Genomic DNA, 144,179 nt, shown 5'->3' with positions numbered 1-144,179 from the left:
AGAGGAGATCGACAGTTGGAAGGGACCGAAGTGGTACATCAGTCATCTAGTTGCACCAAATCCTCACTCAACTACTACCCCTGTAAGAATTGTTTGGAATAGTAGCCAAGAGTTCCGGGGAGTAAGTCTGAACGACCTCCTGCACAAGGGTCCCGACGTACTCAATCAGATCAGAGGAGTCCTTTTGAGGTTCAGGAGTGGGTTGTACGCTGCTTTAGGTGATGTGAAAAAAATGTACAACTCCGTTTGGCTGAAAGACGAAGAAGTCCAGCTTCACCGCTTCCTCTGGAGGGACAACCCAGAGGATGAGATTGAAGTCTTCGTGGTCGTCAGGGTCAACATCGGCGATAAGCCTGCGGGCTGCATTGCTCAGGTCGCCATGAGGGAAACGGCAAACCTGCCCCAGTTCACTGCCATGGTTGAAGAGCGCCGGGTTCTGATAGAAGACAGCTATGTCGACGACATCTTGACATCTCACGATGACCTCGAGACACTGGAAAGCATCACCAAAGGGGTGGAAAAGATCTTAGAAGCTGGGGGCTTCTTCCTGAAACCATGGGTCTTGTCTGGCCACAGTGGGAGGTCAAGAGCCACAGCCAGCTCCAGTACTAGTGAGACTGTTACGCCTGCACCCAAAACTCTGGTGTTACCCAACCAAATGCGGGACGAAGAGAGCAAGGCACTGGGAGTCGGCTATGAACCAGAGACCGACAAACTTCGTGTGTTGACGTCCATCAACTTCTCGAAGAAGCGAGGAAAAATGAGGACAGGACTGGACTTGCGCGAAGAGGAAGTGAGAAGCAACACTCCAAACCCCTTGACGCGTCGAGTACTGCTAAGCCAGGTTGCTGCATTCTACGACCCCAGTGGTCTAGCCACGCCTGCTAAGCAAAAAGGGGTGATGCTTGTGAGGGAATCCTACCAAGAAGCGGGGAAAGACAACCCGACCAAAGATACTTGGGATGACCCTCTCTCGCCAAAACTCCGGGAGGCATCCATAAGACTCTTCGAGGAGTATGTGAGACTTGGTCAGATCAGGTTCGAGAGAAGCCTCACGCCACCAGGAGCCATAGGCCGCCCAGTGGGAGTCTCGTTTTCAGATGGGAGTGAGGCTTCCTACGGCGCCGTGCTCTACCTCCGGTGGGAGACGCAGAACGGGGTCGTAGTGAGGTTTGTTGAGTCAAAGGCCAAACTTACTCCCCTTGACCAAAAAGGGGACGTGATTAAGGCAGAGTTGTGCGGCGCGGTCTTCGCAAGCCGACTGAGAAGGTACTTTGAGAAGCACTGCCGCATCGAGGTTGCGCACTGGATCCACTTTGTAGACAGCCAAACGATTCTGGGAGCAATCCAGAAGGATAGCTACGGCTATCAGACTTTCTTTGCTAACCGTATCGGAGAAATCCAGAAGGCTGGTCCAATAGAAGACTGGAGGTGGGTTGAGGGCAACCTCAACATATCAGACATCATTACAAGGGGAGCATCGCCTGAGGAGCTCGATGAAGAGTCGGAGTGGCAAAGAGGCCCTGGGTTCCTAAGATTGCCGGAAGGTGAGTGGCCGGTGAAGATGGCTAGCGACATCGTGACCACCGTTGCTGATGATGTGAAGAGGCTCAAGAGAAAAGCTTTCTCAGCTGCGGTCACCAGGGCTCAGTTGCAGAAAACATCTGGCCCAAGCAAAACTGACGTTGGCCTGGGCTTGGGAGACTCCACGGATGAAGAGGGTCGTCCCGCGCCGCAGCCACCGCCAAAAGGTCAGGGTCCAACTCCAGCAGCTGAGAGGCCAACCAGGAAACCCTGGGGTGGAGATCTCGTGCGCCTTGTCGAGACCAAGCGGTTCAGTACCTTGGCAAAACTGTGTGGGGCTGTCGCCTGGACTCGACGAGCTGCGGAATCCTGGCTGAATAGACAACAGCAAGGCGCGGGTCCAGCAAAGTGGGAGGCAAAGGGCTCTAAGCTGTCGGCAGAAGAAAGAACAACGGCCTTCCAAGACCTGGCCCTTGAGGCCCAAGACGGCGCAGAATTTCACAACACGACTTTGGACCGCCTGGTCGTGACCAAGGATGACAAAACAGGACTATTGCTGTGTGGCGGTAGAGTCCAATCTTGGAACGAAGACGGTACGGCTGTACCGTTGATCCCTTTCCAGTCGTGGCTGGGGACGTTGCTGGCAAGAGAAGCTCATGAGTCAAATCATGAAGGCGTTGCTGCCACATTGCTGCGCACAAGGAAAAAGGCCTGGGTGGTGCAAGGTCGGAGGATAGCCAAGAAAGTGATCAACGAGTGCATCACTTGCAAGAAGCAAAGAGCCAGACTGTGCCAACAAGTGATGAGCGATCTCCCTCAGGAACGGACTAGCAGAGCAAACCCATTCGAATACACCACACTGGACCTCTGTGGCCCCTTCGAGGTGAGGGACGCTGTTAAGAAGAGGGTCAAGCAAAAGGTCTGGGGAGTAGTGTATTGCTGCATGGCTTCCAGAGCCGTCCACGCCGACCTCGTCGATGACCAGTCTTCTGAAAGCTTTCTTCAGGCCTACTCTCGATTCACTGCTCTGAGGGGGCATCCGAAGAAGCTATGGTCTGACAGAGGCTCAAACTTCGTGGGTGCTAGGCCTGCACTGAGAGAGCTACACAGACACCTGGCCTGTTTGCAGAAGGCATCTGTTGAGAACGTGGCTGCCAGGAATGGCACCGAGTGGCAGTGGGACTTCCATCCTGCGGACGCGCCCCACAGGAACGGAGCAGCCGAGGCAGCGGTTAAGCTCATTAAGAGAGCTCTTAACAGCCTCGGCGGAACAACCGGCTGCTACACCTGGGGGGAGTTCCAGACCCTTCTTTACTCAGCAGCTAACTTGACCAACGAGCGACCCATCGACGCCAAGGCACAGGAGCAAGAGGACGCAGTGGAGTACTTGACTCCAAACTCCCTTATCCTGGGGCGCACCGGACCGGGAGGAGACATGCACGGAATCGACGTGGAAACCCACTCGTGGCACAGGCTGAGGGCTGTCCAGGCTGGAGTGGACAGGTTCTGGTCAAAGTGGAGTGAGCTGGCCGGCCCAAACTTGTTCATACGGCACAAGTGGCACCGAGCGGGGAGAAGTGTCGAGGTTGGAGATGTGGTCTGGATCGCAGACCAAAATGCTCTGAGAGGGCAGTTCCGGCTCGGCCGGGTCATCGCTACATATCCCGACAAGAAAGGGGTGGTGCGGGATGCGGACGTTACAACCTGTGTGGGTATTCCCGCCCCCCTTGTGTCCAGGGCCCAGAGAAAAGACTCTGACTTGCCCACGACCATCGTCCTTCGCAGGGATGTGCGGAGGCTGGTGGTCTTGATTCCAGTTGAGGACCAACTGGAGTAAGATAAGTCCTCGCTAGGGGGACCCAAGAGACTCTGAGTGAACTCTGAATGCCTAGTTTAACCTTGAAGGACACTTTCTTTTCGAAAGGCGCTTTAGTTTCCATTTTTGAATACTTATAAATGCAGGACTTTTAAGTTTGTGATACCTACTGAAAGACTCAAGTGTTAATTGTGGCCTCCTTGGATCTTTGATCAGTCGGCCAAGTGGGAGGTGTCAAGACTTTTGGGACATTTAGTATAATTATTGTTTTGCTGCAGCCACTTTCCTCTGATAACAGAGACAAATGCTATTTAAATTGTGTGGTCAAGGCTTTCTGGACCTAAATTCATTTGATTATATTTCGGGGATTCTTTAAGGGTTAATTGTAGGTACGTGCGGCTGCTGTAGGTGCTCTTTAATGTTGTGCAGCAGCGACTCATTTGTGATCAGACCGTTGACAGGAGCACACAGACCGTTGGTATGTATAAGCTGCTAGTTGTAAAATAGCCTGCTGTCAATGGTTCAATCATGAATAACTTTGTGTGTCACCAGTAGCGGAGCGTACGCCGGGGCAGAGGGTGCGGCCGCCACGGGCCCACTCGTCAGGGGGGCCCATCAAAAAAAAAAAAAAAAAAAAAAAAAAAAAAAAAAATTTTTTTTTTTGCAGGCCAGGCCACCTGGCTGGCAACCTGTGTTTTTATTTTTCTTCTTCAGAACAAGCTTGTCTGTAAAGTGGCTTCACTGTAGTCTTTCTTGGACATAATATTACTTGGCTCAGTGAGTGACAAATTGTGTTTTCGGATATAGGGGCTATCAGCTATTTTACAGTTGTGACTTAAAATGACTTTATTTAATAAAGTCAGTGGTGTGAGTCTGAGAGGAATTCAATCAATAGACAATAACATTGGTGTGTTTAAAATGAGATATTCCACTAAATATGGCTAAAACCGATTCAAACATGCAAAAAAGGCACATTTTTCTTCGCGGCCTGGCAGGCCCGGTTCTACGGGGGTGCAAAAGCATGCATTGCACCCTTATTTGTCTGCATGCTCAGTTGAAAAGTAAAAAAATGTATAAATGCTACAGCTGCACACTTACTGTTTAAACTTGAATTATAGTTGTTGTTTTTCGTTGTTCTTTGATGTGATTTTATGGCTTTTTGGCACCTATATGTAACCTTTTAAGGTTGAGATAATTGTATTATCATTATATGGTCCAAATATTTCAGTAAAGCACTTGAAACACTTGAAATATTCTTGCTTGGGTGGTATCATTCTACTTGAAATGATGGTCAAATGCATTATTTTTAGTAAAATAACATGTCAAATTTTTTGGCCGGCCGGCCTTCGGCCGGCCACCCGAGTGGGCCCGGCCTTCGGCCGGGCATCTGCACCCCTTCCTATCTAGGATGCACCCCTAGTCATCTTGTTCTGGAACCGGCCCTGCGGCCTGGCCTGGCCTGGCCTTCAAAAAAAAAAAATTTTTTTTTTTTTTTTTTTTTTTGATGGGGCCCCCCTAAGAGCTTCGCCCCCTCTGGGCTGATAGGGTCGCTCCGCCCCTGTGTGTCACGTTTACCACGTTATCCCGATGTGGTTTAGTTAAAATATAATTTGAGGATTATTAACGTTCAGTCTAATGTGAAATTAACGTAGCGCCCTCAGCTAGTTCTCGGCTAGCTGAGTAGCATTCTCAGTCCAATATTAGCCGAGACATTAGCGTCAATTAAAATGCTTCGTCGGCTGACGGAAATGATAGCGTGGTAAACGTTGACTGTAACTCCATAATCCGTTGCTGTTTGATCCGTTGCATTAACGTGTCATGTTGAATGTCATGGTGTTTGTGTCTTGCCGGCGACATGTGTTAGTGACTAGACACGGACTATTTGATAACATGGCATGCCGGCTAGATACTGCTTTGCGCATGCGCCTAGGGCGCTAAGCTTTCTGGGAAGTGGAGTCTCTGTAGTTATTTGGGGTCTGCTGTGTACAATCTATGGCTGTGTTATGTGTTGGACTACATTACTGGTATATGTACAATGTTGCTTGTGTATATTTAGAGAATCTATTACTTACATTTATGTGGGTTTAAAGAGATGTAGAATGATAATTAATAATGGAAGAAATAATTGACAAGCTTAAGGAAATCTATGTTTTGTGTATTGGAAAATGAAGACAGCTCTTAGGAGTTGCAGTTTATTGAACATACATACATGTAACATTTGCTTCTTTGTATCTGATTATTTCAGGTTTATGACCTGTGGTCATTTGGAACTAAAAAATAAACAAACCAAAAGACAAACACGAGTCATATCTTCTAGTGTGCTGCCTGCCAAGCTTATTCGGAGGGCTAAACTTTGAAAGATCCGAACAGTGGGTGGGGCCTATTTCACAAAGATCGTCCGATGCTAACCAAACTTGGTACAGGTGTGGACGGATGTACTCTGAGCCTATAGGAGAAATATTGTGTTGAAGGTGGGGACTGGGACTTTTCCACTGGGAAACACCCACGTCCCAGGTGTCTGGAAGGCAGCATTAGTCCCCCTAATTGCATGGGCAGGGACCTTGCAGGCGGTGCATGGCGAGGACAGCAAGCACAATTACATTTTCGTTAGGAAATGTAGACATTCTAGTTTCTTGTTAATCTCCTGATATAATAGTGATACAAATCCAATGGCTGTATCAGATGAGATTTATTAACATAATTCTGCCTTTTATTGAGTTTTTGGGGGTCGTTTTGTTTTTCTTTTAGTCCGGCCCTGTGGCCGCATTTTGCCCCAGGCCCCAGGGCCGCACACATGAGATGACTTTTAGCCTTTTAGTCATAAGGATTATTGAAAGATATTCCATATTCCAGACTGAAATGTTATAACAAGTATTGGCCAGAATGACATGAACATTTGGACACTTATTCAGCGGGTATCTTGCATGTTGCATTCAGGTGCACTGTATATATATATATTTTTTGCAATTCCATCGTGCGGCCCGCGGGCCGTATTTTGCCCATGTGTGGGCCATAGATGGTAGAGGTGAGACATTGTCGCTGTGGATTCAAAATTAGAAAAATATCAAATGGTGATTCATTTTTGTATGAAATGTCTAGCAGGTTAAAGCGTGTCGAAAGCTCGGCGAAAGACATAAAAACACTATTATACAGTTCGTTTGTTAGACCATATATGAAATGTCTGGTCTGTCAATGATGGTTCAAACATGATTATTGAAAACTGGGGCCAGAGCAGAGCAATTCCGCAATTGTGGAGACCAAAGTGTTTTCTGAACTGGACCCAGATTTTTGTTGATTGCATAAATATAGAAGTTGTGGTAAAGGCAACAGGCAGAGGCAATTGGAACAGAACGCAAAGAAAATCCTGCAGATAACTAACTGTTCCATACGGGCCCAAACAGGAGGTTCATCATCTGCATTATACATACAACCAGTACACATTTCTGGATGTTACACCAGTAATATTGTGTAAAGTAGGGGAGCTGTAAAATTGCCTTCCTCATGTGGACCTGCCCATGATTCATAAATGAGGAAATTAGTTTGTATAGGTTAGCAAATAACTTGTTTTCAGGAGAATTGGAATGTGCTGAAAAAGATATATATTTTTTGGGGTAGAATGACCATCTTGACCAGGCCTACATGACCAGCTAATGACTAGACCAGGGCTGCACATCAGCCTCGCGTTTATTTTAATTTTTAAGTGGAGAGACATTTTGCCCAAACATGTCCTTTAAGGATTTGGTGATAAAAAATTCCAAGATATTTAAAGGGAAGGTGCAAAGTGGGAAATATCAATGTGAAATGTAAACAATAAATCAAGAGGATCATCACACAGTTTTAAAATGTTTATTAAAAAAATAGAAAACCTTACATAAAAATGGTGCCCAGAAGGAAACGCAAGGTATACATCCATGTCACTCATTTACACATCACAATCCATCCTTTATGGCACAGACACCAGACACCAGTTGGGGATTTGGTTCGTGGCAACAAGAGGTGAAGCAATGCATCGATTATCGTCAGGCAACTCAATGAGAAGTTGCAGTGGAAACAAGAGAATATGCTGATAAATCCATCAGTCTGATGTGTGGTGTTGAGATATGCAAGACACTCCTGCACAAAAACCCTCTTTGATTTACTTTGAGGAACTCCTTACATCTGCAACATACCAAGCCCAACAATTGCTGTGTAGATTCTGTAGCGAGGCAACCATGTCTGAGTAATACTGACTTTAAATACGGGCGAGGAAATCCTTGTGTAATGGTTTAGACCTCTCATACAACATGTTCATGAAGTCATTCATTATTGATTAATAATAATAATTATTATTCAAAAAAATAAGTAACGATGACATGTGGAAGCTGCATGGGAAAATAAAAGCCAAGTAAAAACTGGCAGTGCTTACAGAAACAATGAATGATGAGTAATACTGAGGAAAAAGGGCAAATTTGGTCATTTAAGAAGGCAGTTAACCTGTTGCTGTAACAGAAATACAATAAGGCCCAAAACAAGCACTTTGCTGGTAATAAGTAGCACCAACCATTTTTAAATGAAATCGGTAAAAAACACTGGTAAAGATTTATCTCCCCAAAACAGACGACAGTCCGTCAAGAGGAAATTAACCCAAATGAAACTCAAACCACTGAACAAGTGCGACATCTTTAAAATGAGAACTAGTGGTAAAACAAATATGGACAGGTAGTTGGGAAAATGTCAAGTGATCCTAATGTGATGGCAAATTAACAAACATGAGTAAAACGTTAGCATCATGACAGGGCTTTTTGGCACATTTCTAATGCTGCTATCCCATAGCGCCCCCTTCTGTTGGAAAGCTGGACACACACATCTCTTCAAGGCCCTCGAATCCATCTATTGCACAGATCAAGGCAGTCTAGAAATAAAAAGCAAACTTAAAGTGGGGACAGCCCCCTAAAAGAAAAACTAAAATGTGAAATAAATTAAAAACCATTATTGCACAAAAATGCAACAAACTGTAAAGTAAGGTGGCAATGTTTACAGTACAAAGCATAGTATTGATAGTGCCAATGTGAACAAAATAAAAATCCCTCAGTGACACAGAACATTGCATCCTATGACGTGGATCGCTTCAAAATGGGCCTGAGAAAAAAACAGACAAAAAAACAAGATAACAAAAAGACAGACCAAAAACTTCAACACGCAAAAAAATAAAATAAACACTTTGTACATTCAAACAAGTCATCACAGTTTAAGCACTTGAGACGAGGCCCGTTTTGTGCCGTTACACCAAGAACATCAAGTCAGCATTGCGCTGCATAGGTAGGAAGGTAGTGCTTCTATTCAGTACAAACAGACTACTATGTGTAGATGATAGTCCTGGGAGCCTTGAATCCAGAGCAGAGCCATCAGGGAGTTGCATTCAGAGGACCCAGCGGGCCGATACCTGATAAAAAGCCCCAGTGAAGACCGCTCCTGCTCAGAAAGCCCAAGGAAAAACTTGTGTTTGGATAGTGGAACACTCAACCCCTCAGTCCAGAAACGCTTCCAGACAGAATCGGACCATCTGGAGGAGAGCAGACTCTGTAGCAGGTGGGTTTGATGAACCAGTTTGGCACGTGACCTTTCTTTCTGCCAGGTCCAGTTGTTTAGAAACTCCACTCATTTCTGTAGCAACAGCGGGATGGGTTTTTTCAGCCGTTGGATCACATTGATGAGCAGAGCAGGTTGGAGCATCAGCAACCAACGCCTTAAACACCACTCACTCAAGCAGCTCGAGTCCTTGCTGCTGCGCATTGAAATTTGCCCTTTTCACCTCAACCATTTTCTATCTAAAAGGCAGGAAGTAACACAGGTGCAAGACAAACATTAACAAGGGCCCTGTCACTGGAACACCAAAATGGATTGAAAGTTGGAAACCCTCATTGTGTTTTGCTTGCACCTGTGTTACTTCCTGCCTTTTAGACAAAAAATGGCTGCTGGAGAAAAAGGCCCATGGCTTCCGATTGCCCTCCAATGAGCTATATGTGAGCTTGTGCCCATCAACTGACAACAGAAACAAGTCAGTTAAGACTGTTTAGTCCTTTTACAGTCATCATGAAGTTGAATACCTCAGGACCTTCAACTGTTAAGAGCTGAGAAGCATTGCTTAGTGCCTTTCCACAATATTAGCAGACAATCCTCATCGACTTGGACCTTCAAGGACAATGACAGTGGTTCACTGAGGGCCTCCCACAATGACCGGTGTATTGAGAATCAGTGAGGGAGTTTGAAAGTAAGAGTCCAGTTGCACTTTTTAAGGCCTTCAGCAATAAGAGTCAAGTTGATCGAGTCAAACCAGCGTTTCATCTGCTCTGTGTGTATGTGCTGAGAGGGGGAAGGCTGTCCCGCTTCCTGTGTTGCCACGGGTTACGGTGGTACTGCTGCTGATTCCTGAAGCCAGGCGCCGGGTTGTTTTGCCCCTGGGAGGCAAAGTGGCCTTGGAGGCTGAAGTGAGCTGGAGAGTGGCTGGGACCTTGCAGGTTGCCGCCTTGGTTGTGCTTGAAGCTGAAAGGGGGCGGCTCCACGGGGGCGTTGTCGTGGTGGTTGGGTCTGGCGTTGTCGTGGTGGTTGGGTCTGGCGGTGACGTCGTGGTGGTTGGGTCTGGCGTTGTCGTGGTGGTTGGGTCTGGCGTTGTCGTGGTGGTTGGGTCTGGCGTTGTCGTGGTGGTTGGGTCTGGCGGTGACGTCGTGGTGGTTGGGTCTGGCGTTGTCGTGGTGGTTGGGTCTGGCGGTGACGCCGTGGCTCTGGCCCCTCCCACCTGCCTGAGGGTGCTGCAGCTCGCATAGGGGGCCGGTGGGGTCGGCGTGCTGGGACACGTGCGCAGGCTGGGACGTCTGGCGGTGGACAGCGGTGATGGAAGGCAGATTCTCATGGTAAAACTGATAGTCGGGGAGGGAGGGGATGGCTATGTTTCCTGGGAGGGACATCCGGACCTGGACAGAACCCGTAAGAGCAGAAATTAGATATTTGTTTTAAAGTCAAGCTGAAATGAATTTCTATCTTAGATCACAGCCCTGGTTACTATTTAACAATGTATGCAAAAAGAAAACACACACATAGTTTAGGGATGCACGATGAAGGAGCTGTGCAGGAAATGGAGTTAAAAGTTCCAGGCAACTTGACACGCTCTGGGGCAGAACCTCCAAATTTGCATGCTGCAGGAAACAGGCGTTCAGGACACAGAGAATGATAGAGGTGCCATTCTCCATATTACAAGGCAGTGAGTGTACCATCAAAATTATTTAAAAGCTGTTAAAAGGTTAAGAAAATCACACCCAGGTGCTGAAGTAAGCGGTGCAGACATACCGAGTCCGACACCACTTAACCAATTTCAACTAAAAAAGAAGAAAATTGCTCGAGTGACATCACTGATGACATCACGACTGCCTGATGACATCACAGTCGAGCAATTGCGTGACATCACTTCCAGTTGTTTGACATCACTCGCATGATCTTGCAAGACGACATCCCGTGCTCCTGTATGGATTCGCCCAGGTCACTTTTCAGGTGACTACACACAAAGTGTCACTTATAGAAGCAGTTGTACAGCTTCAAAAAAGTTACATATTGGGGCTTTAAGTGACAAGATCACATCACAAATGTTAATAAATGTGTGTCCTTTTGCACAGAAACTGCATAGCATAGCTTAGCTAGCAAGTCCATGCTCCTATGCAACCTGTGAAGAAGTCAAACTGACCTGTGGGGCAGCAGCTGGATGTGTGGCCCTGAGGTCAGGAGCCATCTGCATGACTAAAGGGACAGAGGCCAGGCTGAGGGCATGAAGGTGGATAGCAGTGTTACCGCTGGGAGGAGAATCGGACTCCTGGAAAACATCAATTCACACACAGATATTAACCAATTAGCACAGACTGAAGAAGCAGAAAAATCCACATTGCTAGTAATATTCCACTTTAATAAATCATAAAACACAAGCAATGGATCACTGATGCAGACTTTAAATGATAAAACAACAGAGGCATTGAACAAACAACAAAATAGGATATCAGTAATATTCTTCGGTCTTCTTACTATGTCGCTTCCAGAGCAGGAGGAGAGCGATGATGATGATGACGATGCAGAGGAGGAGTGGTGCTGGGGACTGGGGAGGGAGACAGGAGAGGGCGAGGGGGAGTCGGCACTAAGGGGGGAGGACGAGTCCCTCTGATCCTCCATGGAAGCCAGCATCAAGCTGGCAAGGTCCTGCTCACAGGTCTCTATGCCTAGGACCAAACACAACTACATAGTTAACACATTCAGTGCCAGCGACGCCATATGGCGTCATTAGAAATTTACCGTAGAGTGCCAGCGACGCCAAATGGCGTCAATAACTCGAATTTTTTTTTTTGACGGGGGGGTGTCGATCTATGCCTCTTACATCGCCTCTTACAATATCAGAGGTATTGAATGTGTCTAACCTATTTTACAGAACCCTTAGGTGGCGACAGCGCTCTCCAGATGAGAGAACGTGGAGTGAAACACACAGAAGAAGTCCCCATGTCGTTGGGGAAAAGCAGGAAATCGCATCGCATCCGTCCGTATGCAGCTGCTTCATTGAAGCAACGTTTAGCTGTGCCCCTGCAGCAGCCAATCTGCTATCACAATTGAGCACCTCGGTGTCCGCTGCAACAGCCTCCGTGTCCGCTGCAACACCCATTTGCATGATCAGCCGTGGATTTGTTATTATTCTCAACTTGAAGCATGGGAGCTGGTACACGCGGCTGTAAAAAAGCAGGATCTAGCGGACTTTTTCAGTGCTGAGCACAGGCAGAGAAAACAGCAGAGCAGAGAGACACTCCTCCCACAACGGGGGGGGGGGGGGGGGGGGGGGAGGAGGAGGGGGGGAGGTGGGCACGCAGAGCCAAGTACACAACACAGACCCAGACAGCAGGACAGGGTTGGCAAACGCAAGCCAGAATATCCGATGCCCACCAGCAGCAAAAGATCAGCAAGAAGCTGCAACCAGCAGCGCATGCAGGCGCCAGCCCTGCTGGTTTCAGCTAAAAATATTATTCTTCCAAACAAAATTCCCTTGCCTTCACTGTTTTATTGAAGGAAATTATTTTTGAGGTGTGACTACATCAGAAAATTAGCTTCAGAGTCAGTGATGTGCTTGAAATGTTTAATTTCACAAAAGGCTCATTATCTCAGCTCGTAGAAAAAAAGCTCTTTTTTTCGTTCAATCAAGCTATCTTCTCCGGCTCATAACTAAAGAACGGAAAATGGGATCAATAAACTTTTTTTTGCAGGTGATAGAAGAGAGTCTCATCGTTATTTGTGCGTGTTCAGTGTTTACATAGTAATTATTAAAGAAATTATATGACTGTTTTAAAATGCATTGCGGCCTATGTGGCACAGCAAGCAACCTTTTGCCCAAGGGCCGTGGCACTTAAAGTGTTAAAGACCCTGGCAAGCAAAATGCACCAAAACCTTCCAACTATGTCATTTAGGGTCTTATGTGACTAATTGTAAGCCTCAGAAAGTAGGAGACATTAGTTTCAACCCAGATCCTAAATATTGCCATTTCCCTCTTTTCACTGTTTGCAGAGGCTGGGGTTGAAGTGGGCGGTGCTTAGGGCTCAAAACTGACTACCATATCCCGTCATAAAGGGATAAAAGCAAAAAAGCAAGCAAAAGCAAATCTGAGACGTTACTCGCGTATGCGCTGTGTCATTCTGCATTTGCCAACCCAGTGACTGTCTCTCGCTCTTGGGCTCCAGAAAGCTCTGCAACATTCCAGCGCAACTAGACCGTTGCAGAGTGCTGAGATTCGGACAGCATTTGAGGAAGCGAGTCGCGAGAGGCCTCAACTCCAGGGAGAAACACATCGCGTTTCTTTAAATGCGTGTTTCAAAAGTCTGATTGTGGCAGTTCTTTGTATGTACATTAAACGCATTAAATATGCTCAATTAAACACAACATATCTGTTGGCTATTTTCGATGATTTTATGACATTTATGGGTCTCTGAGGAAAACAGTCAGAGTCTTTGAACGAGCGGAGGCTCCGCTCCGCTTTCACAGACACACACACAGGTCCCACCCACACAGTCTCAGCAGAGAACAGCATACCGGTAGTTGAATCGCATTGGGAACTACAGTACGTTCTTTTCAGCCTAAACAGCCGACAGTGTGCGACCAATCCCTCTGTGTGTCGGCTTGCTTTGATGCATGCTTGCTTGACCAAACTCCCTCCCTCTCTCTCTCTCTAACTGGAAAAAATTAACCCTTTCCTCCCTCTTCCCGGTTACAACAGCTATACTCTTTCTCTCTCTCTCTGTTAGTATTGTCTTAGCATTAGTAATGTTAGCTTACTAACATTTTGTAGTTAAAATTAGTGTTAGTATTTAGCCTATTACTGTAAATGTACTACAATAGAGTACCGCAGGGATGACGTATTTTTGTAGTCGCAATGCGGAAGTCCCGGACTTCCGGGTTCTTCACTGTTTCTGCCTATGAGATTTTTGAATGGGTTTTTGGTGTGATGCTTAAAATAAGGTCTGTGGTTAACGCAAGCTTATTCAAGCGCGAACCAGTGTTCAGCAGGATAATCTTCACACGTGAGGACCACTTTCATGAGTTTTGAAGTGTAAATGCGAGCCCTAGAAGTAAAAAGCTCATGCTAAGCTATTCCAGAACTACACACTGTCACATATGCTTCCACGTCACCACAGCCAAATTCAACTGTGAGCTGACAGAGAGCAGTGTGTGGGACCATTGAGATATATAAATATGAAAAATAATTTTATATGTCGATGTGTGGGATGGGGAACATGCATCCAATTAGTTAGCAATCACTTAGAGACACACACGCGAATAAAATAAAGAAGTTTATTAAACATAACTATAAACCAACTGACAACTATTATTCATCAAAAACCTGCAAATTAAAATCTGCACGACACTGTCCTGTAAATTATCTCCCGACGCAATTAATTGTAGCCCCGGGTTAAATCCCCAGAGTTATAATGAGCATACGTTAAGAATATTGACCTGTCACTTTATAGTTTGGTAACACTGTCAAACAGCTCCAAACGTGGTGTGACAAACTAACTTGCTAGTATTGCTCGTCTTTAACAGCTTCTGATTGGTCAGTCTAGAGGTACATCACGTTTCTCTAAAATGCTATTGGCTAATGGGGCGGCTGGGCGGGACTGAGTGTTGGGGTCTCTCTCCTCAGAGAGCCTGGTGACGCGAGGTTAGGTTTTAACATTACGGTCACAATAGTTTGTGTGTGATAGTGTGTGCACTGCTGTGCACTGATATAGTGCGTCTGTTTTCCTCTTAATGTAGCGCTAGCAAGCCAAGTCTACTATTTTCTAGTACTCTACAATTAGCCTGACTCAAGTGTGTTTGTACGGCTAATAGGCTTGGGCGGTATCTATTTTTTCATACCTAGAATGTATACGACTACGGTAAAACTACAATTGGAAAATACGAATAAATCTAGTTTGAAAAAGCGAGTGGCCAATAGCTGTCTGACTGAATGGTGAGACGAGGGAAAGAGCCATGTTCGCCCTTCGGCGTGATGACGTATAATCATCGACTCAACAGTGTCGTCTCATTTAGCCGTTTGCTAGCTAGCGCCCTTTTAACGGCACGTAAAAGCTTCAAAACTCATAAAAGTGGTCCTCATGTGTGAAGATTAACCTGCTGAACACTGGTTCGCGTTTGAATAATCTTGCGTTCACCACAGACCTTATTTTAAGCATCGCGCCAAAAACCCATTCAAAAATCCCATAGGCGAAAACAGTGAAGAACTCTGTTTTCCGGACTCATTCCTGCCGTACTCTATTAATGATCGTCTTAGTGTCGTGCTATTAGTGCCATTGGCATTAGTGTTTATGTTCACATTAATTAAGTATTCATGAATTAATTTTTAGTGATAGTATATTTATGTATATATTTGGATATATGTGACCGCAAAAGGCAATTTATTATTTTGGCTGGCAAAAAATATGCTTGGACCCTGAACAAGAATGTTTTAATGCAGACTTACAGTATGTTGCAGGCACTACTAGAATCATCATACTGGTGTCATTGTATGCATCAAAAGGGTTAAATCCAGCATTTATCAAGTGGTTTAGAGGAGATTTCAAAATATCCAGATATATATTGTGTATCGCGATATAGCCTAAAAATATTGAGATATTATTTAGAGGCCATATTGCCCAGCCCTAGGTGGGCGGATCGAACCCAAAAATATTGATACTACTGTCACGGTCTGGCTTAGATGTGGTAGGTATTTGTGGCTGTCATCAGAAGGGGGCATTAGCAATGGGAGTGTTCGCAATCCCCTCAAGTAAATCCTTACAGAAGACGGCGGCCACTGGGACCAAAGTCTCCAGTGCGATCATATCAACTTTCTGGAGCTCATGGCGATGTTTGGGAATGGCTCACAGACAAAACTTCACAACATTTTAGCCAGGTCCAATCAATTTGAATGTCATTGAAGCCCAGCACACATGTTTAATATGAACACAAAGTTACCGTGGTTCTCCAGCTTGGCGTACTGCTTGGCACCCCACTTCTTGATGGTCCAGTCCCTATAGGCCAACACTTCTGGGCTGACCTTGATGATGCGTCCCAAAGTGCTGCAAGGTCAGAGAGGAGCACAGTCCAGAACAGAGAGGAGAGCACAGTCCAGAACAGGAGATGAAGGTCAGAGAGGAGAGCACAGTCCAGAACAGAGAGGAGAGCACAGTCCAGAACAGAGAGGAGAGCACAGTCCAGAACAGAGAGGAGAGCACAGTCCAGAACAGAGAGGAGAGCACAGTCCAGAACAGAGAGGAGAGCACAGTCCAGAACAGAGAGGAGAGCACAGTCCAGAACAGAGAGGAGAGCACAGTCCAGAACAGAGAGGAGAGCACAGTCCAGAACAGAGAGGAGAGCACATTCCAGAACAGAGAGGAGAGCACATTCCAGAACAGAGAGGAGAGCACAGTCCAGAACAGAGAGGAGAGCACAGTCCAGAACAGAGAGGAGAGCACAGTCCAGAACAGAGAGGAGAGCACAGTCCAGAACAGGAGATGAAGGTCAGAGAGGAGGGCACAGTCCAGAACAGAGAGGAGAGCACAGTCCAGAACAGGAGATGAAGGTCAGAGAGGAGAGCACAGTCCAGAACAGGAGATGAAGGTCAGAGAGGAGAGCACAGTCCAGAACAGGAGATGAAGGTCAGAGAGGAGAGCACAGTCCAGAACAGGAGATGAAGGTCAGAGAGGAGAGCACAGTCCAGAACAGGAGATGAAGCCAAAATGATGAAAAACCAAAAACACAAAGAAAGGCTAAAACATGACTGATGTAACTTCTAAAATAACATGTAGGAGGTGAAATTCCTTGTAAGGATAAAAGGCTTACTGTAACCCTTCTGCCGAGCTCAAAATTCTTTGTATGCCAGCCCCCACTGTGTTACTGTCAAATATGTGATTGGTTGATGTGATTGATTACTGTGTGAAAAAGCCTCTCCATTTCCTTTTCTGGTTCATTGTCTTTTAAAATATCCGTGCATCAATGTCAACGTTTCCTAATTGAATGATTCTCCGCTTGCTGAATTTATTAGAGGATATCTTCAGTGTCATGACCCAACAAATGACTTTGTAGTGCTTTAGCTGCCTAACTGTTATTTATTTTTTCTTCTTCGTTTTTGTCATTGAGATCTGCACTTTTCCTACATGACAGTTAGTTACCACTTTAATCTTCATGTTCCCCCACAGACATGGATTGTAAAAAAAAATTAAAATAAATCACACCTAGGTGTTGAAGTAAGTGGTGCAGGTTTGCGCAGGTCGGACCCTTCTTCCCCAGCCCCCTCTCCCTTCTCTCTGGCGCTCTGTGTGCATGCGTGTGTGTTTCACCAGCTTTGAGCCACTTTCTGCCTCCCCTCGTGCACACATCTCGGGTGCACTGCTCAAATCCCGTGCTCACATCTCAAATCCCGTGTTTACATCTCAGCTCAAACGGACAGATGGACACACGATGTCACTTATAGAAGCGGCTGCACCACTAAATATGAAGCTGCAGCAGCTATAGAGAGATTGTACATTGCAACTTGTTTGATGTTTCTATTTCAGGCAAGTTTGACTCTTTTTTCTTTATTTTCTCAGTTAAATTGTATTTAAATTGAAAATAAATTCAGTATTAAAAATACAAGTATTTTCAAGTTCAATAAATGCAGGATTTTGTCAATGAGCAATCGCAATCGTGTGATCTCAATATCAGTCAAAAATAATGGTGATGATTTTGGCCATAATGGAGCAGCCCTAGGAGGAACTGACCTGTCGTACTCTTTGTTGGGGTAGGCCCGTGCCAGAGGAGACACGCCATGACTCAGCACCATGTAGGCAAAGTCAAACACCTGCTTGACCTGCAGGATCCCGTACGAACTCCTGCCCACGTCGTTCCCTGTGAAGACGACCGAAGGAGAAAACAGCACAGGAAGATTACAACCCAGAATAACTGGGGACGATGCAAAGTACACTACAACCTGGATATAAGCTTGTGTGAAATGTGGCTATGCAGGCTGCTGAACTTGCTTTTGCAAAAAAGGGCAATTTTTCCTTAGGGAACGAATGAATGTTTACTGCATAGTTTGCAACCCACCCAGAGCTCCACATCGGCCTACTGTGTGAAGCCATTTCTCAGAGCCTCCGTATGTGTCCAAAAGTAGACTAACTGATTCTGTTCATTTTAGGGGGGGGGGGGTAATCTTAAGTTTTTTGGGGTGTGCTGTGAAGAAATGTCATTTGTCTTTCTTCAATAATGAACAGTATGGCTCTCTCCTATTTGAGCCCGTCGATTCAGTGTTGTAGGGAAGGAGGTTCCCAAAGTGTGTACCCTGGCACCCAAAGTGTGTACCCTGGCACCCAAAGTGTGTACCCTGGTACCCTGGCATGCTGGTGTGCCATGACAACTTTGCAGGGGTGCCGCAGAATCTGCTTGTTTCACATTATGATTTTTCCTCTCACTTAAAAACTTGACCTCATATCAACTTGATTTTATTACATGTACAATGTAAATAAGTAAGTAGTAAATAAGCGCTACATAAGCGAATACAACTTGGCGAATACTGCACAACCAACATCACATTCATCACAGCAACTCATTCATATAACAATCATCCAGCCATCTGACCTGGCTGTAGTGGATCTTCTATACAGAGCATGGATGGCCTGTTTCCATTGCCCATGGCCTCCATCATGTCCTCCTTGTCCAGGTATTGGCCTCCGTTCTTCACGCGGATGCCGGACTTCAGGTAGTTGAAGTCGCGGCCGTATAGCTCAAAGAACTCAATGAGCAGGATGCCCAGGTTGATGTTGGTGCGCCGCGTGTCGATCCGCGGGTGTAACTGTGACAGATAGGACAGGGGGAACACATTAGTGACACCATTTTCTCCCCAATTGTACTTGGCCAATTTGTTGCCCCGGTCGCTGCTCCACCCTCTGGGGAGAGCCGTAGACTAGCACCATGCTTCCTCCAGCACATGCGCAGTTGCCAGCTGCTTCTTTTCACCTGACAGCAGGGAGCTTCACCGGCAGGACGTAGCACGTGGGAGGATCACACTATTCCCATCAGTTCCCTGAGTTCCCAGAGGAGGCGCTAGTGCAGCAGCGACCAGGACACATACACTCAATCCGGCTTCTCAACCGCAGACACAGCCAATCGTGCCTGTATGGATGCCCGACCAAGCCGGAGGTAACACGGGGGCGTGACCCTCATGCTGGTAGGCAGGGAATCTAGCGCTACACTACCCGGACGCCCAACGGACGTGTGGGTTTTGAGGTAAAAGCATATGTGTACCTGCAGAAAGCTGATGGCCATCAGTATGAGACTGTAAGAGCTGATGCCTCCAGTGAAGACTTCATTCAGGTCCCTCTGCAGTAGGAACTGCTTCAGCACAAAGATCAGGTACGGCAGGACAGTGTACCTCTGGCAGACGGAGAGACCCCCAAAAATGTGGTTACCTGTGTGTTCTCAGTTACTTTTGTGGGGAAAGGGGCGGGGCGGGGGGGGGGGGGGGGGCACAGTTTTCCAGGCTCACCTTGAGGTAGCTCTTGATCAGCTGTGCTGCTCTGACTGCCGTCTCCACATTGAAGCTGATGTCCACTTTCACCTCCGTCTCCTGGTCAGTCAGCTTGATGATCGGCACCTAAAAACAGGCCAAGGTTCAATCTCAATCAACGTCGAGAAAACATGCAACCTAAATAGTGATAATGATAATTCAACAAATTGTTTAAAAAAGAAAGTACACAGTTATTGGTGGGTTCTCGCCACATTTTAGTGAAATGGTGCGATTTCTTTTTTGAGCAATTGACTTGCTTGAATTTCAATTGCTTGAACCACAAACATTGAGCTCTAACTTTACCCTAAAAAGGCTTCAGGAAATACACTCCAAGGGACCCATCTTACACCCAGTGCAAGGGCAAGAGCAAGGGCAAGGGCAAGGGCAAGGACTATCTTTGATCGTTTCTAGCACTCAAAATCTAAATTTTTTCTGTTAATTACACTGGGTCAGTACGTCAAAGGACGTCAGTGAGCCAGTGGTAATTAACTCATTCTCTGCCAGGGTCATTTCGTTCTGTGTGCTCCCAGTGCCAGGATTTTGAGCATATTTCCTGATCTTCCAGGACCCACAGAATATTCTGTGCTAGGAATAAAATTACACAACATATCTCACAATAAAGCAGAGACTCTCTTCTTACCCCTTGTAAAAAACTGAAACTCTCCCATGTTTCCTTGTTTAGTTACAAGCAGTGGAAGTTAGCTTGTTTTCACTAAAAATGCCCTCTTTGGGACAGAAATATGAGATAAAGAGGTTTTTAGTGAAGGACACCGTTTCAAGCAGAACTCTCTTTTGAGCCTTTTATTTTTTGCCTCAGTGACACATCAGACATATACAGTATTTGTTTTCCCAAATAAATAAATAAAAAATAAAAAATAAGAGAATGTATTTTACAGTTGCCATGTGGATTTTTAGCTTAGCTTGATAAAAGCATAAACAAATGGAACGAACCCTTATGTGGTCACACTCACACACTCTCTCTCTCTCTCTCTCTCTCTCTCACACACACACACACACACACACACACACACGTGACACACACACACACACACGAGTGCTGTAACGTTACCTGCTGTCACGTTACCTCTCATAACTAACGTTAGCACAGAAGATCACACAATAGCTACGTTAGTGCTGTAAACTTTGAAATGTTTATGTGACACATGTTTCGCCTTGGTTGCTGGGGACGGGTGTGTGACGCGGTTTGACGTATCCATGTGATTCCCCCTCCCTTGAGTGTGACAGAACTCTCCCTTGAGAGGGAGAGCTGGCAAGAGGAAACGCTGTGAAGGGGAGCCTTCGTCGCCATGGCGCTCCGTCGTGGAGCAATAACAAAAACGCTGGCGTCTTCCTTGCCATCGTCGCCAGCCGAGAACTCTGGATCGGACTCTGTTTCGACCACAGGCTCCACCCATAAATACTAAACTAGCGGGTTCCTTTTATCAGTTTGACTTGAAACAATGTCACAGGCTGGGAAAGTGTCTGATGTAATGTAAACAGCCAAAACATGAAAGTACGTCCGAGTACGTCTTTGGCACAGAACGCCATTGTTAAAAGTACGTCCGGGTACGTCTTTGGCAGAGAATGAGTTAAAACAAAAAAGGGAGATTATAGAAACTATGAGCTCACACACCAGTGATGTCACTGCATTGTGAGTGACATCACTGTGGTGACTCAACTTAACTCAAATCAACTCTCAATAAACTGTTGAACTAAATGAATGCATGCAAAAATTTTGGCGTTTTCGGATATGTGTGAGATTTAGGGTGACTGTCCCCTAAAGGTGACTAATTTGCATCCCTGAGTCTGTTTGAGACGGGCAAATAGAAACAGACTAGAACTAGAAATAACCGCCTCGCGGTTGTATGTCTCCGCCAACAAGTCAAGTGAGCAGTCTACATCCATGTCTGTCCAGACTCATACAGTCTACATCCATGTCTGTCCAGACTCATACAGTCTACACCATGTCTGTCCAGACTCATACAGTCTACATCCATGTGTGTCCAGACTCATACAGTCTACATCCATGTCTGTCCAGTCTCATACAGTCTACATCCATGTGTGTCCAGACTCATACAGTCTACATCCATGTGTGTCCAGACTCATACAGTCTACATCCATGTGTGTCCAGACTCATACAGTCTACCTCCATGTGTGTCCAGACTCATACAGTCTACCTCCATGTGTGTCCAGACTCATACAGTCTACATCCATGTGTGTCCAGACTCATACAGTCTACATCCATGTGTGTCCAGACTCATACAGTCTACATCCATGTCTGTCCAGTCTCATACAGTCTACACCCATGTCTGTCCAGACTCATACAGTCTACATCCATGTCTGTCCAGACTCATACAGTCTACACCATGTCTGTCCAGACTCATACAGTCTACATCCATGTCTGTCCAGACTCATACAGTCTACATCCATGTCTGTCCAGACTCATACAGTCTACCTCCATGTGTGTCCAGACTCATACAGTCTACATCTATGTGTGTCCAGACTCATACAGTCTACATCCATGTCTGTCCAGACTCATAAAAGCACAAAAACCTTGAAGCCCACAGCGCAGTGGGTGTGGCCATTCAGCCTCATGGCACTTTAGGCAATGTTTCGGGGTTTCCTCAACGAGACGGACATGGCTAATCATTTTACACATGGAAAATGGTCGTACCCTATGACTCAGCATGTCCGAGTTTTCCGCACGGAAAGTGGAGCCTCTGATTGGCTGGGCTGTAACGGAAGTCCAACTATCTGCGTGCATCGTGTAGAATGTACCGCCCCACGAGTTGCGTCACGCAAATAAGGAGGTCCATGGTTGGTCAATTCATGTCTGTCACACTTTTTTGGTGCGGTGCCCAGCCCCAGACTGGCTACTGCGAGACTACCCCCAACTCTACCTACCTACGTTAGTTTATGATCTTGCAACTGCCTTTCAATTTGCTTCCTCTGGTCCATAGCACATCATTGTTGTATATATTGTGAGGTTTTAACTTTCTCTAGTGTTGTTATTGTACTAAATGTATATTATTTTTGTTGTGTTGTGTTGTTTGGTCTTGCCTGCCGTTTCTGCCTCTTGGCCAGATCGTCATTGTAAATGAGAGTTGGTTCTCAATTGACTTATCTGGTTAAATACAGGTTAAATAAATAAATAAAATACCCTCCGACCACCACCCACATATCCCTAACCACTCCCCTACCCACCCTTCGAACCCCGACTCTGGCCTTCATAGCCTTCATGGCCCCTTTCCCCTACCCTCACCACTCCCCTCCCACCACCGACATCCCCCCTAACCACTCCCCCTACTCACCCATCGAATCCCGACTGTTTAGGACAGGGGTGGCCAAACTACGGCCCGCGGGCCAACTGCGGCCCGCTGCCCGTTTTTAAGTGACCCGCCATGAATTTAGAAAAAAATAAATAATAATTTTTTTTTTTTTGCTAAAAACGTTTTTCCGTTTTTCCATTTTAACTCATTCATGGCCAGTTTAGGACTGCCAATATTTAGCACAGGCCAAAGATTTTCATAATTGTTGGTCATCTTTCAAGACCCACAGTAAATTATCTATTAGCACCAAAGTGATTTGCAATACCTCAAAATGAAGATGTACGTCTCTGGGTTCCAGGGAAACAAAAGTGAGCTTTTAGCATGTTCTGTACTCTACTTATAGCCATTTATATACACCCTGTTTTCACCAAAAAGGTCTCTCTGAGAAGACAAACAGGAGAAAAGGCAATTTTTGTAAAAGACACAATCTCAGGCAGAACTCGCTCTCAATTCTTTTATTTTGAACTGTATTGACATCAGACATGTAAATATTATTCGTTATGACACAAATGACAAAAAAAAAAAAATATATATATATATATATACCTACATGAAGTGCTTTTTTTACATTCAACAATACAGTTTACTCAGTGTGAGTGAGTGTGCAGACAGACACACAGACAGACACACAGACAGACAGACACACACACACACACACACACAGAGAGAGAGTTCTGTCCACAGCTGCTGCTGGATCGCACCTCTTCCCAGGGAACACTACTGATCGCCCCGCAAATTAGCATAGGAGGGGAACACCAAACTGGTTTGAGATCAGCGTCTAGCCTCCTCTGCCTCTGCATCGTTTTCCTCCTCTCGTTCGGGCTGGAACGAATGCTGCGACACAGGAACGGGGTCGGCTTGGCTTTGGGACCAGGCGCTGGAACCGGATCGATCATGTTGGTTTGACTACCGCGAACAAATCAATCCAGGTTCGCCCTGCAGCAGAGGCGACCAGCGCAGCGCGCCGAGGGGTGTTTCAATGGCGTTTCTCCTCTATGCAACAGGCAGCGTTTCTCCGTTTTCTCCTCCTCTTCCATTTCAAAACAACAGCTGCGGTATGTGTTTGATAACGTGTTGTCGGCTTGTCTTTGAGGCTAGGGACCTGATAACATGTCACAGGCTGGGGAAGTCTTTGAACTACGCGCTGTACTAATAAAAACAAAAACACGTCAAACACGTCATTGGCCCTCTGGGCTATTCCTGATAACACGTCAAAGACGTCTTTGGCCATGAATGAGTTAAAGTTTAAAACGGCAATTTAAAACCTCTGGGGCCGGTTGCACCAACTGGTCTTACACTGGTCTTAAGCTAAGTTGGTCGTAACTTTACGACCTAACAGCTACGCCGGTTGCACCAAGACGGCTTAAGCCTTATTTTCACTACGACCAGGCGTAACTCCTACGCCTGGTCAGGAGGAGGCGTAGAGCCTGCCTGTAACAGAGATCTCCGCGGAGACCTTTTTGACCGTCATCGTCGTAACACCGCCAGTTCGCCGTCTTTGAAAGCACGACGTTAGATTATAACTAACTAGTTGTGTGGCTTAGCCTTCCAAAATGTTGCCGTTAGTTTTTTAAAGTTAATACATAGAATTGGGAACGTTACATTCAATTTCATTCAGACTGTCTTTCTGGCTAAATCGCTGCCATTTTTCCCCCGGAGCGAGGGAGGGTGAGAGGAGGGAGGGTGTTTTACAGTAGTGGCTGAGAGAGCGTAGTGGCACAGTGCTCCAAGCAGGTCGCGAGGCACATTATTTGCAACATCATCCAATCAGGGTGCATTCCCTGGCAATTCACATGGACGCGCATTGCTACGACCAGCATAGTTAAGACCAGTTGGTGCAACCGGCCCCTGGTCATTAAGGGCGCCTGTTCGGAGGGAGGGGAACTGGTTGGAATAGCGTGATCCTCCCATGTGCTATGTCCTACCAGTGAAGCTTCCCCTGTCAGGTGAAAAGAAGCGGCTGGCTAACTGCCCATGTCTCGGAGGAAGCATGGAGCCAGTTTCGGCTCTCCCCAGATCGGCAGAGGGTGGAGTAGCAACCGGGATAAATAAAAGTAAATTAGCACTAAGGGGGATAAAATCAAATAAAAAACCCCATTGAAATGGGTTATACTTGAGTACCCTGACCTGGTCTATTTATTTTTAAACATGTTTAATACTGAATGAATGTTTAATACTAATGTTATGTTAAATTATCTCTGTCTTAACCTGTTGGCACAGGAAAAGAAAATTTGAAAACATACAGAAATACCCATTGTAATAGCTGAGCACATCAATCAACTATGTGTCATATATTTATTTAGGTAGAAATTAAATTTTTGATGGCACAAGGGTTTTCTGATCAAGTTTTTTTGCTGCGAAAACTGCCGCGCTTAATATTGTTTGGCCCGCAACTCCTTATATTTTTCTGTATGCGGCCCACAACCAAAAAAGTTTGGCCACCCCTGGTTTAGGACCTTCCTATCCCTGGCTACAGCTCCCTTTCCCCAGGCCCACCCCCTTTGCTTGAGCCCCCATATCCCCCTAGCCCAGCGATCCCCAAAGTCCGGACTCCGGTCCGCATCCGGACCCAGACGCTGTCCTATCCGGACCGAGCCCTATAACCTACAAATCATTGAGAATTGTTACATTTCACCGAGCCGGCACATGCTTTTCTACCCTTTACGGTAGGCTACTGGTTTAATCTGCCAGGAAGCTCACAGACCAATGCATGCGCTGTAAATCATCACACGTGATGCTACTGAGCCAATCAAATATCCGATTCGATTCTGCCTGTTCCAGTCGCCAGTCGGTTCCAGTGCTGCAGGCAGAGATTGTCAGACACGGAGATATGCGAGAGTCATTTAACATGGTGTGCTCAAAAGAAACAAGTAGACCGCAAAAACAAAGATTTCGTTTTAATCCGGAGCAGGCAGACTCTTGATGTTCATTCATTGTTCTCACGGGCAGTTCAAAACCAGGCAGTATGTCAGTGCGATGCGATCCTAACCTGTCTGTGAAAGCGCCACAGGAGCAAACACACTCAAATCCAGACTGAGGGCACACTCACACATTCACTGCCCAACGGCATGTGACGTTTGCATTGCGAACGATCGATAGATCAGTTCGGCAACAGGCAGGCAGACAGACAGACAGACAGACAGACAGGCAGGCAGGCAGATAGATAGATAGAGACGCACTGAGACAGATAGATAGATAGATAGATAGATAGATAGATAGATAGAGACACTGAGACAGATAGATAGATAGATAGGGAGCTCACTTCTCTCAAGAGAAAAGGTGGAGTAAAAGGAAGAAAAGAAGATTTTCTTTCTCAAATTAAAACACTTTTAAGATGCACATTTTCCCAAAGCACTCTGTTGTATGTTATTTTTAAATGCAGCCATTATTTTACTTGAAATGAGAAAATAACATGTATTTATTATTATTGTAGGCTAGTTATTTATAATTAATCCAGTTAAATATGAAAACTAAATAAACATTGTTGATGTTTATTTTGATTTAACAGTCAGTCGTTGACTACATACAGACATTGTACCATTAGGCTACTGCAATCATTGAAGTAGCCTAAGTTCAATGGCACTGAATCATAACGCAAGCTACTGTACGTTACAATGTTCCGGACCTTTGCTTGAGGACATTTTCTCTAACTGGACCTCTATGAATTTTAATTGAGTGCCCCTGCCCCAGCCATTCCCTCTAGCCACCCCTCATATCCCCCTAGCCACTCCCTCTACCCACCCCTCATATCCCCCTAGCCACTCCCTCTAGCCACCCCTCATATCCCCCTAGCCACTCCCTCTAGCCACCCATCATATCCCCCTAGCCACTCCCTCTAGCCACCCCTCATATCCCCCTAGCCATTCCCTCTAGCCACCCCTCATATCCCCCTAGCCATTCCCTCCACCCACCCCTCATATCCCCCTAGCCACTCCCTCTAGCCACCCCTCATATCGCCCTAGCCACTCCCTCTAGCCACCCCTCATATCCCCCTAGCCACTCCCTCTAGCCACCCCTCATATCCCCCTAGCCATTCCCTCTACCCACCCCTCATATCCCCCTAGCCACTCCCTCTAGCCACCCCTCATATCCCCCTAGCCATTCCCTCTAGCCACCCCTCATATCCCCCTAGCCACTCCCTCTAGCCACCCCTCATATCCCCCTAGCCATTCCCTCTTTTGACCACCAAAATCTAAATCGGTTCATCCTTAGTTCAAGTGGATGTTTGAGGAGCCAAATTTGAAGCAATTCTCTCAAGGCGTTCTTGAGATATCGCGTTAATGAGCATGCAACATACGTACGTATGGGACAACCCGAAAACACAATGCACCGGCCACTGCTATTGCTGGGGGAGGCATGAAAATGGGCTACAAACTGAGATCGACTGTGGATCCCAGACTCATAAATGCTTAGACTGACCGTGGCTTTGTCCAGGACCTTGATGGGATACGGTCCTGCCACATTGTGTTTCCTCAGGGCCTGTTCCAGTTCCTGGAGTGGAGGATGCTCCCACTTTCCAAACACCACCAGGTCAATGTCACTGCGATCAAATACATACAATTACTTTATTGCAATACATAATGAGCCACAACTCATGAACATGCAATGCCAGGATTGCCATGGAGCTAAAGCAGCGGTTCCCAACCGTTTCACACAATGGCCAGCCTAAAGCCCCTTTCACGGAATGAGTACCGTTCACATTTGAACTGATGCCGGTACGGTACCAGTACCTGGAATTCGATTTTGTTTTCCTTCTTTTTTCCGTAAAGTACTTTTTCGGTACTTTACACACTGCAACAACAAAAATGTAGTTGTAAAATAATAAGTCCAAAATTCTCAATTTCAACATTGTTCTTTATTTAGATTAGAACATTATTTATTTAGCACCAGACAAAATAAACCTCCTCCCTACCTCTCCCCTCCAAAACCAAGAGTTGTAGCAGCAAGGTTAGTTTAGTGGGGTTGGGAAAAATGGGGGGAATAGTAGGCCTACTTAGGGGCCACCACAGCTTCCATCATCCGCTTATAGTGATCAATTTGACCTGTCCCAAAGTGATCACTATAAGAGTGCAGTGTATTATGTTCACAATAGTGATGTCAGTTAGATTTGGTTAGGTCAGAGCTATGGAATATTAAATAGTACATCTTTGCTCACTACATTATTATTATTATAAACTTTTCTTTTTAAAATACAAAAATATGAAATTATCGGTTATGGTATCGGCCATGAGAAGCAGGTAATTATCGGTTATCGGTATCAGCTGAAAAAAAATCCATATCGTGCATCCCTAGTCCAGATTGATAAATGCTGAGATTTGTGTGGAATTGACCGTACGCCCACAGTCTTCTGTCGTACGTTGAGACCCGAGAAAAAGATTTAGTCAAATGTGAATTCCAGTAAAGTGGTTGTAGTTGTGGATCTCTCAGATTTAAAAAAGGACATGAACAAACCACGTCAAAAACACACTTCTCCAACATTACCTTGTTGGGAGATATAGTCCTGTGCTGAAGCTGCCAAATATCTCCACCTGCAGAACATCATCAACATCATCAAATTAACATTAACAATCATGTCATGGTTCCTCAAACACCACATCCTTCCCATCATCTGGATCTAAACCTGTCTTGTTCAAATTAACTCAATAGTGAGGCGGTTAAGTGTGAACTCTGGGAGGCACAGACCTCTTAAGGTGTTTACAGACTCGTCCGTCAGAGCCTCGCCCCGCCCTCCCCGTAGGACGGCGGGTGGAGCGCCGTCCTACGGGGAGGGGGCACCGTCGGCTGACGGGGGCTGCTCCAAAATGTAACTCAGCGGCGACGATACGTGCGTGACATCAGCTGCACGAGAGTTGTGACTGGCCGTTGCCTTGGCTCATCGTCGTAAAGTCGCCTTCAAAGCATGACGTTAGATTATAACGAACTAGTTGTGTGGCTTAGCCTTCCCAAATGTTGAGGGTCGTTTTTTAGAATTTAATACATACATACAGAATTGGGAGAGTTACATTCAATTTCATTCAGACTGCCTTGCACTCAATCGCCGCCATTTTCCCCCCGGAGCTCCCACAGGTGGAGGGAGGGTGGGAGGAGGAGAGTTAAGTGTGAACTCTGGGAGGCATAGACCTCTTAAACCCCTTTTAGACTGGCCAAAAATCCCACTAATATCCACAAACTAGTGGCATTTTCTTCAGTCTTAAGGTTTCCAAGGCGCGCCGTTTAGCTGATAGAGCGACCCTGCAAGTGAGGTGGGTTTTACGTGGCGGCTCTGCTCCGGCTGGCCATATAAATCTTGGTGGTGGTCTAACCCATGATTTTCCAACCCTGCTTCTCGTCCTCTTGAGTTGCCGCCCCTTTTCCAGCGTGAGTCAGTGAGATTCAGTGATTCCCACAGCCTGAAATTCGACTTTCTTAAAGGTTAATTATTTTACATTGAAGGAATATGCAGAGGAAAAAAGCATCTCTCATGCACGAGTGCACCCCATAGCCCAGGCACAGACAGCATCAAGTCAGCCAGAATGTAAGTAGATCGTCCGCTTTAGCTCTTTCAAAAATAAAACCCTCGTAACGTTAAACATTTTGAGTCATGCTTTACAGCCATTTTATGTAATCTTACCATCACGAGTATTTTTGATACAATGTTTGCTGCTTCGTTTGTTGAAACACCTTTTTCTCCTCCAACGTGCAGCAGTCAGGCTGTTTACTTGTTTAAATGACATTAGTTTGACATTTTTACCAGGAAGTTTCCATTTTGTTTTGGGTGGCCTGACACAGCGCCGTCGCCATGAGAGAAGAAGGGAGAAGGGAGGGGGAAGAGACAGCCTGCAGCAGTGGAGAAACATGGGTTGAGAGTGTGATATAAAAGTTTAAAAGGCGATGCTGCTGCTGCTGCTGCTGCTACCCCCTGCTACTTTCCTGGGTAACAAAAACATGTGTACTACTGGGACTTTTTATATAAAAAAAGTATTATAGTGAGGTAGTTAAGTGTGAACTCTGGGAGGCATAGACCTCTTATAGTGAAGCAGTTAAGTGTGAACTCTGGGAGGCATAGACCTCTTATAGTGAGGCAGTTAAGTGTGAACTCTGGGAGGCATAGACCTCTTATAGTGAATAGGGGTGTCAAAAATAATCGATTATAAGATGCATCGCGGTGCGGACGTGCACGATTCTGCATCGATTAACAAATATCAAAAATTGATTATTAAATTTTTTTTTTTTTTTTTTTTATCAAATAAAATAGAATGTAAGTACATGCAGTTGTTTATTTTAATTATGGATCATAATACAATGCAATTCCAAATGCACTTTTATTTTAAAAGTAGCCACACAGTGAGAAAAAAGAAAGTGAGAAAAAATAAATCATGTATTGCGGAAAAAGTGATGCATCGATTTAAGATGCATCGTGATGCATCGTTTAATCGAATCGAATCGTTGACAGATGAATCGTAATCGAATCGAATCGTGAGGCCAGTGAAGATTCACAGCCCTAATAGTGAAGCAGTTAAGTGTGAACTCTGGGAGGCATATACCTCTTAAAGTGAAGCAGTTAAGTGTGAACTCTGGGAGGAATAGACCTCTTATAGTGAAGCAGTTAAGTGTGAACTCTGGGAGGCATATACCTCTTATAGTGAAGCAGTTAAGTGTGAACTCTGGGAGGCATAGACCTCTTATAGTGAAGCAGTTAAGTGTGAACTCTGGGAGGCATAGACCTCTTATAGTGAAGCAGTTAAGTGTGAACTCTGGGAGGCATAGACCTCTTAAAGTGAAGCAGTTAAGTGTGAACTCTGGGAGGCATAGACCTCTTAAAGTGAAGCAGTTAAGTGTGAACTCTGGGAGGCATAGACCTCTTAAAGTGAAGCAGTTAAGTGTGAACTCTGGGAGGCATAGACCTCTTAAAGTGAAGCAGTTAAGTGTGAACTCTGGGAGGCACAGACCTCTTATAGTGAAGCAGTTAAGAGTGAACTCTGGGAGGCATAGACCTCTTATAGTGAAGCAGTTAAGTGTGAACTCTGGGAGGCATAGACCTCTTATAGTGAAGCAGTTAAGTGTGAACTCTGGGAGGCATAGACCTCTTATAGTGAAGCAGTTAAGAGTGAACTCTGGGAGGCATAGACCTCTTATAGTGAAGCAGTTAAGTGTGAATTCTGGGAGGCATAGACCTCTTATAGTGAAGCAGTTAAGTGTGAACTCTGGGAGGCATAGACCTCTTATAGTGAAGCAGTTAAGAGTGAACTCTGGGAGGCATAGACCTCTTATAGTGAAGCAGTTAAGCGTGAACTCTGGGAGGCATAGACCTCTTATAGTGAAGCAGTTAAGTGTGAACTCTGGGAGGCATAGACCTCTTATAGTGAAGCAGTTAAGAGTGAACTCTGGGAGGCATAGACCTCTTATATAGGGCTTTCACACCGGCAGGGCTCCGTGCCGGTTCCGGTTCCAGAACCCTAATCTGAACTGGCCGGCGCATTCAGACCGAAAAAATAATTGGTTCGGAACCTGAAAAGTTGGTTCTCAGCGGAACCAAAAAATAGTTGGTTTTCCTTGGGAACCGTGACATCATCAGTGGGCGTGTCTCATTCTAGGCTGTGAAAACGAGCAGGAAGGAGAAGAAGGCAGTGACAACATGGAGAACAATAATTTGCAGTGGTCTCCTGAGGAAACCAAATGTTTAGTGGCGATTTGGGCATCTACCGAATCTCAAGAAAAGCTAGAAAGCAGTACAAGAAAGAGCAAGTCGTATGCCGAACTTGCAGAAGAGAGGGCCAAGGCTGGGTTCACTCGAACGCCAGACCAAATAATTAATAAACTTAAAAAAAAAAAAAAAAACGAAGGACTACCGAATAATGTCCTCCCACTTTGGTTCCGCATAAACTGGTGTGAACACGGGCTGGTTCGCCAGAAAGCACCAAGGTTCTGAGACTCCAGAACGGAACCAGAGCCAGAACCAGAACCGTGTCTGTTTGAAAGCGGTAATAGTGAAGCAGTTAAGAGTGAACTCTGGGAGGCATAGACCTCTTATAGTGAAGCAGTTAAGTGTGAACTCTGGGAGGCATAGACCTCATCTTTGCAAACGGCCATTACGTATTTTGTGGGCGGCAAAATAAAAGAACGATTCTGCAACGATTGCACAGATTGCAGCAATATGCACAAGTTTAAAGCACACAGAAGCCATTAAAATAAAGCATTTATTTTGACACCGCTGTACATGTCTGCGGGATTTCCCCCACATTATAAATGCTAGATTTGCGGGAAGTGACACAATTAGGCACAATCCCAGCTGAATTTTAGGCCCTGAATCGATTTTTTTACATTTGTGCATCGATTCAGAATCGTCCACGTCCGCCTCGTGACGCATCTAAGAATCGAGAAATGTTCACAGCCCTAAAAGCACAAATTGTCTTTATAGAAAGAACAAATAATACAATCAAATTCACAGCAAGGCCCAGTGGGACTTCTCAAGGCCAGGAATACCATTCTGCTGGCAATATAGGATGGAAAATAATTCACTTGGGGAAATGTAAGTGACGTGAATAATGATGACATCTGGCCAGCTCTGTTTGGCCTTCTAAATGTAAAGCAGGCTGTTGACTGCCAGAAGTATGGCCAAACGGAGGCTGAAGGGTGCAGTGGACAATTCAAACACACACAGCATAATACGCACGCAGGATAATAAAATTGGCTTACATAGAAAACAGTTAAGTCATTTACAATGCAATAAATCAAAGTGAATATGCTAAATAATAACTTAAGACTAGCCAAGCCTAGTTAAGCTGGATCTGGACTGTTGCCGCTGCTGCTCAACACTAACCCATGCGTGTTTCAACAACAACAATGTGGGGAGTCAGTAGGTCAGTCACATTAAAACAGGGTTAGCGGGGGGTTTTCCTGTGTCAGAATGAGCCTTTGGGGGGTGACTACATGTTAGCGGGGGGTTTTCCTGTGTCAGAATGAGCCTTTGGGGGGTGACTACATGTTAGCGGGGGGTTTTCCTGTGTCAGAATGAGCCTTTGGGGGGTGACTACATGTTAGCGGGGGGTTTTCCTGTGTCAGAATGAGCCTTTGGGGGGTGACTACATGTTAGCGGGGGGTTTTCCTGTGTCAGAATGAGCCTTTGGGGGGTGACTACATGTTAGCGGGGGTTTTCCTGTGTCAGAATGAGCCTTTGGGGGGTGACTACATGTTAGCGGGGGGTTTTCCTGTGTCAGAATGAGCCTTTGGGGGGTGACTACATGTTAGCGGGGGTTTTTCCTGTGTCAGGATGAGCCTTTGGGGGGTGACTACATGTTAGCGGGGGTTTTTCCTGTGTCAGAATGAGCCTTTGGGGGGTGACTACATGTTAGCGGGGGGTTTTCCTGTGTCAGGATGAGCCTTTGGGGGGTGACTACATGTTAGCGGGGGGTTTTCCTGTGTCAGAATGAGCCTTTGGGGGGTGACTACATGTTAGCGGGGGGTTTTCCTGTGTCAGGATGAGCCTTTGGGGGGTGACTACATGTTAGCGGGGGGTTTTCCTGTGTCAGGATGAGCCTTTGGGGGGTGACTACATGTTAGCGGGGGGTTTTCCTGTGTCAGGATGAGTCTTTGGGGGGTGACTACATGTTAGCGGTAGGGCTGTGCCGATTCACTTATCTCCCGATTCGATACTATCACGATACTTTGGTGCCGATTCGATATATATTGCGATTCACGATTATTGCGATTCTACGATTATTGCGATTCGATATTACGATTTATTGCGATTTTTGTTTATTTTTTTCTTTTATTTTTTCAGTTTGTTTGCTTTTTTACACTAGATTAGAACATGGGAAAAGTTGAATCATACACTAGAGACTGTATATTATATATCATGAGTAGGGCTGGGCGATATAGTTAAAAACAGGGGCGGACTGGGATCATAATTCAGGCCGGGCATTAGATACCAAGCAGGCCAGGCCGATATGGGCCAACGCGCGTGAAATTTGGGCCGTTTGAAGCCAGATTTGGGTCCAATTTTACAATGAGATGCACCCACTTTAACCCTGAAGTGTAATTATTACTTCAGACTAACTAATAAAGTAATAAAACCACTAGTAAACCAGTAGGCGGCGCCTGGCCTGCTGTTCAGTGAGTGGCCTGACTGCAAGCACCCAAAAAAAAAAAAAAAAAAAAAAAAAAAAATTTTTTTTTTTTTTTTTTTTTAAATTTGCGATTATCGATTCTGGAATAAAAGATCGATCCAAAAAATCGTGACATTAAAAATCGCGATACTTAGGTGAATCGATTTTTTCCCCCACCCCTAGTTAGCGGGGGTTTTCCTGTGTCAGGATGAGCCTTTGGGGGGTGACTACATGTTAGCGGGGGGTTTTCCTGTGTCAGGATGAGCCTTTGGGGGGTGACTACATGCGACAGTAACCATGATGAGACTGTTGCGCACACACAATCTCATTTCATTTACAAGACGCTAACAATTAGAGAATGTAGAAGAATGGCTATTTTGATGATAGTTTCACTGTTCCCTCTGTACCTACAATACTTTTTTATATGGGAATTCTGGACAAAATCATATCTAATACAAATATTTTCAGATTTGGGTAGGAGAGACACAATATCATCAAATGCTGAATCTGCCTCACAGGAGAAACAGCATCTGAGAACATTTTGTAACATCGTACATTAGGGCTGTCACTTTTTCCCAAAATAAAGTTGGAACAAACTTTAATTGCCCGCAAAATGTTCGAATATATTCGAAGTTTTTTGGTTAATTTTTTTTTTTTTTGCAGGCCAGGCCACCGGGCATCGGCCGGTTACATCGTATAAATATATATAATATAATATAAAATATTAAAAGAATATAAAAAAAAATCCTCAGCTGTCAGCTCCTCTCCGCTGCTGTGTTAAGGCTGAATTATGCTCACCCTGCCGTGAAGGGCGCGGGGGTGGAGCGAGGGGCGGGCGCGTCAAATTACGTAAATCTGTTGGGCGTGGTTATTCGCTAGCTCCAACGGCCGCTCGCGTTGTGCCTGATTTTTTTTCTAACAGCGCGAGCTTCTCTCCAAACATGTCCGCTTTCGAGCCACTGAACCCCTGAACTATGAGCTGTGTTTTCGCCACATTTCTTGACCCATGTGGTAGGCTATAAACTTAGATTTGCAACTGTTCGTTTTTAGTCATTTCACCAAGTAAATGTGTTGTATTGAGAGCATTATTGAGAGAGATTAAAAGCAGCACAGAGTAGGCTATCAGGGCTGAGAAGTAAAAACGGCTTTCAGTAAAAACAAGTTTGGTGAGTCCTTCATGTGCTGATGTGCGGTCGTTTGAGAGTGAAAGCGCACTCAGTACTGCACAGCGTTTCATTGCGACTTTTCACGGGCTGTTCTCACCATTGTACAATACATGCTGATCACTTTCTGAGTATAATGGCATCACCCCCAGCGCGAGGTCTGACGGAGACTCACGGAGACTCGCGGGGCCCCACCCCCACGGAGCTTTGCTCGAGTATAAGAGCACCTTTAGTTTGGACGTTCACAGTCACAACACTGCCTCACAAACTTGGCTGCATCCAACTCGAGACAACTTTTCAGACCCTGGAGACAATCTTTCTCAGAAGAGACTAACGCGACAAATCTGGAGACTTTTTCTGACATGAGATTAACATTACCAGCAAGCAGCAGTTGGTTAATTTTGGTTAATAAAAAAAAAAAAAAAAAAAAAATCGAACAGGTCAATTATACATTCAAACATGCCCTCCTCCCCCACATTCGAAGTTAAATTCGAATTTTGAATAAAAAGTGACAGCCCTATCGTACATCGCCCCGTACATTTTACAAACCGAGCCACGGATATATTCTGAGCCAGGTAACGTTAGTCTAAAACAGGGGTGGCCAAACTTTTTTGGTTGTGGGCCGCATACAGAACAATATAAGGAGTCGTGGGCCAAACAATTTTAAGCGTGGCAGTTTTCAACCTGTTTGGACTGAAAGCGGGAGAACAATTTAGACCAGAAAACCTCTGTGCCATCAAAAATTAAATTTCTACCTAAATAAATAAATAAATAAATAAATGACACAGTTTATTGATGAATTTTTCTTTTCCTGTGTCAACAGGTTAAGACAGATAATTTAACCAAAATTAAGTATTAAAAATGTTTTAAAAAACAATGGAAAATAGACCAGGTCAGGTACTCATGTATAACTTTTTTTTTTTTTTTTTTTTCCCCCATTTTTGGTTTTAAATGAAAAAAGAAAGAAAAACTGTCCCATTTTTCATTTAAAACAAAAAAACAAACGAAAAAACGAAACTGATTTTTTTTGTTTTGTTAAATTTATGGCGGGCCACTTAAAAACGGGCAACGGGCCACAGTTGGCCCGCGGACCGAAGTTTGGCCACCCCACACATTTTAGACTCTACAACGTGTGTTTGGACTGCTGCTTCCCGCTAGTCATGTTAGACATGACACTGGTAACATTATTACTGCCGTCCGTGCTACAAGCGTAGATTTACGCTTTAGCCAGCAGTCCATGGTTGCATGCCTTCAAGTTCACATCATTGTAAAGACCAGTTTATAATACAGCGATTTATGATGGCCCGATGAGCATCGCTGAATGTCAATTATTGTCCAATGGACAATTGGACATCGATGATAGAATATCATGTCTGATGGACATCGACGATGGAATACGATCATGGTAGGTAGGTCGCAACCATCATAAATCGCTGTACTATAAACCAGAGTGGTTTAGTAAGAGAGTGGCGACAACGGAGGTCCAAAATGCGGATCCAGGAAGGTTGCTCGTGCTACGCTTGAATGCATAAAATAAAGCTGATTATATATATTTGATTATTTAAATGTCTAATCCTTTCAAAGAACATCTTCTGCAACTCGAGAGCACTCCTTAATCCAGAACCTTACTTCCCAGAAGTTCCTTTTTTGCAATGTAAAAAATTGTCAAGGGAGATGTCGGAACTTCAATTATACGGCTCTGCTGCTAGTGAGGACCACAATGGAAATAAGCGCTCAGACTTTTTTGTGTTTTTATCCTCGGTGATTGAAATATTGTCTGTTCTTTCATTACTATATGTACTGTTGTGTTATTTTATTTTATCACCAAATAAATTAATTAATTCATTCATTCATGCTATAAACGGCCCTTAATATTTAAGCTAGCAAGATAACCTATGTTTTTTATCATTTTGACACCGACTGACACAAAGATTTCTCTATGCAGGAAAAACCCTGGTTAGATAAGAAAACAAGCAAGTCCAGAGATAATACAACTAGTAATCAACAAAAAAACTAGGGCTGCAACAACTAATCGATAAAATAAAATAAAAATCGATTAAATTTGTTGGCAACAAATTGCATTATCGATTCGTTGGGTTGCGATTTGTTGGGTCGCATAGCTATATAATTATATATTATAAATGTTTATCTCCGTTGTGAGTCGCGTCTAACTGTGTCGCGGACTGACTATGTCACGTGTTGTCTCCATGGAGACGCATGGTGCCAACATGGTGGATGCGACGAAAACGTTTCAACTAGACTGAAGTGTGGGAGCGCTTCACATTTTATAAAACTAGCTGCAAATATGTAAAATCGACCTTGCACTGTTGCAACTTTATGCACTAATAACTTTTTTTAATTGCCCCCAAAATTTGGTAAATGCCCAAATTTTTTCGACCCCAAAATATTTTCTATTTTATTTCCTACACTGGGTCCATAAGACCAGGAGGGCCCTGCGTGAGGATCTCAGGCCCTGCAACTGGGTCCATAAGGCCACATTCAGATACACTCCATCGAGACATAGTGGCCGCTGTGTGTAGTGCGGCTGTAGAACATCTGGAGTGGGCAGGTCTCACTTCACCCTCTTTCTGCCTTCTCCCCTTCAAAACAAGCATGTGTGCAAGCGAACCAGGAAAGGACATTTTAAAAGGCTGTGTAGGCTATGGTACGTTTTACCTTTCTAAACACGAGGGGTCTTTGTTTAGAAACAGCTGTAAATGGTCCGTTTTCTCTGCCGATGGCCAGTAGTGTGGGCGGCGGGGGGAGCGCGAGGGGAGGAGTGGGGTGTCGTAGGGTGTATCGATAAAAATAAATGTGATAAATGCAATGGAAACAGCTGTAGCAAATCTGTAACCAAACTCCATTAAAAAACATGCAGTTTTAACGGAGGATGCATTCCGACGCATTCAGGCGATAACGTGGGGTGCCTTTGTTACATCGCCCCAAAAGCCGCCAGTCAAAATAGTGGTCGCACGACTCGCACCATCGCACTAACATTACACTGTGGATGATTTTACAAGTGGCACTCAAGTCATATCCGACTAGTTTTCAATTGATTTCTCCCCACAAAAGTTAGGCTATATGTCTCGATATAGGCTGATGCGACACTATCACCCTCCTGCATTTTCACATAGCCTACAAGACAGACAGGTCGGGAGGAAAATAAACCATTCAAGTTAGGGATGGGACCGATCCGATCCAATATCGGGTGCTGATACTGACGTAATACATGGATTGGATTTTGCCGATCCACGTGCCATGTGCTGCCGATCCAGTTTTTACATGGCTCGCACTCGCTGCCAGCTGCACCTGGAGGTGCTGCTACTAGCCTGTCACATGACGCCTTCATGGTCCCTCGATAAAGTCTGCAGATGCACGTTACCTTGCCTCTCTCTCAAGGAGCATCACGTGAGTGTGGCGTTTAAGGCCATCTGTCGCTACAAAATAAATAAACGAGGTCTATCATTGTATTACTGGACAGACATGTACCGTAAATTTCGGACTATAAGCCGCGGCTTTTTCCCCGTTTTTTGGCCCTGCGGCTTATATAACGGTGCGGCTTATCTATGGATTTTTTCGGAAAAAATAAAAAATAAAAAACAGAATTCTCTCTTCTTTAGCACTCTTTCTAACTATAAATCCACTTCTGTTTTAATTTCCTCTCTTGCCCTCTTTTCACCACACCGCGGACACTGTGTGCACTGTAAAAAAAAACACAGGTGGTGTTGTGTTATGTTGTTTTGTTGAAATGTTAATAAATGGGAGCTTCCTCAAACAGCCATCTCTTTCCCGACAATCCCCTCTGTGCATGAACCCTTACATATGGTAATTAAACATTAAAACACAATTAAAAAAAAAAAAAAAAAAAAAAAAAAAAAACATTAAAACACCTGCGGCTTATAGTCCGGTGCGGCTTATATATGTAACAAACAGGCAATTTTGCTGCTGCGGCTTATACTCCGGTGCGGCTTATAGTGCGGAAATTACGGTAACTAACTTTGCAGTCTGAGCCTTGAGCCATCTTCTATGTGCTGTAACACAGTGCAGTTTCTATTTGTCTGGTGTTTCTTTTTTACATGTTTGGGACAGGCAAATGTCTCAAAATGTTTTTTAAGATAATTTTATTTCAAATTGTTGTATTTATTTAGTTTTAATATATTTTAAATTGTAATAGATTTCATGTATTTTAGTCCGTGATAAGTGAAACCGTGGTATTTTTGTCCAAGGTTATCATTAGGGATGGGCATTTCAAGCAATTTAAATACTCGAGTACTCTCCTTATATTATGAACGAGTGCTCGAGCACTCGCGCGCGCGCGCGGGGGGGGGGGGGGGTCTGCTGTGTGATTACTATGGTAATGACTGAGCAGGGGTAATTTGCTGTATATGGGGCTGTTCACACATAACGTTTGCATTTTTGCATGGAAAAAGCGCTACCTGGAGCATTTTTTGTCAAGAGAGGGACTGACTGTGATATTAGGTGACGCGAACATCTAAAGCCTACCTATCTCCGATGGTTGGATGGATGGCATTAGCGCTTTGGAGCAGACAAGTTGTGAAACAAGCGAATGCATTTCCAATAGCCTACATGTCCATTGTCCAGCAATGTCAGGTTATTGTCCAGTATCATCCATTTTACTTTATGATCACTGTTACACTAACGTAAATCCACGGATTACAAGGTCCGGTGTTCTGCCAAAAAGTGAAAACTGACCAGTGTGATTAACGTTACAGCTGCTGAGCTGCAGCTGAATAGTGATCACCATGAAGCGATTGTCTCCCAAAAAGTGATTCTTTCTCCACATTCCTTGTGACTACCGTTATGGGAAACGACAGTGTAGTCGGTAAACTAGCGTTTACTGCAAAGTTTTGAATGAGTTTTATCGGGCGTGCGCTATGAAGAAGTCTGCGTCTCCTTCGGGAGCATATCTTCAGCCACCATTTTCGGGATGAGCTGGAAAACTTCCGGTTAAAACTTTCAAAATAATGTTACTTAAACAAAAGTAAATAGCTTATTAATGCACGTTGGAGGAGAAAAGGTATTTCAACGAATGAAGCAGCAAACCTTGTATCAAAATACTCGTTGTGATGTTATATGGCGTGAAACTGGCTGTAACGCATTACTCAAAATAAATAAGGTACAATAAGCGTTTTATTTTGAAAGCAACAAAGCGGACGATGTACTTGTACATTCTGGCTGACTTGACGCCCGTGCAGTTCATGCTGCCAGATCCACATGACGATGCGTGCATAGATCTTCTAGGCCATTTTTAAAGGCGTGCGGAGTGGGGCGAGTACCCGAACAGCAGAAACGTTACTCGACTACTGACGTTATGAACGAGTGCTCGAGTACCCGAGTACTCGCGCCCATCCCTAGTTATCATGCCGTCATCCCGGCACATCCCTAGATACCATTTGTTTATTATATCGCAATCGCAAAATATTGTCCACCATAATCGCTAATCGCACCTTTCCCCCAAATCGTGCAGCACTAGGGCCGCCCCAAGCCAAACCCACAAGTAATCAGGACAATCTTAAAATCCATCCTCAGCTTTGTCCAAGTTCAGCTAAAGTGCTAAAAGTATTGTGACTCTCCAGCTGATGTCAAGGACTTAATGTCAAAGTCACTTTAGCTGAACTTGGACAAAGCTGACATTCAGTCCTTGACATCAGCTGGAGAGTCACAATACTTCCAAATTACTTCGATGTTTTGGATTAATATCATGTTTGTCAGCAGCATATCAGTAAAAAACAATGCTGTAATGCTGCCAATAGCAAAGAACATTACCCCTGAGAACTGAGACTTGAATACCACATTTAACTGATTAAGTATGCATTACTATTTTTTAAATATGAATTGTTGATTTGAATTGCACTACACCTCTGTTGCACCTTGAGAAATTATTATACATCTGTATATTTAGATTATGTACATGATTTATGCAGCTGACATAGCAATAAAACTGAGCCTGAACTTGGATACAGTACACCTTAGTATCTTTCATATGTCATTGGCTGATTGGGTGTTGTGTGCCTCCAGGCTCAATGTGCAGCACATATACATTCAGGTCACCTGGCTAAAACAGTATCTAGGCCACAGTGGAGTACAGCTCATATACACGCTGGCTGGCCCACTGACACTCACCCGCGCTGTGGGCCACAAGTCCTGGATGACGGCCTCTATCCTGTTCACCACACCTCTTCGCATCGCCTCCTCTTCGGGCCGCGGTGACATGAAGTTGAAGAAGTCCACTATCTCCTCGTGAAGTCTGCAAGGAACAAGGTCAATGGGACCGTTGGCATCAGGCTCATTTACATGGGGGGAAAGCAGCAATGTCATAGTGAACACTGAACGCTCGTGTGGGCTGCATTGTCAGGTGTATATTTGGAATTGAGGTGGGTGGTATTAGGCCTACAGGAAGAAATTGACTATATTCCATGTCATGTCAATACAGAAAGGAGTTATAGGCAATAACTGCACCAAATGTTTCTGCTTTCAAATAAAATGCACACATTTGAAAATGAAAGAGCCATGAAAGTCTGCTGTTGTTGCAAATGTGCATCTAATGTCAATTAGACCTGTCCTGAGGTTGATAAAATTGCATATCAAGAGGACCCTTACTTAGTGGTAATAAGATTTTGTCAGACAGATGTCCATATCAGAGGACTTTTGTTTTTGAATATGATTCGGTGAAGAACTGGATATATACACTGTACTAGGGCATGATCATCAGAATAGACATTCCCATATAGCCTATTGATGTCCTCAACTCAAATTAAACAATACAGTCCTGCAATAAAGCCACGTCTGTGTGCAGGCCAGGGGGCCCTCTTGGAACTGATTTGAGCCCCCCTGGGAGTACCCAGACCTATGTGAACCACTGCATGAGACAGTAAGCCATTCATTGTAAATAAAAAAATAAAAAAATAAAAAACTTTCCAGATCCCCTTACCCATTTATACCAGGGCTGTACCGCCTCGTTTTCCACAGGCTACAGGAGGAGTCTGAGTAGTTCCCATTGCAGCCATTGGACAGGAGCTGGTTGATGCCGTGAAAAGTGTTGGCTCTGTTGAGGTGCCGCCGGCGCCCAGATGCATGTGGCTGATGTTGGTGCTGCTTGTTCCCGTGCGGCGCTTTCATTCCCGTGGGGGTGTGGCTGCTGCCAGACGGCTGCATGCTGCGACAGTGCTGCTGCTGAACATGGCTGAAAGGGGGAGGCTCGGGATGGGGATGGTGCTGCTGTCTGAGGTTGTTCACGTTGAACTCGTACTCGCCGTAGTGCAGAAAGCGCTCGGCCTCCTCCGCCACGTTCAGGTTGTCGATGTGCAGAGAGGAGCCGAGCGGCGACACGGAGCCCTCGGCCTCCTCCGAGTCCAGAGAGGAGGAAGACGGCGACAGCGAGCCCTTTCTGCGGACGCTCCTGCCGTCTCGCTTCGGCACTTTCCCCGCCGGCACCATAGCGGCTTTGCACGGCTCGCCGTGTGAGCTCACCGGATGGTGGTCGATGCCGAAGTTGGCTCTAAATCCCTGAGAGGTCTCCCAGATGTGCATCCACAGGGAGTTGGCAGGTCCCTTCTGCTCCGGCTGGATCCAAGCTGCACTCCTGGGATCCATTGGACTCGAGTTGACGCTACAGAGAAGCTATCCAGGGGGGAAATGGCGACGAGCAAACCGGCGACTCAAACAGTGAGTGGCGCCTTGGAGACAAATAACTCCCACGGCGTTGGCTTTACCGTTCCTCCTCTCAGAGCTTCATGTCAGGAGCGGTTTGGTGCTTTTTCAAGCGGCTCGCCTAAACTCCACTCCCCATGTAAAGCCAGGCAATATGGCGCACCCAGCAGCACAGATGGCCCTTTGCGCATGTCTGTGGGATTTAAATCTTTTGAACACACCCCTTCGGACTGAAAGCTGCGTCAAGCCAACCCAGACAGCGAGAAAACAACGGAAGTCGCGCGATTTCTATGGGTTCGCCGCGTAGTAACTCCGAGCACCAGAGCTCACACTTGACTGGACCGTCCGTGATGTATACATCCGCGCTCTCATTTCAGTGTAGAGCGTCAGATTGGATTTACGAACGCACCTAGAACCTTATGGCTGTTGTATACATGAAAATGATCCTTTTGATAAACCAACTGTATTTTCATTGACTTCACATCTCCACATTCATCATTAAATACAATATTTTTTAGTTAATTTTACTTGTGTGTTACTGTAGTGAAAAATACTTTTATTTTGAAAGCGCCAACCGGAAGCAATATATTTCTTCTGACAATTCGACAGTAATGTTAATGATACGACTGGATCAAAGTCGCATCCACTTCGACTAGTAACGGGACGGCTGCAGCATGTAGTGGTTCATGAATAGGTGGACAAACTGTGACCTCCAGTCAGACATCGATACCAAGCAAATGGCCTCCAATATGAACAAAAATCTATGTTCTAAGTTCTATTTTCAGGAAAGCATCAAGGTCAACTTCAAAATGCTGATCCTCATAACTGGCATAAGGTGTATCACAAGGGAACTCAATAAAGGGGTCAACTATAACGTCTGACATGTTGATCTTATGCCAATGTCTGTTATATGCATTAGGCTAACGAGCAATGCTTATTTCTTTACCCTTTCTTTGATGCTTTGCCTTTGCATAAATACTTGCCTAGTTCTTCTATAGTAGGGGAGAGAGAAAAAAATACTCTTTCTCAGTGATCCTAAATGTTAAGCTATACAGTATACTTTACTTACTGGAATTTATATTACACCAACAATGAACAGGTCAAAACGTATTCATTTTACCTGTTTAACAATATTTCAAGAGGTATATTTGCTTGCCTGCTTCATATTATGACTAGGATTGGTTTGGATATTATGCAAAGGATAATTGCCCAGCAGCTGCAGTAGGCATCTTAGCAATGTTCACTAATATAATGACCATGACCAATCCATGAGTGCATCTTGAATGCAAGATTTTATAAGAGTTCAACCCACCATCACCACCCAAGGAGGTTCTAGTTTCTATGGCTAAGCCATTGCCACTACCCCCTTTAGGACATCTTTATTGAGGGAAACCAATGTTTTAGTTCAGAATAGTAATCAAATGTTATATCACTGTCTCACAATAAATACACAATGTATAGTAAGATAGAAATTGACCCCCCCCCCCACCAGGGGGTTCACAGCAACAGACATCATGATTTAGTTTGTTGTTGAAATTTTAATGTGGAAAACATGTAATAACTTCCAAACTATGAAATTATACAAAAATATTTACCAAACTAGGCAAACTTATTTTCATCTATACAAAAATTTACATTCCATATTTACATGAAGAATAATTTACAATAGCAGTAGTACAACAAATAAATCAGAACCAACATGAACATGTTCGAGTGTTTTTGAAGATTATTTTAGAGTATTACCTGAGAGAAGTTAACAGACAGAATCCCATCAATGCATTTATTACAGGGCATCGACAAGTTGCAGGTTTTAGAAGACATTTTAAATGTTGATCAAAATAAAAAGGCCAAATGTGACACAAACGACCTCAGACATGAAAAACAGCATCAGAATAGCGGTTTACATGACATGACACTGAAACTGTATTTTAAGACCTAAGGCTATATTTAACTATAGTCAAGACATTGAAATCTTAATATGTAGACAATTAAAGACATTTTAAGACTTATTATGGGCCAGCAGACACCTTGTATTAAGAAGACATTATGTAATTACATCCACCATGGAGTTGGCTGGGGCCAAAGGACCAGCCAACAGAGTTGGTGGGAGGTTATGTTTTCACCCCTGTCTGTCTGTCTGTCTGTTTCTTTGTCTCAGCGGGATATCTAAAACACTTCTGAACGGTTAACTTAGAAGTCAACTGTTTACACTCACTGGCCAAAAGGGGGTGCTGTAATGGTGTTCAATCACAAAAACAGTAACTTCTACAGATTCACGTAGCACCGCAAAACTTTGTAGATAAGTAGGTTATGGGCAAACTTAGAATTTATTATTAACTTTCCAAACCCACTGGCCAAAAGGGGGTGTGATAATGGGCATGTTCAATCACAAAAAGCCACCTAACTTCCACATGGATTCACGTAACACCACAACATTTGTAGAAAGGTTGGTCATGGGCCAAGGATGAACTGATTCACTTTCCATGCCCACTGGTCAAAAGGAGGCGCGGCAATGGGTAACATGCCGTGGCGGAGGCATGCACTCTCCCGAGTGCCCTCTAGTTGAAAACAGGTTTGTGGGCGATTGTTTTTCACCATAGCAGGTAGAGAATGGGGCGGGTTTATCTGTGTGCATCTCTCTCAGCTCCTGACCTGTCTGCACACAGAGGCAATCTGTCTCTCTCAGCTCCTGACCTGTCTGCACACAGAGGCTTCCTGACCTGTCTGCACACAGAGGCTATCTGTCTCTCTCAGCTCCTGACCTGTCTGCACACAGAGGCTTCCTGACCTGTCTGCACACAGAGGCTTCCTGACCTGTCTGCACACAGAGGCTATCTGACCTGTCTGCACACAGAGGCTATCTGACCTGTCTGCACACAGAGGCTATCTGGTTAATGCAGCTGGTGACGGCAGGGGGGACGCGCCGGGTGGTTTCCCCTCTCCACGTTGCCAGGGCCTCCAGGGCTTGCTTGGGGTCGCAGGGAGACAGGTCGTAGGTGCAGTAGACGGCCGCTAGCTGGACCTCCCATGGTACGCCTGGATGGAGGAAGAGGTGATGGGAATATGAGTATGGAATATATGAGCCTCTGTCTCAATGGAATAGGATGGCAGGTGGGCTGAATATCTATCAGTACAACTCAAATGGATCATGCTGAATTCAGTGTTCTTTTTTTCATATTTCATACCTTCCCGCTGTCCATGCCTACAGAACGCGTTGATATCATCGGTGACAGTTTTCACCATGGAAACACACCTCTCCTTCATTCCCAGATGACAAAGGCGTCCTATTAAAAAAATAAAAGAACAATTTATGCATCATATGCTATAGTTTTCTATAAAACCTTTTAGTTTTTCTATAAACCACTGGTTTAGGTAGGCTATTCACACAAAATGTTTCCCCCCCGCCCCGAAACCCCCAATTTTTTTTTATCCCATTTTTATCCCCCGTTAGTGCTAATTTTAATTTATTTATCCTGGTTGCTACTCCACCCTCTGCCGATCTGGGGAGAGCCGAAACTGGCTCCATGCTTCCTCCGAGACATGGGCAGAAGCCAGCCGCTTCTTTTCACCTGACAGAGGAAGCTTCACCAGTAGGACATAGCACGTGGGAGCTTCACGCTATTCCAACCAGTTCCCCTCCCTCCGAACAGCCCCTAACGACCAGAGGAGGCACCACATCAGCAACCAGGATATTGCATGTTTTGGTGAAGGGGTTCCTATATGAAGGAAACCCACAGGGGGCACGGGGAGAACATGCAAACTCCACACAGAAAGGCCCTTTTGACGACCCCACCCGGGCGGTGGGCACTCGAGGACATGCGGACGGGCACGCACTCCTTCAGCGCTCACAGCGTCCCAGGTGGGAATCGAAACCCAGGACCTTCTAGCTGTGAGGTGACAGCGCTTACCACTGCACCACCGTGCCCCCTCACCATTCACACAAAATGTTTGAGATGATGCCATAGTCTGGTCTAGTGAGAGACCTCCAATCCTGTGTAGTGCAAATTCATCATCATGTCATTTCTAACCTATGAGTCTGAGGACAGTGGCGATGGTCATGTCAGAGACGGGGGTCTGTTGGTCTCTGGACTGCATCACCCAAGTGCTCATCAGCGGCCACAGCTCTTTGCTGTAAAAGCACAGATGATCAGCAGGTTCCTTGAGTTTTATTATGTTTTTTCTGTATTTTTAGGGGAGGACACAAAGGATGTGAGGAAGAAGAACAAGCTAATATGGTTTAGGAGGAAGTAAGAAATGAAGGAGAGAAGCCAGTATGTTAGGAGCAAGCAAGTAAACGCCAGATGCAGTAACCATGGAAACATAAGAATAATCCTAACTTTTAGCCTAATTTTTCACTTTTAAATGTATCAACTTCATCTAAAAGCCATTGAAAATATGATTTTATTTAAGAGACAGTACAAAAAGAAAAGAAGAAGAAGCTTACCCTGTTATTCAATGTGTTTTATTATAATTTTCAAATACAATTATTAAGATTTAGCATTCAACGTATTTTTTCCAAAAATGAGTCTTGAAAAAGGAGACTCGTCTTATAATTAGGGTCGTCCTATATTCTGACTAATATGGTAATAAGGTAGGAACCCTTACAAACATCAAACAGCCAGAGATCTATTGAAATCTATTGTCCATGCAGTTATGTTTTTTTTTATTGTTTTGTTTGTGTGTGTGTGTGTGTGTGTGTGTGTGTGGAGCAGGGGGGTACTAGCATGTTGAGTTGGCCATTTTAAAAATGGCTCGCAGGGCAAAAAGGTGTTAGGAGGGAGGGATGTAAAGAGAGTGCTCACCTCAATACATTGTCAAAGGTCCATTCCCACTTCTTGTGTGTGCAAAGGAGGTCCAGTGTGAAGACGTGCCCCCAAGCCTCAGCGTCCAGGTCGTCCCCGTACCGAGCATGCTTTTGGAATGACTGGTTGGACCTGTTCTGGATCTCACACAGCGCCGTGGAGATCAACTGCTCAATGTCACAGCAGGGAGGCTTCTGAGGAGATGCAGAGAAATGTGTCACTTTTTCAAGAGTCCTTTCTGCTTCATCAGGTAGGAAAGATGGGCAAGGGAGAGGATAGCAAGTGATAAAGACCATAGACACAATTCACACTCATGTCACAGGTATGCAGGGTATCAATTAAGTAGGGTTGTCAAAAGTATCCACAGTATCAATACTAAAAAATGTTGCACAAGTTCTTCCCCTCTGTCTCACCACTGTGTGACAGGTGTCAGAGGGCACTCTGTCTCATGCCTTCTGGTTCTGCCCTCCACTGTTGGGATTCTGGGCCAAAATATTTGACTGGTACTCTAAGGCAGTGGTCCCCAACCACCGGGCCGCGGACCGGTACCGGGCCGCAACGCATTTGGTACCAGGCCGCGAGCCCGGTCCCAAATTTTTTATTTATTTTATTAATTTTTTATTAAATAAACATAGGCTATAATATATATTATAGTGTGGTAGTTGAAACATAGTTTCAAGTTGACGTTTATTTATGTTTGTAGTTTAAACAAAAACATAAATACTGTAGGCTACATAGTACAACACAAAAGGCTGTTATTTACCGTTTGTCGCCACCTGGTGAGTAAATATATATGTAACTAAAACCATTAAAATTGACAACCGGTCCGCGACTTTTTTTTCCATGTATCTACCGGTCCTTGGCACAAAAAAGGTTGGGAACCCCTGCTCTAAGGCCTACACAATTACCCTTCAGCCGGAGGCAGAACTCACCATCTTCGGTGCTTTCCCACAGCTGTGCAACAGTCTCTGACACTGGGGACAACTGTTGCCAAAAAAATAATTCTGAAAGAATGGAAGTCCCCCTCTTCACCTTCTTTCCAACTGCGCTTGACGGACATGATCACTGTTATAAGGATGGAGAGGCTCAGATCCTTGAGAACCAACTCACTTAAAAAGTTTCTAACTACCTCGATGAGCTTAGGGGCGGTGGGTGACTTGCCCGGCTGGTTTCTGTTGGACGCCTTGTTGTGGGACGCCATGCGTGAAGTATATAAGCACCTTATATGGATGGTAGCACCACATTATGATAACTGTTGATATATGTATGTTTTTGTTTGTTTGTTTGTTTGTTTGTTTTCCGTTACTGTGTCTGAGCTTGTTCTTTTTTTTTTGGTTCATATATATTGTTAAAATAAAAAAATATATATACATTTTTTTTTCTTTTTTCTTTTTACGGAATCAATCAATTAATCATGTAAACAGATACAATACTAATTTGCAACAGTATGGATACTAGGGATGGGTATCGCTTGGATTTTATCGATACCGGTTCCGGTATCGGTACTGGTTATCGATACCGATACTTATCGATACTCTTATCGATATTAATATCCATAATTTGGTGCAAAAAAAATAAAGACATGACATGAAAAGATGCGAATAGATTCAACAGTTATTTTGTTATTACTTATTACAAGTAAAATTCCTGAGAAGGCTTATTTCACCACAGTGAATATGACGATTTATTAAAGGAGAATTTCGTTTTTTTTGAACCTGGACCCATCTCCTGGCATTAATTAAGATCTGACGACTCACCCAGTGATCTCCGCGGCGTTTCTGGCCGTCCTAGCGTTGTTTTGAGATCAATAGCGTCCAAGTCAGTTGTAAAATGGAGCTGATTTGGGGCCAAGTGTGAGCCTGTCTTTACTGCATCTAAATAGCTATTTTTACTCCCGTTTTCGCCAAATATCGTCAGAATCTGATCCCTCAAGAAGCACCACAGTGATATTTCGCCAAAGGCTGTTTCCTGGAGTCCCACAGGGATCAAATTACCTCAAACGTGATCTCAGTCACCAAGTCTCGTGAAGTCCCGCGATACTTTCCTGCTGACTGGCCAAGTACAGGCAGGACGCTTTGCGGTGGTGGTTTTAGCGTAACCTATGTGGGGTTTGGCATAACCTTCGTTATTTCGAATCCCACATAGGTTACGCCAAACCCCACATAGGTTACGCTAAAACCACCACCGCAAAGCGTCCTGCCTGTACTTGGCCAGTCAGCAGGAAAGTATCGCGGGACTTCACGAGACTTGGTGACTGAGATCACGTTTGAGGTAATTTGATCCCTGTGGGACTCCAGGAAACAGCCTTTGGCGAAATATCACTGTGGTGCTTCTTGAGGGATCAGATTCTGACGATATTTGGCGAAAACGGGAGTAAAAATAGCTATTTAGATGCAGTAAAGACAGGCTCACACTTGGCCCCAAATCAGCTCCATTTTACAACTGACTTGGACGCTATTGATCTCAAAACAACGCTAGGACGGCCAGAAACGCCGCGGAGATCACTGGGTGAGTCGTCAGATCTTAATTAATGCCAGGAGATGGGTCCAGGTTAAAAAAAAACGAAATTCTCCTTTAAACCTATAGGTCACCTATGTGGTAGAAATATGCAATTATTATTTTTTAATTTGAGCCCTTTGACCAGAGAAAACAGCTGTAGTTTCCCCCATGTCACTCTTAAGGGGGAATCATACTACAACACGCAGAATGCATTGCACACGTCAATTGAAACTCGACACTCAAAGGTGCCTGCAATACATCTCTTTAGTGGGGCATATTATTTTCATTTGCAAAATGTTTTCTTCATAGAGTCTGGATAAATCACACCCGTTTTCAAAGGGTTATGAAACAAACCAGCGCGATAGAGTTATGTTAACGTGGAGTTTGTGGACCAACTTTATCTGAACGGATGGCTTAGTCTAGTAGCGTTAGCTGCCTTCAAGCTAACGTAACGTCACAGATAAAGTGAACACCGTCGCTGTTTGTTGTTCTTCAGAGTTGGCAAAGTGAAGTCCACATCATATTCTGTGACTGTCAGAAAATAGGTCAGGTTCAGCAAAGCCCCGTGACGTTTGTGCAACGCGAGGCGGAGATTTCTCTCAATCATCACAGGGCAGTCGCTCACTTTATAAGACTCTGTTGTTGTGTGATTGGCTACATGTGTTTTCTTCCAAATATACTAAGCTAGCCTACTGATGTTTTAAATATTTTAAACCTGCTGCAAGCGTACTAGTGACAGGACAGGAGTATAAACATGCAACATCAAACGCCTGGTACTTTTTTTTCATCGTTAGGGACGTAAAAATAAATAAAAATAAAATACCGATAGCAGCGCTGAACGTCCAGGATGTTATCAATACTCCTGGTACCGACCAATCAGGCACCGGTACCAAATAATACCAGTGCTCGATACCCATCCCTAATGGATACCAGCAGTGCTTTCTCTTAATGAAAAATCAAACATACTACTGATTTTTCCCTCCCTATCATTGGTGGGTATCTGTTGCTTCAACATGTTTAAAGTGTTCTGATAGGCTGATAACTAGCAGGGGTCTGTCCGTCCATCTGTATTGAAAATACAGATGTCAAAAAGGCCCAACAGCGACTACACGGACTCAGGCGCCTGAAGAAATTTGGGCTAAGGCCAAAAATCCTCAGGAACTTCTACAGAGGCACCATTGAAAGCCTGCTGACTGGCTGCTTCACCACCTGGTACGGGAACTGTACCACCATTGACCGCAGGGCGATAAGAAGAGTGAGGCGCGCGGTAGAGATCTTCACGGGTCCAAAATCACGGACTCGGACCCTAATGGACGCGGGGAATTTGTGCCCGAACCCGCAATGGACCCGTCTATTATTAGAAATATGAGACCCGGCCCCGTTTAGAACCAATAAATGTCGGACCCGGAGTGGACCTGTCTATTATTAGAAAGCTGAGACCCGGTTCCGTTCAGATCCGAGAAATACTGAGGCAGAGACTAGTGGTGTCGACGTCAAAGTTGCTTGTTAACTGCTACAAGTTGTATATCAAATGAAACTTTGTGCATCTTAACGTTATAGCATTCTCCCCTGGTTGATGCTGCCTAACGCTAGTTACAGTGGCAGTCTCTATGCACCGTTCCTTTGCCCAAAAACGCACACAACAGCGCTAGAAACAATCACATACATGTTGTGACTTGTGTACTCACCATGCCATCATCGAATAATAATCCAAAAGTACGGGAAACAGTCATCTTCAATTAAATCCATAGCGAGAGGAACCAGCAAGAGGGTTACCTCTCTGCAATGAAAATCACTTCCTCGTTTGCCTGAGGCGCATGTGTGCGCATGTGTACGCATGTGGTCACATGCGCCTCATGTAAACGAGGAAGTCATTTTCATTGCAGATGGGAACGCTCTTTGCTAGTTATTTTCTCTATGGATTTACTTGCAGTTTGTGACAACAAGCCTCACGTGTGCTGTTTTGATGCGTTTCTCTCGTGATCAGCGCTGATCGCCGGGTCCACTCGGGTCTTATTGGACCCGGCATTTCACTGTCAGAGCCCCGAGACCCGTGACAATCGCTACCGGAACCGACCCAGACCCGGAGTCACTTCTTTTGAATGGACCCAGACCCGGCCAGGTCCGGGTCGGATCCTCGGGTATTCGGGCATACCCGAAGACCTCTAGCGCGCGGCCCAGCACGTAACAGGATGTGAGCTGCCAGAACTGCAGGAACTGTACAACCAGCGGTGCCTCAGGAGGTCCCTGAAGATCATCAAGGACACAAACCACCCCCACAACAGCCTGTTCGCCCCGTTACCCTCAGGGAGGAGATACAGGGTCCCAAAAGCACGCGCAAATCGCTTGAGGGACAGTTTCTTCCTGCAGGCCACGAGACTCCTTAACATACACAAATAAACTCCCAACAATCATGTAGTAGCTGTACTGTAGCTGCTACCATTACGTATGTCTAATGTTTAATTGTACGTTTAATTAGGTCTATGCTATTTGCACCTGTGCAAACAGAATGTTAATTATGTTTAATTATGTTTAAAGTATGTCCATGCCATTTGCACCTATGTGCAGTGACTATGTCACTGTCTTTGGCTTGTCTTATTGCTTTACTGCCTTATTGCTTGTTGCTTCTCTTGTTTTCCTGCACCTATATGCCCTGTTATTTTGCACTATGTTGTAACGGAGTCTACAGCACAAGAATTTCACATGTGATACTTGTACTACGGAGTGACAATAAAAATCTTGAATCTTGAAAATAGTATTGAGTATCGATATTTTCCTGGTATCGGTATCAAAGTAGAAATTCCAGTATTGTGACATCCCTAAAATGAATGCTCACTCAGTGCAAAATACCTGCAAATGTGTCTAAAATGTTCTTGAACAGGTGAAAAGAATTTAATAATAAAACATGTACAAACCAGGACAATGAAACTGAAGAATAGAACAACACAAAACAGCAAAAAGTCCCTTCATTAGAAATTAAAAAGCTTGACATCATTATAATAATACAAACCCTAATAAAATAACACCCATCCCTACCGATGTGCACTTTACCTTGTCCCAGTCAAGGTATGCTGAAAGGCAGCTGAGGACTTCGTCTGGTGCTTTCAGTTTGGTGAGCGCATGTACGGCTTGGCACAGAGGACTACTGTGTGAGAGGACATTGCGCCATGTTGTCACAATGAACAGGATCAGCTTGGCAGAATCTGGGAAATCTGGAGCAGTAAAGAGAGAATACACGTATTTATATACAGTGTGTGTGTGCATTTCCAAACATGAAGTCCGGACTATGCCCGTTAAATCAGGTCCGGACTATGCCCGTTAAATCAGGTCCGGGTATTTCCTGGAGTTACCCTTCCATGAGGGATCGTTGTTTCTTTTTTTTTTCTTTTTTCCCCCCCGATTTTTTATCCCATTTTATCCCCCATTAGTGCTCATTTGATTTCTCAATCCTGGTTGCTACTCTATCCTCTGCCGATCTGGGGAGAGCCGAGACTGATTCCATGCTTCCTCCGAGACATGGGCAGTCAGCCAGCCGCTTCTTTTCACCTGACAGAGGAAGCTTCACCGGTAGGACATAGCACGTGGGAGGTTCACGCTATTCCAACCAGTTCCCCTCCCTCTGAACAGGCGCCCTTAACGACCAGAGGAGGAACCACACTAGCAACCAGGATATTGCATGTTTTTGTGAAGGGGGTTCCTATATGAGGGAAACCCCCGGGAGGCACGGGGAGAACATGCAAACTCCACACAGAAAGGCCCTTTTGCCGAACCCACCCGGGCGGTGGGCACTCGAGGACATGCGGACGGGTACGCATTCCTTCAGCGTTCACCTCGTCCCCAGGTGGGAATCGAACCCACGACCTTCGAGCTGTGAGGCGATAGTGCTTACCACTGCACCACCGTACCTCCCGGGGATCGTTGTTTCTAGACATGAGGAAAATGTTCGGGGGTAGAGACTTGAGAGTGGGGGGGAGGGGGGGGGTACAACATGTATTTTGGCACCGTGAGATGTGTGTTTTGGCGGATTTTTTAACAGCTGTACCATTAGCCTCCATTCTATGGCGATACTAACTAACTTCACGACTGTAGCTCACTGTAAACTGAGCGGACAGTGCCGGTAAGGCATGGTGTATCTTGGTTATGTGGGGGGATGTGGCAAATGAGCTTAACTCCCAAAAAAGTGGTGTATCCCTTTAAGGCATGTAATATGCATCATTAACCTTCTCTGAGAATGTTGTAGGCCAAGTTGTGAGCCTTCTCCCAATCTCTCTTCTGTTGACAGATCCCTGTGTACACCCTGCATAGGGCCTGCATGTGGTCTCCACTGAGCACCCCTCTCTCGGTCTTCAGCTTGGTCAAGATGGCTGACATCAAGTCGTCTGCTATGGCCTGGGGAGAAATGGGACAACATGCATTCATGTAATATAGAGATCCAAAGTCCCTCCCCTTCCGGTCGGGGCCTACATGCACCAGCGTCTGAAAGAATATGAATGGTGGTGAACGGCAAGAGACAATCATTTTTCCGATCCCGTTTGAATTGTGTTATGAGGTACACATACTGTACTGTATGATGTTGGTCAATTTTAAAGATAACTTTGCAATCAAGAAAGTAGCAGTTTGTCATGAAGTTACAAATCAGAAAGACGCCAGGCCATGTCTCCCGCCAGGCCATGTCTCCCGCCAGGCCATGTTGGTGTGACGTATATTGTGTGAGACGAGAGATGTAGTTGATTGAGCGGTTTCATACAAAACTAAATGTTGCATTTCAGTTTTACGACAAACTGCGGCTTTCTTTACATGCAAAGTTATCTTTTAAATCACGTGTACCATTGAAACGGGATATAAAAATCATCGCCTCTTGCCGTTCGCCACCATTCATATTTTTTCAGACGCTGGTTCGTATGCTGCAGCAGGAAGTGACGCCGAGTCTGGATGTCTATAGGATTTCCCCCGAGGCTTCTCTCTCCACCAACAGTGTAAAGTCACTATATTATATCAGCCCTCTACTCCTTGATCACCCATGTCTTCCTCTATCATCACCTAAACCATCTTTTCCTCCTCCAGAGCCTGTATTTATTTGATGAGCTACCATATGCATTACCACAATAATCAAAGCAGAGGAAACTGTACTACTTTTGTAAACAACTGCATTTCTCTTCAAATCAGCCTCCTGGGTATAGATAACATAAAGCATGAAACGACATACTTACGCAGCTGTTTTGACAGAACTCAGAAATGACCTCCTTCTCCTCCTCTCTCAGGACAGGCTTCATCGACAGATTTCCAACACGTAGGTGGCTCTTGATCACAGGCAAAAGATCAAAGCACTGTTTTTCGATTTTCCCCAATGAGTTAAATATGAGGGTTTGCTCTGCAGGTTTTCCACCTGCCATGGATGGAGAGGCCATCTCATTTGCAATCCCTTTGGCCTTCAACTTCTGAGCTGAGGTATCATCTGCACCGGGTAGGGTGGAGGAAGGCGATGCCTTGCGAACGAGGCCACGGGAGCTGCTCTCTAGCCTGAGCAATTTGTTGTTTTTGGGTTGGGGCAAACTACCGGCAGGTCTCTTCTCTCCTCTCAGCTCTGTCTTGGTGAAAGCTGTGGAAGAGGAATTGATGGTTTTAAAGCCAGACATCTGGCCGACAGTTGTTGTAGGTGTTGTTCCACTTCCACTCTCTGAAGAACAAATGCTGAGACTGACGTTCCCTCTGAGAATGCTTAGAGTCCGGGCACGGGCGGAGAGTTCCGGATACATGGTGTCAAGAATCCTCATGGAGTTTTCCTGAGATGGACTGGAGGATGAGGAAGTGGATGAATTAAAAGCAGACAAGGGCAGGCGACCTGGAACTGGCACAGCGTGCTTTGGAGTGGCGGAGCCGAACTGAAGCGGCGAGGAGGGGACTCCGTCCGGAGGAAGTGGACTGTTGAGCGATGGGGAGTTTTGCTGCTGACTGTTGCATGTCATGTGGCTCTGAAGTGGAGTAGTAGGAGAAGCCAGCCTCATCTTGGGCGAGGGAAAGGAGAGTTTTCCAATAGCTTGCCTCGGGTTGATTGGTTTGACCTTCTTTGGACTCGGAGGTGTTGCACTCAGAGGGGCTAGGAGAGGAGGAAGCGGAGGGCCCATTTCAGAGCGAACTTGGCCGATGAACTCTAGCTGAGCTGCAGTTTGTGCAGGTGAACCTGCTGATGGGCTAGATGGGGAGGTCATGTCTGGGCTGAGTCTTCCAAGGACTACATATGAATCTACAGATTTATTTGGTTCACTTGTGATGGCAGGGCTTTGCTTCAGTGAGGTAGTCTGGCTAACGGTGGCCATTCTGTCCTTAGAAAATACATCTTCATCCACTGATTTGGGCACAGGCTCTACAGTTGTTGTGTTGGTTGTGAGGTGTTCAGTTCCTCTTTCTGACTCTGGGTGAGGTTTGAATGGTTGCCGTTTGAGAGTGGGCAACATACAGGAAGAGCTCAACTGCCTGCACAAAGAATGGGTACCGTTCTTTATTGATTCACAGCCAACAGTCTGTATTGCCTCTTGGGAGTCAGAAAGAGAAAGCTGATTATGCTCAGCTTTGACTGTACTGTCCAACATCTCTGTCGGAATCTGCTTTGTGGAAGGAGCTTCATCATTTGCATTGCCGGATTCCTGGTGATTGAGAGGCTCTTCTGCATTTACCTTCTTGAATAGTGCAGACCTCTGAGGTGAAAGCCTTCTAGATGGTGTACCAGCATTTGACTCTATGGGAGAAGCTGGTTCCTCAGCTGTTTCCACTTCATGTGCTCCATCAGGAAGTTTCAATGAGGCATCATTTTCATTTCTCTCTTTGGGGTTTTTAGCAGAAACACTGCTCATGTCATTTCTCACCAATACCTCAGACAAGCTAAGCTGTTCTTCAGGTGTGTCCTCGCTAATAGACGCTTTAACATTATCAGACACAACACTGATGCCATTTCTCACCGATACCTCAGACAAGCTAAGCTGTTCTTCAGGTGTGTCCTCGCTAATAGACGCTTTAACATTATCAGACACAACACTGATGCCATTTCTCACCAAGACATCAGACAAGCTCAGCTGTTCTTCAGGTGTGTCCTCGCTAATAGACGCTTTAACATTATCAGACACAACACTGATGTCATTTCTCACCGAGACATCAGACAAACAAGGTTGATCTTCAGCTACCTCTGTGTCCATGCTAAGAGACCATTCAACATTAGTCCCCTGGGTCCGAAAATCCACCTCCATGGCGTCTTGATTGCACAGTCCCAAACAGTTTGAATCTTGAATAGTTTTCCTCTTTTCTGCATCATATGTAACCTCGCTGCCTTGAGGAATGCCAAGGCACGATGTAGAGGTAATTGGCTGTGTATCTGATAGTGCTTCAGAGACGACGGCGTCATTACTTCCTTCTATTGGTTCTATTTGTAGTAGTGGTACCTCAGCCCCAATGACATTGCAAGCACTGGCTACTACTATATCCACCTTTGCAACACCTGCTGATTCATCTCCCCCTGCCTCTCCTTGAGTATGCTCCTCTGGTTCATCTCCCCCTGCCTCTCCTTGAGTATGCTCCTCTGGTTCATCTCCCCCTGCCTCTCCTTGAGTATGCTCCTCTGGTTCATCTCCCCCTGCCTCTCCTTGAGTATGCTCCTCTGGTTCATCTCCCCCTGCCTCTCCTTGAGTATGCTCCTCTGATTCATCTCCCCCTGCCTCTCCTTGAGTATGCTCCTCTGATTCATCTCCCCCTGCCTCTCCTTGAGTATGCTCCTCTGGTTCTCCTCGAGTAACACCAGTGTGAAAAAGGTGAGTTGTTGAGATGCCAGTGTCCACAGGCAGACTGTTATTGGGTTTGACATTGGAAGGTGGCTCTTCACTTTCAGCAGTTAGTGAGGCTATCTCAACCACAACTGTTATGTCTGATGTGGAAGATGACGACGACGATGCCACTTGCATTTGCAATTGGTCAGTTTGCATGACTTCTTGATCTTTTATCTCTGCATTGTCTGCACCGTCTTTCTCCCCCTCTATTTTAGTCATGTCATTCAACTCATGTTGCCCAAAGTGCTCGCAAATGTCTTCATTGACGATGTGTTCAATCTTCTGTGTTGCAACCACTGGCGAGTCCATAGTTTGCTCTGCCGGTAGTCGAGAAGATTTGAGATGATGGCTCGACTCGGGTGTTGTGATGAGTACGGAGTGCTCCTGCTGAAGAGGAAGGGAGTCATTAGTGGGCTCGGGACACTTTTCCTTCTCCACCTCCTCTGTCTCAAGAGAGTCCACTTCTCTGTCCTTAAAGAAATCATACACACATTCAAAGGATTAATAGCAGCAACTTGCACTGGCTTAGAATTACTGTATATCAGGAAAAACTGGCAAACAATCAGCAAGAACGGATATTCAAAGACTTCACACTTAAAATATGACTGAATGCTCACCGAGTCAGGCACTGGGGATATGCAGGGAAGCAGTGGCTTAAACAATTCCATTATCTCTTCAATGGAAATTTCACAACTGTCCAAGTCAGTAGATGAGTCCTCCATTATGTGTTCCTTAGACCTTCGCTTGCCCTTGTTTGCAGTATCTGTTTGTTTCTTGCCACCTTTCCACTGCGGAGATGTTTGGCGCTTGATGGCTTGCAGCATACATGGAGACCTTGATGGTGACTGTATGGGGAAACACTGCAATTCACAGACTGTGTGAGAAGCAGACTGGGACTGAGAGTGCGGTCTGTTCTCTGGAGGAGAGGCAAACACCTGCTTGGGACTGACCTCTGAAATCACAGGAAACAGAAGAGTGGAATGCTGGGTTATAAATGTTCTCTGATGACTTTTTATGCGGTTTCCTCATCCTGCACAAGACTTAAAGGATGGGTTTTCCGTGGGGAATATGAATATATATTAAATCTCACGCCCCTAAGGTTTTCGAATCCGTTGAAATTTTTGAAATTGGTGGTTTACTCACAGAGATATCAACCGAAATCCACTCTGTGTGTGTGTGTGGGGGGGGGGGGGGGGTGGTGGGGGGGAGGTGCGGGTGCGGGGACTCGAAATACTACATTTCCCACAATGCACTGGGCTCGCGTGGCCTTCGTTTTCATGCCCACCCCTCAGGCATTTGGCTGATATCAAACTCCAGTAGGTGGCGGTAATGCACATATATGTTTGCCAACCGCCATAAAACTCAAAGAAGAAGAAGAAGAAGGCTTCGACAATAAAAGATACAAAGAAGAAGAAATAAATCGAAAATAAAATTGCCTCCAAATTGCACCAAATGTAAACGGTAGTATATATGTCGGGAGATGTCTTCATAAAAAAAAATTCATGCATTTTAAGGCATTTTCGTAGGAGTTACGCGCATCTGATGTTGTAACTATTTTCTGTAAAAATGTGTAAAAACGGGTACATTGCTCAGCGTTGATTTCGTTACTTCAACCCACCTACTACTAGATGTAAAATTTGACGATCTTTCCAATGCCGCCAGTCCCGTGTCTATTAGTGCTTCCGTTCCCGAGATATGGTCTCTTTGCAAGGAACTATGGGAAGCTAATATTAGCTACAGCAGGCTAGGCGGTTGAAAAAGATGGCTGCCTTTTTGTTTTTGTCAAGGCCTCTGAAGGGGCGTGGAGGACCTCTAGAGGCGGGACCATGGCCAACAACAGTTGTAGTTCATAGGTGCACGACTTCCGCAAGGCGGGGGGTGTCGCTCTGACGCGTTTTGCGTCAGAGCGACATGGAAATAATGTGATAGATGCTTGATAGGCATGGCAGTGAATATCCAATTTCAAAAATTTCAACGGATTCGAAAACCTTAGGGGCGTGAGATTTAATATATATTCATATTCCCCACGGAAAACCCATCCTTTAATGAGGGGATTGAAAACAGGAACATTTGACTTGATGCCCTTAAAGCAGAGGTTCTCAAATGTTTTTCAGCCAAGGACCCCTTACAAGATAGAAAATATACCGGGGACCCCCTCATTCTGATTTGTGATTTTGGGCTAAGCTTAATTGTTTCCACGGTAACGTGCTTGACTTTTAATTTTGATTTAATTTGTTTGTTATTAGAATGTAATCCATTAACTATTTTAGATTTAAAGCATAAACTATTTTCGTTGAACTATGAAGATTTTGCACAATTTAATTTTTTTTTTTTTTTATTACATTACATTTACATTACGTCATTTAGCAGATGCTTTTGTTTTGTCCAAAGCGACTTACAATATCACAATTTGTCAACAGTACAGAAAACCACTATGCAACACAATCAATGACAGCCAAGATATTTTGATAGACTAGCACCATGTAGGAAGTAGTTTGAGAAGGAATAAGTAACATGTAGCATTTTTTTTTATTTAAAAAAAAAAAAAAAAAAAAAAAAAATTATTAATTTTTTTTTTTTTTTTTTTTTTTTTTTTAACTGAAAACTTTTCGCGGACCCCCTGGCAAAGTGCCACGGACCCCTGGGGGTCCGCGGACCCCCATTTGAGAACCACTGCCTTAAAGAGCGTGATGCAGGTAAAAAAAAGTGAATTTACATTTTGGGCTCATGATTACCGGTAGTAGAAAAACAAATTTCTGCCGCCAGGGCAGAAATATGGAGAAAAAGGTGGCATTCTAAATGTGATGTCACAAGAGGATAACGTTCTTCTGGGGCTGACATCACAAGAGGGAGTTACATTTTTTGGGTGGCACGGTGGCTCAGCGGTTAGCACTGTTGCCTCACAGCAAGAAGGTCGTGGGTTCGAATCTCCACCCCGGTCCTTTCTGTGTGTGGAGTTTGCATGTTCTCCTAGTGTTTGCGTGGGGTTCCTCGGGGTGCTCCAGTTTCCTCCCACAGTCTAAAGATATGCAGTGTTGTGTAGTATTGTAATGTAACCTAGTAAATGTATAAGTATGTACTAGTCACTAGTAGGGGTGTCACAATATATCGTCCCACGAAATTTCGCGATAGTAAAACGTCACGATATGTATCGTTGAGATGAAATCTCATATCGTGAATTTTTTTTTTTTTTTTTTTTCAAAAGTAGACAAAGAAACGTCTTTGTTTGTTGAAGTTCAATGTGTGGAAAGAAGTTCAGTTGAACAAGTCTCTGAAGAGACACATGAGAAGTTATACAGGAGAGAAACCATTCAATTGAGTTTCTGGCAAAACTGTTTACTTGACAGGAAAAACTGAAGATGCATAAAAAATAGATTAAGAAAAGTCTTGTTTGAGTTTGAAGAAAAACTGAAGATGCATAATGAGAATTTATACTGCTGAGAAACCTTTTAGTTCAAAGTAAATCTAAGTGACGGTGTAACTCATTCTATTTCAAGATAAGCCTTATGTCTCTCATGTTTTTTCTAGTTGTTATTGTAATAACAATTTCCCACAACAGCATGTTTTGTATTTGTGCATTTCAAATAAAATACTACTTTTCCAGTCATATATTGTCATTATTCAAGTTTAAAAAAATATTGTTAAAATCGTATCGTATCGTATCGTTATCGTGAACCCAGTATCGTGATACGTATCGTATCGTGAACTGAGTGTATCGTGACACCCCTAGTCACTAGTGTATGTAATGTGAACAGGGCACTCCTGAAAAAGTGAGCATTGCTCTCAGTGAGTGAGGCTCCCGTCCCCTATATAAATAAAGGTTAATTAAATTAATTTAAATGTAATTTACATTTAAATTTCAGGAACAGTGGCCCCTGCAGTTCACACAAAAGTCTAGATGTAGCTGTGTGATAACATAATCATAATAATAATAATAATAAACAAAAGATAACATGTTTTACCATATCATTAGGGCTGGGTATCGGTACTCGACCGAAAATAACAGTAGTATCCAATAGTATCGAAACTTCTATCAAACCAGTCCTGCATTCAATCCTTTTTGTATACAGATCTAGAACAAATGGCTATTTGTAAGCTTTTAATAACATCGAGATACAAGAGGGACCAGAGCAGAGGAGCTCACCAGCCCCTAATAACGCCGCCTCACCAGGGAAGTGCAATGTGCTCGCTGCTTGCTGCTGCTGAAGTTCCACACATGCCCACAGACTCTGCAGCAGTGTCTTGAACTTCTCTGTGGAACACACAGAAAACAACATCCACATAATGAAACTACAACAATCTGCTTATGGGTAAATATAGTGCATGTGAATGACCAGTTCATGTAATACATCATAAAAAGCAATAATTAAAGTGAAGTCAACTGCATACCCTTGTCTACTTTAGGCTCCTCAGGTGCACGTGCTTGAGTTGATGTGCTCATGAATTCTGTCCAAAAATAAAATCATAATAAACATTTTGATTTAGTTTGCAACTCAACACAAGTGAGAACTAGAACGACCGCACCGCGGACTTATGCCTCCGCCATTAGTTCATTCTTGAGTCCAAATCGCCATTTGAGGCAAATTGGAAGAAATTCCGTCAAGGCGTTACTGAGATGTTGTGTTACAGAGCTTGGAAATTGGGTGTGTGAGGTCACAGTGACCTTGAACTTTGACCTTTAACCATCAAAATCTAATCAGTTCATCCTTGAGTCCAAGTCGATGTTTGAGGCAAATTTGATTAAATTCCGTCAAGGCATTCCTGAGATATCGTGTTAACAAGCTTGAAAATGGCATTCGAGAGGTCACAGTGGCCTTGACCTTTGACCACCAAAATCTAATCAGTTTATGCTTGAGTCCAAGTCGATGTTTGAGGCAAATTTGATGAAATTCCGTCAAGGCGTTCCTCAGATATCACGTTAACGAACATCGGACAAACAATCCGAATCCATGATGCCTCCGGCCTGGCTATCGCCGGCGGAGGCAGAAAAAGTTGTAAACCCACATAACTATGTAGGCTACACAGTCACATCACAAGGCTATACACAGTATACACTCAATGTATATACATAACCACAGTCCACAAATACAATACAACCAAAGTGACAAGTGCGGTGCAGTGCGTAATGCGTATGTTCAGGAGTTTTCACCTGAACTAGATTTTTCTATGGTCCTTTCAAGTACAGCAAGTTTCATCAGTGTGGTGAGATAGAAAATTAGGCTATTTTTCTCGTATCCTGAAAAGCTGCCATTGTTGAAGAAACGTTTAGATATGAGCACAGCGAAGAAAAAGAAAGAATGAAAATACATTTTCTTACCTTTACTTCTTTCTCTCTCCAAACTCATCAGTCTCACCTGTCCGAGAAAACAAAAACAATTTAACAAAAACGAAAAACATGTTCAATTCAGATGGAACATTTCAATTCACCAGCTACTTGTGATGTACACAAATAAAAAAAACTGGTGGAATGACAATCACCCTGTCCACTGGGCAAGCCTTCCATCGGGATTGCCAAACTAATATGTAATATTAGTTACTTGCCAAAGTAATATGCCTTTCAGTCAAACATAAACTATTATGTTTGAAGGCAGAAAATGTATATACCGTACTAGTTTAATGGTAAAGGGACATAGATCACACACACACACACACGCACGCGCACGCACACACACACACACACAGTTTAATGGTAAAGGGACATAGATCACACGCACACACACAGTTTAATGGTAAAGGGACATAGATCACGCACACACACACAGTTTAATGGTAAAGGGACATAGATCACACTCACACACACACACACAGTTTAATGGTAAAGGGACATAGATCACACACACACACAGTTTAATGGTAAAGGGACATAGATCACACACACACACACACACACACACACACACACACGCACACACACAGTTTAATGGTAAAGGGACATAGATCACACACACACAGTTTAATGGTAAAGGGACATAGATCACACACACACACAGTTTAATGGTAAAGGGACATAGATCACACACACGCAGACGCACACACACAGTTTAATGGTAAAGGGACATAGATCACACACACACACACACACACAGTTTAATGGTAAAGGGACATAGATCACACACACACACAGTTTAATGGTAAAGGGACATAGATGTCATCACTGCATCTGAAGATCTCACACACACACACACACACACACACACACACACACACACACACACACACACACACACACACACACACACACACACACACACACACACACACACACACACACACACACAGTTTAATGGTAAAGGGACATAGATGTCATCACTGCACCTGAAGATCATCAGTGTTTCTCCCTAGCATCATCTTCTCTCTGGTCAGTTGAGATATTTGATCACGTTGATTGCGAACTGATTCTGAAACAGAGGAAACAGTTGAGCCATTACTGTAAATGAGTTCTACCATAAAGAAAAACATCAAAGATATTGCACATAAAACATATTTTTGTGTTGTGCAAGTTCAAATTTTCAGTACTAACCTTCAAGCCGTCTAAGTTGGTTTTCAAGGTTGCTCTTTCTGTTGGTGGAAATAACATGTTTAGCATCATTACCGCCGCCACCGACTTGGCTGCAGGTTTTCCTCACGTTTGTCAGTCTGTTGGTCTGCAGGATATCTCAAAAACATATGAATGGATTTGCACAAAACGTGTCAGAAAAGTTGGTCATGGGCCAACTTAGAAGTGATTAACTTTCCACGCCCACTGGCCAAAAGGGGGTGTGGCAATGGCCGTGTCCAATCACAGAAAGACCCCTATGTTCCAAACGGATTTCCGTAACATGCCGTGGCGGAGGTATGCACTCTATCGAATGCCCTCTAGTTTGTTTCTTTTGATGGTTTGATTGCTCCTTTCTCACAAACAACGCAGCAGACAAACCCCAGACATAAACATAAAAAAGCAAGACCTAGTGGGAGACCAGTGTGAAAACCATAGATGGATAAATAATAAATATAGTGTGTCAAAAGAACAGGAATAACATCCATAACATAGTGTATTATAATTCTTACAAGCTTGTTGTCTTGGCATTCTCCACTCTCAATTGTTCAACTTGATTTGCTAGTGCCTGAGATGTCTTCAAAGATGCCTGCAGAGGTGAGGAGACAGAGTTTCAGTCAGAGATGATGTAGTTTCCAGAGCTACATCTAAACAGAATACCATAGAGAGAGAGAGAGAGAGAGAGAGAGAGAGAGAGAGAGAGAGAGAGAGAGAGAGAGAGAGAGAGAGAGAGAGAGAGAGAGCCTACTTCCTGCTTCAGCACTGTATCAGAGATTTTCATCCGCCATTTATTTTCCCATGGACATTTCGTAAAATGCTTGTAAAAAATAGTTTTACATCATCAAACCAAACGGTTCAGATATATTTAGAAACAGGAGAGACCACATAACATTTCACTCGGACAAACACAGAAAAAATATGTTCTTTAAATCAGTGATTTTTTTTACGTGTTTGTCCGAGTGAAAAGTTATGTGGTCTCTCCTGTTTCTAAATATATCTGAACCGTTTGGTTTGATGATGTAAAACTATTTTTACAAGCATTTTACGAAAAGTATATGGGAAAATAATAGGGATGGGGCCGATCCGATCCAATATGGGTATCGGGTGCCGATATGGCACTAATTCACGGATCGGATCGGATCGGATCGGAATTGAATTGAATTTTTTTTGCAATTCCAGCGCACAGCTGGCCGTAATTTGTATAATAATGTATAATAGTATCCTTCTTTGCCTTGTATATTTTCTTAATTTTGTCTGCTTTTTGCAAGGTACCGTATATTAAAAAAAAAAAACTTTAATTGGCCAAATCTTTGCCTATACTGTATATTCAAGAAAAATATTGGTATCGGCATAATATCGGTATCGGCAGATATCCAAATTCAGGTATCGGAATCGGATCGGAAGTGAAAAAAGTGGATCGGTGCATCCCTAGAAAATAAATGGCGGATGAAAATCTCTGGTACTAGGGGTGTCACGGTACACAAAAGTCACGGTTTGGTACGTACCTCGGTTTCGGGGTCACGGTTCGGTACGAATACGGTACAACGGAGGAAAAAAGCAACAAATCCCAAATTCTGTTTTTTTCCCTTTGAATTTTTCTGAATTCTGTTTTTTTGCTTTTTACGCTCATTTTACCATCAGAAATAGTGTCTAATAAGTGGGAATGAATAAATGTCCACAATTTAATAAAATCTAGGCAATCCACACAAAAAGGTTTTACTCTAGAGCAGTGATTTTCAAAGTGTGGGGTGCGCCTCCCTCTCAGATGTCTGTATTCCAGCTGTTTGACAGGGCAAAGGCATTTCCCCCCACTTTAAATCTTTATTGTACACAAGTTTGTAAACAGAGTGCATGTACTGAGTGCAATACTCCCACCCCCCACTGTCTGACAGACAGCGGGGTGGGTTTCACTTTCCCATTACGTTCGGTCATCGTAATGGATTATTGGAACATGACAAGGAGTCATCCCCTCTTCCTCACCGCATCTTGCTTGTCATCCCATGCGATGTAAGTTGCTTGTTTACAAGTTAACAGCTTTGTCAGTGTTATGTAACGTTTAGCCGCAACGCGCAACTATAAAGGACTTTGTTGCGGCTACGTAATGTTACATTAGCAAGCTTACCTCGTTGGCTTGATGTTGACAGAATTTAACAGCTTATCGCCTGAGTCATAAAAGTCATTAGGATACTGCTCTGCACTTTTTTTGACGACGGTTAAGGGGGAGCAGCTGTACGCTTCAATATTGTTGTGGTTTTGTGAAGCAGCATGGAAGCTACAGCTTGTAAACACGCTGGAGCGACCCACGGTAATGTTTCCTCTCCACAAAACGTTCCATTCAGTGAACGCCGATTTCTATGGCCCTTGTGTTGTTTTGGTGTGTCTTCTTCTGTGCCGTTTAATTCAATTCAATTGAATGGCGTTCAAACAGTGTTTAGGTGCTTTGCACCACCTTCTGGATTTGACGTATTCGTCGTGTCGCTTCACGCACCGAACGGTTCTGAACCGTGACACCCATACCGTGAATTCACGGGACGAATACACGTACCGCGACACCCCTATCTGGTACAGTGCTGAAGCAGGAAGTGACGTTCCACTTTGTCTCTCTGGCCCAATCCCAAACCACTCCCTACTCACTACCACTTCACTACCGAGTGCCACTCCAAATGGAGTTCCACTCGCAGCTGTAGAGGGCACTGCTGATTAAGGGGAGAGGCATAAAAGAGAAGCCGAACAAGTGAGACGCCCTCGCTACCTTACCGGAAACAGGAAGGAGCCGTCACCATGGAGACGGACAGACGCGTTGCCTGTGTCATGCTGTTCCACAATAGACGTGATTTCAACGGGGCGTCTATGATTTAGCTCTCATATAGCCGGCTAATGTATAGACCTATTTTAGACCAAGCAGTAAATACATTATTAAAATGAATAATTAGCAGTAAATACAAAAATATACACTAGAGAAGTCCTCCACGTTAGCATAAAAGGTAATTTATCTGAGCACAAGATTTTAACGTTATGTCATGCTTAGCTCTCATTTAGCCCAGGATAATGTTGTCTATGCATAGACATGTTTTAGACTACACACAAAATGTATATATTTTTTAATTAATAACCATCCACAAATATGAAAAAGACACACATGGGCTACAAAATAAAGCTTCTAAGTCCTTTTCGCTGAGCGTTATTGCTGTGTTTATTTTTTCGATTTTTCAGAAATTCGCTTCCGACGCGTCGGAACACATCTGTGGATTGACAGGTGGGTCAAAACTCGCATCGCAATTTCGTGCCGTATATTTGCATCGCTCTTGACTGTGTTTATTAGGTCTATGCTTAGCTCTCATTTAGCCACTTTGTCTTGAATACAGTAGCCTATACCCTCTCAATTGTGGACTAATAACTCGACATATTCCATGATTTAGTTCGAGATGTAAAGTCACTGTGAGGGAAATAAAGGTACGTGTTTGATCTAAAATACTTGGAAGAAGTAGACGGAACTAACTTACACTTGAATGATGTTTCCTCCGGACGTAGTTTCTGCAGCAACCGTCGGCGAGCCTGCACCAGTGCAGACTCGCTGTTTAAGGGTTTGACAAGCCGCCTGCACTCAGTAGGGGATAGGGGCTGGTTTGGGATTGGGCCTCTGTCTCTGTCTCTCTCACTCAGTCAGTGTTTCCCCTACCATTCTACAGACCTGGCCAACAGCGCCCCCACCAGGCCAGAAGAAAAATGGGAAAATATATATATATATATATATATTAACCCCCCCCCCCCCCCCCGCTCTCCCCAAAATTTCTATAAACCTTTATGGCATATTAATACAATACAACAATACTGGTGTTGACAGTAATAGAAGATGCCAAATCATTCAAAACAATAAGCATTTTGCTTTTAGGAGCATTGTGCCAGCGTGCAGCGCTGTTCCAAAACGTGTCAACGTGTGTCGTTGCCTGGGAAAAGCACAATCTATAATACAACTGTTCGCATCGCATCCCATAATAGTATGATGATACTTGGGATGCCATTGCCAACATAGATGCGAACAGGTTAGTTAAAAGTTTAGCGTCGTCAGCGAGGGCCCCCACCGTTGCAGTTGGGGTACGTTTCGAAATCCCTCCAGGCCTGAACATTTTTCTAGGGGAAACACTATATATATATATATATATATATATATATATATATATATATATATATATATATATATATATATATATATATATATTACTCCATATATAAAAAAAATAAGTTACTCTTAGCAGATTAAGCCTGACTAAATCTAAATGTGATGCACTGACTGAGTTCTAAACTACACCATTTCAGCATTACAAAACACTGCATAAGATACATTTAAAACTTTTCAATTAAATTTGCACGGTTTGTTTGTTGTTTTGGCCTACCTGTGTTTTCAGCAAGTCATTTTCAAGGGAGGCCTTCTCCCTCTTCAGGTGTGCATTTTCAAGGGTCTGATTTTCTGTCACTTCTATGCATTTGAATGACAATTTAACAAAAAATCAGAAGCAAATTTCACACAATCTTGCTCTATAAATAGTGTGTAAAAATTGTGCAATCAGAACTCGGAGCAAATTACAATAGTGAATGCCAAATACCTTCCACATCCTTTAGCTGGTCCTCAAGTTTCTTATTCCTAAGGATAAGAAGCAGAATGATTAACATTCCACAAAAGGCACAATTCAATGTGCGTGTGTTGTAATAGTAATAGTTACAGTAGCATCGGTGTCATCTCTTACTGTGCCGTAGTTTTGTTGTTCTCCTCCTTCAGCTTGTCCATCTCTTCAGACATCTGTCCATAGGCCTTCATTGTGCACTATATATAAATTAATTATGATTTGTTTATATTTTTATTTATTTACTTATTACATTATGATTACATTATTATTTATATACATTATAAAAAGGTGTCCACAGATAGGCTATAGGGCATACCTTTGTTTCTTCCAATTCTGCTCGCACTGATTCATAATGTGCATTCTGTTTCTCCAGAGAAACCAGTTTGACCTGCAGGTCTTCCAGTTGTCCTTGGAGCCGGATCGTGTCACTAAAACATGGTGGAAACAGGAATGTGTTAAACCAGTATCTCCATCACGAGAAACATGATGATGATCTGTGTGCTCTGAATGTGTTAAACCAGTATCTCCATCACGAGAAACATGATGATGATCTGTGTGCTCTGAATGTGTTAAACCAGTATCTCCATCACGAGAAACATGATATTGATCTGTGTGCTCTGGTGCCTTACCCAACCTCGTCATCATAAAGTAACCAGGGCCTGACCGTGACCAGTGTCAATGCACTAATATTATTGCCCAATACTGAGCTTTCACAGACAGTCTGTATATAGACGGTTTCACTGGAATTCTGTTGCTAGGGACCACAAAAGTTTGAAACCTAGCTTATTTCCTGTCAGTTATTGTATTAGCAAACACTGCAACAGGAAATAAACTAGAGGCACTTTAGAATCTGTGTAGGAATTTAGCCAGGGGCAAGGGCAAAAATTAGGGATGGGCATTTTAAGCAATTGAAATACTCGAGTACTCTCCCTCAATTATGAACGAGTAACCGGGTACTCGCGGATGGGGGGGTCTGTGTGATTACTATGGTAATGACGGAGCAGGGGTAATCAGCTGTGTATGGGGCTGTTCACACATAACGTTTGCATTTTTGCATGGAGAAAGCGTTACCTGGAGCATTTTTTGTGAGAAGGACTGACTGTGATATTAGGTGACGCTAAGCTAACGTCTAAAGCCTACCTCAGACAGTATCTCCGATGGTTGGATGGATGGCATTAGCGCTTCGGAGCAGACAATAGTGTTGTGAAACAAGTGAAGGCTCATTTCCAATACATGTCCATTGTCCAGTATCATCCATTTTACTTTATGATCACTGTTACACTAACGTAAATCCACGGATTACAAGGTCCGGTGTTCTGCCAAAAAGTGAAAACTGACCACTGACCAGTGTGATTAACACATTGAGTGCCACAGCGCTTCAGTAAAATTGTCTGGAGCCTGTGCCAGATTCACTTCCATTCAGTTGAAAACAGCTATAGAATTTTTTCTATTAGGGCTATATGGACAGGGCTGGACTCTAATGAAACATTGGACACTCCTGCTTCTTTCAAAGAAGAAATTTTGTTTCTAGACAGTTCCATTATGAAATGACAGCCTCTGAAAGAAGAGCACTTTCAAGGGTTTTCTGCTGTCTTTTTTTACTTTTCAAGATAAAGTCACTTTTATGAATACTTTTTGCACTCTAATTTCAAGCACATTCACTGACTCTAGCTAATATTTTCTGATGTAGTGACGTGGTGTAGTTCTCTGCAGCCTGCGTGCCCCACCCCCTCTCCCCCCCTGAGCTGCAAACTCCTCCCCACACACACACAGTCTATTTTCGGAGCCTCCGTTTTTGCTCCGGGCGACTGACGGCAGCTCCCGGGCGGATCCCAGCGCGACAAGGAAATGGCAAACGGGACTGCAGGAAAAGGTTTGGCCGTTCGGTGTCGGGTGCTGCCTTTCTGGCAGGTAATCGTGTGGAGAAACTATATGCAGACAGATAGACAGAGGCAGAGGAGCTCAGTTGTGGGCGCGGATCGCAGCCAACTGTCAGCTGCAGACAGAGCAATCTATATGGCTCTGGCTGCAGCATGCATCGGTGATCCCCTTTGATCACGGCTTTCTCCTGCACAAAGTAAAGGATCTGAGCGCCAAGGTTTTAGGGTGGCGCAGCTGCTGTGTAGATTTTTAAGGTGGCGCCGTGTGATCCCTTGAAGCGATTCATGCTCACTGGCTGGGTACGACCTTAAACAGCAGAATTATGGAATAATATGAATTATGATATTGGGACATCCACAGACGTCCTCGGCACGTCTCGTTACTTTTTTTTAGGACGTCCACAGACGTCCTTGGCACTCAATGTGTTAACATTACACTTACAGCTGTAGCTAAATAGTGATCACCATGAAGCGATTGTCTCCCAAAAAGTGATTCTTTCTCCACATTTCTTGTGTCAACGTTATGGGAAACGACAGTGTAGTCAGTAAAGTTTTAAACTAGTGCAAAGTTTTGAATGAGTTTTATCGGGCGTGTGGTCTGAAGAAGCGTGCATCTGTCTCCTTCGGGAGCATATCTCCAGCCACCATTTTCGGGATGAGCTGGAAAACTTCCGGTTAAAACTTTCTAAATAATGTTACTTAAACAAAAGTAAATAGCTTATTGATGCACTTTGGAGGAGAAAAAGGTATTTCAACGAACGAAGCAGAAAACCTTGTATCAAAATACTTGTGATGTTATATGCCGTGAAACTGTGGCTGTAACGCATTACTCAAAATAAATAAAGGTTACGTTACAACATTCGTTACAATAAGCGTTTTATTTTGAAAGCAACAAAGCGGATGACGTACTTGTACATTCTGGCTGACTTGACGCCCGTGCAGTTCATGCTGCCAGATCCACATAACGATGCATGCGTAGATTTAGACCATTTTTAAAGGGGTGGGGAGTGGGGCAAGTACCCGAACAGCGGAAACGTTACTCGAGTACTGACGTTATGAACGAGTACTCGAGTATCCGAGTACTCTCACCAGGGGCGGTTCTAGGCCGTTTTTGGGTTCAGCCCATCCGAAAAGTTTCTAGAACCGCGGCTGCGCAGGCGCTCCCTCCTCCATCTATCTGCCTAATCCCACATCACTTCACACAGGTCACACACACAGTACAGCAGCGAAGTGGTCCTCCACAGTCCACACAATCGTTCTCCCCACTCATGATCAATGAAACTGAGGTGAGCATTGAGCAGTCAGAGTCGTTAGTAGTTACTTAATTAGCGCATATTGATATGCAAATTAGCACGTAACGTTGTCGTAGGCTAAACAAAAGAACTTGTCGCTGTGCCTGCCAGACAAACAGGTGGACTGGAGGAAGGTAGGTAGCTCGCAGTAAGCGGGTGTAAATGGATGTGATGTTTTTTGAGAAACATATGGGCATAAGTGACAAACATTTTCAAACGGGTCCCTTGTTATCTGAATGAAATTAAGCCCTTCAGAATCGCAAGTGGCTGCTTTACACAGCCTGTCTGATGTGATGATGACGATAGCTTAACATGCGTGCATGGCATCACTTATGTCTTGCTGTGATGTTAGTTCAGTATCTCAATAAAAGTTCTTACAGGCTTGTTATTTCCCTCTAAGGCAGGGATGTCAGAGATACGGCCCGCGGGCCGGATCCGGCCCACGGGCAGGTTTCATCCGGCCCGCGAGATGTTTTGGAATATAAAAAAATATATATATATATATTATTATTATTATTAAATTCACACCCCATTATCATGAACTACGTGTGGCTAATAAGCAAGCTAAGAGTTCATTCATAAGTTAATTAACCTGCACTACAAGGAAGTATGTCAGTAGGTCATCAGGTGTAAACAAAGCCGCCATGATGCCATGCTGGAATTGAATCGCGCATTCAGCTACCTACCAAAAAACAAAAGAATCAACAAGATCAGGCGCGGACTGGATAATCGGGCACGTCGGGCAAATGCCCGGTGGCCTGGCCTGGCCTGGCCTGCAAAAAAAAATAAAAATTGTGCCCGCAGTCAGGCCACTCACTGAACAGCAGGCCAGGCACCGCCTACTGGTTTACTAGTGGTTTTATTACTTTATTCAGGATTAAAGTGGGTGCATCTCATTGTAAAATTGGACTTGGCCCAAATTGGGCTTCAAACGGTCCAAATTGGGCTTCAAACGGCCCAAATCGGGCTTCAAACAGCCCAAATCTGGCTTTAAACGACCCAAATTGGGCTTCAAACGGCCCACATCTGGCTTCAAACGGCCCAAATTGAGCTTTAAACGGCCCAAATTTTTCTGACGCCGGCACGCGCGTCGGCCCGTATCGGCCTGGCCTGCTTGGTATCTAATGCCCGGCCTGAATTATGATCCCAGTCCGCCCCTGAACAAGATGCTGTCGAAAAAGAGAAAGGTTGACACGGAATGCAGGCAGTTTCAAGAGAAATGGAAAGAGCAGTATTTCTTTTGTGAAGTAAATGGGTAAATGAGTCGAATTGATTTTAGTAAAAAAAAATCCGGCCCCCATGAGGTCTCAGTTGAACAAATCCGGCCCTCTACCTAATATGAGTCTGACACCCCTGCTCTAAGGGAGTGCAAGGCAGATATTTAAACAGCCTTGTTTGTGTACAGTACCAGTGGCATGGGAGTAATAAAAAGGGATTAAGGACCAGGACCCCTGGTGGTCAGTAAGATGGGCTGGTTGAGCCAATGTTAAAATGATCTTTATTTATTATTTATTTTTGCTTTAAAACTATTTTTTAATTTTCTGCTTAAAGGTCATGAAAAAAGTGGCATTCTTGTTTTTTCACACAATAATTTCATAATACCATTTGTAATGCCACCGTTGTAGTGCTGTTGTTCAAAATTAAAGTACATTTTCTCAGATTTATTGGTGTCTTTCTAGTCACACAATTTAATAGTCAGTGTTTCCCATACACTGATCTATTTGTGGTGGTACACCCTACATAGATTTTGACCCCTACAAATACTGCCACATATTAATTTCAACTAGTTGACTGCAAACTCCTGCTTTAGTGCTTACAGTATATTATTATCTTGTCGGAATATTATTCCAGCCAATAAGTTAGGAAGTTCCCTTTTGATTTAATTTTACTTTTGTTTTGCCTACAAAGCAAAATGTTACTTTACTTGAAACTCCCCTGAAGTGATTTTGGTATTATTTATGCAAGGATAATTCTACCATATAGTAACCTGTATGCAGAATATATATAGTATATATAGGGAAACAATTATTTTTTCATTGCTGTAAAACCACAGAACGGTAAAGAAGATATTGATGTGTGTAGTTCTTCATAGATCTAGTCTCTTCATTTTGATCTCAAAGTGCGCCAGTTTGATCCATTTTTACTTGAAACTGTACAAAATTTTCTTCCGGGGGGGCATGCCCCCGGACCCCCCTAGGGGTTCAGTGGTCCATGACCTTTGGGTGGGCTGAGCCCACCCAAAGCTCTGATGCTAAAACCGCCCCTGACTCTCACCCATACCTAGCAAAAATGCCACCAAAAAATCTCAGAATGCCCCTAAAAACCACGATTATGATCCAGGGCCAAAAATTTCCCCCAAGATTCCAATAATTGTCTTTTCATTCAATTCATTCAATTTCCATTTCAATCTCTAACACACAATCAGCACCTGCAAGCCGGTTGCCAGAAGAAGACTAAGAACACTTTCACACAAACAGCGCTGTTGTTCGTTAGGTCATACACCCTGAGTACTATTTTTAAATGCTCCCAGTTTTTACACAGTGGTGGTTGGGATTTTACCCAATATGTGTGTGTGTGTGTGTATATATATAATTTCCTACACCGTTTAGAATGTTTATGTTGTTGAAACAGTCTGTACTGGTATTAATTCACCAATAATGCACCAATAAAGATAAACAGCAGCATAAAGATTAGATTTCAGCCCAAATGAGTTGGCTGATATTTATTATTTTATATATACGGTACACACACACACACACACACACACACACACACACACACACGTATATATATACACATTATATATATATATATATATATATGTATATGTGTATATGTGTGTGTGTGTGTGTGTGTGTGTGTGTGTACATATAAAATACGAACTAACTAACGAAAAGGGAGTCCAGACGCATGCGCACTGCCATCATTTTGTCTTCTAAATACATTCTGCAACGCATTTTAGACAGACCACCACCGTTCACTTTTTCCCGCAAATAATAGGCTTCCGATAGAATTAGTTTGCCCCCCCTGTGACTTCAAAATGCAGAAATAAAGTGAGTTTAATGCCCAATACAGATTGTCTAACGAAAAAAGCATGGTCCATGAGAGGGCTCTTACTACTTTTAAGTCCTGAGACGAACATAGAAAGAGCCTGAGGGTAACCAGTGACTCAGCCTATGTAGACTAGAGTCAGGGATGGCCAACCCACTTTCTGATAGAGAATACAGTGGTGAGTTTTAGATTTTTACAGCTTGTAATAAAACTTAAGGCCCGTGATATACAGTGTCCAGCAGACGCAATTAACTCAGAGGTGCATACAAGTACAAAATGAACTCAGAGGTGCATACATACATGTACAAAATGAACTCAGAGGTGCGTACATTTACAAAATGAACTCAGAGGTGCATACATACATGTACAAAATGAACTCAGAGGTGCGTACTGCGTACATGTACAAAATGAACTCAGAGGTGCATACATACATGTACAAAATGTCTCTATAATCTAATAGAAAAGTAGCAGACACGTTTTTCTCACCTCAAAAGAAAAACAGGAGTTGAAGTGAGTAAATGTGTAGCCTACTAACGTTACCCCACCTCTGCTTACAAGTGGAGGGTTAAATCTCACAACTCCAATTTGAGCTATCTTACATTGGCTTCAAATGGAATTTTAATAATACTTTTGTTGCAGTTAAATTCACTTTAGTTATGTAACGAGCACCTTTACTCTGATCATACCAACAACCGGAAGTCTCATTCAGACACAAGATACATTGACAGTTGAAGAAGACCACAGAAACCTATGGTAACATAGCCAGCACGAATGTTATCGGCTAAAATACTTACTCCGAATCCGCAATTTTCTGTTTCAGTGCCAGAAAGGACGCCACATATTCGTTAAGGTTCTGCAATAAGAGATTAGACATATTAACAGCCATGTGCAGAGGTAAACAAGACATAGCTGACATACGTTTGACTGGAGAAAGGCCAACTCACTTGGTGCAAAACAGAGCAGTTCCGACAGCTTCCTGTCGCGTCCGCTGCTACTCCAACGAGTTTGGCTTGGTTCTCCCCTGGCATCATGGTCAGATCAAATCTCCTCTGACTGTTCACTTTATCATATGATTACACACATTCAGAAACGGGAGGACATCCACACACAGGTCCACAACTTCACATTCGTTTGCTCCCACGTTGACTAAGGACCCACGTCAGGACCCCTATAGAGGAGCAACTGCCTGCCGGTTACACCGGTCAACAACACACAGCTCGTCACAGTGCTCTCCACCTCGTTAAGCAGCTTTTGCTCTTGCTATTGAATACAATATTACACAGACACTATTCCAATTGTATATTTGATTTATAACGGCCTGGGATGTGATGTTTAGCGGTTTTTCTGATTTTGGTTCAGGCAGCTCGTGGACCAAAAAATGCTTTTGTCCGTCCATTGGCTAGCGTTCTTATGACCTGCTTATGACGCATTGTTTGTTGGCAAATCAGATTGCTTTTGTAACCCGGCTGATGTTGCGGGAAGTGGTTCAGCCGTCTCAGAATTTTACGACTTTTATTGTGAGTTATTTGACCCTTAAATCTACAGAGATGTGTACCAGAGTGTCACACAAGAGCATTATATAGTGGGCACCGTTAGCTTGTTCTTGCTAGCTGGCTAACATCGCTTCCGAACATTGATTAACGTAAGTTACTTGGTTTATAGTCTTAAATAGTAATGACAGGGTTCCCACGGGTCCTTGAAATCATTGAAAGTTGATGAATTTGAAAAATAAAATAAAGGCATTATCCTCCAGCTGTTCCACAGTAAGGTCCCTGTGTGAAAAAAGCAGCTCGGAGCTACTCTGTTTACTCGTGTTACTTTACATGAAGCAGCTCGGAGCTACTCTGTTTACTCGTGTTACTTTACATGAAGCAGCTCGGAGCTACTCTGTTTACTGGTGTTACTTTACATGAGCGCACACTGGCCCTGGAGTTGTGTCCATCCATGCTGTGGCACATGCTACACCCTTCCACGAAGTTTCATGAAAATTGTCCCAGTAGTTTTCCATAATCCTGTTCACAGACAAACAGCACCGAAAACATAACCTTCAATCTGGGCACTGTTTAAAACCTTACAATGACAGTGAATAAAGGCATTTTTGTGTCCTAGAAGCATCATTTCCCTCACTAAATTAATTTTCTTCTTTTGGCAGTAGTTAGTCAGATTCCCCTTTGGCTGATGGAGTGGACAGTGTCACTATGGCTCATCGACTGACCAATGAAGAGCTGGATGAACAATTTGAACTGTTCTTGAAGGAGGTAACATAACTGATTCAAATTCAGCGCCGGTGTAGGTACAGGATCTACTCGGCCTACAGATTCGGCTCGCCCTACCGGAAGTGCTTGGCTCGACGTCCACAACGGGTCTAACCCTAACCCTAACCCTGATTCATATTTTTAATGTCTATCATGTCTGATATGGCGGACGCCAACAGACTCAACAAACTGATCCGTAAGGCCAGGGACATTGTGGGGCTGGATCTGGGCTCTCTGACTGCGGTGTCAGAGAAGAGAACGTTGTCCAGGCTACGCTCCATCATGAGCAACGACTCGCACCCACTCCACTGCGTGCTAGTCAAACATAGGAGTACGTTCAGTGAGAGACTGATTCCACCTAGATGCAATACGGAGAGGCACAGGAAATCATTCCTGCCTGTGGCCATTGGTCTATTTAATGCCTCTCTTAAAAGAGCACCTCGGAGACGCTCAGTCTCCCTGAGACTGAGCCAGCCGATAGGTTAACTGTGCCTGGCTGAGCCACGTGTAACGTATAGGGCAAGCCGACTTAATATAAGTCCGGTGTGCAATAAAGATAATTGCATGTAATGTATACTTCTCTACGTATTTTGCTCGCTTAGATGTATTCTACTTAATTTTGCTTCTATCGCATTTACTACTGTTTATTCTATGCTATGTTGTGTTCTTATTCTTCTTATTCTGCTTATTTTGCATTTACTATTGTTTACTTCATGCTATGTGTGTTCTGTGAGCGAGCTACTGTAACTTGTCCCAATTTCCCCCCAGGGATCATTAAAGTCTTTCTGATTCTGATTCTGATTCTGATATAACATCAGTAGCTTAGCGTTAGCTTGTTAGCATCGCACCGACACCGGCATGTCATTTCATGGCTGTGTAGACAAATAAAAAGCACACCCAGGTGTTGAAGTAAGCGGTGGAGGTTTGCAGCAGGTCCCACCCTGCTCTTTCCTCCAACCCCTCTCCCCTCTCTCTGACACTGTGCGCTGTGTGCTATGTTAAAATAGTCACAAAATACCCAACCAAAAGTAAAAAAAATTGTGTGAATATCTTCCTTTAACTCATTCCCCCGCCATTGCCGTCTACCGACGTGCTTTAACAGACAACGCTTCCCCGCCATTGACGTCTCTAAACGGCAATAAGTGTTTTCACCGCCATGTGATAGAAGGCTCTCTTAAGATGGAGACGAAATAAACAAAACAAGGATTTCACAGATTGCCATTCTAGTAGTCAGGCAATACCCTGTCATATCCTCAAGACATCTCTCGACTTTCAACTGTTCTCCTGCTGTCAGTCTGCTTCAGATGACTCTTTGGACTTGGGTGGTGCGGCCAAGCAGCCCAGTGTTCTGGACAGCCTAGGTAAAACCAGTCAGAAACCAGTCATCAGCACAGTGCCGTGGTGGCAAGATGATGGTGACAGCGATGGAGGACCAGGGGCAGGTAATGGACTATCCACAATATAATATCCATTATGCTAGGTGTTTTTGTCTTTGACAGGTTAGAATAAGTGATTCCAATGCCTGTAGTTTGAACCATTGACTGTACATAGTATGGATGACGCGTCCCTCCTTCCTCCAGTTATGCAAAAGTGAAGCCAAAATAATATTGTTTCCCCGAGCTGCCATCTGGCTTGTGTGACGTCATTTGGGACCCGCGTCTGCGCAGTAGAGTCAGGCTGAGCCTCCACAGCCATGCCGTCGTCTGACGGAGGTTAGAGAGTGGCTGTCACAGCTGTCAAACAGCTCTTTTTATATCACCAAATAACGAATGAAAAATAAATTGATCCTAAAATGAGCACTTGAACATATATATTAAATATACATATTAAAAATATACATATTAAAAATAAATGGATCCTAAAATGAGCACTTGAACATCCATCAGCGTGATAAGAACTAGCTAAAGTGAGTGAAACTATCTTTCGGGTACTTTCCTTTTTTGGTTTGGCTCATGTCCCAGCCGCTAAAATGGAAGGGACGGGACTTATGACCTATAAGAGAGCCAAAGTGAAACGTCACTTCCTGCTTTCTCCCTGTACCAGCGCTGGAAAAATATGAATGGCAGTGAATGGAGAATAACGTTACTTTTTTTTTAATCCTGTTTGAATTGTGCCACGGGGTGCCAACGTTAATTTTGTCAATTTAAAACATAACTTTGCATGTCAAGAAAGTCGCAGTTTGTCGTCAAACTGAAATGTAGGGGTTAGTTTCGTATAAAAACTACATACCTCGTGGAAGCTCGTGGCATGTCGCCGGTCTTCAGCTTTGCTGGTAGAGAAAGCACTGGTGAAAGTGGGCCGGAACCCTCCGGTGCGCAGTTCCTTTAAGACTTTCGGTGCCTGAACGCCGTTGGGGGAAGACATGCAGCTGCCTGTCAATCAAAAGCCGATTGCTGCAGAGTAAAGCAATCACGATCGCATAATTTCCAAGGAAACACATGGCTGACGTTATGTCGCATAAACAACAGTAGTCTGTCTCATAAATTGCTTCTAAATTGTTCCAATGCTGTGTTTTAGACCTGTCAGTGGTTTTAATCGTGCTGTCTATCCACCTTATTTTTGCGAGGCTCCCGCTGTAAAATAATTCTGGGAGCAATATCCATTCTAGAACGTGAGCAGCTGTGTTTACGGTGGCTTGACGCTGCCTGGATAGTACTCTGCACTGCAGCCCATGCAGCGCAGCGCGTCCCTCCTCGCATGCTTTTCCTTGTCGAACTCCGACGTTAAAAGTTTGCTCGTCACAAAATAACACTCGTTTTGGGAATGTAGCCTAATGATGTTATCTATCACATCCGCTAACCTGTTGCTCGTTGAACAAGTCGGCATTTATCAGCTCAGCTGCACCGTTTACAGACGGGTAGGCCTACATTAGACGGGCTGTGTTGTGTCAAGCTAGACGTAACGGGGGAAGAGGACAGCAGAAGGAAGCAGAGAGAGAGAGAGAGCTTTTACGCATGGTTTCATGGCGCCTCCGATGCGTAAAAGTCCTTCATCGTTCATTCAGGAATGTTTTCAAGATGGCATTTGATTGTCTTGTCTGCCCACCCAGTGCCCAATTCGGTGTCTGTTCTTTGATTCCTGGTGGGAATCTTTTGCTTTGGATAAGGATTTCTCTGCTGACTGCATGGATTTCTTCTGTGCACAATCTAATGTGCTTTTTTCCCTCTGTCTCCTGCATTATGAAAAGCTTTTTTAAATCCAAGCAGTAGGCTAATTCTCAGTAATTTACTTAGGTTACTGTAGGCTACATATTCACCTTCCAGACGGCTTCTAGAAGAAAAAAATGCTTTTAAATGAGCTGTTTGATAAAACTATTTATAAACCTTATTAATAAAAATGCTTTTTAATTATTATTATTTTTTTTTTTTTATTAAATTAATTAAATTGACAAATGGAAGACTGATGCTGATTTGCAAAATGCAATTTAAAATGCATTTTTTAATCCATTTTCATATTCTTGCTTATTCATTTTCATATTATTTGTCCTTTGCATAATTCATTTCGCCTTTACTTTACCATTAGACAACTGTTTTACTTAAAGCACAATTATGCCACACTGTAGCCTATACAGGTTAATTAAGTAGGCTACTAACTTGCACAATAAATAAATAATTAAATAAATAATTTGCTATAGTCTACATGATGTCAAAAATATGCGTGTTCAGGAACGCATGAAGCTGGGCGGGAGGAGAACAATGACGCGATGAAGGTTGGAGTAGTAGTTCCGGCAATAATTTCAATCCACTTTCACCCCTGAGAGAAAGTGACGTCACTTAGGAGTGCATGTAGTCTTTCTGATTTATAACTTCTAGTGCAACAGTTTGCCGACAAACTGCGACTTTCTTACATGCAAAGTTATGTTTTAAATGGACAAAATTTACATTGGCACCCCGTGGCACAATTCAAACGGGATAAAAAAAGTAACGTTATTCTCCGTTCACCGCCATTCATATTTTTTCAGCGCTTGGTACAGGGAGAAAAGCAGGAAGTGACGTTCACTTTGCCTCTCTATACTGGGACCAGCCACAAGAAGGCGATCGATATGTTTTAGCTTCACTTTTGAGGAGCTGTCGTCGCTTCCATATTTTACACAGTCTATAGTTTTAACAGTGAGTGAGCTATGCTGCCCCCTGCAAATTAGAGTGAATGGGCATATGTGATACTATTTAGAACTTTCTCATAGGCATGGTCTGAATTGAACACCTGCCAAGTTCCAAATGGTGTTAAATTGTGTCTTTTATTAATGGATAAATCAATAATTGTCTATTGCTCTTATAAAACGTTTTGAGACATTTAAATTCCTCAGTTATATACAATAATTTGGTTTCATTCATGATATAAGAAAGTGAACAAGTATTATTGCCACACAGTACCTGATTCTATACACCAAATGGCATGGAAAACTGCTACTGTCATATACTGCTATCAGAAATCTATATTCATGATTTTGGCAGGGATCTTTTTTCTTGACAGGTAATGTATTTTTTGTAGTTGGGTTGGTGGAGTTGGTTTTATGTAGTAGTAGTTAGTGTTGTCATGTTTGTAATGTGATACGAGTTTGTGTACTATACCCAGCAGGGGGTGCTATAGGATGTCCCCTGTCTTTCCTGTCCACCAATGTTTGCCTGATGTGTACAAACCTATCATTCACTCTCCTCCCCTAGATGAGTTTGTCGGTATACAGTGCTGTGAAGATAAATAGGTGACATATTTGCCCCTTGTTTGATTTTCTTTTGCACAATTTTCACTCATGTCTTGTGGGTTGTAGTAGTTTATTGAAGTTTGATGCTTTTCATTTGTTTGTGGTGTGCAAAGTGATCGAACATATCCAAAAGTAACCGCCCCTGTCTCCTGTATATATATGGACGGTTTTAACTTGACAACAAAAACATTCTAAATTGAACCCTAGCTCACTTCCTGTTGCAGTGTTTGCTATGGACATAAAAGGGGGGGAACCATTAAAGTGCAGGACTGACCATTCTGTGAAAACCATCTATATATACATATTATGTATGTATGTATGTATGTGTGTGTATATATATTTATATATATATATATATTAGGGCTGTCAGCGTTAACGCGTTAATCGCGATGCAATTAACACATTGAATGCCAGCCATGTTTTCATTCCTGTAGGTAAGTTGTGCCAGGGGTGTTTTTGACGATTCTGGCTCATTTTAGAGACAGCCGAGGATTCTTTTCTGTTAAGAATTCATGAACACCAATCATCTAAAAATAACTAATAGAATGTGTGCTTTCTCTGTCTAAAAGAGTTAGTTTGCAGAGTTAGTAGTTATGTAGATATTAGCCGTTGAGTACAGCATGGTTTCAGCGTCTGGAAATTTATTCAGAGATAAATGGCTTTTTGTGAAACAGTCACTTTAACCATTCATTTTTGGCATCAGTAAGACCGTCAGACATTCTAAACAATAGTTTTGAACAGTAATTTCCTCCATAACAACAGGAAACACCCCTCTCATTCAAACTCCTCCCTCCGTGTGTCTTCTCCTCCTGGCTGTACAGCGGGCGTGTCAGAAGCGCTTTTGCTGCTGCCTGCCTGTGTGCCTGCCTGCCTGCTTGCCTGCGTGCAGACGCTCCTTGTGCGAGTCAAGATGGGCCGGGGAATGCGTGGGCGATGGGCAGATGTTGATTCTGGCCTTTCTGAGGTGTTTCAAAGTGTGTTTCACCTATGATCTATTTTGCAAATCGCTCTCCGCTCTCTGTGTGCTGCTGCCGGTGCGCGGCCGCTCTCAGGCAAGACAAGTCTTGAATGGATTTACTGTAAAATCGCCACGGCATTTCCTTGAACGGCTTGGTCCCGCGGCAGTTTTTTCTTTGATTTCGGTCGTCTGGGGGAGCACTGTCAACACTTAGTGGGTCGGTAAAATAGATTATACACATTATCTTGCTCCAATAGTGATCTCAAAGATGTAAAAGTTGTTGATTGATGTCCCACCGTCAAAAAAAAAAAAATGTTTATGTAAGACGAGTAAACTCGGCTCTGGCACTTAAGCGTTGGATTATGTAAGACGAATTATTTCGGCTATGGCACTTAAGGTGTTAAGGGCCGACCATAACGCGCTATTTTTTTTTAATCGCGTTAATCGCATGCCGCTATTTTGTCCCTTCGTCGCACCCGTACTTGTAGTCAAGCCGGTCGCAGCGGTTTCCTGTCTCCTGCCTGTGCAGGCATGGAAGAGAAAGACAGCAATACACTTCTAAATGGCTCATTTTACTTTAAGAAACTCCCAAATGGCACAGTGGACAAGTCAACAGTAGTTTGCACCTTGTGTAAAACGGAATTAAAATATCACCGAAGTACATCGAGTTTAAGCATACCAGAGCAGCTAGCGGCCAGCTAGCAGCCAGCTAGACCTGAGGGAGCGGGAAGGTGCGTGAACGAGGCCGTTTAGGGCTAAAATGGGGGAAATGTGCTCATGCTTCCGTGTGCCAGTTAAAAGACGCGCAGCTTACGCGCGCTTACTCCACCGATGTTCTAAAACAGATCTTTGAGCTTTACTCCACTGATGTTCTAAAACAGATCTTTGAGCTTTACTCCACTGATGTTCTAAAACAGATCTTTGAGCTTTACTCCACCAATGTTCTAAAACAGATCTTTGAGCTTTACTCCACCAATGTTCTAAAACAGATCTTTGAGCTTTACTCCACCAATGTTCTAAAACAGATCTTTGAGCTTTACTCCACTGATGTTCTAAAACAGATCTTTGAGCTTTACTCTAGAGCCCGACCGATATGAGATTTTTGAAACCGATACCGATTAGGGCTGGGCGATATGGCCTCTAAAGAATATCGCGATGTTTTTCGGCTATATCGCGATACGCGATATATATCTCGATATTTTTGAAATCTCTCATAAATGCTCAATTTAACCCTTCAGGGTTCATACACATTTTGACCAATGGATTTCCATGACTTTTCCATAAGTTCTTAACCTGTATTTTATGCACACCTGGGGTAAAAAAGAAGAAGAAAGAAAGGGCAGATGTTGTGAGCAAAGATGGATGATTTAATATTCCATAGCTCTGACCTAAGCAAATCTGACATCACTATTGTGATATAATATGATTGTTTTAGTAAAGTGTATCACTCAATAGTCAATACAAAAAATAATGGCTTTTATAGAACCGAAAGCCTAGCTGCTTAGTCTGCAGATAAAACATAAAAGGCAATTTAGACTCGTATTGGCATGATGGCAACATATAAGCGGTCTGAATTTTGCATTAGGGCCAGTTCTATAGTGAGGCATGGAAAGCCTCACTATACGCCATCATATCTGTGTCGTCTCACTTTTGACTGAAAAATGATGCCTCTAGATTAAAGAAAAGACAATGAGTGAGTTGAGTGAGCCAATGTGATGTTGACTTTTATGAAACGCCCACGGTTTGTGTCTCCAAAAGCAACGCTAACGTTACATGCAAGGTAACGTAGCTAGCTGCTAGCTACGTTAGCTTCACGTTACCTTGCATGTAACGTTAGCGGTTGCTTTTGGAGACACAAACCCTGGACGTTTCATTTTGAGTAATGCATGAGGTTCTCTATGGTTTACGCAAGCTCTGGGAGTATGAAGTGCTTTAAATGCGGGGATTTTGGTCACAAAAAGCTTGTGGACCGCACGCCTGCTGAACTACTAGGTAGCCACAACCAGCTAGCGACCACGTTAGCCACCACACAACAGCTAACGTTAACGCCAAACAAATCCGCAACTCCTCCCCACGTTTGGTTTAGCGTAACGCCAGCTCAGACTTTCCCCTAATCTCAGAAACCTTGCGGGACATGTATTGCAAATTGCAATAGTGGTTGTTTTGTTATAATTTGAAACAGTCAGCCACACTGTCTGGAGGCGGCCATGTTTCGCCATTCTGCTTGCGTTGGTTGCTGGGGACGGGTGTGTGACGCGGTTTGACGTATCCATGTGATTCCCCCTCCCTTTTGAGTGTGACAAGAGGAAACGTGAAGCGAGTCATGCCGGCGGCTTAAGTTATAAACAATGCGTGACAATTATACTCGAATGTTCGCGATATAGTAATTTCTACATCTCACGTGGCACAAGCCGCGATACATCGAGTATATTCAATATATCGCCCAGCCCTAATACCGATACCGATTTTAGGGAATAAAGAATTACCGATACCGATAATATCGGCCGATATTTTTTTTTTTTTTTTTCTTAAATCAAATGTTTATCCCCCATTAGTGCTAATCCCCCATTAGTGCTAATTTTTTATTTATTTATCCTGGTTGCTGCTCCACCCTCTGCCGATCTGGGGAGAGCCGAAAACTGGCTCCATGCTTCCACATGGGCAGTTAGCCAGCCGCTTCTTTTCACCTGACAGGGAAGCTTCACTGGTAGGACATAGCACGTGGGAGGATCACGCTATTCCAACGAGTTCCCCTCCCTCCGAACAGGCGCCCTTAACGACCAGAGGAGGCACCACATCAGCAACCCTCAAATATCAAACACTTGACAAAGATATGATTGAGTTGACATGAATTGAAATATGTGATGTAGGCAGGATATTTTACAGCTTATTAATAAACTCAATGCAATGAAACAGTAAACTTAACTGGGAATTTAATAATTATAAATAACTAGAAATACAAAAACACAATAGAACAAATAGTTAAGAAAAAATATCAAATATACACAACATGCTGTCCATGCTGTCTATAACTTATATATACTGTATATATAAAAAAATAAAAAATAAAAATCGGCGCCAAATATTACCGATATATCGGTAATCGCCAATATCGGCGGGCCGATAATATCGGTCGGGCTCTACTTTACTCCACTGATGTTCTAAAACAGATCTTTGAGCTTTACTCCACCAATGTTCTAAAACAGATCTTTGAGCTTTACTCCACCGATGTTCTAAAACAGATCTTTGAGCTTTACTCCACCGATGTTCTAAAACAGATCTTTGAGCTTTACTCCACCAATGTTCTAAAACAGATCTTTGAGCTTTACTCCACCGATGTTCTAAAACAGATCTTTGAGCTTTACTCCACCAATGTTCTAAAACAGATCTTTGAGCTTACTCCACTGATGTTCTAAAACAGATCTTTGAGCTTCCAATCCAATCCAATCCAACTTTATTTATAAAGCGCTTTAAAACAACCAGAGGATGACCAAAGTGCTGTACGGAGTACTGAAGAGCAATCAGCTAAAAACAATAAATCAATAAAATCAGATAAAATCAATAAAATGAATAAACAAAATAAAATACGTTACGTAAAATATATAAAAGCAAAATCAATAAAATGCATAAAAAACAAAATAAAAATAAAAAGTATAAAATAATAGAATGCATAAAAACATAAAAGCAACTCATGGGTCATAAAATCAGCATCCTACATGGCAGTGAATGCCAAGGAGAAAAAGTGTGTTTTGAGGAGGCCTTTAAAGTGGGACAGTGAGGAGGCCTGCCTAATCTGCAGCGGTAGGCCGTTCCATAGTTTCGGAGCCACTGCAGAGAAGGCGCGATCCCCTCTGAGTTTACGCCTGGTTTTAGGCACTGCCAGGAGCAGCTGGTCAGCTGACCTGAGGGAGCGGGAAGGTGCGTGAACGTGCAGCAGCTCAGAGAGGTAGGGGGGGGGGGGGGGTGCGAGTCCGTTTAGGGCTTTAACAGCAAATAAAAGAACTTTAAAATTAATTCTAAAATGCACGGACAGCCAGTGGAGTGAGGCTAAAATGGGGGAAATGTGCTCATGCTTCCGTGTGCCAGTTAAAAGATGCGCAGCTTACGCGCGCTTACTCCACCGATGTTCTAAAACAGATCTTTGAGCTTACTCAACTGATGTTCTAAAACAGATATTTGAGCTTTACTCCACCAATGTTCTAAAACAGATCTTTGAGCTTTACTCCACTGATGTTCTAAAACAGATCTTTGAGCTTTACTCCACCAATGTTCTAAAACAGATCTTTGAGCTTACTCCACTGATGTTCTAAAACAGATATTTGAGCTTTACTCCACCGATGTTCTAAAACAGAACTTTGAGCTTACTCAACTGATGTTCTAAAACAGATCTTTGAGCTTTACTCCACCGATGTTCTAAAACAGATCTTTGAGCTTTACTCCACTGATGTTCTAAAACAGATCTTTGAGCTTTACTCCACCAATGTTCTAAAACAGATATTTGAGCTTTACTCCACCAATGTTCTAAAACAGATCTTTGAGCTTTACTCCACCGATGTTCTAAAACAGATATTTGAGCTTTACTCCACCAATGTTCTAAAACAGATCTTTGAGCTTTACTCCACCAATGTTCTAAAACAGATCTTTGAGCTTTACTCCACCAATGTTCTAAAACAGATCTTTGAGCTTTACTCCACCAATGTTCTAAAACAGGGCTTCCCAAACTGTTCAGACCAAGTACCACTATGTACCAAACCAACCACTATGTACCAAACAAATTTTCCGAAGGACCACTTCAAGTCAAGTCAAGTCAAGTTTATTTATATAGCCCTAATTCACAAGCATGTCTCAGAGGGCTTCACAGAAAGTATGTCTAGCTGATTCTAGCTGACACAACAGTAACAAGAATATACAGAATAAAGATAACATTTGAACAATTGATAATATAGAAAATATAGAAATGAAGAGAGAGCAGAGGAGAGAGCAGGAGAAGGGAGAAGAGCAGGGGGAATGTGAGAGAGTGATGGGGTGAGGAGGGAATGGGAGATGTTGGAGGGTATAGGAGGTGGGGAAGGAGCAAGAGGAGAGAGCAGGAGAGGGGAAGGGGGGGAGCAGGAGAGGAGAAAGCAGGAGAGTGGAGGAGGGAGGGAGAGCGGGGGGATGTGAGGGAGGAGAGGGGGGAGGTGGGGAGAAAATAGGAAATGTGGAAGAGGAGAGAACAGAGGAGGAGAGATGAGGGTGCAGGGGAGGGAGAGCCAGGGTAGAGGTAGGGTCTAGGGTTGGGGGAGGGGAGGGAGTATATATGGGCCCGGATTAGGGCGAGGGTGGAGAGAAAATGGGAAATGTGGAGGAGGAGAGAACAGAGAAGGAGAGGTGGGAGGGTGCAGGGGAGGGAGAGCAGGGGGAATGTGAGAGGGAGGAGAGGACAGAGAGGAGGAGAGAACAGAGAAGGAGAGGTGGGAGGGTGCAGGGGAAGGAGAGCAGGGGGAATGTGAGAGAGGGGAGAGGACAGAGAAGGAGAGGTGGGAGGGTGCAGGGGAGGGAGAGCAGGGGGAATGTGAGAGAGAGGAGGTGGGGAGAAAATGGGAAATGTGGAGAAGGAGGGAACAGAGAAGGAGAGATGGGAGGGTGCAGGGGAGGGAGAGCCAGGGTAGAGGTAGGGTCTAGGGTTGGGGGAGGGGAGGGAGTAGAATACGGGCCCGGATTAGGGCGAGGGTGGGGAGAAAATGGGAAATGTGGAGGAGGAGAGAACAGAGAAGGAGAGGTGGGAGGGTGCAGGGGAAGGAGAGCAGGGGGAATGTGAGAGAGGGGAGAGGACAGAGAGGAGGAGAGAACAGAGAAGGAGAGGTGGGAGGGTGCAGGGGAGGGAGAGCAGGGGGAATGTGAGAGGGAGGAGGTGGGGAGAAAATGGGAAATGTGGAGGAGGAGGGAACAGAGAAGGAGAGATGAGGGTGCAGGGGAGGGAGAGCCAGGGTGGAGGTAGGGTCTAGGGTTGGGGGAGGGGAGGGAGTAGGATACGGGCCCGGATTAGGGCGAGGGTGGGGAGAAAATGGGAAATGTGGAGGAGGAGAGAACAGAGAAGGAGAGGTGGGAGGGTGCAGGGGAAGGAGAGCAGGGGGAATGTGAGAGAGGGGAGAGGACAGAGAGGAGGAGAGAACAGAGAAGGAGAGGTGGGAGGGTGCAGGGGAAGGAGAGCAGGGGGAATGTGAGAGAGGGGAGAGGACAGAGAGGAGGAGAGAGCAGAGAGGGAGAGGTGGGAGGGTGCAGGGGAAGGAGAGCAGGGGGAATGTGAGAGAGGGGAGAGGACAGAGAGGAGGAGAGAACAGAGAAGGAGAGGTGGGAGGGTGCAGGGGAAGGAGAGCAGGGGGAATGTGAGAGAGGGGAGAGCAGGAAGTGGCAGGGATTCGGGAAAATAGGGGAGAAGAGGAGAAGGAGAAGGAGCAGAGGGGGGGAGAAGGAGGAGAGAGCAGGAGAAGGGAGGGGGGGGGGTGGTGGGATGTGGGGGAGGAAAGAGCATGGAGAGAGAGGAGGTGGGGGGGAAGTGTGGGAGAGGGGAGAACAGGAAGGGGGAAGAAGGGAAGGAGCGGGGGAAGGGGGAAAGAGAAAGAGAGGGGGGGGGAGAAGATCAGACAACTGACTACTCTAAGCATTAACCAGAGCTAACTGGGACATAGTATCTAGCTAATCTACAGCCTAATCGGGCCTATCCTACTCTGCTCTAGTCTGATCTTTGCCTGAACACTATAACAGGTCAGCCTTAGGCTGTAGCTAATCTATCGCCTACCTAAGCTGTTCTAAACCAACCGGCAGCCCTCGACCAGTGATGAAGAGCACCGATGCCCCCCGCCCTGGCCCCCGCCCACATAAGGCGTGGGAGGGAAGGCCAGGCCGGGACACAGCGGCGTCCCCTCACCCCCAGTAAACGCAAGAAAACCTTTCCACCATATGGTGGCAATCCACCCATGGATCGCCACATGGATTGCCTCAGTGACTTGGCTGAGGAGGAACCTTGTGAGGTCGTTGTGCTATAGGGGCCCAGCAATGGTAGCCCGGGTAAACCCATCCCCCACGCGACCCGCTCCCAGACCCGCCCCCAGCTAGTGACTGGGAACTGAGAGAGCAGGCCACGCGGGGGCTGGGCCCACCCAGGCCACAGCAATGGACCCCCATCCGGGGACTCCCCTCCGAGATGGGCCGAGAGATGCCGGGCTAAACCATGCACAGAGTTTTCCGATAATGAAACTCTGTAAATGGTTTATTATGGAAATAAAATTGACAAAAGAACAGAAAATTGAAAATGTAAAAAGGAGTCCAACAGAAGGGATATAAAAATGTAGTTTTTAAATTATCCTAAGATCAGGGAAGGGAGTTGAAAATGTAAAAAGTAGAGTCCAAAAAGAAATAGAAAATGTAGTCTTTAAAGGTCCCAATTCGTGCAGCTGTAACCTCTTAAAAACGTGTGTCTCTGGTCCATAAAACATGATTCTGGATTAATCTGTCGAAAATATAGCAAACCCGTTTGTTGTGACGGAGTTCTCACTCCCTCTTCTGGTTGCTTCCCAAGAACGGCTTGTTTCTATAATATATTCAGAACTAACAGTTCCCATTGGCCGCTGAGGGAGAGCCCGCCCCAGGCTCCCAGCGGCCAATCAGATTAGCGTCTGTGGACCAGCACGCTAGGTTGCGAGTTATCGTTAACTAAACGGTACTACGCTAAAGAGGACATCTCAAAATGCCTAGACTTACCGAATGCACCTCTGCAGTTGCTGGATCACGTACAGTTGGCGTCGCTCCAGCTAGAAGTGTTAATTTTGTGGCTATAGACTAAATGGTGCAGGTAGCTTGTGTGAGAGAGACCCGCGCAGTATGCAGGAGGAAGCTAGTGACGTCCCGATTCCCCCAGATTCCCCTCTGGGCAAACGAAGCGTTTGGGGGTGTGGCTTGGAGGAGACTGCAGAGGGACGCTGGATAGGGACAAATCCAACTGTGGCAGTTCTGAGCGTGTGACCACTCATTACAGGGAGGGCTGACAGCAGTATATATGCATTTACAAGTAAAAACAGCTTTTGCACGGAATGGGACCTTTAAGTGTTCGTAGGTTTAGAGAATACTAGCTAATTAGCTAGGTGAAAAAAAAAGGGGTACCAAGATTGGGAGTTCCATGAGGATGATCTGAGGAATCCATGAGTCCGCGTTGGTGACATGGATTAAGAGGAGGGGAGGGGAGGATAGGAGTCGGAGGGGAGGATAGGAGTTGGAGGTGATGATGAGGCCGGAGGGGGGGGGGGGAAGGGGGGCGTCCCCCCCCTTCCCTTAGGCAGGCAGGTGACCAGGATGATGAGGATAGGGGTCGGTGGTGGTGATGAGCCCGGGGTGTCAGACAATAGAAGGAGTAGTGGGTAGATGGCCTAGAGTGACGACAGGTGGCTAGGGCGATGACGGCCGGACCTAGGGCTGCAGCGGCGGGGGTGTACGTCAGGCCAATGAAGGACACCTGAGGGGGAGAGAGAGAAGAGAGCGGGGGAATCTGCACAGAGGTGGAACTAACTTTATAGACAACAGTAAAATTAGGTCAAATCAAAATTTATTAGGATTATTTAGGATGACTAATACTATACTGCTAATTCAGGTCTAGGTAGTCTAGGTCTAACTTTAGACTGATACTGCTGGCTTGTGATAGCCCGCTCAGCAGTTCAGGACTAAGTTTATTCACCAGCTATTAGATTTTCTATCTGAGCTACTGGATCGGCTGATGCCATATTATTAAATTAGGTCAAGTCTAAGTTTATACTGATACTGCTGGCTTGAGATAGCCCGCTCAGCAGTTCAGGACTAAGTTTATTCACCAGCTATTTGATTTTATATCTGAGCTACTGGATCGGCTGATGCCATATTATTAAATTAGGTCAAGTCTAAGTTTATACTGATACTGCTGGCTTGAGATAGCCCGCTCAGCAGTTCAGGACTAAGTTTATTCACCAGCTATTTGATTTTATATCCGAGCTACTGGATCGGCTGATGCCATATTATTAAATTAGGTCAAGTCTAAGTTTATACTGATACTGCTGGCTTGAGATAGCCCTCTCAGCAGTTCAGGACTAAGTTTATTCACCAGCTATTTGATTTTATATCTGAGCTACTGGATCGGCTGATGCCATATTATTAAATTAGGTCAAGTCTAAGTTTATACTGATACTGCTGGCTTGAGATAGCCCGCTCAGCAGTTCAGGACTAAGTTTATTCACCAGCTATTTGATTTTATATCCGAGCTACTGGATCGGCTGATGCCATATTATTAAATTAGGTCAAGTCTAAGTTTATACTGATACTGCTGGCTTGAGATAGCCCGCTCAGCAGTTCAGGACTAAGTTTATTCACCAGCTATTTGATTTTATATCTGAGCTACTGGATCGGCTGATGCCATATTATTAAATTAGGTCAAGTCTAAGTTTATACTGATACTGCTGGCTTGTGATAGCCCGCTCAGCAGTTCAGGACTAATTTTATTCACCAGCTATTAGATTTTCTATCTAAGCTACTGGGTCGACTGATGCCATATTATTAAATTAGGTCAAGTCTAAGTTTATACTGATATTGCTGGCTTGAGACAGCCCGCTCAGCAATTCAGGATTGTATGTACTCAAGAGCTAATAAATATTTCTAGAGAGTGACATCATCAGACATAACCATCAAGCACAACCAAATGATTGGGAGAATAAATGGGTTTTGAGTCTAGTTTTGAAGATTTCAATGGAGCCAGCTTCCCTAACTGACAGAGTTGCTGCTGATTTTTTCTTAATTTTAGGGACGGTAAGATAATTACCGTCCTGTGAGCGGAGAGTACGCGTGGGAACATAAGGAATGATTAGCTCAGATAAGTACGGGGGTGCGAGCCCGTGCAAAGATTTATAGGTTAACAGAAGCACCTTAAAGTCTGATCTGGCCTGAATTGGGAGCCAGTGGAGGGAGATTAAGACCGGAGTTATATGATCAAACTTCTTAGTTCTAGTTAGAATTCTAGCAGCGGCGTTTTGCACGAGTTGTAATTTATTTGTGCTACAAAGTGGAAGGCCAGAGAATAAGACATTACAGTAGTCGAGTCTAGATGAAACAAAGGCGTGTATTAAGGTTTCGGCATCCGTTGCATTTAGCAAGGGACGGATCTTTGAGATATTGCGAAGATGAAAGAAGGCTATTTTAGTGATATCCTTAATGTGAGCATCGAATGACAGAGTAGGATCAAAGGTAACACCTAGGTTTTTCACCTTTGAGTTTGGAGTAATTATGCAGTTCTCAATGTTCAGACTAAGATCAGTGAGAAATGGAAGTTGGGTTTTTGGGCCAACAACTAGTAGTTCAGTTTTGTTGGCGTTTAGTCGTAAGAAATTATTTGACATCCAATCTGTAACAGCGATTAAGCAGGATTCAAGATTAGCGAGTTTAGAGCGATCATCTGGTCTAATTGGTATATAAATTTGGGTATCATCGGCGTAACAGTGGAAGGTAATGCCATATCTACGGAAAATTTCGCCGAGAGGCAGTAAGTAAACACCAAAGAGTAAGGGACCCAGGACTGATCCCTGCGGTACACCAAACTTCACTGAGGAGAATGTGGACATAATATTTTTATATGAGACACAATATGTCCTATCAGACAAATATGACTTTAGCCAGGATAGGGCAGTGCCCCGGATACCTACGTAGTTAGATAAGCGGTCTAGGAGGATCTTATGATCGATTGTATCGAAGGCTGCGCTTAAATCTAATAATATGAGAAGAGAGGAGAAATTAGAGTCGGACGCGAGGAGGAGGTCATTGGTTACTTTTGTAAGAGCAGTTTCAGTACTATGGAGTGATCTAAAACCAGATTGAAAGGGATCGAGAAGTTTATTATGCGAGAGGTAGTCAGTTAATTGGGTCGAGACTACTTTTTCAAGAACTTTAGAGAGGAAGGGGAGATTTGAGATTGGTCTGAAGTTGTTAAGAACCTCAGGATCAAGATTTGGCTTTTTGAGTAGAGGTTTGATTACAGCAGATTTGAAGGAGGCAGGGACAATGCCAGAGGAGAGGGAGCTATTGATAATGTTAAGTAAGGGGGGGCCTAATATTGGAAGGAGTTCCTTAATCAACTTTGCAGGGAGAGGGTCGAATAAACAGGTTGTGGATTTAGATGAAAGTACAATTTTTGAAAGTGCATTTAGAGAAATAGTCTCAAAATTCGAGAGTATAATACTCTCGTCTAAGGTTCTAAGGACAGGGCTAGGAGAGGGGTTAGCACCCTTTGTGAGTAATAGAGAGTTGCTAATTTCATCTCTAATACAGATAATTTTGCGGTTAAAGAAGTCAAGGAAGTCATTAGCTGTAAATGGAGAGTTTGTATTGGGGGAGGGTTTGCGAGTAAGATTTGCGACCGTGTCAAATAGAAATTTAGGATTATTTTTATTAGTGTTAATAAGATCTGATAGGTAGGAGGCTCTAGCAGCGGAGAGCATACATTTGTATTTTAATAGGCTATCACTCCAAGCTAGTCGATAGACTTCAAGCTTGGATGATCACCATTTACGTTCTAGTTTTCTGCATATTAGTTTTTGTGCGCGTGTATCGTCAGTATACCAAGGCGAGGGTTTTTTAGGGCGACGGATTTTAGTACGTAAAGGTGCGATAGAATCAAGCGAGGCGAGTAGGATAGAGTTAAATTGATTTGTGAATTCATTAATGGAGTCGATCCGCTCTGGGAGAGAGGAAAGCGGGCCCGATAACAAATCAGCGAGTTCAGTGGGAGTAGAACTATCGATACGCCGGGAGGTATAGGTATCGGCTAGGTTTGATTGCCGGAGGGGCAGGTCTATTTTAAATTTAATGAGATAATGATCTGAGAGTGCTGGAGGGTATATCATGACTGACAGATCTGAGACGTTAATCCCACGAGCGAGGACGAGATCAAGCGTGTTGCCGTTAGAATGCGTTTGTTCATGAACCAGCTGAGCAAAGCCAAGGGTGTCGACTAAAGATAGAAAGGCTTTGCAGAGTGGGTCAGCTTTACAGTTAACATGAATATTGAAATCGCCAATGATAAGAATATTATCCGTGCGGGTTACGAGGTCAGAGAGAAAATTGGAAAATTCATCAAGAAAAGATGAATAGGGCCCAGGTGGGCGGTAAAGCATAACTAGGTAGAAGGCTCCGAGGCCAGCTATATTAGAGTGTCTCATAGTAAGTATCTCACAAGATAAGAGTTTATACTTTTGATCCTGCAAAAGACCTAGATTTGAGTTATAAATTAGGCCAACGCCCCCACCATTTCTTGACATTCTGGCAACATGCGAATTGTCAAAGTTAGGGGGGAAGGCTTCAATGAGTGGAAGAACAACGTCCGGTTTTAGCCAGGTTTCGCATAATCCCATAACGTCAATATTATGTTCAATGATTAAGTCATTGACCAGGAGGGCTTTATTGGTGATTGATGTGATATTAATGAATCCAAATCGAATAGGTTTATCATCAGTGTTAGTTAATTTAGAGCATTCGACACCAAGAGTAGATTTAATCTCAATGAGGTTGGTGTTTAACGTTTTGAGGGGTGGACGAGGGCAGCGTGAGGGGACGGAGCGACGAAGAGAAACTGTGTTAATTTGAGAGATCGTGGTATAATACACTTCTACTGCAGATACCAACATGTTTCCCCTATTAAATAAAAAATTGCTGATTTAACCATGCAATAGCATCAGAAAGGCTAAATAACATAAGGCTATTGGTTCAAAACACACACACACACACACACACACACACACACACACACACACACACACACACACACACACACCCCTACCTGCCAACATTAGGCTGTGAAAAAGAGGACCACTTTGAAAATATTTTTTCCCTCACCAAAATTTAGCCAAAATTTGGAGTGTTATTTAGCCACCTTCCCGACATGCTAGCATGACATGGTTGGTACTGTGAAGGGTCGGTTCTCAACAATAGAATTAGGCTCGTGTCTAAAATGAACCAGACCCGCAACAACAACGACAGAACCAGCCAAGCAAAAAAGGTTGTCATTTAGGAAGGTATCAAAATAGGGAATGGACTCACCTAGCGCCGCTCAGCCACAAACAGCAGGTCGGGCTGTGCAGATCACGTCACTTGGCCAGCTCAAGCTGAGGTCTAGAGGCGAGTCAGGGGGTCAGAGGTCAGGGTTAGCCTCTGTGTATTGGCTTTGATGCTGAACAAAATCTCTCCAAAACAGGGGGATTAAGGGAAAGTAGAAAACAGGTGCGACTGAGAGAATATGGCTTCCGTGATCACACTGGCAGAGGAAAATGCCCGAGGATCCGCAACTTTCTGCCACATTATATCCTACTCAAATCCACTCCCACTTCCTGAATGACAACCTTACGTCATACCAATTAATCAGGGGTCCACATGTAATGACCTGTGACAGTACCAATCGATTCCTTAGGTCTTCTAGTTTCATATGATTGATATGGGGAACTTCACTCTGGCTTTAAAACTGAGCCCGCTACAGCCTTTGAAAGCAAATGTTCAAAATCATGATATTTCCAAAATATCGCGATATTTCCCAGGGTTATTGTGTATATGTAAAAACTGTTGTCTGTATATATTGTCCACCGGGCGGAGCCCCGCGGGCAACTGGTGGTCCGTGGGGGGGGGGGGGGGGCACATTTAGGGAACCAATGTTCTACTGTAAAACACGCCGTCTCTGTCCAGGAACGCCAGGATCCGCCAAGACTTTCAGGAAGTCTTTGAGGAGGGCCCAGCCAATCCAAGAGGAGGACGAGGAGGACCCAGGAGGTGAGGACTTGCATGAGGAAGAAGGGCTGGAAGCCATCCTCAGCAGAGACAGTATAGCGCCAGAGGGTGAGTCTGGGAGAACAGAACAGTGCTATGGACTGCCACTGACTACATATTATCATACAATTGATCAATCACATATGCTGTGATTTAGAGAAGTTGTACCCTGCCTGTTCAGATTTCTGTTGAAATCACAATCACTGTTACGGCGCCATCATGAGGACCAATTAGAAACAAGATGCCCTTTATTTGCTGCTCAATTGGAAATAAATTGAAACACAAACAAATGTTAAATCTCAAAAACTATACATCGCATCGCTTATATTTTGACATTGTGAGTGAGAGCAGAAGTAGCTGATGTTTTAAAATATGCAAATTGAGTAAAAGAAGTGCAGCCTGTAAAGTCTGGTAGAGTGGATTGTCACATCGCACACTCTAGGCTGGCTCCATAGGATCCCATGATAAAGGTTGAAAAAAGTATAATATGGCTGAACAAACACGCTGCTGCAGCAAGATCAACACAGCCTTCATGTTCTCATTGTCTCTATGATATAATAAGGACATGAGCCGGTGCAATGCAGAAAATAAGCAGGATGTACAGTACAGTAAATACCTGCTTTGCAGGTGCCCCTACGGCCTCTGTTCCAGGCCGTTGCACGGTGCGTTCTAGCTTTATAGTGTATCGTTTTCAAACATTTCTGGTCAGGGTGAGCTATAAAGCATAAATAGAGCTGGAAATAAGGTCCAGGTTGTATTTTTTTATTTGATTCCCATGAATATGCACACACACCGAGATTTTATATTTTTTCAGTTCATCGGTGTTCTATTTGTGCTTTCTATGTGTGTGCTGGTTTCTGGATGTGAATGCAGACTTGGCAGTGGGCTCAGGGCCAGCAGTGACCATGGACAGTCTGGGTGTGGACACTCTGGAGGAGGAAGAAGAGAAGGCCAGGTTCTTTGCACAGCTGGAGGCCGGGGCTTCGTCCACTATAGATTACTCCAAGTTGAACAGAGAGCTGGATTCCACGAGTTCCACCATGGGCACAACCACCCTCAGGTATGGCCATTTGTTCGTCACACGTAATGTGCAATTTGATTTAATTTAATTCCAGTAAGCACCTTTTTTATTTTATTCTATTCTACTTTTATTTTATTGTATTTTATTGTATTGACAGTTTTTTACGTGTAGGGAGATACTGTGTGATACTGTGTTATGCTGTGTTGTGTTACGTGGATATTCATGCCTGAGTGCGAGCAACTGCAACTTGTCCCAATTTCCCACCGGGGATAATTAAAGTCTTTCTGATTCTGATTCTGATTCTGAATACCCAGTGCTACCTTTGGAGGTCAGTGTTACATCTGTAATAATGAGGATGGATTTACTCTCTCCAGGAAAGCAGCGGTGCACAGCGAGGATGATCAAAGGGAAGGCAGAGTCATGGAGACTGACAGGAACTCTCCAGGTAAGAGCTATAAATATGCTGATGATATGGTGTTAGTTGGCCTTATGAAGGCAGGGGACACAGTTAATGAATCTACATACTTCCACCACATTGAAGAACTTATTAAATGGTGTGAAGACAGTGCCCTTTATATTAATTAATTAATGGAGCTAAAACTAGGGAGCTGGTCATTGCGAGTCACCGCAACGCAGGTCAAGATTTTACATCTGTTTTGATTGATGACCAGCCTGTTGAAACAGTAGAGGAGTTTAAATACTTAGGAACCTTTTTTGACTCCAATCTAAGTTTCACAGCCAACACAGAATACATCTTTAAGAAAGCAATGCAGCGTTTGTATCTAATCAGGAAATTGGATTCATACAAAATCAGCAAAGCTATTCTGGAGACTGTCTACAGGAGCCTTATTGAAAGTATTTTGACCTTTGACATGTGTACATGGTATGGGAATCTAGGAGCTAAGAACAGAAACAAACTGTCCCGAATTACAAACATGGCAAGTAAAATGATTGGGAAAGAACAAGAACAACTTGGATGTACCGGTATTTATAAAACACGCGTGGCACGAAAAGCCAGACAAATTGTGTGTGACCCTGTACATCCCCTTTTTAATGAGTTCACAAAACTGCCCTCGGGAGACGACAGAGTTCCTGCAGCAACCAAGAACATCTACAAACAATCTTTCATACCAAATGCAATAAATCTGCTAAATTCATAAACGTCAGACTCATCCACATCAGAACCATGTCCGCTATCGCTGTCTGTAATGTGCTGTTGTCCTGTTGTCTTGTTCTATGTTTTTATATTTATTATGTACCCTATCATTTCCTGTGCTGTGTATTGTGTGTGTACTGTACTTTTCATGTGTGCAAGCAAACCTGTGAAGCCGAAGACACATTTCCACATTGTGGACAACAATAAATTGAATTGAATTGAATTGAATTAATCTCTCTCTCCCTCTCTATCTCCCTCCCTCCTCTCTCTCTCTCCCTCCTCTCTCTCTCTCCCTCTCTATCTCCCTCCCTCCTCTCTCTCTTTCCCTCTCCCTTCCTCCACATTTGTATGCTGTATTTCTCTCCACATTTGCAGGCTCTCCACACTACAGTGAGGATTTTGAAGATGAGGGGAGTGGGAACGAGGCACTGGAGGAGGAGAAGGAGGTTAGTTGAAGATGAGGGGAGTGGGAACAAGTCACTGGAGGAGGAGAAGGAGGTTAGTTGAAGATGAGGGGAGTGGGAACAAGTCACTGGAGGAGGAGAAGGAGGTTAGTTGAAGATGAGGGGAGTGGGAAGGAGCCACTGGAGGAGGAGAAGGAGGTTAGTTGAAGATGAGGGGAGTGGGAATGAGTCACTGGAGGAGGAGAAGGAGGTTAGTTGAAGATGAGGGGAGTGGGAACGAGTCACTGGAGGAGGAGGAGAAGGAGGTTAGTTGAAGATGAGGGGAGTGGGAACGAGTCACTGGAGGAGGAGGAGAAGGAGGTTAGTTGAAGATGAGGGGAGTGGGAACGAGTCACTGGAGGAGGAGGAGAAGGAGGTTAGTTGAAGATGAGGGGAGTGGGAACGAGTCACTGGAGGAGGAGGAGAAGGAGGTTAGTTGAAGATGAGGGGAGTGGGAACGAGTCACTGGAGGAGGAGGAGAAGGAGGTTAGTTGAACATGAGGGGAGTGGGAACGAGTCACTGGAGGAGGAGGAGAAGGAGGTTAGTTGAAGATGAGGGGAGTGGGAACAAGTCACTGGAGGAGGAGAAGGAGGTTAGTTGAAGATGAGGGGAGTGGGAAGGAGCCACTGGAGGAGGAGAAGGAGGTTAGTTGTAGATGAGGGGAGTGGGAACGAGCCACTGGAGGAGGAGGAGAAGGAGGTTAGTTGAAGATGAGGGGAGTGGGAACGAGTCACTGGAGGAGGAGGAGAAGAAGGAGGTTAGTTGAAGATGAGGGGAGTGGGAACGAGTTACTGGAGGAGGAGGAGAAGGAGGTTAGTCGAAGATGAGGGGAGTGGGAACGAGTCACTGGAGGAGGAGGAGAAGGAGGTTAGTTGAAGATGAGGGGAGTGGGAACAAGTCACTGGAGGAGGAGAAGGAGGTTAGTTGAAGATGAGGGGAGTGGGAAGGAGCCACTGGAGGAGGAGAAGGAGGTTAGTTGAAGATGAGGGGAGTGGGAACGAGCCACTGGAGGAGGAGGAGAAGGTTAGTTGAAGATGAGGGCAGTAGGAACGAGTCACTGGAGGAGGAGGAGAAGGAGGTTAGTTGAAGATGAGGGGAGTGGGAACGAGTCACTGGAGGAGGAGGAGGAGGTTAGTTGAAGATGAGGGGAGTGGGAACAAGTCACTGGAGGAGGAGAAGGAGGTTAGTTGAAGATGAGGGGAGTGGGAATGAGTCACTGGAGGAGGAGAAGGAGGTTAGTTGAAGATGAGGGGAGTGGGAACGAGTCACTGGAGGAGGAGAAGGTTAGTTGAAGATGAGGGGAGTGGGAACGAGTCACTGGAGGAGGAGGAGGTTAGTTGAAGATGAGGGGAGTAGGAACGAGTCACTGGAGGAGGAGAAGGTTAGTTGAAGATGAGGGGAGTGGGAACAAGTCACTGGAGGAGGAGAAGGAGGTTAGTTGAAGATGAGGGGAGTGGGAACGAGTCACTGGAGGAGGAGGAGAAGGAGGTTAGTTGAAGATGAGGGGAGTGGGAACGAGTCACTGGAGGAGGAGGAGGTTAGTTGAAGATGAGGGGAGTAGGAACGAGTCACTGGAGGAGGAGAAGGTTAGTTGAAGATGAGGGGAGTGGGAACAAGTCACTGGAGGAGGAGAAGGAGGTTAGTTGAAGATGAGGGGAGTGGGAAAGAGTCACTGGAGGAGGAGAAGGAGGTTAGTTGAAGATGAGGGGAGTGGGAACGAGTCACTGGAGGAGGAGAAGGAGGTTAGTTGAAGATGAGGGGAGTGGGAACGAGTCACTGGAGGAGGAGGAGAAGGAGGTTAGTTGAAGATGAGGGGAGTGGGAACGAGTCACTGGAGGAGGAGGAGAAGGTTAGTTGAAGATGAGGGGAGTGTCTAGCCTGTATGTAAAATGACTAGGGGTGCTCTGATCCGGCTAAGCCACGATCCGATCCGATTCCGATTCCTGCGGTCACGATCCGATTCCAGAATCGATTCTCGATTCCAACGATTCTCGATTCCAGAGTCTAGAATCGATTCTCAATTATGTAGTTTTATATTGTAATAACACACAAAGGTAAATCTAAGACAAAAAAGGTCAAATTTATTAATGCTGAACTTCAAATTCAACTTCTGTATTACAGTCAGGGCCTAAATTCATTTTGCAAACTAGGGGGGAATTCCTCCCTTATGTTCTTCGGATAAGATGGATTTATAGGCTGGGGGGGATCTGTAGACTTTGAGAAGGATTTATAGATTTTGGGGGGAAGACATTAACCAGAGTTCTTATGTGCAAGAGGTGGTGGCACTGTGGCAGTACAGTACACAAATTCCAAGTAAAAGTCCAATAGTTAAAAAAAAAAACACTACTACTGACTGCCCCAGAGGGAATCCAAACTGCTCACACTGGCATTATTAGTACCATGCTTTACCCACAGAACCACACAGGAGAGCCAGGAGAGGTGAAGGAAGATAAAGGAGTTCTCTCATCTCTCATGTGTCATTTTACCTTTCCTTTTTAATTATTCTGTGCTTGTTTATAATTGTTTTGCCTTATTATACATTTGGTCTTTGGTGTGCTTATTCTGGTGTACAAGCACTTTGTAACCTTGTTAAGAAAGGTGCTATAGTTTATTTTATATGATCAGAATGCTGATGTGGTGGACGTATCCCACAGTGTAACATCATAAGGCAGGCTGATGACAGTGGGCAGACACTGACAGTGTTCTGAATAAACACCTGCATCAGGTTAGACAAAAGTGCCCTGCATGCTTCCAGTGAAAATCACTGACCAAAGACTACTAAACGTTAGACACACTGGGTGTTGAGTAGATCCAGCGAACGTTAGCTGCTATTAGTTTGATAAATGAAGCAAAGATTGTTGAAACCATAGCTGCATATTCACATGGCTGCTAACTTATAAATGGTCTACCAGACAGCACGCATAACGATAGCCAGATAGTCAACAGTCTTTTTGAAGATTGCGAGCGGCTAGCCCAGGGGTGGGCAATTATCTTTCATGGGGGGACACATGAGAAACCTAGATTGTTGCCGGGGGCCAAACAAATATTGTCATGCCGTAACCCAGGAACATTGATGATAGAGAGGACCACAAAAAAATGTCCTCGCCACCAGAGGGCCAGATTTTGCTGAGGGTTGGGGGCCGAACGGCGCCGGCGCGAAAATATTTGGGGCATTTGAAGTCAGGTTTAGAGGATTAACTCATTTTAAATTAACAGTTGTGATGTCATTATTCAGTCTTAACCACCAATATTTGATCCTTTTCTCACTCACTCCTATATCACCACCTGCTCTCCCTGCAGGGCTTGAAATTAACTTTTTTGACCACCTGCCAATATGGCTGCTAGAAGTTACCAGCCAATTCGAATTTCCACTAGCCAAAATGTTTTTCTTGAAATAAACCAGAATATGAGTGGGTTAATTTAAGCGTAAGTATCAGTAAGTGGCCTGGGATTCTCAAAGCCTGTGTTGAGGGTCACACGAACAAAAATGCACTCTTGAAGCTAAAAAAAATCCAAAACCAACAAGTTAATTATTTAAATTTTTACTTCAATGTAGAACAGTCATTTCTTACACATGATATTACTTTTAGCCTTTTAGTCATAACGATTATTGAAAGATATTCCATATTGCAGACTGAAATGTTATAACAGAAGTGGAGTATTGGCCAGAATGACATGAACATTTGGACACTTGTTCAGCCGGTATCTTGCATGTTGCGTTCAGGTGCACTGTTTTTTTGTTTTTTTTTACAATACGAAGAAGAATCGGTTCTTGGGAGTTTGGAATCTATCCAGGAATCGTGGCATTAAGAATCGCGATCCTTTCAAGAATCGATTTTTTGGAGCACCCCTAAAAATGACCTTGGTGCAATACCTGCAATACCTGTGTTTTTCTTATAATCTCTCTCTCTATATCTTTATTTATATATTCTGTATGATGTCTGTTGTACTATGGACCCCCCTGACCTGTGTCCCGAATAAAGTTTTCAATTGAATTGAATTGAATTGAATACACAAGTTGTTCAGTAGGCATAAAATATACATTTACATGAATTTACAGTCCGAGTTAAATAGGTGTTAAATAGGCAGTGAATTTACAGTCCGAGTTAAATAGGCATTACATTAAATATGCGTTACAGTCTAAGCGGTGCACGATGAAGTTAGCAAGAGTAATCTAATGGTATAGAGTTCTGGTAGAAGAAGCAGCTGTACTTGGCTGCCGACAGTTGGGAAGAAGCTGTTCTTATGGCGAGAGGTTCTGGTCTTGGCAGACCTCAGTCTCTTGCCGTGGGGGAGTGTTTTGAAGAGCTCGTCGCCAGGGTGGGAGGGGTCAGCCATGATCTTGCCAGACCGCTTCAGTGTCCTGGCTGCATGCAGGTCCTGAAGGAATGGCAGGTTGCATCCGATCACCTTCTCAGCACAGCGGATGATGCGCTGAAGTCTGTTGATGTCTTTGAGAGTGGCAGCAGCATACCAGACAGTGATGGAGGAGGTGAGGACATGGCCGTAACTAGCTATGAGGACGGGGAGGTCCGGACCTCCCCTAATATTTCAGATTTTTTTTTTTTTTTTTTTTTATAAAACAATCTGCATGGAAAAGCATGAAAAACACGGGACCGCTTTTATTTTTAAACGAAAGGCAGGTCAGGCAGGAAGTCATCTGACGCCGCTTCCGCGGTAACTTGATTCCGAGAGAGCAGCAGCATGGTGGTGAGTGATGACTGTCTGTCTGCCTGGCGAGATAATTGAAGGTGAGCGAGCTGCGAGACAGTGAGCGAAGTGAACGACAGACAGTGAGTGACACTGACAGATTTTTTAGCAACAACCAAGAAAGTAAGTGTCTAGTCTGTCTCTGAAGTAATGTACCTGTGTGACACGTTGGGATGCTACTGGCTAATCATGCATGATGCCAATTGCCAAGCTCCCGAAGTCAGGTATGCAGGTGGCTATATGCATGGTTTCAGTTTCATGACCCAATAAGTAACAAAAAGAGGTGGTGTAAAGTTAAAAACAACATAATATATTTTATTTTATTTTTCAATCGTTCCTATCAGGAATAAATAAATGTCCCTCTATATGTTTTTTTTATTATCGATGATGACTTTGTGTGTTGTGTACGGCTTGGGTTGTGTACCTGTAGGTGTCATTTTGATATGAATTTGGCTAAAACAGTTTGTGGTTGTTAGTTACAATTATGGTGACAGGAGAGCTGAGCAGGTGGTGACATGAAAGAGAATATACTGAATAATGACATCACAACAGTATAATCCTAATGTTGATTTAAAATGATATATTACTCTAAATATGGCTAAAAAAGGGGGAAAAAAAACCTAAAATCCGTCTCCCCTTGCTGGACCTCCCCTATTTCGGAACCCTGGTTACGGCCCTGGGTGAGGATGGACTCAACGATGGAGGTGTAGAAGTGCACCATCGTGGCCTTTGGCACTTTGAATTTCTTCAGCTGCTGCACAAAGTACATCCTCTGCTGTACCTTCTTGGTGAGAGCTCTGATGTTCAGCTCCCATTTTAGGAGGTTAGTTGCTGGAGTCTGTAGTGATTACACCCAGAAAATGGGGTTCTTTGGTTAGGGTAGTCATTCTGTACAGAACCATAATAACCATCCAACCTCCATTTGTTAAAATAAATCAGTGTGCTACTTTTTTAATACTCTGACTTGAACCTTTAGAACCTTTCTAAGGCTGAGTGTCCATATAGTTTTTTTTTTTATGTGCGCCAGACACCGTGTCCTTTCCTCATTAAAAGCAATGGGAAGCGGCTACAAGGCGCACAAAAAAGGCTCCTGAAAAGCACTGCAGCAGGCGTTTTCTTCCCCTCAGAGCAGAGCGCTTTAAAATGTTTAGAAATGTTCAACTTTTCAGGAAAGTGCCAGGTGACGTCACAGTAGAAAGTGAAACCGGCAGTGGAGAAGATGAACAAATGTTATACTATTTTCTCTTGTGAAACAATTTTCAGTGTCAATAAAAATCATGCGTGATGCATGAGGGCATCACGCATGGGACAAAATTAGGCTCTATAAGAAGAGATGGTTCATGCTATATATATATATATATATATAGCATTTCAAACTCTCTAGATCCTCTGCTTTTAAAATCGTTATTGATGATGTTGAGGCATGGTGCATGAAGCTGTACCGTGGTGAATGTTAAAAGTAATGTCATTGTCTGATCATTTAAGTGTGGTGGATGTCTTGCTACATGGTTCAGTTCAGTAGTTTATTCATGATTTCCACTGTTTTTCAGAAGCCTACAACGTCTCCCATGCTTGCCAAAGGTAAAACAAGAAGAAATTCTCAAATTTTCTATGAGGCATTACATCTTTCAGTCAAAGAAAACAAATGTATATGTGGAGTAGGGATTAACCGATAGGGGGTTTCAGAAGGCCGATACAGACATTTCTTGGATCTTTTGTGCTGAATTTAATTTGACAATTTTCATTACAGAAAGCTCCCCACCATAGAGTACCGCAGGGATGGCGTATTTTTATGGCTCTGCCGGCGATAGCCAGGCCAAAGGCATTATGGATCCGGGTTGTCCATCCGTCAGTCTGTCCGTACGATGTTTGTTAACGTGATATCTCAGGAATGCCTTGACGGAATTTCATCAAATTTGCCTCAAACATCGACTTGGACTCAAGCATGAACTGATTAGATTTTGGTAGTCAAAGGTCAAAGGTCAAGGTCACTGTGACCTCTCAAACTGCATTTTCAAGCCAGTTAACGCGATATCTCACGAATGCCTTGACAGAATTTCATCAAATTTGCCTCAAACATCGACTTAGACTCAAGGATGATCTGATAAGATTTTGGAGGTCAAAGGTCAAGGTCACACCCAATTTACAAACTCTGTAACGCAACATCTCAGGAGCGCCTTGACGGAATTTCTTCCAATTTGCCTCAAGAATTAACTAATGGCGGAGACATAAATCTTAATTGTGCTTGCTGTCCTCGCCATGCCCCGCCTCCTTGCAACGCCCCTGCCCATGCAGCCCTAATCGGCAATGTGTACCTAGAACGTCTCTAGGTGGTTAAAGGGTGTAGTAACTGGTTGCTAGGGTGTTTACGGCTGGTCGCTAGGGTGTTTGTAGCTGGTTGCTAGGGTGGACTAAGTAATTATGGGGGAGGGCTATGTGAGTAGAAGCGGGAGGAGCCAAGGAATCCAGGCGCGAAAGAATTTTGATTGTAGAAGCTGCGGTTCCAAAGTTATGGACCAAAATAGATAGATGGCTGTTATAACACCACCGTCAGGTCAATCGGTATAATTCTTTAGGTCAGAGTAGAAGAGTACTCTATGAACATGTGGACCAAATTTGGGTCCAAAACAGTCGCTCTTATGGTTTGTGAGCTACAGGTACTTGATGTTGCTACAGCGCCCCCTATAGGCGAAATGACACAATATTTTTCCTATCAGCTCAGACTACATCCCTCCAGACCTGTACCAAGGTTGGTTAGCATCGGACATTGTGTTCCGGAGTTATGGTGATTTTTGTGAAATAGGCTCCACCCACAGTAATTTCGAAGTCAATTATATCGCAACTGTGCGGTTTTTTCAAAAACCGTGAAATCAGTGTTGTGCAGGACAGTCCACACATGATGGGTGCTTTGATTTGGTGAAGATTGGACAAAATTTCAAGGAGGAATGACAAAAAAACAGTTTTTCAAAATTCAAAATGGCGGAAAATCTACTAAGACGGAAATGGGTGTGGCCTATATGACTAGATGCAGAATGACCCAAGGAATCCAGGGAAAAAAGAAGTTTGATTGTGGACCCTATGGTTCAAAAGTTATGGACCAAAACGTAAAGAAGGCTGTTATAGCACCACCATCTGGTCAATTGGTGTACTTTTTTCGTGGATAGTAAAAGGCCCCTCTGTGAACCTCCCTACCAAGTTTGGTAAGCTGTACCTCGCATGGTTTCTGAGATACAGCTAATTTAATGCAAGATTTTTCGAAACCCCATTCAAGTGAATGGGGGAAAAACCTGCACTTAATCGCGAAAAATCACCATAACTCTGGAACGCATTATCCGTCGAGCGCAGGGACCTTGCAAGGCAGCCGGTGCCTGGCGAGGACAGCAAGTACAATAACACTTTTGGTAGGAAATATTCTAGTATAATAATCTAGTTGCTGCTATTACTACAGCCGTGTATTATTACACAGCACACTATCACTGTTGTGAAGTAGCTCCTGACGCAGTAAACACAGCATTAAATAGGCTAGTAAGTAACGTTGGCTAGCGTCCTAAGCTATGACAGCTGTCAGTCACTTTTAAACAGCGCGCTGCGGAATGTCAACAATATGTCGGCGGTGGGCGTGCCCGTACGTGCGCCCAAACCCTTAGAAAAGTCATAGCAACCTTGTCCTCAATGAGCCGCTTGTTTTGAGGGGGACATTATAGATTGTGCCTTGCTTTCAGCAAGCACAATAATAATAGAACCCATTCAGGCATAATTGTGTGGAATAAATGTCTCATTAGAATCATTTTTATTGTATTTTATTGTATTTATTTATTTGTTTATTTTTTATAAAAGGCCAGTATTGACCTATATCTGTTTAACTCTAATGTGGAATGTGTCTGGATGCTGGTTCCTCTGACCTAAGTACCGTCTCAGTTTCTCTTCATGATTCATTGGACTTGACTGGTGGAGAAGACAGAAAGAAGGACCCAGCAGGGTCGCTGGACAAAGGTAACACTGACACAAATGATCATGGTCAATGAGTCATGGCCATGGCTGTTATCAAACATTATAAAACGGCTCTCTCAAATCAAGCAATCTGATTGGTTCACAGCCATTGTATAATTCCAGTAACCGAGTTCAATAACCCATGGCCATGGGTTATTGGTTGCCATGGCAACTCTCTTACTAAGAGAGTAATAATAAGGCTTACCTCAAATGACAACGTAGAAAAAAAAATGGCGGAGACAGCTGTCAGATCCTTGTGAATCGATCTTCGCTTATAACTTTACTAATACTTCGCAGAAAATTATGTTTTGTACAAGAATAGATGCGGGCTAATGTCTTCTTTGCAAAAGAAAGGCTGTTAACCCCGCATTTAACCCCGTAACGTTAGTTGGTGTCGGCTTTGCAGAAAGCATTCAGCTTCTCAGCAAGCGCTGAGAATGCAGCGCTGCGGCTGGAGCTGCCTGTCGGGGATTCCAGAAAGCTCTCAGCTACTCAGCAAGCGCCAGGATTGGCCAATGTCAACTTCAGTCTCCAGAACGATCCAATCAAATCACCTGCATGTTCTTGCGGTCCCGCCTTACAGTAGTGTTTCAACTGACTCTATCAGAATGACATGCCAGTCGGAGTCGGACTTATAGTATTATTATTATTATTATATTATCATACTTGGAAACCGTTTTATAAAAGCAATATAGCACTCGAGCTGCATGTGTTGTGGAATATATCCCCCTGCTCAGCAGTTATCCCACTCGGCCTGCGGCCTCGTGGGATAACAGCTGATCAGGGGGATATATTCTTCACAACACACTGGCTCTCATGCTATATTGCTTAAATATACTTCACTGTTGGTGCTTTCAAAAAATATTTACACAATGAGAATATTTTTTTTATAAATCAGTAATGTTGATATAATGACTGGATGTGTGGATGTAATGACTATGTGGGTAAAGACAAATAATAGAACAGCTACATCTATTAATATTTGTTGCTGCAATGACCCAGTTCCCCCCCGGGGATCATGGAAAGTTCCAATTATTGAGTTGTTGATAGTAAAGTCTAGTCTGTTCTGTCCAGGCCAGTCCTGTGTGCAGAGTGGAAGCAGTGAGATGGAGGCGTTGCAGGAGGCCTACAGGCAGCTCAGCCATGCTTCAGATGCCCTGTCCCCTCCCTCCCCTCCTCAGCACACCAGACAAACACTCCAACCAGCGTCTACCACTGAGTCAGGTCAGAGGCTAACAATCATGACAGAAACAGGGGGGTGACGCATTTTTGGCATTTAAAAAAATGACATCCCTTAGCAAAAAGAAGTTTATACAAGTGTACAATTAGTATACTTTAGTATACTTCTTTTAAACTTAAAATGAGAGAGTATACTTTCAGTTTACTTTTTATATACGGTACTTATCAAATATATACTTATAAAAATGTTACTTAAGTATACTTACACTTGAGTATACTTATACCTAAGTGTACTTACACATTATCAAGTATACTTACATTTAAGTATACTTATACTTAAGTATACTTACACAGTACACAGTATACTTACACCCAAGTATACTTACACCCAAGTATACTTACATTTAAGTATACTTATACTTAAGTATACTTACACAGTACACAGTATACTTACACCCAAGTATACTTACACCCAAGTATACTTACACCCAAGTATACTTATACTTAAGTATACTTACACCTAAGTATACTTATACTTAAGTATACTTACACAGTACACAGTATACTTACACCCAAGTATACTTACACCCAAGTATACTTACACCCAAGTATACTTATACTTAAGTATACTTACACCTAAGTATACTTATACTTAAGTGCACTTACACAGCACACAGTATACTTACACTTAAGTATACTTATACTTAAGTGTACTTACACAGTATACAGAAAAGTCTAAGTATACTTGGCTTGTACTTGTACTTAAACTTGTGATTGAGATACACACAAGAAAAGTATAAATAAGTATTCTTGCCTTATACAGAAAGTATAAGTATACTTGGCTTGTAGTTGATTTGTTTTATTTGAAGTAGGCTACAGCAGTTCTGCATATAAAATGGAAAAATCAGGATATCACAATAAATCCCAGAGGCTTATTTCCATGTGGTCCCTTATAGTCGATAGATTATAGCCGATTAAATACTTTTTCAGACATATCGGTTTCTTTGAGGTAGTATACACCATACACATTTGGCTGATTTTATTGACAATTCTCCCATATATGAGAGTAGCAGACTTGATGTATACTGGCTGCTAAGGCTACCAGAATATATGGAGTGCTTGAGTGATGTCACTCAGCACACAATTGCTCAACATCACATCACTGATGACATCACTCACTGATGACCACCACTGATGATGTCATAGATGTGATGATGCCATAGAGATTGTGACATCATCAGTGATGATGTCATAGACATTAATTCATGAATGAAATCATCAGAGGGACAATTGAAACAGAGAAACAAACAGACAAACAGAGCCCATGCTCCCTTTTATAGGCACAATTAAAGCAATACAACTGTGACTTTTGCTTCGCTGGAAATTATGGTGGTGTCCAGACATGGTTTCCAGAAGTACACAACCTGCCTATGACCATCCCCTGATCACAACCCACCGCCATGCAAATATTCAGTACAATGCCACCTGGGATGTGGGTGTCAGGTGTTTTCCAGGACTTTCCAAGTGGTTCCAGGACTTGATGAAGTGCCCATGACCTTCTCCGGATCATAACCCCCTGCCATGCAAGATTTCAGCCCAATCTGACCTGGGGTGTGGATGTGAAGTATTTTCCAGGATTTTCCAGGACTTTCCAGGTGGTTCAAGGACTTGGTGATGGACCCATGACCTTCCCCAGATCCTAACACCCCGCCATGCAAAATTTCAGCCCAATCCGTCCTGGGGTGTGGGCGTAAGGTGTTTTCCAGGTGTTTTCCAGGATTTTCCAGGTCTTTCCAGGTGGTCCCAGGACTTGATGACATGCCCATGACCTTCCCCAGATCACTACCCCCCTCCATGCAAAATTTCAGCCCAATCCGAACTGGGCTGTGGGCATGAGGTGTTTTCCAGGTCGTTTCCAGGATTTCCCAGGACTTTCCAGGTGATTCCAGGACTTTCCAATCTGCTCATGACCTTCCCCAGATCATAACCCACCTCCATGCAAATTTTCAGCCCAATCCGACCTATAGTGTTAGAATAGAGACAGATACACATATAGTAGTATGGTCAACATTCACTACTTTACTCAGCTGAACGGATAGCCGAGTGGATAAGACACAGGACAATGTGCTGAAAGGAAGGGGCCCTGAGTTCGAATCTCACATGGTCATACTTTTTCCTTAAACTTAAAGTATACTAGTAGTATACTTACTTAGTATACTACTAGTATACTGAATTAGGCCGATTTAGTGCCAATTTAGTGTCAAGAAGTATTAGGCAAGTACACTTGGAGTATACTACTAGTATATTGATATTAGTATACTTGGTGCATAAAGTATACTTGGGTATATAAGTATACTTGCATAAAAGTACACTTGGTCTTTACTTAAGTTTACTTAATAAAATAAACTTGAAGTATACTTCTTTTTGCTAAGGGATTGATCGGCCTAATGAGGGTGCAAAGTGATGTTGAATGTAAATTTAGCCAATGAGTGCAAAAAATACAATTAACTTTGATTTCTAGATCACCAAAAATTACAGCAACCCAAACTAAAGCCCCTTTTAGATTGGACAAAAATCCCACTAATATCCACAAACTACTGGCATTTTCTTCGGTCTAAAACAGGGATGGGCAAAAAAAATTCCAGAGGGCCATAGTGTAAAGTAAGCGAAGGGCTGTTATTGGTATTTTCTCGTTAATCTCCCGATACAATATTGATACAAATCCAATGGCTTTAGCAGATGGGATTTTCTAACATAATTCTGCATTTTATCGAGTTTTTGGGGGTTGTTTTGTTTTTCTTTGAGGACGTTGGGGGCCGGATTGAGATGGTCAAGTCAAGTCAAGTTTATTTGTATAGCCCTAATTCACAAGCATGTCCCAGAGGGCTTCACAGAAAATATGTCTAGCTAATTCTAGCTGACACAACAGTAGCAAATTACAGTAGTAATGATAACACATTGAACAATTGATAGAGAAATATAGAAAATATAGAAATATAGGAGAGAGCAGAGGAGAGAGCAGGAGAAGGGAGGGAGAGCGGGGGGATGTGGGGGAGGAGAGAGCAGGGAGAGGGAGGAGGTGGGGAGGGATTAGGAAATGTGGGGGAGGAGAGAACAGGGAAGGAGAGGTGGGGAAGGGGGAAAGAGAAAGAGAATGGCTGCCATGCTTTAGAATAGTGTGGGGGGAGAGTTCAGGAAAGTAATGAGGTGGGGAGGGAATGGGAAATGTTGGGGAGTAGAGGAGGTGGGGAAGGGGGAAAGAGGACTGAGCAGGATAAGGGAGGGGGGAGGGAGAGCGGGGGGATGTAGGGGAAGAGAGAGCAGGGAGAGGGAGGAGGTGGGGGGAATGGGAAATGTGGGGGAGGAGAGAACAGAGAAGGAGAGGTGGGGAAGGAGCAGGGGAAGGGGGAAAGAAAGAGAATGGGTGCCATGCTTTAGAATAGTGTGGGGGGAGAGTTCAGGAAGGGGAGGAGGTGGGGAGGGAGAGCAGGGGGAGTATGAGAGAGAGTATGTGGAGAGAACAGGGAGAGGAGGGCTATATATCATGATAGAGAAATATAGAAATATAGGATAGAATGGGTGCCATGCTTTAGGGTAGAATGGGTGCGATGCTTTAGAATAGTAGGGGAATAGTGGGGAGGAGAGATCAGGAAAGGGTGGAGGTGGGGAGGGTGCAGGGGAGGGAGAGCAGGGGGAATGTGAGAGAGGAGAGAGCAGGAAAGTGATGAGGTGGGGAGGGAATGGGAAATGTTGGGGAGTAGAGGAGGTGGGGAAGGAGCAGGGGAAGGGGGAAAGAGCAGGAGAAGGGAGGGGGGAGGGAGAGCGGGGGGATGTGGGGGAGGAGAGGAGAGAGCAGGAAAAGGGGCAGAAAATCAGACAATCTGACTACTGTAGACATTAACCGGAACTAACTAGAACACAGGGAATCTAGCTAATGTACAGCCTAGTCTGGCCTGTCCTTTTCTGCTCTAGTCTGATTTTAGCCTGAACACTATAACAGGTCTATAGCCTATAGTTAGGCTGTAGCTAATCTATCGCCTAACCTAAGCTATTCTAACCTACAGGGGGTTCCTCCGTATATAACCCCCCCCCCCCACTAAAAACATGCAGAAGATCAGATCGTCATCATCATCCGACCAGTGACGACAACATCCGAAGTTGGTCCCCGGGCGCTGTACGAGAAAGCGACCACTGCTCCTGGCCTGCCCCCCGGAGGAAAGGACATGCCTGGATGGGTTAAATGCAGAGGACACTTTTCACCGGCCACCGCCAGCATGAGTGTGTTGTGGCCGCATGCATGTATTGTGGTGTTCGTGTGCCAATAAAAGACGGGCTTGTCCGTTACGAGAGTTTTTACCAGCATCCCTCGACCAGTGATGAGAGCACCGATGCCCCCCACCCCGGCCCTCGCCCCCACACACATAATGCGTGGGAGAGAAGGCCAGGCTGGGACACAGCGCCTTCCCCCCTCTCCCCCAGTGCGCGCAAGGAAACCTTTCCACCACATGGATTGCCTCAGTGACTTGTTGGCTGAGGAGGAACCTTGTGAGGCCGATGTACTGTAGGGGCCCAGCTATGGATCCCATCTGGGGACCCCCCTCCGGGATAGGCTGAGAAGATGCCGGGCTAAACCATTTACAGAGTTTCAGATTATAGAAATAAAATAAAATGGTCCAGGGGCCGGTTCCGGCGCTGGGGCTGCATTTTGCCCATGTATGGTCTAAAAGTTAGCAAGCCGTCCCGTTTAGCCGATAGAGCGACCCTGTAAGTGAGGCAGGTTATTAACGCGACGGCTCAGAATGGCTGGCGATATAAATGTTGGCGTTTTTCCAACACGTTATTTTTCACCCCTGCTTCTTCTCCTCTGGATTTAATGTACAGTATTTCCTGCCCATTTTTGGCGCGAATCAGTGATTCAGTGATTCCCACAAGCTGAAATTCAACTTTCTTAACACTTAATTACTTTACATTGATGGAATATACCGACAGAAAAAAGCGTCTCTCATGCATGAGCGCCAGGCGCATAGACTGCGTCAAGTCAGCCAGAATATACAGTATATACAGGACCATATATGTCTGGTCCTGTATTTTTATTTTATTTTTTAAGCGGGGGTTTTTATCTGGAGGAAATTCCAGGGGAGCACGGGGAGAACATGCAAACTCCACACAGAAAACCCTCCTGTATTTGTTTGTGTGTTTATTCAGAGCTGCCCACTGCAGAGGAGCTGATGAGACCCATCAGACCAGAGGAGGACCACGGCAGAGGCTTTACCTTCCAGGCCATCCGGTTAGGATGCAAATCCTTATTTGTAATATTGTCTCCTACATTGAAATCAGAACAATGGTCTCTGTTGTTGGTTTGCTCATTGGCTTGGTTTGTTGGCTGGTTCGTCTGACACACAATTTGTCAGACTCCTGGATTTGTAAATTGGGAGAAAATGAAAGCTTGGAAGCGTTCCAGCATGGTTTTCTGTTTCAATTTTCTCATCATAGTGGCGTAGAACTCGAGCCAGGCAAGACATCCAGGTCCTTGGCAAGGAGCTCCCCAGAGTCAAATCCTAATCGTCCAGGGAAAGCTGACTTTGCCGTGGGGACGATGGAGTCGACTAGCCCTCCATTCTGCTCCCCAGACCCTCCTCACGAGGACCTGACATGGAGCATCAGAAAGGAAGTGGAGAGGCTGATGCAGGATCAAGAGAAACCCTTTCCTGTTGCCTCCACTCAGGCCCAAAAAACTAACAAACAACGGGTGAGAGAAAATGGCTTTCTCTGGTTTTTCATTGAGGGGCACCAATACAGTTCCTCATAACCAATGGGAGTAGCGAACATTAAAGGTACATTTCACCAGAAAATAGGAATTGAGTCATTACCCCAATGTCCATCGAAACCCCATTGAAGTTCGTAGGACCACCAAACACACAGCAAATGTGTCAAATGTTGTCAATGTCCATGACAATATGTTAGCATAGAGAGCCGCAGGAATGAGTCTTGACTTTTGGAACGTAAATGCGTTTTTTTTATGCAATTTTTATAAAACGCTTCAAAAGGCATAAAAGTTATTCACGTTTGTGAAGAGGATCATGCAGAACCCAGGTTTGTGTTTCCAGAAACTTTTGTTAACCACAGATCTTATTTGATGCATTTAAGTGAAATCTCCATTCTAAAACCCCACAGACTTTTCCCCTGAAGAAACAAATGGCAGCGATTTCTGGATAAAGCCTACAAAAATACATCATCCCTGCAGTACTATATTGTCGTTCATAACTATATTGTACTAAATGCCAGTTTACATCTCAAAAAAGTGTTTTAGTTTGGAGATGCTCTTTAAAGATAAAAACAGCTTGCAGAATAGGTTAGAAATTAAATAACTGCTTATTCAGAATTTGTAAATGTGGTGAGATTTACCTCGTATCCTTAATAAAGACAAATAAACTAGTATTTAAAAGGTATAACAATGATTTATTACAGAAACAAAAATCTAACTGGATCCAGGTTCAATTCCCTGCCCTCTGAGAGATCATTCACAGCTTTTATAGATGAAGACAGGAAGTCCTGTAGAGAACAGTGTACTGTAGTTACAGCGCTCTCTAGGCTCAGGAGGACGTATAACAACTACATTATATACAATAATTCCTATTTCTATGTAAATATATAAATCTCTCCACATAAACCGCACAAAAGCGTAATCAAAATAAGCTAGCAGATAAAACAAAACCTGCTTATTTAGAATTGGTTAACGGATGAAGAATGCTGCAGCAAGTTATAAAAAAAAAAAAAGACAGAAGGACATTGCTTGCATAGCCAAGCTACTGTATGCTCATGAACTTCACAAATAGCATTTCAACATTTCTTCATGTTAGGAGAAGATACAGGTTTTATATTTTGCCAAAGTGCATGTCATTTAAAGCCCCCCTCCAGCCGCGCTGTAACATCGCACGTCACCATTTGTGGAAGCTGGATCATCGCTGGTCCCAGTATATATTTTTTCTTTATCAACGCTTTCCAACACGATTCAGTGAAATGTTCTGTTTTATTCCATGTTTGTTGTATTTGTTTATTTTTAGATCAAGAAAAAATGCTGCAACCTTCAGTATTACGTACATTTTTGCCCAGGTTCCCTGTGGCTCCACCACGAGTTGCTGCTCTACAGCTTGTTCGAGGAAGCCCACTGTGGTTCCTGTGAGAGGCAGAGGAGTGGATGGTAGATCAGCTGCCGACAGGGTGTCAGGAGCGAAGAGACCTGCTGCCACCTCCAAACCCGCCTCTCCGCCTGGCCAGGCCCTGCACCAGAGACCTGAACCCTCAAAGAGCCAAGACACTACCTACTACAAACATACAGGTTATTAATGGCACTCATCAAATAGTTGAGATGCTTTGTAAACTATAACTATAGCCTATCTGTCTCAGACGAGGCTCTCTGGTGGTGCTGATTGATTTCCAGAGCCAGGTGTGAACGTGAGCAGTGAGCTGGTAGCGTCGGTTCAGTCCTTTGCCGCCTTCCTCCAACACCAGATTGACACCAGCAGTCTCCAGAAAACCACCGTTTCCCAAGAGGTTAGAGGGAATCAGGAACCCAGGCTTACACATCTTACAGAGAAAAATGTAAGAACAACTAATTATGTTAACTTATTATGATTAAAAACAAACATATTAAGTGTTTGATTTCCTATGTATTATGGTTCATCTAGTGTTTTGTCTCTAGACTGGGACTTGACTTTTTTTTCTTCAGTTCTGTATATGTGTAATATCTATCTGCATTTTGATATTTTGGCTGAAGTTTTATAGATTTAATTTAGTGAGCTCATTTATACTCTATTAACTATAAGCTAATAATACTAGCAAAGGCTAACTGACTTCTCCAAAATTAAGTGGCTATTACACTCCCATCTGATGGCTGTTTTGGTGAAGCTAGTAACATACAGCTAATTACAAATGAATGATCTCCCCAACATGTCCATCATTGACTGTCTGATCAACATCATGCACTGTAAGAGCTGCAATGCAATGCTTGATGATTTTCCCTGATTTCCCCCCAATTGTACTTGGCCAATTCCCCCTGCTGTTCCGGTCCTTGATGAGCGGGGCTCTTCTCCAAAAGTTGAAATGTTTTCTTGAGGCGCCCAGAGCGCTCCGCCCAAAAGCGCTAGCCGCTGAAAGCGCTGAGATGCCAGGCGCGGTGCTGGGAAGAGGAGCGCCCTAAGTGCGTCTTTAACATAGAAAATTAATTGCAGAAAGGCGCTGGCAGCTCAACAAATGCTTTCTGTGGATGGCACCCTAATTCCCACCCGCAGACACGGCCTATAATCATGATATTACATTTTCATAGCATTTCATGTCTACCCGGACGCACTAACACATGTTCAATGCATTACATGGGCATGAAGAAACTTTGTTCTGCCCTGTAGCAACCTCAGTCCATAATCCATGTGATGTCAGCCTCTCCATGTGATGTCAGCCTCTCCATGTGATGTCAGCCTCTCCATGTGATGTCAGCCTCTCCATGTGATGTCAGCCTCTCCATGTGATGTCAGCCTCTCCATGTCTTGACTGTTAGCAGGAGGAGGAGCTCCGCGGGCTGAGAGAGCAGCTAGCCCACAAGGACAAGGAGCTGCAGCTCCTGCAGCAGGACAAAGACCAGCTCCACTCACTCAGACAGCACAATGACCTGCTCCAGAGCCAGGTACACACACACACACACACACACACACACACACACACACACACTCACACTCACTCACTCACTCACTCACTCTCCCTCAGACAGCACAATGACCTGCTCCAGAGCCAGGTACACACACACACACACACACACACTCACACACACACTCACACTCACTCACTCACTCACTCACTCAGACAGCAACATTACCTGCTCCAGAGCCAGGTACACAAACACACACACACACACACACACACACACACACACACACACACACACACTCACACTCACACTCACACACTCACTCTCCCTCAGACAGCAAAATGACCTGCTCCAGAGCCAGGTACACACACACACACACACACACACACACACACACACACACACACACTCACTCACTGCCAGAGCAAACACTTTTTTCTCTCTTTTTTTGAGGGGGGGTTTTGAGGGGGGATTTCCCAATGGCGAAGTGCCAAAAACTACAGTTCTTCGAATGGCCACTTGTGGCTGGCTGAAAAAGGGAGTCAATTCCTATAGATCCCCATGTCAAAATGCCCTTTCATGACATTGATATAACTCACCCATTTATAGATATAGTTTCTGTTGCTAGGCAACAGTTTGGACTAAAGTTTCTTTCCTGTCAGTTATTGTATCAGCAAATACTGCAACAGGAAGATAAGCTCAGCCAAGTTAGAATGTATGTTGTCAAATTAGTCTGATTGTATAGAAGTCTATGGGAAAATGACCCTACTCAACTTTTCACTTGATTTATGACCTCAGTAATCACTTTCATAATGAGTTTATGATCTCAATCGTTAGTTTAAAATCTTCAATACGGCATGATATTAATTTAGTAAATTCTGGTCCCATTTAGAGTCAAATAGCTGATCAAGTTTTTGGGCGTCATTGATTAGTCTCACTTACCTCAACCCACTCTCATTCTGCTATATACTAATTCTGCTATATAATCATTCTGCTATATACTCAACTTAGTAAATATAATTTATTAAACCTTGATCATTTAATTACGTTTTCTGACCTCTGTTTAATTTATAAAATACTCCACAATGCTGCCCCTCCACCATTGCAAACCTTTGTACAGTCCTGCTCTGAGACAAGAGCTAGAGCGCTGAGGTCTGTATCGAGAGGGGACTGTAATGTTCCTCAGAGAAAGTCAGTATTCGCCCAGACTGCTTTCTCCTTCAAAGCCATAAAGGAGTGGAATAAGTTACCCAGTAATATAAAGACTTTTCCAAACTACAGTGGTTTCTCCCTTGAGGCCAAGAGGTGGCTCCTGAGCAACCAGCACCAAACCACATGGTGGTACTGTCTGGTGTGTGTGTGGGTGTGGGTGTGGGGGTGTGGGGGGGGGGGGGGGGGGGGGGTGTGGGTTTGTGTGTGTGGGTGGTGTTTTATTCTTCGCATCTATATAGATGTTTGCATGTATATATTTAATTTTTTCTTGTACTATTATCTATCTCATACTAACCTGTGCCCTTTCCCTGTTTTTTACACTTTATGTATTTTATTGTGTTTTTTTTTTTTAACTCTGAATGGCCTTTGTATCCACCTGCCCAGGGACTCCAGATGGAAAGTAGCCTATGGCTAAATCTGTTACAAAGCATCTCTTCCCTCTTTATGGGGTTTAATTTTTTTTTTTGTATATGTCCCTGCCAAATAAACTAATAAAATAAATTAATATATGGGGAACTCGTTTATTATTATTATTATTTTTCTAAATGTCTATGGAGAAAATGAATGGGGAATTCTCTTCCGGGGCAAGAGACGTCGCGTGACTTTTGAGCTCTAATACCGTTTGTTGCCTTTGACAGTTTCCATGGGTCGTTGAAATCCTTGAAAGTGTTAATAATGCTCGATAAGCCTTACAGCGTATCGACGCAGGTTACCCTCTTACTTCTATAGCTAGCCTATCCGCTGGTTTATTTTCTTAAGGACATCTGCTACGGTATATCATGACTAGCTCATCTAGTAACCCGCGGGGTAGAGGGATTCATCCAACTGTTCACCACCTTCATTCTCAAGTCTGACCTGCTGTGGTCACCCGTCGGGGGCAGTGGCTCCTCATCCCCTAGGGGTGATCACTCGAGTTAACGGTGGCTCCCTCTAGCACTTTCTGTTGTTGTGTTTGTTGGAAAATGAATTTTAACTATGTGTTAATCTGCACTGGTTAAGGTCATGTTAAAAGTTCTTCCCTCGAGATGACAATTCTTGCTTAATCCTGGTGATGTTTTAATACACCTTCTCTGTCAGGTAGTCGTTTTAAGCTTGTCATCACAAAGGCCTCCAGAGTAACCTTAAAAGACGTGACACGTCAGGCTAAACCAAATGTTCCTAGTATTTTTACATCACGAGAAGAGGCTACTACCTAAAGGATGAACATTCGTTCAAATAAGAGAGATGACTCAGGTGTTGGCGCAAATAAATTGCTTTTTAATTAGAGCATAGCGTAGCACAGCACAAATACAATCTCAATACAATTATTAAACATTCACATGGCATACATTTAAACACAACATGATAACACAAATCATCTTTCTTAACCTTAAATTGAATAAACCCTTTTTATTCAAGCTCAAATACTCCTGGTGTGGTGCTCCACTTTAATATTAATTAACCTGGTTGGAATCATAGCTACTGTAATCAGCTACTGTAACTTGTATCAGTATAAGTTGAATGACTACATGTGGCCTTCTGCACCCATTCTAATAATAGCTCAGTCAGGCCACTGCTAACCTGTTGCTTCATGCAGTGAAAAGAGGAAGTGTTTTCTCTCCCCTATTCAAGTCTAAAACTCCTTGTTCAAAGTAACGCTTCCACAAGATCTTATTATCCAAGACTTGAAATGATCCAGCTGAGATCAAAGTAAATAACTAACATGTATTTCCCTTAAATATAGCCTGCTTCCTATAGGCTCTGTTCCGTTATGATCCCCTCTCGGTGTGAAATGAGTGTCAAACTCTGTTGAGCGGTCCTCAAACCGTCGGTTTCTTACTCCTCTAAAAATAGATCTACTCCGACTTCCCTAAACGAGTTCAAAACACAGATATATGTTACTGTACACTTCAGCGTGATAAACCACTTTACATTTGTTCCCAGACTAAAATGCTGCCTTATCCAATTCCCAGCTAGGTGAGTTCCAGTACAAGTGTTCCCAGAATAAAATGCTGCCTTGTAGAACTTCCATATGGAATGTTAATAAAAATGCTATATAACCCATCATGCATGTATTTACTTCAAATGTGAAACCCAATCAGCTCTGATTGCCAACTGTCCAGTTCAGGTGTATCTTTAATGAAATAATTTATTTCCACCATATGGGGAATAATCATCTGTATTTCCCGAGGGTTCGAACTCGCCTCCCATGTGAAGTGTTCTATATTATATAAAACACTACATAACTTATCCTCAGTCTCCCAGGTCCTGGACAGATCGTCAATGGTAATATTACTATTATGGCCGGTCTGCGCCTTCTAATACACGGGGCACCGGCCATGTCAATCTCTCACCATGAGCCATCCAAATTTATTGAATATCATTGCTTCTTCATACTAGACTAACATTTCCATTCAGACTGAAACAGCATATATTTCACATTTGAATTACATAACATTTCGTATTCATCAGATCCCTACGGCCCACTAAAATGCATATCTCAGAATATATCTTACTCCACGCATTGCATTTCAAACCACTCTCCAAACGTTGAATCCTTACAGTTGGTCGATTGGTTACTGTCATCTCATTCAGTTGCTTCACTGGGGTTTCCTGTCATTACATTACGTCATTTGGCAATAGCTATCAGCTAGTGAAGAACGGGGAAGATCGTTTCACTGGTGGTTCTCTATTAATACTCCATAACTATCGACGGGTATTTTTGTCCAGGACTTGGAACGATCCTGCTATGTGAATTTCAGTATCACTGTTCCCAGAATAAAATGCTGTCATGTCAAATTCTCAGTCAGATAAATTCCATTACAACCGTTCCCAGAATAAACTGCTGTCATAGAACCTCTAATCATTCACAGTACACGTATTCACTTCAAATGAGAAACCATTCTAACCCTCTTTCCTAATAAGTGAATGTCATTGCATTTTGACATTTTGATCACGGTGTGCAGGCCTGAAAATGAATTATTTCTAAACTTTCAACAAATAGAGTCTATTCTCCTATAATCGTGTATTATTTAAATGCCTTTACTTTAAAAGAGGAAATTCATTTAAACCCTTTTTCATAGATGACAGTGCATGACACATTAAAAGTGCAGTGCGCCGGTATGAAACGGAACTATTTCAAAACCTTTTACAACTACAATCTATTCCTCTATGAATGCATATTACATAAATGCCTTTACTTTAAAAGAGGAAATTCATTTAAATGGTTTTCTCTGAATAGAATAATTTACCCTAGGTTTTTACTCATAGAAAAACCCTCTCCTAAAATGCCAATTATGATTCTAATTATATATCCAATAATAAACTACCTCATCTTAGGCAATTTATTATACAATATTTGTTACAAATTGTAGTTTCCTAAATTAAATTAGCTTTTTCCCCTTATATCATATATTTCCTGTTTTACGACAAAACGTCTTCGCTAACCATAGCGCGTTCACCACCGCTAAATCACATTGAACTTCCCCCCAGCCGCTAACCAACAGGCAGATAATATCATTTAACAGTTAAAAACCCACTTCCTTTCCTGCGGCAGAGAGAAACATCGGCCCGACACCCATCTGTACTGTACATCTGTGCTAACCACAGATGATTTCCAAATACGGACTACATCCTACACCTGGGTTAGAATTGTTTCCTACCCGTCAAAGTCAAACTGTGTCTCGGTCAGGGATGGCTCTCGCTCCGTGGCTGGCTGAGGCTGGCTGAGCTGGTCCGTGGGTTGGTTCGTGGTTCAATTGGATATAGCATCTGCACGCATAGGGACGTAAAGACCCCGACTGAAGATTTCCCCTGTCTCTTATAATAGATTTTCGCTAAATCACTTCCCTTAATCATTATCTCGACTTCCCAGCACTTCCTATTTCCCCCGACTTGCTTCCGAACAGGACACAAAACTTACTCAATATCCACCTAGCAACATCTATTGACCAACACCCTGGCATGCATCGATCATGCAGGATGGATGCCGGATACCTGACAGGATGCGTGATAGACGCGTGCATTCTTGCTACACACCGCGTGTCTATCCATAGCTCTGCGCGTGTGCCCATCGACTACTGCTTCTTTGAACAACACCAGGCTATGGTGTCCCAGATAACATCACTCCTCCGCTGAATGTGCACGTTGGCTTGTAGGCTATATGACCCAAAATCACTGTGGGGTTCGAGGGGATGTGGCCGCACCGTACCCATTTATTTTCACAAAAGTTTGTGACTTAAGGTGGGCTCAGACTACAGGATTCTGACAATCCTAGCCGATTTTGAAATCTGGCTGTGACACGCACTACAGGAGAATCTTCCCAGATTATCTTCCCTAGAATCTCAAACATGCACACACTACAAGATTTGTAAATGTGGCGCACCACGCACTACAGCAGGGGTGGCCAAACTACGGCCCGCGGGCCAACTGCGGCCCGCTGCCCGTTTTTAAGTGGCCCGCCATGAATTTAGAAAAAAAAAAAGTAAAAAAAAAAAAAAAATCTAAAAACGTTTTTCCGTTTTTCTGTTTCAAAGTTGAAAACGAAAACGAAAACGGGGGAAAAAACGGAAAAACAAAAACATTAAGAAAAAGAAACTGAAAAACAAAAAAACGGATTCCCCCCATTTCGTTTTTTCAATTTAAAACCATTGAAAATGGGTTATACTTGGGCACCCTGACATGGTCTATTTATAAAAAAATAAAAAATAAAAATGAATTAATGTTTAATACTAATGTTATGTTAAATTATCTCTGTCTTAACCTGTTTGCACAGGAAAATAAAATTTGATAACATACAGAAATACCCATTGTAATAGGTGAGCGCATCAATAAACTATGTGTCATATATTTATTTAGGTAGAAATTCAATTTTTGATGGCACAAGGGTTTTCTGGTCCATTTTTTTTGCCGCGAAAACTGCCGCGCTTAATATTGTTTGGCCCGCGACTGCTTATATTTTTCTGTATGCGGCCCACAACCAAAAAAGTTTGGCCACCCCTGCACTACAGGATATTATTAAGATTATCGGCAGGATAATCACCTTGACGCCCGGCCATACTCCGAATCTGTTTCGTTTTTGGGGTTCCAGCAGTGACCAAAGCGCTCCGCCCCCACCTCACCTCTCTCTCTCGTTTCCTCATTTTCATGCCCGTCTCGCAGCTCCCCAAACAAATGAATCTCACGGTAGTTAGCATGCGTGTAAACAACGCGAGTCTATTGTCTGTACAAGTGAGAACACAAACACATGGGCTACCAAAATATATTCCCCTGCTGCATGCCATGATGAGATCGGCAAAAGTTTGGATAGACTGGATTGCTTCCCGCAGCAGCAATGCCTTTTTTCCCCACACTGCTCGATAGACAGGTAGGACAGCCTCTGACTGGCAGGGGCTCAAAACTATGATATAACAACTTTTTATTCATTGGTCATTCATTGTGATATAAATTAGTGACATTTTCCCCCAAATACTCATGGTTCTGTGCTGTTGGTATTTGGTAGCCTATCTGATACCTGCAGTGCAGCGCATCAAATGAGCCGCGTCAATTAACGATAATGACGGGAGTCTCGCGCAGCAGCAGGATGATGTATTGATGTATTCGCACAGATTTTCAGTCCTAAATATCAAACACGTTTGATATGATCGGGACGGCCCCGATGAGGCTGTGAGCAGATCGGGAGGCTTAAGATTGGATCTGTGCCGAACATCGGGCCCGACCAAGCTTGGCAAGCTGCCAGGCCAGATTTCTCCTCCGATTCTCAGGAGGGGTGAATCGGGCATAAATCGGCCCGAAAATCCTGTAGTGTGAGCCAGCCATTAGAGAAAAAAAATCATGGCCTTGAAAGTTTTTAAAAATAGATAACACAAATGGACATGGGTCATTGAAAGTGCTTTTTTGGATGTATATATTTTATGCAAGACTAGAAACTACTCATATAAATTAGTTATTTTTTATTTAAGTTATTTTGACATTTTTTTTACTTTATTATAAAAGGGAGCATGTGGGCAATGTTCTCTGTTTCAATTTTGAAGTGATGTCATCAGTGATGTCACTTGAGCAATTGTGCATTGTGACATCACTGATGATGTCATAGGCATTGTGACATCATCAGTGATGTCATCATCAGTGAGTGACATCATCAGTGATGTCATAAGAGCAGGTGAGCCGCACAGTGGTCGAACTGCATGGCGAGTGAGGCTGTGCAGTGGCCGAGCTGCGTATGCGAGCTGCAGGGCGGGCAGAAATAAGCTACATTTGGCTATCTGCATGTATCTGTGTCTCCTGCAGTCTTTGTGTTTTACGTGCTGCTCCACCCAAACTCGTACTGTAATAGTTGTCTGTGAGCTTCTGTAAAGCCTGCTAGTTCTCATTATACCAAATCTCAGTGTTGTAACAGTAATAACCTTGATCTGTGTCTCAAACTATGCTATGTTGGGGGAATTGGGCCTGGAAAGACCTTAAAACGTCCTTGAATTTGATGTTTAAGGTGTGGGAACACTGATTTGAAAATATCTTCATTTGAACAGGAATACATCCACGTGTAACCAGGGTCGGTTCCAGAACAAGATGACTAGGGGTGCATCCTAGATAGGAAAGGGTGCAGATGCCCGGCCGAAAAATTTGACATGTTATTTTACTAAAAATAATGCATTTGACCATCATTTCAAGTAGAATGATACCACCCAAGTAAGAATATTTCAAGTGTTTCAAGTGCTTTACTGAAATATTTGGACCATATAATGATAATACAATTATCTCAACCTTAAAAGGTTACATATAGGTGCCATAATGCCATATTTATTTATTTTTACTTTTCAACTGAGCATGCAGACAATTAAAATAAGGGTGCAATGCATGCTTTTGCACCCCCGTAGAACCGGGCCTGCGTGTAACATGTCCTATCCTCTAATCCTCAGCTGCGGAGTGCAGAGGAAGGCAGCCAGAAGAGGAGATGGGCTGAGGCCACAGACCCCGTCACCCAGGAGGAACTCAAAGTGATCCATAAAGACATGCAGGAGCAGGAGACCCTCATAAAGGGTTACCAGCAGGTGTGTCTCCCTGCATTTTTGTGTCTCTATGGGACTGCTCGTCTCTGTCTTTTTCATCTGTCTGCTCTGTGTCTTCTCTTGCTCTGTAAGTTGTCAAATAAGGTCCCCAGTATCTGCAAACTCTGTTTCTCCATTCTGGTTTTGTGTCGGAATTGTAGAGTTAGTTACTTTGCTTTAGATCAGTCATTCTCAACCTTGTTCATACTGTATCAAGGACCCCTGGTGGTCCAGCGACCCCAGGTTGAGAACCACTGCTTTAGATCAACAGTGACTGGGTAGTGGGTACACACATGCACAGATTTGGCACATCAAACGGTGTTGCCAGCCAAAGATCCACAGATCAAGTCAAGACACTTCACTCTGCCCACAAATCTATTTATTTATTTTCTACACAGTTATCATTCCATTGTCGTTTTGACCACAAAGTCCTGCATCAGAATGTAAGCCATTACAATCTTTGCAGGGCAAAACGTCAGTGGAATGATTTGTTGAACAGAACACATATTTTATTTTTTATTTTTTTATGCCTCCACCGCCGATAGCCATGCCGGAGGCATTATGGATTCGGGTTGTCCGTACGTCCGTATGATGTTCATTAACACGATATCTGAGGAACGCCTTGATGGAATTTAATCAAATTTGTCTCAACCGTCAACTTGGACTCAAGGATGAACTGATTAGACTTTGGTGGTCAAAGTTCAAGGTCACTGTGACCTCACAAATGCCATTCCCAAGTTCGTTAACGCAATATCTCAGGAACGCCTTGATGGAATTTCTTCCAACTTGGTTCAAACATCGACTTGGACATAAGGATGAACTGATGAGCTTTTGGCATTTTGGCTGAACAAACACAGCGTGAGAAACTAGTCGACTCGGCTGGCAGCGGAATGAACAAGTTTTTTTTTTACCGTCAGGTGGGCGTTCCCGGCAGCATGTAACGCCCCTTGAAAGCTATGAATAGAACACATAGACCAGAACTGTGCTGCGTCATCAAGCGTCCAGCGTGAAGGCCACCACCCCTTTTACGGGAAAACCCACCATAGGAAAAGACTGTACAAGAAGCCAAAACCCTTCAAACAAACTATTTAAAATGGTTTAATTTGATATAGATATGCGGAAGAGTTGCTGTGTTGTTAGTTTCACTAACATTAAATTAAAAAAAACACAGATCTGTGATGTTTTTTTTTATAGAGTAGGGGTGCATGTAACCTGGTGGAAACTCATCAGTGGGCTGGATACAGCGTTCATATAAGGCATAAAGTACTATTGTTGATGTATCTTGCACATTCTATGGCCGGCCGACTTGAAATATATTGTCATGTCATGGTGTCGTTGTGTCATTTATAAACAAAATTAATTCTGTTCTTTTTCTATAGATTCTTTGGTACTGCTACATTGAAGTCAATGGCGAGTGGCTTGTGTTTTCCTCTAAAAATGGGTGCGGCCTTCACGTTTTGTGAAGTACCCTGGATGTGCCGGTCTGGTCTATAATGAACACCAAAAGAAATCTTGATTTTAGGGGCAGAGTGATACGTTTTCTCATGATCTATACAGCTTTGATTTTGGCTGCATTTTGTAGCGCTGCAGGTCCTGGTTGCTCTCTGCTTCTCACTGTGCATCTTTTTCATAATATGGAGGTTCATTCAACTTCATTCCACATGGCAGCTTACATCTATGTAAGCACTGAAAAACAAGTGTAATGTTTTTATTTTAATTGTGGTGGAAACTGGGACAATTTTGGTAGGGAGTGTTGAAAACCGGGATTCGGGATTGGCATGCTGAAATCGGAACTGTCAAAACGTCTTACACATACTACTAAATACTCATGCGCCTATATTTCACTGTCTCAGCTGCACAATTTGCATTTCTTCTCTTGTATCTGTGTGTAAATCCACTGAGCTAAAACTAAGATGTTTGACAGGAGAACGAAAAGCTGTACCTGCAGATGAAAGCTCAGCGGGCCCAGAACAAAGCCAACGAGGAAGCCATGTTTGCTGAAAACCAGAGGCTGCTGAACGAGCTGTCCTTGACAAAGTGAGTTCAGTGAAAGTGTGCCCATCTCTCATTTTTGCAAATGCATACTTCAATGTGAATGTTTTCTAATTATGTCCATTTCATCACATTCTTCTTACTTTTTTTTTAATCGTATTTGAAATTAAATGGCTGAATTTCCAATCTCCTTTCTATCACCTTTCACCAGAGGGAAGTTGAACAAGACCCCAAGAACCTTGGGGAACATTTGCTTAACGGATCACACTCAGCGCATTACGGAGTTGTTGGCTCAAATGGATACGCTACAGGCAAGTAGTGGCACTTAAATTCCAATTATGCAGACGCTTGCCTTTAGCTGCCTGCTTGATTTGAGCGTTGTTGGTTTTTGTGTGTGCAGAAGAATGAGAGCGAGCTGTCAGAGGAGACTCACAGGCTGAAGCAGGAAAAGCAGGCCCTTGAAGTAGACCTCCAGCTGACGAAGAAGGAGCGAGACCTAGCTAAATCCCAGGCTGTCTCCACCTCAGGTACAATTTAGAGCAAGGGTTTTCAAAGTCTGAGACTGTAGCTGACTCTAGCCCACACATGGGCAAAATGTGGCCCCAGGGCCGGACCCGGGCCCTGGACCATCTCAATCCGGCCCCCAACGTCCTCAAAGAAAAACAAAACGACCCCCAAAAACTCAACAAAAGGCAGAATTATGTTAATAAATCTCATCTGCTACAGCCATTGGATTTGTATCACTATTATATCGGGAGATTAACGAGAAATTACCAATCACAACGGGAGAGAGCGTTAAATAGGGAGACTCCCGCGGAAATCTGGAGTGTTGGCAGGTATAATCTCCAATGTGTGGCCCTTCGCTTACTTTATGTATGCTGCTGGGGTACAAATGTAATGTTTCCCCATCTGCCTTTGCTGTTATTTTATTTATTTTATCCTTTATTTATTCTTAGGGGTACAGTACAGTATATCTGTATTATATACTTTCTCTGCCCTTTGGTCTGGACCGTGGTTTTGCTTTATGATTTGATACAATGATACATTGTAGCTCTTTCTTGTAATATAAATGTGCCAAGAGTAAAGGCAGTCACTAGCTGTGGCTAGTGACCCTGCACTTTGCTACTATGCACTTTATATCTCTACTGTGCACTTTAGATCGTTGCTACTGTTGTCATTTGCACTTTAACTGTTGTGTTGCACTTTAAACTGCTGCTCTAGACTGTTTTTATAATGTTTTTATTGTCTTATTTGTTTTTATGTATGTACTTGGTACTACGCTTTTTGCAATCCAAATTGCCCTTTTGGGACACTTAATAAATCTTGAATCTTGAATCTATGTAAGTCAGTATGGCCCTCGGGAAAAAAATGTTGCCCACCCCTGGAGCCCCCTGGTAAATGCAGTCCATTTACCATTTACCCCTCAGACAAAGCTTGCTTAGTTTCGCTCAATTCCTGGATGCCTATGGGATCATGATTGTTATTTGGTCCCATAGACACTCAACAATTGAGCCAAGATACTGTAGCCTGCATATTGCTGTTTGACATACTTCAGACTACACCAAATACCCCCCAAACAAAGTCTGTCTGATGGCATTGATTTTTTTTCTGACTCTGGGAAAGTGGGAAAAACAGTAAATTGTCCCCAAACTACTGAATCTCTGAAAAAGAAAAGAGGAAAGAAAAAAAGTACTGAATCTCTGAACTATCTCTTTAACCAAATCACACACATTTAGGCTATAAAAATATTACATTAGTTATCAAAAGGAGATCTCCTTTTGATAACTATTGTAATACGGTATGGCCTCTATTTATCATGTCCGCTTCCTTATCCACTCTCTCCTCACATACGCACAAAGAAAAAGCCATCCAAAAACATATTATTTTACCCTATTTATCTTGTTAACGTAAAGTAATACTCATTACATTACACATAACTCGACCCCCAAAACAGCCCAGTGGACAGAATTCTATCCGTCATTATTCTCAGTTAATAACTTTCCATCTCTCACATTCTCCCAGAGACTTATGGCAGATACTAGCAGCACCTTTCATTCCAAAACAGCTGCTCCTCATAAATGGAACATAGCTTGCAGTGGTCAGTCCTCTGTCTTGAATATAACTCATAAATGGAACATACCTTGCAGTGGTCAGTCCTCTGTCTTGAACTCATAAATGGAACATAGCTTGCAGTGGTCAGTCATCTGTCTTGAATATAACTCATAAATGGAACATAGCTTGCAGTGGTCAGTCCTCTGTCTTGAACTCATAAATGGAACATAGCTTGCAGTGGTCAGTCATCTGTCTTGAATATAACTCATAAATGGAACATAGCTTGCAGTGGTCAGTCATCGGTCTTGAATATAACTCATAAATTCGAGTTGTGCGTTAACAGCTATTTATAGGCTATAGTAATCTTGTCTCCCTCGCTTTCCCTCTCACCCCCACCTGTGCACTCACGCCACATTCCGGTAAAATCAGAAATCAGAAAAACTTTATTGATCCCCGAGGGGAAATTGGGACCTGCTACAGTTGCTCGTACTCAGGCATGGAAAATATCAACATAAGCATCAAACATTATAAGAGACATAGGACTGTTCCATACAATGAAATAGAATAAAATAAAATAGAATACAATATAACTTACATAGCCTATGTACAGTAAGTGCATGTGCTTTGTCCATCAGTCATTCTCAAGTACCCTTTAGTAAAGTGAAATATCTGAGGTACCTGCTATGTCCTTATATACTGCAGAGGGAGTATACTAATAATAGTAGTAGTAGTAGTAGTAATAATACAATAATATAATAATAATAATAGCAACAACAACAACAACAACAACAACAACAACAATAATACAATAGTAATATTAATAAAAAATAATAAAAATGAGCCGGGGGCTGCTAAACTAGAGCCGCTCTGCCAGCGACCTGGACTTTGCACCTGGGGCTTGGGTGGGTAAGGTCCGTGCTCGCGGGAGCACGCTCATACTGGACATTTGTTGCTAAACATGCAGGGCATTCGAGTAATGTCTGGAAATGTTCCGGAATTCACTGCATGTTTAGAACTGGCTTCAGTAATAACCGTCATATCCAACCTTTTGTCTGTTAAGCCCACCTGTACTGCTTTAAAGCAGTTGCTGCTAATATACTGGTTTTTCAGCTTCACCTCAGTGTCATTGAATGGGATTGCTAATAGCTATAAAGCTACAGCTAGATGTATACTGTCTTTCCCATTTTTCAAACTAGCCCTTTCTGCTTGTGGTAACAGTATGGATGCTGATCGGCACATTGAACTGACTCTCCCCTTCAGTAAGGGATGCATAGAGAATTGTATATGACAAATGTACGAAAGAAACACTTTGAACTCCTGATAATACTTCTGATCTATCCTGAACTTTGGTTTGACTAACAGTGCATGTCACTACTACCTGTGAATCTGCCAGGCGATGAGAGCTTGGAGATGCGCATCCAGGAGGACAGGCACAGAGAGGAGGTGGCTGTCCTGAAGAAGAAGCTCCAGTGGTTTGCTGAGAACCAGGAGCTGCTGGACAGAGACGCCGCCAGGCTGAAGGCTGCCACAGCCGAGACACACCAGCTCAAAGAACAGGTAGGGCTTAGTGGTCAAGCCACTGGATAATGTTAATTTACCAAATCCAAAATGTCTGTAAGATACAGGACTGTAAACTACTGTAAGCCTGTAAATTAGTTAGAGCACAATTGTTCAAAATGTGAGATGATCTGCAAAATGAGAGATGGTCTCAGATACAGATACAGATACCATTCTTTGATATCAATTAATATTAATTATACGGACAATAACAATTTGTTTGTTTGTTAATTTCATTTTTCATTTCAGGTAGAGAAACTGAAAATGGAAGTTGGGAAAAGAGGCAGTCAGCAACAGAGCAAGACCAAGGAGAGAACTGGAGATGCGAAGAGGATACAGGACCTGGAGCGACAGGTCAGATGTTTTTATGCCTCCACCGGCAATATCCAGGCCGGAGGCATTATGGTTTCGGGTTCTCCGTCCGTCCGTCTGAAGTTTATTAACATGAGATCTCAGGAACACCTTGACAGAATTTTGTCACATTTGGCTCAAACGTCCACTTGCATTCAAGGATGAACTGATTAGATTTTGGTGGTCAAAGGTCAAGGTCACTGTGACCTTATGAATGCCATTTTAAAGGCCGTTAACATGATATCTCAGTAACGCCTTGACGGAATTTATTCATATTTGGCTCAAACAGAGATGGATGTCGACTGCTCATTTAGCGGAGGCATTTATCCACGGTGCGGTTGTTGTTGCTAAGCAAACTCAATCAACTCAATTTCAATTTCCGTCAGGTGAAGGAGCTGGAGCAGACATTAAGGCGTAGACACCCCAACTCCTTACCCGCTCTGATCCACGCTGCTGCCGTGGCCGGCAGAGCGGAGACCCCTCCACCCGGCCGCATCTGCGTCCTGTTGGAGCGCAGGATTCAGCGTCTGGAGGTGGAGCTGCAGAGCCACGACGAGGAGGCCACCCGCAGCCTAAGAGCCATGGAGCAGCAGTTCCAGAGGATAAAGGTGGGTGAAACTGGTGTGTGGGTTTGCCAATATTAGCCTGTAGCAGCTGATAACATAGTAACTGATAACATAGTAACATAGATAGTGTAATAACGTGTAAAAAAAAAAAAAAAATGAATAGGCAAAGAAATTTAATTAAAAAAACTAGCAATATATTGTCAGATAACATTGTCAGAAAGTGCTATACACTCACCGAGCATTTTATTCGGAACAGGTATCAGCTGGTAAATTTGGTAAAATGCTTATAAAGAGTTTGACTTGGTCAAACCAAGAGATTCAGCTACATTTAGAATCACGATACGAGAGACCAGAGAACATTTCACTCGGACCAAAAAAAGTTAATTCTTTTTTTAAGACCTCAGATTGAAATATTATATCAATAACGATCGATAATTTCTCAAAACTCGAAAAATAAATAAGGTCTGAGCTTATCAATACTGCTATCGAGACTAGCGGGTTCTATAACATGGCGTTATGTTTCATGAGTGATGTCATTTACCTCAAATCACTGGTGCACAAACATACATCCGTTGTCTAATAAAGTTTGTGAATTCAGTTGAATTGCCTGCCAAACACTGTTAACTAAACAAAGAAGAACTGCCTCTATTGTCGTGGTGTTTTCCGCCAAATAATAGAAACGTATCAATAGTGGTATCGATGAAGACTCAGATCATTAAAGCCCCGCCCCCTCGGCCCCTCCTACCTGTACCATTGATGTTCTATGAAAACGTACATGTGCGCGTGCTGTATCAACGCACATCATCATTTACACCAAAGAGCTTAAATTGATAAGAATGAACCGAAGCTAATAGCTTGTTCCACCAATTATTCCACTCCAGCATGATGACTGCAGTGCTGTTCTCTCTTTGTTCAACTCTTTGTCTGCGTCCAGAGCGGAAATACCCGAAACAGTTATGACGCCGTAACAGTCTGCCCGCATCAATGTAAAAACGTTAGTTTATAAGCCACAATATTGTTATAATATCTATATCACCATCATCATATTTTGTGTGTGTGTGTGTGTGTGTGTGTAGCTCCGTTACGAGCAGCAGATCTCAGAGCTGGAGCAGCAGCTTGTCCAGACGCGGCAGACGGAGGCAGGAAGCTCGGCGTGGGAGTCACGGGTTCGAACCCTGGAGGAGGAACTGCAGCAGGCCAAGGGAACCCACCAGAACCAAGAAAAATCCCTCCAGGACCAGATCCAGTCTCTCCAGCAGCAGATCAAGGACAAGGTTCGTCCACGTGCTATTTTGGCTAACTCTTCGTTCCACAGTAGTGTCTGGGTAGTGTAGAAGTAAAAGCATTCGCCTACCACCGCAGAGACCCGGGTTCAATTCCCGGCAGCGGTGCTCCCGGCTTGGACAGACGTTCCCACAGACACAATTGGTCGTGTCTGTGGGTGGGAACCCGGTGAAATATGAGTGTTGGTCACTGCACTAGCGCCTCCTCTGGTTGGTCACAGTGCCTGTTCAGGGGGAGGAGGGAACTGGGGGGAATAGCGTGATCCTCCCAGCGCTACATCCTGCTGGTGAAAAGAAGCGGCTGGCATGTAGCGGAGGAAGCATGTGCTAGTCTATAACTCTTCCCCAGATCGGCAGAGGGGGTGGAGCAATGACCGGGACAGGAGGGAAATTGGCCGAGTACAAGTGGGGAGAAATTAGGAGAAAAATCTGGGGGGGGGGGTTGGGGGAGTACCATGAGATAGGAAATGTTGGTCTGGCTGATCTGGACCGTGTAATAGATGTGAGCAAATGTGATTGGGTAAAAGCAGTGGTCAAAAAGAAATTGGATCTGCCCCTGTAAACCTATGCACCCCCCCCCCCCCCCCCCCCCAAACAACAACAACAAAAACGCAGGCCCAGCCCAGTCCATCCCGTCACCAGCGCCAGGCCGAGGCAGCGTCCGGTGTCCGGATAGAGCGGATGAACCAGGAGCTCGCCACAAAGACCCGAACAGTCCAGGAGCTGAGCCGCACCGTGGACAGACTGCAGAGGGAGAGGAGGAACATGTTATCTGTTCCTGAGGCCCGCTCCACGGACGCCAGGCGGCAGCCGGCCCCGTCCAAGCCTCCCATGTCGGCTAAGGAAGAGACGTTTCCCGCCACACAGTGTGAGAAGGCCTACCAGCCCACCGCCTTTACCGGTAGGGATGGGCACAGTGATTGTAGGGATGGGCACAGTGATTGTAAATGACACCAGAAGCATTCTAGGTCATTTCTGTACAAAATTCAACTTTGTTCCCCATGAACAAATATTCATCTCTTATTTGACTCTTTTCCAGGGAGCCATATCACAGAGGTGCTGCAGGAGAACGAGGAGCTGAGGCAGCGCCTGGAGCTGCTGCAGCTGCAGAAGGAGCAGGAGATGGAAGCATTCAAAGCTTCTGCTGCACAGGCCCAGGAGGAACTAGGCAGGTGAGTGTAACTGTAGCCAGCGGGCAGTGTTGGGAGTAACTACTGTAACTTAACTACTTTTTGCAGTAACTAGTAATCTAATTACTTTTTCCAATTAAGTAACTCAATTACAGTTAGTGAAATGGAAACTGGGTTGGTTACTAGTTACTTTAGGACATGAAAATAGTAACTTCAGAGGATTATCCACTTTATGATGATCAGACCTAGGCTGTTTCTCAATACCAAGAATGCATTCTTGTTCTTGGGTTCTTGGGGAGAACGTTCTTGCTAGTCGTTCTTGGAAGAATCAACTTGCTAGGTCACAAGCACACATGACGCTGTTGGCAGTTTGAGACGATGCGTTCTTGAGGGTATTGCGCAATACCAGCGCAGAGGCCGCCTGCAGTACTACACAAATAAAAAGCTCAGCTGATGTAGATGCAGCCAATTGTGCTCTGGAACTTTTTGCCATTTTTCGCCATAAATGTTCGTAAAGTGGCACTTATTGAAACCTACTACCCTGCTTGTAGGCATCAAAAGTCATCAGAAATTAATTTAGTGATGAAATAAAATTTAAATTGTAAAAAACTTTCCGGAGCTTATGGCGTCTTCTCTGCTGCGTTCTGCCTCTGCTTATGCCGAAATGCATGCTGGGATATCTGCCTTGCCAAGTTGACACAAGTCACCACCCAGAGCATCCTTGGTAAAGTGGGCGTGTCGAGAACACATCCGGGAATTTTAAGCGTTCTTGGCGAAATGTGAACTTTGTATTGGAACAGTACTTGGGCTGCGACTGATGACGTTTCACAAGGACACAAGAACGCAAAAGAACACACAAGAACGCTTATTGAGAAACGGCCCTAGTCTGGGGAGAGCCGCCGCCTCCCTGCAGCTGCAGCCTATAAGCCTCGTCAACAAGCCAATGTTCAATTATCCATGCAAGTACAATGATAGATCCAATTTGAAGTCGTACTGTCAAATTGGATCTGGATTGGACTGTGAAGCATGAATGTGATCTCTTCTTAGGCTAAAGGAGCGCTCTGCTGAGTGAAGCATGAATGTGATCTCTTCTTAGGCTAAAGGAGCGCTCTGCTGAGCAGCTATCCTCCCTGAAGGCCGAGCATCTGGGGGTGCTGGACCGCCTGCGGGCCGCCCACGCCCTGGAGCACTCCTCCTCCAGGGTGGCTGAGCTCAGCAACATGGTCAACACTCAGGAGGTATGGCTTTCATGTTGATAGGTAGAAGATTAACCAAGGCAAACACGCAGCCTTTTGCACACTGACCAGCTGTTCATCCTGCATTTACCTACAGATCACGCTGAAGCATTTGCGAGAGCAGGTGAAGGAGCTGAAAGGGGCCAAAGATGCGCTAGCAGTATTCAAGATACGAGAGGACACTCTGCAAAATCAGGTACCGGTGGAGGGTGTCCATCTGTCTGTCAAACCTGGACAACAAATGATGATCAAACATGATATCTCGGGTGAGATCTGAGGCACCAGTGTTGTGCAAGTTCATACTAGTTCACGTTCATAGTTCACAATTTTGAACTTTGAACTAAGTTCACAGTCCCAAAAAATGAGCAGTTTGTGTGTGTGTGTGTGTGTGTGTGTGTGTGTGTGTGTGTGTGTGTGTGTGTGTGTGTGTGTGTGTGTGTGTGTGTGTGTGTGTGTGTGTGTGTGTTTTCCCATCATTTAGTGCATGAGTGTCAAGTCAGCCAGAATGTAAAAGTAGGTCTTCCCCTTTAGGGCTTTCAAAATAAAACTCTCATTGTAACGTTAACCTTAATATTAATTTTGAGTAATGCTTTACAGCCACAGTTTCACTAAATGTAATCTTAACATCAGTATTTTGATACAAGATTTGCTGTTTCATTCATTGAAATACTTTATTTCTCCAAAGGTGAGAATTTGAATACCTTTATTCTGAAAGTAAATTGTGGTATTTCCATTGCTAGTCTCTGTTGCTGTCTTGACACAGCCCAAAAAGATGCTCAAGTCCACACCGCTGTGTGTCAGCACGTTCATGCACAACACTGTCAAGCACTGATCTGATTTTGACACAAGGTTTGCACAAAAAAGAAAATACACTGATTAGACTAATTCAAGTACTACAATAAAGGTTAGATTTCTATGTTTGAAAAGTCACAAGTATAATAATAAAACATAAAAAAAACATAACATAAAAATCTACTACACACATCCAGCTATCCTTACAAATGACAGCGATCCCATCTCCGGACTTGCAGCACCAGTCCGGAGATGGGATCGCTGTCATAAGCCGCTTTCACACACAGATGGCGCAATATTGCAGTTCAGAAGGCTGAACTGCAATATTCCCGCCTACGCTTGACCGCTGTGTAGGCGGGCGCAAGGCGTGTTCTGCCCAAACCTCCAGTGGGATCTCTAATAACGGGTAAGGAGCAGGTGATTGAAATGGAATGGACTGGAATGGACTGGAAATGGAATGGACTTGACCTTGTATATACCATAATAAGATAAGATAAAAGATACCATAATAACATGGAAAAAGGTCACTATTGTGTGGCCTACTAACATTACTATGTGTGTGCAAAACAGCATAATTCATTAACATGGGAAATTCTAAATGCACATACTGTAATGCGCACAGGCCTCCTTGAGGCATCCTCTTTGTCTATGGTGTGGCATAGGAGGATTGCCTTTTGGGAGGGTCTGGTGAGACGAAGGAGGAGCGCGGCCTGGATTCACCCACAGAGCCTTAGCCCTCCATGCACCGAAGGGTCTTTCAATGCTGCGGTGTAGCACTAGCTCTATTGCAGCGGATTGGGCATGATCAACCCTTCCGCGGGCAACGCTGCAGACAGAGTAGGAAGGCTGATCCGTGAGCGGCTGCTTCCGGGATGCGGGTCGGGGGCTTAATCGGCCTCGGCTGGGTCTACTGGGCGAGGGTGTATGATGTTGACAGACCCGAAACACCTTACGACCCCAGTTAACATCACTGATGACGCGTCCCAGCGCATGCTGTAGCATTGTATTTTGAATCGTATTTGTCATCTTATTAATTGCCTATTTAAAATGCAATTCTACATTCTATTATTAATAATACCGGTAATAATGATCATGATAATGCATTCACCTTACATCATATAAGATCAGCAATAAAACTTAAAACAAAGAACCAGCAATGAACATCAGTACAATCATCAATAAAACATGTATGAATTTAGAATTTTGATGGTTTACTCTGATTATCTGGATATTGTTACTCTTGCAGATTGTTTGCTCAGACATTCTTTGTCTTTCTTATCTCAAACATCTCTTTTAAATATCACAAGCAGTTGTTTTAAATGCTGTAATCAGCAGCTTGTTGATATCAAGGCGGAAATGATCAGAAACCGAAATGCACTGTGGGTAATCTGCAGCTCTGAGTGAGCATGGTTGTAGACTCGCTCCCTCAAACAGAGCCAGAGAGTCGGGCTGTGAGGGATGGGTAGGGGGAGTGGCTAGGTGTATATGAGTGGTGGGAGGGGTCGTGGTCAGGAAAGGGATAGGGAGGTCATAGAAAGTCTCAGAGTATTGGTCTTGAGGTCTGTCTAGTTTATAACAAGAAATTGTGTCATTTTCACCTTCTGTGTTTAGCTGACCAGGCTTCTGGAGGAGCTGAAACAAGCTAAAGACACCCACAGCCCAGAGCTCAAACACTTACGCAGTCTGGAAATGAAGATCCTCAACATGGAGCTAAGACACCAGCAGAGGGAGACAGAGCTGCAGCAGGTACACATCAAAAGCCCTCTAGAAATAAGTTATATTACAGAAAAATACACTCATTAAAATGTAGGGATGTCACAATATATCGTCCCACGATATATCGCGATATCAAAACGTGACAATATGTATCGTTGAGATGAAATCTCATATCGCGAGAAAAAGAAGCTGAACATGGTGGCACTGATCTGCATCTGATTGCATGCTCGCTCTCCTTTTCATTGCTTTGACGAGGGACGTTACAGACACGGAGGATGAAAATGGTGAAATTACTCAAATTAGCGTGGAGCATGCCCCCTCAACTTACAAATCGATCGCAAAAAAATATTGTTAAAATATCGTATCGTTATCGTGAACCCAATATCGTGTATCGTATCGTATCGTGAACTGAGTGTATCATGACACCCCTATTCAAATGTCATCACTCATGGAAATGTAGTTTAAGGTCATGGAAACCCCATGGTGAAAATATGTAGGAAGTAGGGTTTGACCAATGCATGAGCTTAGATACAGTAGTAGTCAGTCATATGCCATGATGGTCCAAATGTGCTTTCAGAGGCTTTTCCACTCTGACAAGGAGAATGTTTTGGAGGTTGTTGTTTTTATTCATTACATCATATTGTGGTTGTATGGAATGGTGAAGCCCATATCGTGTATCGAATTGTATTGTACTGTAAGACTATGGTCTTATCCCTACTAGAGCTGCAATGATTAATCGATTAGTCGATCGACAGAAAATGAATCGACAACTATTTTGCTAATCGTTACGAGTACAATTTTAAGAGAAAGGTCTAAATTCTCTGATTCCAGCTTCTTAAATGTAAACATTTTCTGGATTTCTTTACTCCTGTATGACAGTAAACTGATATTATCTTTCAGTTGTGGACAAAACAAGACATTTGAGGGCGTCATCTTGGGCTTTGGGAAACACTGATCGTCATTTGCTACCATTTTCTGACATTTTATAGACCAAACAACTAGTCGATTAACTGAGAAAATAATCGACAGATTAATCGATTATGAAAATAATCGTTAGTTGCAGCCCTAATCCATACTAGTTATACTGTTGAGTAATGAGCTGTGAGTCAGCAGTAACCATGCGTGCTTCTTCCCCCAGGCCTTCCTTGGCTCGCGGCAGGTGCTGGAGCCCGAGCAGCAGTCAGAGGTGGATGGCTGGAAGCGCCTGGCCCATGAGAAGAGCAGGGAGCTGGAGGCTTTCCGTCTGGAGCTGGACTCCATCCTGGACGTCCTGCGACAGCTGCACAAACAGGGAGTGGTGCTGCCTGCCCCTGACCCCCCCACCTCCGTCCCTTTCACCTGGAAGACATGATACGCACTAAGCTTGGACCCATAGGGATTTTTCTATGCCCCCCCCCCCCCACACACAGGAAGCGTCTGCTAAATGATATTTTGTTCCTGTGTTCAATATCTTTGAATTTGACAATTTCCATGCCAGAAAAACTCAGGATACTAATAAATACATATTCTTACATACTTATTGCATTGTTTTATAATGTGGCATTCCTGTAGATTGGATTGATTTGTTTTACAATAAATATGTAATAAATCATATTGGACCACACTGACTCACTGACTGATTGCTAGTGTCTTTCTCATGCATACCATGCCACCTACTGGTGGATGGGTGGTTTTATAAAAAAGGTCATTTTGGAGTAAAAATGAGTTCATCCAGTGGCGCTGCTGTGGCAGCGATATGGCACTAGAGTGACAGCTTGAGTTTGAAACGAAGTAAAACCCAAAAACAATGAATAATAAAAAATATAATGAATAATACAAATTAGCACTGCCTGGGTACTGTACAGTTTAACTAGTGTTTACCAAAGACTGGGTCGGGACCCACAGGTGTGTCACAGGAGATTTTATTTGGGTCGCCAAATACATTTGCAGAATTTCTTTGTCTTTTATTTCAAATGTGTATATTGTCTTACTGATGAGAAGTAAAAACAATGACATGGCCTGTTAACTCAGCCTAAATGCATTTATCCTGTCTCATTTATAAAGTATTTAACATGTACAGTATATGTTTTCAATAATGCGTATAAAACTCTGGACAAATAGAACACACCTCTTTATCTTGGATTTCAGTGCTTCAGACTCACTGCATGAGATTACATGGAAGCTATTGATAAACATTACGGTACTTTTCAATTAAAATATTAACAGAATACAAGAAGCACTATAATACAAAATAGCTATTGGGGGGTAGCATGAATTTTCCATAATATTAATATCATATAAAAATAGAAAAAGCACTAAAATCCAATATAAAGCACTGAACTCCATTACTTTTCCAAAACATTCAATGATTTAACTAATTCCATGACTTTTCCAGGCCTGAGATTTTGAAATTCCATTACTTTTCCAGGTTTTCCATAAGCCACAGGTTTTTGAGGACTGATTCTTTGCCAGAGTGGGAAAGCTTGTGAAACAGCATTTTAGACTATCAGTCAAACTGCACCATACCATCACATCAGAGGTAGACCACACAGACTGGCAGAGATGCTATTTTTAAGAAAAGAATTCCATCAGCCTCATCATGTATCGGCAATATATCAGTCTACTCTAACCATATAATCATGATGCAGTGAAATTACAAGTCAATGCATAAGGATGGCACAACGTTAAAGTCCCCCTAAAGTCATGTTTGAATAATATGTCTGATATGAGTCTATGAATATGCAAATATATTTCATTTCAATGTTTTCCTGCTGGTCACAAAGATGTCTCTTCACTGTAAAGTCCAGTCTCAGTGTATGTGCACTGGAGGTTTCAAGTTTCCACATCACACTTGCATCAGTTGAATAATGGACAGGGATTGGCTTCCAAACTATTTGTGATGTCACAAATCATGCTTGTATGCATGTTACATATAAAATAACCACTATCCCTAATCTTGATGGTCAGAGTGTATAGCTGTCAGTGAGTCTGGACTGGGTAGCACTGGCTCAGCTGTGAGTCAGTGAGTCTGGACTGGATAGCACTGGCTCAGAGGGAACTCTGGCTGGACCCTGAGAGCATGGCCGGACCTGACACTGACTTTTCGTTGTGCGTGATTCAACACCTTTGGCAGGAACTGTATTTAGCAGCAGGAAAGGAAAATGCTGCTTTAAAGGCACATTTCTCAGGTAAATAAGTCAGTTTTGCTACTCCGTATCTGATATAACAATAGTGTACAGCAGAAGAGGGAAGCGCTGCATGGATCTGATGGCTCATCCGACAGGTGCTCATTAGTGGGGCAGGTAATGGTATCAAAATAACAGAATCCAGGTGGTCTTGCTTGAGGTCAGTCTCCAGGTTTTGATGCAGACTTCCATGGAATAAAACTAAGGCACTCCATCTTCAAGTGAAAAATGATATACCGGTATGTAATTATCAAAGACAAATCATTAGGTCTTCATCAGTCTGGAATATACCAACTGCTGTGGCACTCCACCCAGCACATGAGCCCTTAGAGCCAAAAGATGGTGCTCAAGAGCATGGGTTATACTAGGTTACATACAAACATACCAAAGAATGTGAACATACAAAAAACAAGTGCAAATAATAGCCAAAAGTGACAAACTGACACTGTAGATACATTCAGTGATTACTAGAAAAAGGGAAACCCCAATGAATGTCAAGGTTCCAAATCAGACACCAAGGATATCCAACTAATACCATGTCAATAAATTAAATTACCGTAAATTCCGGACTATAAGACGCACCGGTCTATAAGCCGCGGGACCAAAATTGACTATTTTTTTCTTCTATAAGCCGCACCGGTCTATAAGCCGCGGGTGTTTTGATGTTTAATTACCATATGAAAGGGTTCGTGCACAGAGAGGAATGTCGGGAAAGCGATGGCTGTTTGGGGAAGCTCCCATTTATTAACATTTCAACAAAACAAAACAAAAGTCAGGTCACTAATCCCCAGACAAAATCACACAACAATAGGCTATATGTGCAGCAAACCTGTAACCAGAGAAGTCAAGTCACTAATCCTCGTCTTCCTCTTCTTCCTGCGTACTGAAACCACCAAAGTCCTCATCTTCAGTGTCGGAAACGAACAGGTTCAGGGTGGCTTCGTCAACCACTCTCCTCTCTCCTTCATTGTCACTCAAAACCAACAAACTCCTCTTCATCACTGTCGGCATCGAACAGCCTCTGAAGCCTCTGACGGCCCTCAGCGCCAGCTGTGGCAGCGTCATCCTCTTCATCCCGCAGCAGTCCAGCGTTTTGGAACCCGTTGGTGATTGTGGATGTTTTCACACTCCTATAATATTCCGTGCTGAGACAGTTCCTCCTGCTGCACCGTCCAACGCCTCACCATTGACTCATCGATGCCCAGGTTACGCGCGGCTGCTGTTTCCCTCTTTTAATGCGAGATTGACTGCTTTCAACTTGAACGCTGCGTCGTGTGAATTTCTGCGTACCTTCCCCATGGTAAGTGAGAGTGTTGCTTCTACTGCTCGTTCTCATGCTGTCGAGAACGAGCAAAGCTTTTTTTTGGTGAAAGAATCCTCCAGGGCGCTTCTTGTTAACAGTCCGAGTGAGTGGCAGGTCGAACGTCAAAGGCACTTCATCCATATTTATGATCTGCTCCGGTTCGATGGAATATTCCTTGATCTTCCTTTGTGTGAATTCGCCGAAGTTTGTGATTTTCTCCTGGTAGTCGGGGGAGAGAGTTGATGGCCGAGTGGCCGTTTGCTTACCGTAATTACCATATGTAAGTGGTCACGCACAGAGGGGATTGTCGGGAAAGAGGTGGCTGTTTGAGGAAGCTCCCATTTACCGTATTACCGTAACATTTCAACAAAACAACATAACACAACACCACCGTTGTTTATTTTTACAGTGCACACAGTGTCCGCGGTGTGGTGAAAAGAGGGCAAGAGAGGAAATTAAAACAGAAGTGGATTTATAGTTAGAAAGAGTGCTAAAAAAGAGAGATTTTATTTGTATTTTTTTTTTTTTTTCTGAAAAAATCCATAGATAAGACGCACCGTTATATAAGCCGCAGGGGCCAAAAAACGGGAAAAAAGCCGCGGCTTATAGTCCGGAATTTACGTCTCAAAGAAGACAAAAGTAACATAAAGAAAAGACTAGGTACACATACACAATGAGACTTGCAGTATCCAAGAAGGAAAGAAAAAAATAGTTCTAGCCCAGATAAGCAGATTTCAAACGAATACTTGTCTAGTCACCTATACATTGAAAAAATAAGAGCAATATAT

The 144,179-nt window shown here is 43.8% G+C and overlaps 3 protein-coding genes across 3 annotated transcripts; 1 reads left to right on the top strand and 2 right to left on the bottom strand.

Moving 5' to 3' along the window:
- Positions 1–9,660: 9,660 nt before the first annotated feature.
- Positions 9,661–43,140, bottom strand: LOC310791252 (terminal nucleotidyltransferase 4A-like; the record flags this gene model as incomplete). Its single annotated transcript, XM_083652932.1, has 12 exons — positions 41,938–43,140; positions 41,130–41,253; positions 28,220–28,266; positions 27,158–27,278; positions 19,389–19,496; positions 19,148–19,276; positions 18,482–18,695; positions 17,626–17,752; positions 15,842–15,945; positions 11,387–11,577; positions 11,055–11,180; positions 9,661–10,290 (listed from the first exon to the last, which is right to left on the bottom strand). The coding sequence occupies exons 1-12, from the start codon at positions 42,597–42,599 to the stop codon at positions 9,661–9,663; spliced, it is 2,583 nt and encodes an 860-aa protein (XP_083509058.1). The 5' UTR covers positions 42,600–43,140.
- Positions 43,141–44,329: 1,189 nt separating this feature from the next.
- On the bottom strand, positions 44,330–76,185 carry ice1 (KIAA0947-like (H. sapiens); the record flags this gene model as incomplete). Its single annotated transcript, XM_083652841.1, has 18 exons — positions 44,330–45,692; positions 45,842–45,940; positions 46,685–46,785; positions 47,459–47,652; positions 53,009–53,169; positions 54,178–54,346; positions 55,168–56,431; positions 57,436–57,731; positions 57,931–58,242; positions 58,647–58,723; positions 61,916–62,023; positions 64,823–64,895; positions 68,701–68,783; positions 68,911–68,941; positions 69,051–69,128; positions 69,248–69,359; positions 75,949–76,007; positions 76,099–76,185. 18 exons carry the CDS (start codon positions 76,183–76,185, stop codon positions 45,514–45,516), a joined length of 3,483 nt encoding a protein of 1,160 aa, XP_083508967.1. The 3' UTR covers positions 44,330–45,513.
- Positions 76,186–76,643: 458 nt separating this feature from the next.
- Positions 76,644–140,437, top strand: cep162 (centrosomal protein 162). The gene is made up of 29 exons (XM_083652751.1): positions 76,644–76,796; positions 77,307–77,412; positions 78,704–78,851; positions 96,792–96,941; positions 97,746–97,932; positions 98,268–98,338; positions 99,425–99,495; positions 105,754–105,784; positions 108,122–108,196; positions 109,268–109,417; positions 114,578–114,659; positions 114,866–115,121; positions 116,486–116,711; positions 116,814–116,974; positions 117,927–118,052; positions 126,122–126,253; positions 128,175–128,287; positions 128,454–128,553; positions 128,643–128,769; positions 131,688–131,851; positions 132,101–132,205; positions 132,589–132,810; positions 133,845–134,042; positions 134,667–134,952; positions 135,091–135,223; positions 136,278–136,419; positions 136,514–136,612; positions 138,820–138,954; positions 140,063–140,437. Exons 2-29 carry the CDS (start codon positions 77,353–77,355, stop codon positions 140,273–140,275), a joined length of 3,963 nt encoding a protein of 1,320 aa, XP_083508877.1. The 5' UTR covers positions 76,644–76,796; positions 77,307–77,352; the 3' UTR covers positions 140,276–140,437.
- Positions 140,438–144,179: the final 3,742 nt, after the last annotated feature.

Source organism: Poromitra crassiceps (genome assembly GCF_964638095.1).
Source record: "Poromitra crassiceps genome assembly, chromosome: 1".
NCBI lineage: Eukaryota > Metazoa > Chordata > Actinopteri > Beryciformes > Melamphaidae > Poromitra > Poromitra crassiceps.
This window is presented reverse-complemented; position numbering and strand designations above follow the sequence as displayed.

Bases quoted from the DNA above. Each gene is read 5' to 3' on its own strand.
- cep162 (XM_083652751.1), top strand. From the start codon at position 77,353: ATGGCTCATCGACTGACCAATGAAGAGCTGGATGAACAATTTGAACTG. The intron at 78,852-96,791 runs GTAATGGACTAT...GTCTCTGTCCAG, and splicing joins CGATGGAGGACCAGGGGCAG to GAACGCCAGGATCCGCCAAG. The intron at 96,942-97,745 runs GTGAGTCTGGGA...ATGTGAATGCAG, and splicing joins AGACAGTATAGCGCCAGAGG to ACTTGGCAGTGGGCTCAGGG.